General features: G+C 40.1%; 1 protein-coding gene across 1 annotated transcript; it reads left to right on the top strand.

Moving 5' to 3' along the window:
• Positions 1-22410: 22410 nt before the first annotated feature.
• Positions 22411-91148, top strand: PARVA (parvin alpha). Its single transcript, XM_059825794.1, has 13 exons — positions 22411-22583; positions 66337-66426; positions 66526-66596; positions 67228-67330; positions 69239-69379; positions 71347-71462; positions 76608-76666; positions 77725-77744; positions 79108-79169; positions 79852-79920; positions 81564-81665; positions 82343-82415; positions 86075-91148. Exons 1-13 carry the CDS (start codon positions 22448-22450, stop codon positions 86149-86151), a joined length of 1119 nt encoding a protein of 372 aa, XP_059681777.1. The 5' UTR covers positions 22411-22447; the 3' UTR covers positions 86152-91148.
• The last annotated feature ends 52618 nt before the right edge of the window (positions 91149-143766 follow it).

The raw sequence follows: 143766 nt of genomic DNA, 5'->3' as shown, positions 1-143766 counted from the left end.
GGGGCAGTGCATGGCACCGGTGTGACCCCAGCAATCGTGAGCCACCGTGAGTCCCCAGCAGGTCAGCAAGCAGGAGCTGTGTCCCTCCTCCAAGTGCGGGGAGGGGTGGGGTGGCAGCCTGGGCAATTCTGGAGCAGGGGAATCGCCCGAGAGGCTCGAGACCTCCTTCTGCCCAAGGACTTGTCCTGCAGGGAGGAGGGCAGGAGCCAGGTCTGCTCCACTGGACCCTCTGAGCTTGCAGCTTCATTGACACAAGGACTGGGTGCTTCTAAAATTGAGATTGCTGAGCAAAATCAGAATTTCTGCCTCAAACTACTTGGATTTGCTTTCATTGCTTTATCACCTGGGATGAACGTGTTTCATGGATCCTGATTTTAAATTAGGTTTTGAGACAGAAGTCCTACTTCAGGACTTGGATCCAGGACAAGGCAAAGAAGCAACATTTACACTGGGAGAATGGGAAGTGATTTTAATGTGAATACAACTTGCACATAGAAAGCCAACTGTTACCTCGAAGATACAAAGAAAAATGGCACTGTTAGCTTTAAATAATGTACGTTTCCAAGATGTTGCCCAGCTGTTAATCATTAACCCTGTAGCAGGTTGAAGCGTAGAGACAGATGTTCCAAAAGCAGTTTTATTTTCTGAAATAAAGAGAATGAAGCTATGAATTAGACAAATTAAGAAGAAATTCAAATATTTACACGCAGTTGAAACAAGATGCTGGAAAACCAGGCATGATAAAATTGCTGCAATTAAATGTAATTTAATTTATAATTCTGAAAGCATGCTTCTTCCAAAGGCAGCCTTTGAGTTTTCCTTATGGAGTGCATTGTTGTGATGTATGGATTTTCCTGACTTATTATGGCATTTTAATCAACAGTTCAATGATGTGATAATATTCCTAAAGCAGAAAAATAAGTGACGTTTGTTTAGACATAATTAATGAAATATTTATGTTGCATGAGGCTGTGTGATAAAGCCTTGTTCTCTTAGTCCATTTGCTTCTGATTACATTTGTGATTTTTTTATATGACCAGACATTCTGACGCCAACTATTTTACACTGAGCAGATGTCATGTAGTAAAAATGGGTGCCAGATGCTACAAGCCACATAAGGGTAATTTGTTTAAGAGCTGGCTCAGACTTTTTGCATTCAATTACACTGTATAGTGAGCCTTATACAATCATTTGGGTAATATGGCTAACTTCAGATATACATTTTAATGAATGTTGAGTGCGTTCAGAACCGCATGCTACATGCAGGGTGCTCAAGAAATTAATTTATTTGTATGTAATACCTGAAAAAAAGCAAATATACTCAGACAGAGTTTTTGACAGGGATCAAAAATTTAATTAATGCCATCAGCCAAATTTTCAAATTGCTCTAGGTGCTGCTGATTAGAACTCAGGGCAGGTGCAAAGTGTCTGTGTAAGTTAACAGTATTTTTTGCTTCACTGACTATTTTGTGCCTGCATTTTAGGATGCGAACACCTACCTGTCAGAAAACAAGCTACCGAGTGTTCTGCTTCTTCCTCCGAGGATGAATTTGAATCCAAGCCTTCATTAACACACAAGGTAACCTTGACTTGGAAACAGAAAAATATTTCCTCAGTTGGCCTCTATTTATACAATTGTGATCTCAAACACACAGCAATTTCTCGAAGTGGGGATGGGAACGCTTTATCAGTGGAGGTTACGGATCATGGAGAAAAAACCACATCAAAACTCTTTAAGACAGACAAAAGTCAAAGTTCCTGTTTCCTCTTTGGATCTTTAATTCCCCCAGGTTACACCAACGTTGACAGAGAAAGTCTTAATTTGACAAGCAGGCATGTTTCACTGAAGCCACTTTGAAGCTGCATTCTTAAGTGGCCTTAATATGTAGCCCAACAAGCAAACTATTGAAAAAATTAAACCAAACAGATGCAGATTTCCCGTGGGGAAATACGACTTCATTTGAGAGGCGCTACAGGCAGGTTGCGTGGAAAACGCTGTGTTTATTCTAATCAGTACGACGGCGTGAGCCACCGAGTCGCACCCAGACCCTACACACCGACAGGGCCGGCTGCACACCGCGGTCTCCAAGCCCTCACTCGGATCCTGTGGCTGGCAGGGGCGGTGGCGTTAAAGCACCAGTGAACTCCTGATACCCAGCTCGGATTTGAAGAATCAGAGCCTTCATTGCCTGCACAGCTCATCAGAAATGTGTCTACCTCTTTTCTGTGGAGGGAATATCAGTAAGTGGAATTAATAGTATGAGGTGGCCTTTTGATTTGTTGCCTTTGAGGGGAAAAAAAGGAAAGCAAAGCAAGAGGCTGCCCAGTACAGTGAAAAAACAGCCGAGCTGAAAGCTAAGTGGGGCTTTGAATGGAAACCCAGTTGTCCAGCTCCAGAGGAAGCGAAGTGCCACGAGGCAGAAGCGCAGCAGCCCGTGGCAGCACATACCGCCACATCTGTGCCACGGTGCGCTGAGATGTCAGAATTCATCGTTCATCTTTCCTGTTACAGGAAAAACAATCTATAGTAAGCTAATGTTATGGTGAATGAAATAAAGCTTAAATAAAATAGAGAAAAGAAGGGAGACATGGGAGAAAACTGAATAGGAGCAACTGCCACCAGTTCAGGCAGCCGCAGGGACAGGCAGGACCAGGCAGCGGGGAAGGCAGCGCTGCCGGGGCAGCTGCCAGAGACGGGGTGAATGAGCAGCTGTCGTACACGGGCGTTAGCAGTGACTCAGTTTTGATGCGCGTTCCCCGCTCAGTTTGTTACTCTCGGCTACCTCCTAGCATCTCGTTTCATGCCAGCTCTGGCTGCTATTTTGCCAGTACCACCATTTTTCTCTGGCAAAACTTGGTGGGAAAAATTTTAGTGGCTTCCTGGCTTGTTAGTTTTTTAATCGTCTTGTCTACGGTGCTCATGTATTCTGTCTCCTCCAAAATGGGAAAACCACAGCCTTGAAGCACTGCCAGATAGCTTGGGTCAAGGGCAAGATGGAGCAAGTGCAGGCGATTCCCTCGGCGAGCCCTGCCGCACGTGCTGCCCCGCTTCCCCGGCAGCAGCGAGAGGTGCCCCAGGGAAAGGCAAAAACCCTCCATAAGGCAGTAGAGAAATGGCATCGGGGAAGGTTTCGCAGGGCTTCAGGTAGTGTCCTATGATGGCTGTTTCTTTTGGATACGTCCCTTTTACCATGTTACAAGCAATCCAAAGTGAATTTTACTACTTAGCAGGTACAGCAATAGAAATGGGTTGAGCTTCCTTACACTGGTGCTTCCCACCGGCTGTGTCTGGCTTCTTCCCTGATCAGGGCAATGTCTGCAGAAGCCATGTATAGTGAGTGGTATGTTGTATGTAGTCAACTTTGTGATTTGGACATTTTTTATTGATAGACACAGTTCACACTCACTTAGGGTTGCAATAAGAGCTTGTCATAATTTAAAGTCAATGTAGGCAAATGCATGAAAATATTTCTACATGAATATTTTTGTTTCAGTTAGGTTGCCCCAAGCACCCTGCAGTAGCTCACCTCGTTTTGAGCAGGGGAGTTGGGTTAGACAATCTCCAGAAGTCTCTCCCAACCTCAATGGTTCTGTGATTCTGGGGAAGGTTTGAGAAAACCTGTAATGGCATACTTATGCTTTGATTGCCCTTTTTTTTTTTCTCTCTCTTTTGTAGGCAAAAAGGACTCTCAGAAGGAGAAGGAAGCTGGAGAAGGAGACAAAGCAATTGATTAAACAAGAGGAGCTGAAGAGGCTTCACAAAGCACAGGTGAAAACGTAGCTCGCAGATGTCCCATTTGTCTCCCAGGAGTGACTAGCGAGGACGGGGGGTACCCAGTGTGGGCTCTGCACCTGCCCTTGCTCCTCGCTGAGACTCACTGCCTTCTGTATTTAAATCCCCCCAAAACATCAGGAGCAGGAAGATGTATGTGGCAGGGCCTTGCATCTCTAGATGTGACAAATCCATGTGTGCCCCAGGAGATCATCATAATTTTGTAATTGTGTATGAAGAACAAGAAGGAATAGTGGCTGGCAATAAGAGAAGGATACACCGAAGAGGGAAAGAGATAGAAAGGGGAAATAGTATCAGTCCCTGAGAATGTCAGAAACTCAGCTATTACCCCATGTACTAGAGGAGGGTATGAAAATACCATGATGGTTTTTGTTCTCTCTCTGCCGTAACAGTGAAAGTCAACCGTTTTCTTTCTTAATGATGGAAAGTCACTTCACTTTATGCAGGCCCTGCTCTTTGGAAAACGCTGGAAAAGCTCTGGACTCTGCTAATGTTTTATTACTTCCACATACAGTTCAAAGATTTGGGAATGCAATTCCGCACGACTTGACCTCAGACAGTGTTCTCTCAGGTGTCAAAGTTTTCAGGTTTATCTACTTCACTTACCACACATATATATATTTATGCTCATATATACACACACACACACACAAAAACCTTAACGGCTTATGTGGCCATTAGCATTTTGTGTGTGTGTCTGTACTGTAGCATAGGGCAGAGAAACCTGAGCTAGATTTAATCTCATTAGTTCAGGTTGTAACGATGATCAAGATATGGTAGTGGGGAGAGCAGGCTTTTCAAAGGCAGACTTGTCCATCATCTTCTGTTGTATTACTATAGCAGGTAGACAGTTTTGAATGGGGCTTCCACTTGCTATTTCTGTACCAATATTAAATTAAGAAAGAAAACCAATAAGTTATTTTTCAGATGTGAAGCTGAAATCTCCATTTTTGTAGACATCACTGCTTTTGCAAAATGTGTAACTCAAAAGGAGAGAAATTTTGTGTTTGAACCAGACAGTGGGTTTTAGAAAATGCTAATATCTAGCCATTACTATAAAATCCATGACAGAATAAAACCCATGGGAAAGAAGAACAGTATCTTATTTAATCCAAAGTAAGAACAATTATGTTATAGTTTTTACCTGAGAACTGTAAATTATCTCAAGGTAAAATTAGATGCATACCTGCCTTCTGTTATTTTACTGCTTTGTGGAAATAATCAAGTCCAAACTTTTTAAACCATCTTTCATGTTTGTGAGGCTGTTCCTGAGGGCTTGGCTTGGTACGCCCTAACACAGCCTGAAATGGGAACTGCTGAGCATCTCTCTTTGACAAGTCGACCTTTTAAGGTGTTTCATGACTATTATCCACATGGCACCTCTGAAAATCTTATTTGAAAGGGGATGGACTAGTGAATGTGGAAGTCCTTCCTGAAATGCCAGTGAATTATCACTTCTTAGCTATTAGACCCTTTCCTCCCTGTGTCAGAAGTTTGTGCAATATAAAAGCAAAACAAACAACAAAACCCCATGGACAACAAAAGAGCTAGCAAAGCTTTCTAGCTGCAAACCTTCAATGTTTGTACGAGCTTTATTCATGTAGCATCTCAGAATATGTGCCTCTGAACGTGTAAGGTATTGACTTTTCACACCTTGCAAGACACAGAAATGTTATGATCTCTGTTTTACAATGGGAGAGCTAAAGTTCAGAAAAACTGAGGTTCTTTTAGTACCTACGATACCTACCCACATAAAAATGCGGATAGATACCTAGTGGAATTATTAAACTGCCTAGGCGCCTAATACACTTAATGAGTTTGCAAATCCCATGACTCCTCCGAGACCTTTTCAAGCTGTTTCTCTAACCACTGAGACCATCTTTTGTCTCTGAATTTTTAAGCTATGTCTGTAGCTTTTATATCATTACAATTTTGCAGGCAGTCCAGCGCCAACTAGAAGAATTGGAGGAAAGACAAAGAGCTCTGGAGATTTTTGGTGTCAAACTGGAGAGAGAACTAAGAGGAGAATCAGGTAAATGAAGCAGTGTGTGATTGTTTGGTGGTGGTGTTTTAACCATTTTCAAAGCAGAGGGGTTTTAATGATTGTCATAGAAATAGAGTTCAGTGCAAAATCTGAAATGAACCAATAACTGGAAGCACAAAAATCGTTGTTTACCCTTTTCCTCAAACTCTGTTAGCTCAAGCACCTTTATGCCGAATGCTATAAATTTTCTGTTGGTTATCAGAGATTTGGAATTATTTGCCTTGCTATTGAACCTGAATCTACATTTTTCCCCCCATTTTTTAAAATCCCATCCTGAGCTTAATTTCATCTTCTGGAGGGAACAGTGAGGTTTCCAGGAGCTATATCTCAGTTACCAAGCCAGCAGCAGCCCGTGCCTAGTAACAGAGTCCTTAATGACTTCTCCTGGAGTGTGAAATGCCATTAATATGATTAGCGCCGGTGGCCATGCTATAGCAACAGCAGCGTGCAGGCGCACAGACCCAAACCGCACAGCTTTTCCCCCCAATGGGTGGAAGATAACAGGGATGTTGTCCCGGCCCTGGCCAGAGGCAAGGTTTTCACTCGGCTAAACCAACGGTCCCAAGCACCCAGGATTGTGGCGTCCTCCCGCCGGCCCAGCCTTACCAGTGCTCCCCAGCACGTATGGGGTGAAGCTGGGGAGACCTCCTGCAGAGGGATGGGACATCTAGGGGCTCCTGCCAGGCTCAAAACGGGGATGGGAGTGTGAACCATGCGTCTAAGGGACTTCAGAGGGGGCTGCGGTTCTGTGCTGGAAGGACTCTGGGGAGCTGACAGCCCGATTGCAAACGTGTCTTTATTTACCTCTGTTTTAGAAAGCTGAACCTCGTGCTTTCATGACAGGCAGTTGCACAACACTGAAAACCTAGATATCGTTTGGCACCTGATCATGTTGTTGTCTTAGCTAGGCAACCCAGCAAAATCTCTACATGCTGGCTATTTTAATGCCATATTTCTTAGCAGTTATTGCCCCTATTCTAATGCTGAACTAATCAGTTCAGCAAGACAGCATTTGTCTAACCTTTTACATTTATTAACTAATTTCCTATAATTGATAGTGCCAACCTATTTCAAATGTTATTTAAAAGGCTAGCATTTTTTTTTTCTTAAATGAAAACATAATTGTTTATCAAATGGCACCCACCTTACTGCCTGTGAGAAAGTCTGCTAAAATGACTTTGAAGATTTGGAGTGTTAGCTTCTTTCTTTACTGCTGATTTGTATAAGGGTGGATGTTTTTTGGAAATTTCAAAAATACAGAGGGACAAGAGGCTTCTAGCTCTTGGGATAGACACCGAATACCAGGATAAATGGCCTAGAGCCACCTCTTGTTTTTGCTGTTTTGACAATCGCATTTCCTAAAGAAGGCTGTCTGCCAACAGATTGATGCTTCTCATTCTCTTCCCATCCTTAGTAATTGGATTGCCCTCATTAAGGTGAAAGTACTATTTTTTCTCCCTGTTGATTGTTTGTGTGTTGGTGGCCAGTTACAAATAGGGCAGATACTGAAACGTAGGATGTTACTGTGTCTCAGTAACTTTTCTGGTGCAAAAGCATGAAGCCGTAAGTTTCCCCCCAAAAATGTGAGTGCTTTGCTTGTAATAACATACGTGTAATGATGCAGGAATCAGTGAGTTTAATATCCTGTTCAACCTTCTTAAAAATAATGGACATTATTGTTTAATGAATGACCAGTGTTTATTAGGTTAAGTTGTATTTAAGCAGGTCTGCGCTTATGCAATTCAAGTGATTTAATAGGTATTATTAAGGTAATTAGAAAACGATCACAGTTCAGCAAGAATATTGAGCTGCAAAGGTTGTGAATAACCAAATTTAGAGACAGGCCTGCAAACACTAGTCTTCAGTGACATTTACGTAACTCTCCTCTAATAATTCTGTAAACCTGGGATGAATGGCCCCTTTGTTAGGGGGAGTTATTCATTAGCTCCTCAACTGAATTAGAAGAGAACATGCGTGGGTGCGAAACAACTGCCATGAAGACTGATGAGCAAAATGAGGCTTTGATGATCTTCTAATTGTGGTGACAACAATTCATGCATTTAAAAAAAACAAAAAATCAGTCCTATGAATAATTTTTCATGCCACTTATTCCCTTTATTCTCATTCTAAATACCAAATAATAAATCACTGATGTACCATTGCTTTGTTTTCCACTGACATTTGTGGAGGCTTATGGAGATCTTCTGCCTACAAGAAAATACAGAAATAAAAATCTTGAAACAGATTTTCCACTGAAATTAGCATAACCGATCAATTGACTAAACAAATCACAAAGAATGATAGTAAAGAAGAAAATCTGTGTTGAGAGAACATTAAGAAATCTCTCCATGTTTTGGAAGGTGAACAAATATCTGCACATGTTGCAGCTAGTTTTTTATCTCATAAGGAGCATATCCAAGGCTTCCCAGAACTTTCAACAGAGTCAAAAGAGATTTGTTGAAAAGCTTTAGGAATAAGGAATATGAGGTTTAGCTGTTCCTAAAAAGGCCCAAACTGTCCAAGCCCCCTTTACTGTGTGACTCCGGAGAACAGAAGGTTGAGGTTTTGAGAACGCTGTTCAGTAAATACTTCTCTACAGCCTGTCATTCCCTCAAAACTGCGATGTAATTAGAAGAATATCTGACTTTAAAATGGGATCCAGGTTAAAGGAGACTGGGGTAAACCAGGAGGAAACTTTTGCTTTAGCAATGCTGTAAGAAAAAGCCAGCACGGCTCACAAAACAAACCCACAAATTGTTTTCCCTCTAACCTTTAAAAAGATCTGTCGTACTGCATTACGCAAAAGACTTCGTTGGCTTGTTCTGCCCTTGGAAGGCATAAAGCACTCCATCAGACTTAAATAACTATTAACATTATTATTAACAAACATTTGAAAAGCTACGGGGAAAAAATGCCCCTGGGGACACTTGGGGGACATTCAGTGGGATGGAGAAGGAGGAAAAACAAAGGCTATTTTTATTTCAGCTTGCACTGAGGATTTTGCTAAAATGAGTGGCATTTTTGCAAAGTGCATTACTCTCTGCTTACCTCAATCAACCTACGATACACAGTCTTTTACTAGAGATACAGAGATTTTAAGGTGTAAAGAGGAAACGTTAAAAAAAGAATGTTTTTTGCCTAATCAAGAAAACAGCAAAAAGAGAATAGTAACCCTCTAGTGTGCAGGATGTACACATACCTGCAATTGCAATGTTTTTACTGATAGTAAGATAGATCAAATTTTGATGACAATTTTTGATGGTGGCATACAAAGACCTAAGCCTCTGAATACTCATGTTGCATCCCTGCATTGGATCTGTGAAAAGCTACCGTTGGCATGTCCCAGTGAGAACGGCTCCAGCAGTCACTCTGAGAAGACATTTTTTATTACCGCTTGCTGACCTGGAAGATCCCACAGGAACACATGCATTACTGCCAAGTTTTAATGGAATCGGGCAGAAATCGGACGAAGATTGCTCTGCTCTCTCCTGCTGCTTTATCCTCCTGTTTCATGGTAACTTCAGATTGGGGTCAAATCCTGATGGGAAATCGCAGAACTGCACCCAAGCCAGCGTGACTCCTCTCCTTGGTGCAGGGGCCCGTGTAATTCCTCCGATGCTGGCCAGGGGCTCTCTGGGATGACAGTGCCTGGTGAAGGCACGCAAATGGGCTGGTAATCCCAAACACCCAACAATTTCCCTCCTGCTCAGGAAGATTGCTGAAGGGCTCCATTGGGCGAGATCATTACAGCCCGAAGGAGAGGAGCTTTAAACTGCTGTTCTTGCGTGGAGTCAAATACTGGCTTTGACGTTAGAGGGACAGCTGAAGTGGTGGATGCAAGAGGGTAATTTCTGGGGCCAAGAACAAAGCACATTTCAAAACGACAACAGAAAGACATCCGAAATGCTGGTGAGCTGTCCAGGACTCTGGCTATCTCTTCACTTGGTAACCTAGTGTAATGATACTCTTGTAATCTCTGGAGCTTGAACCTGAGACCTTTAGGCTTAAATTTCAGCACACTCAGTCATCTGAAATAAAGGTGCAGTCCTCTTAAAGTAGGAGAAATCGCGTAAGTCTTCATCCACAGAAAATAGCCAGGCTGGTTTATGGGGATTTTACGCTTGGTTATCTAGCAGCGTGCTGCAAGGACTGAGGCGGAGAGAGCTGTGTTCCCCTGCCTGCTGACAGCACCTCCTTTTGCTTCGTCCCAGGTCCGGCTGTCCCTGCCTCCAACGCGCAGTGGCGGTGTGGTGGGGTGTGCAACTACCACGTGCTGAGGCAGGAGCACGGGCTGGCTGTTGGTTTTATGCTTCTGAAGGGGTCACCTAAATTGTTGCCTCTACCTGGAGTAGTGGAAGATACTTGCTTCCTACAAGTGATCACTATTTTGTGGCAACAGACGGTGGATGGGCAGAGCAGACGTTGTGGGAGGTGTGTTTGCAGTGCCATCACTGCTGCTGTAATCTTGCATCAAAGGGTGGTGGGGTGGTTTTGTTTTGTGAAGAAAATAAACGGAAAATGTGAAGTGATGACCGTGTTAAAAAGGACAGCAAGGAAAAGGAATACGTAAGTGCTCTGACTTGCCGCTTGAAAACACCCAGTGGTTCTTCATTGCCAAAGATTTTTGTACAGATGGCATTTTAGGAGCAGTAAAGGCCCTCACCTGGTGAAAGAGAAATCTGTCCTCCTCTTCAGCAAGGCAGAGTCAAGCTGTGAGCTCTTTGGGAGAGAGACCATCTCGTGTTTTGTGTCTGTATAGTGCCCACCAGTGATGCCCTGGCCCGAAGTGTTACAAAACCACACAGTAATAATAGATTTGTCCTGTCCCACAGTCTTTCCTGTCGTTCAAAGCAGATGCAGATTTAGAGGCCAGTTGGCAAATGAATGGAAATCTGTAGAGCATTTGATTATGTGTCAGATGCCCACTGGAAGCAGGGACTAAGTTGATACTTGCCACCATGTACATCCTGAAGTCCAACTGTGTTAATGGGATATCCATTTATACATACAGTTCAGCTGCTGGAGTCCAGTATCAAATGTGGACAAGAATGTTATACCTGTTATATCCAGACAGTACTGATAGAAGGTACATACAGCAAAAAAAAAAAAAAAAAAAAAAATCTACATTTGAACTCACCTAGGCTTACAAATGAGGATTTATTTAAAGTGAACTTAAGTGGTAAGAGCTTTGGAAGGAAAACTGGTAATGCACACTTAAGTCTCCTATTTTAAACAGATTCAGGCACAAAGGATGAAACTCAGATGCTACATGAATGGTTTGAGCTGGTCCTGGAGAAGAATAAATTAATGCGTTATGAGTCTGAGCTCCTGATTATGTAAGTAAGGACAAGCATTAGTACTAAAGATGGGGAGGGGAGAGGGGAAAAGTGTACTCACAATACACCTGAACACCTTTCTGCATGCTGCAGTTTGAGACTGTCATGGAATAGATGTACCCAGAGTAGCTACAATCTGTTTTGAACACAGATTTTCAGTTGAGCCCTCCTTGTCCTTCCCTCTCACAGTGGTTCAATTATTTCAATCCTACAGAATACTCTAAACCAGTACAGCATATAGATGCTCTGCCTTTACATAACATGGGTCTGATGAACACTGGGACACTTTCTCCTGTGGAAGAAAAATAGTCTGACAAGTTTATCTCAGTTTTTATTGGACATCTAGGAATTCATTGCAGCAATGAAACGAGCAGATACACCAAGCAAATAAAAACTGTCTCAGATGCCACTGTTTGTGGTTGATGGCAGCAATATTGGCTGTAGCTCCCTTGCCTCGCCTCTGTGGAAACGCACTCAATAGATAGGCAGAGGTGACTCTCAGCTATTTTCTCCACTATTTCTGGGCAATGCGGGAAGGCGATGAGAGCTGCAGCAGTCATTACTCACCCCTGGATTTCACACCAGCGCAGGCTGCTTGTTGCCATTTATCATTTCCATATCACTCAGTCAGCCCCCCGCGCTGTGTACAGCACTGCAGCCCAGCCACTACCTCCAGCTGCACCCCGATTTCTCCCCAGCTGTGCTGATGCTGCCAGGGGCCAAACCTTTCATTTCCCCTTCAATTGTCATTGGGTGTTGTGGCAGCAATGCTTCCTGCTCATGCTGTCTGCAAAGCGGAGTTAAAAAAGCAAAAGCAGACTGCTTTTACCTCTGGAGGACACAAAACGTTGCTGTCTGGATGTGTTCACATGTGTTCATTCCTTTGCCTCAGGAGCGGTTCCTGTGCAGAGGGCCTGGCAGGGCTCTTTGTGTGGGCGAGCATTCAGTCCTCTCCAGAATTACATTGTGGGTGCCACCAACAAAACACAGCCGGTTAAAGCCTTACGCGTTGCAGTGTATGAGGGAGCTTAATCTGATACATAATGCAAAAGGTGGTAGTGGTACTTCTGGTGTTGCTGTGGCAATGTAGGCACAGGCAAACCTTTTAGTCTTGACTGCCCATGAGGAGAGAACACTGGGTAACAGAACACAGAATCTCTTGGTTGAAATAATATTAACATATATGTCCTTATTGAAAAAAAGCTTATTCTTTAACGAACTTTTTATTGTACCTAGAGCCCAAGAGCTAGAATTGGAGGACCACCAAAGCAGGTTGGAACAAAAGCTGAGAGAGAAAATGGCTATTGATGGTAAGTCAAAGGGGAGAGTATGCTCTAGCCCACTGTGATGGACCATGACTGTATGCATCCCCGTTTGCTCCAAAAAGGACCAGGCTGGCTGAGGCTCTTCCTTCTGTGCACTTCTGCGAGTGCAGCTCAGCCAGCAAAATGCAACTTGTGAGATCTTCTTGTCTGACTTCTAGTGAAGACAGCTAAGCTAACCTGCCCAGTTTTACACGGAACTGCATCGGAAGCACTCCCACATGTAATTGCCTAATTGTGCTGCGCAGGCAGCAACATCCAGCTAAGATGTGATGATGGGCAGCAATAGGAAGTAATTTCTTCAACCACCTAAACACAAAAGAGGTTATCTGCTTTTATGTTAACTGTAGCATTACCGGTTACCACGGTATTTTGGAACTGCTTTTAGGTGCTTGGGATTACAGTTTGGCCTTGTCCTTGCATTTGATATTAGAAAAGAGAGCATGGGGAGGAGGAATGCGGGGAGAAGGGGGGTTACATAGCACTAAATACCCCAAAATATCCTGTTGTGTTCTAAGCATGTGGATTGTAAGTGATGGCAGTTTTCAATACATTTTCTGAAGAACACTCTTACAGGTATTACATTTCATGGTTGGGCTTTTTACCTTATAAACTAAATTTAAACTCCAGCTTAAATGTTTTTATAAACAAATAGTGCTCTTTCTACCCCTTCCAGTCTAAGTTTTGCTAAAAGATCTACTCCAGACGTGAGAAGCCTTTAATGGTGAACCTTAAATTGCCCAAATGCAGGAGAATTTTTCCCTGAACTGTAACATGGAAAATATTAACTGCTATTGACTTCATTTGTCATTGACTATAATATTAATTCAAGCTGTACACCAACCGTTAAAATGCAAAGTGTACCAACAGAGTGATCTTGATTTTAACCTCTTGTTTTGTCATCTTTTAGACAGCCTTAAAGATGAGATGGATCTGAATGAGGAGGATGAAATTTTTACTGAGATGATGAAAGTGGTTGAAGAAAGAGACAAACTCGTGTCTACCTTAGAGGAGCAGAGAGTGAAAGAAAAAGCCGACGACCAGCACTTTGAAAGCATTATATTACCTAGAGGCTATCAGCTGAGCAGGATTTAAACAGCCACAGGCAAATAAGCATGATTTCAGCAATATTTGAAATCATGGAGATACAGTCTTCTGAAAAATGAAGGAATTCAAATTTAAAATCAGTTTATTTGGGAAACATGTCATTTTGTAATCAAAAGCTCTTAAGCAGTTCTTTTGCTCATACCAGACTGAGTCATTTCACTATCAGCTTAAAGGATCACTGGAATACAGAATAGGACTGAATTTACCTGTCTGGGCATCAGGGTCTGTGAAAGGGAAATCAGAGCTCTGTTGTTTTCTTGGAATTTTATTTTAATGCTGAGTATAGAGTTTCTGAGAAGCATGATGACATCATTCAGTATTTTGAGATGGCATTACTTTCCATCTGTTTGTCTGAATCTGTATGTGGTTTTGTTAATATTTTTGTACAGCCAAGCCACGGTGAACTATTTAAAGGTCAGAAAGCAAGCACCCTATATAAAAATAAGTTTAGTTTTTATTTTTGGTGGAGAAAGAGTCATTTGACTAATAATGACACATAAGCACTCATTAAAACTACTGTAAATGCAATGTCAGAAATTAATTTTCCAGTTATTTGTAAGTTTTAGTGCACTATGTATTTTTGAACAAGAAGTTAAAGCAATATTAAATCGCTACATTTTGTAAAATTATAAGGGGTTATCAAAGGGGTGACTACCCTTAAAACTGTTACATGCTCAAAAAAAGCTTTTGTATGTCACAGATTAAGGTCTTTAAAATATGCTAAATGATAATTTAAAAATAGTAATCCAGACCCAATTAGTATTTATAGGGTAGGCTTTAAAATTGCTGATAAAATACATCACAAATAGTATCATAGGGTGTGATGAGTGGTGTAGCCATTAAAGATCTTCCTGAGAATAATTGCTCAAGAGGATAGCAAAAAATGTTGAGTTTGTAATGTCACCATTTGATAGGAAATATTATGGGTATATTTACTCTACATTTATCTTGCTGCTTAAGAATATATGCATATTTTTTTGCTTAAAGGAACTATCTCCTATCTTTTTTGTACATGCATTTGTAGATATTGGCAAAGCAGATGTGCAGAAATTCTCCTTAGTATTTGGTGTAATTTAAGTACTTTCTTAAAACTGAAATAATTCTGCCATTTAAGATCGGTAGTATTCCCAACTGTATGTACGATGCACTAGATTTTCAAACTGAAGAAGCAAGGAGAAACTGAAAGACTGTTTCTTTTTGAATATAATTTTACCTCATGCTCTGAAAAGATTCGATGTTCTCATTATTTCATGAATGGTGCTAATTTGCAGCAGTTGCTTATGGTACTGCCAAAGCTAGAAGCATTCCTGTTACAAAAGCTGTAAACTAAAAAACCTCTTGGTAAGTACTTGTATGGTAACAGACACACTGGATCCTGTCACAATAATTTATGAATGATCTTAAGTTTTTTCCTGTATTGTAAGAAATTTAAAATACCCTTTCTAAAGATAAAAGCAAGGTTTTACTATTGACCACAGGTAAATAAGATACCTCTAGTGGTGCAAAGAATATACTATTGTTCTGCAATATTTATGTATTTATATTTATTTATTAGACTGTTTAAAGAGGATAAGAGTGTCTGGTTACATTTTACAGTTTGGATGTTGTCTCTGATTTTGATTGATAAACGTGTATTTCTAACAGCTAGGTATAGGTTAAAGCTGTGCCTTGTAGAGTAGATAGCTTTGTCAATCTGGTAAATAATTAGTAATAAAATATGAACTAAGATTTTTAAACAATGTTCTTAGTTATGATAACTTGAAGGGATACACTTAAAACATAGCATGTAGGCCTTTAACAATGTAATTTGTCTTTCATCACAGTGGAAAGACATAGCAGAATCCTTGAATGTGTTCCAAGATTACCATCAGACTTTTTTTTTTCTGTCATTCATAGGCTAAGCATACCTGGTCTTCAGATTACATTTTTATTGAGATGGATTGGAGCAATTGATTTTTAAACTAACTCTGTTATTTAAGATTGACACAAAGTAGGACAAGGCAGGGCAGCAATAAATATTTTAATTTTCTCTGTTGAGATCTGCTGGTATTTCCAGTTTTGCGGAGAAAATCTCTGGATTTTATCACTGTTCCCAGAAGCCTCATGTAATCCCACAGAACAAGACTGTCTAGAACATCTACCGCAGTTTTCTGTAGAAAACGGAGAGTCACAATGCTTTCAAGGTATTTTTAAAAAGTTTTAAAGCAAACTTCTTGGTGCTTTGCACAGGAGGGGAACTCAGCAGAAACCTCCAGTTATATCACTCAAAGATTGTTTTTTTCACCTGACTTTTACAATCTAAAAAGTCCATTCACCTTAGTGTTGCTGCCATACAAAGAGGAAGAGGAAGGGCAGCCTCAGAAAAACATGATGCCTCTAGTCGTTTAGAAAAATAATAAACTCTTAAGTCATTTAAAGCAGGTCTTCATATATTCTGAGAGTAGAGAAGGAAGGAAAGAAAACAGAAGCTATATGCACTGTTCACAGGTCAATTTAATATGGTTGGCTTGTATTAGAAATGTGTTTAAACATTGGTTTGGTTATGAGTCGTCTTGCTGCTCAATCTTTTCTGTAAATTGACTCACTAACTTAGAATTGTTTATTTTTAAGTCATTGGCACTGTCGTTTTGGGGTGTAATGTGATGTGCTGGAACTTACTGACTATGTCTAAATGGACTAGATGTGAGCAATTTTCTATTTGAAAAAAAATAAAATTATATCTCACTCTCTGAAGTCCCTGATTCATTTCCATAGCAGTTTCTCTCCACTGGTATCTACAATGTAGTAACGTGTGTCTAGGAAAGATCTAGAGGTAAGAAATTATGTCAGTTTCTTAATTCATGTACTGGTAAGTAAATCACACTGACTTGCAGCTCACAGATTCATTTTATAGTTTAGGAATAATGACACCCTGAAGCTAGAAGGCATTCAACTCTTCCTTTAACACAAGAGGCTGCAAACTCCATGAGATCAACAACTTCCTCACATTCTTACACAGGAATTCACCACCTAATTTCTTTAGGCATGACATACAAATTGTAACAGCTCCTTGAAGACTTGAAGGAAAAGTGTCACTGCATGGATCACTAAGAATTGGTGATCAAAACCTTAACTGCCAATTTTCAAATTCCACTAACTTTACCTCTATCAGGTCATCTCGTTTTGTTGCTTTCTACCAGTGGGAGAGCCTTATAGAGCAAGACAACTTGCTGCTTGAGATGAGAGAAATGGATAAGCAAGATTTGGGCTTATGTTAGTGCCTCCACCGTTCTGAACTGATTGATAGATCTCTCCTCTTCAGAGGACAGATGGACAGCTGCTTCTCTCCAGAGGTCAAGGTAATCTTTGGCATATTTGAACTGAGGTTTTTCTTCTACCATTGTGTCCTTTCCCTTCCACCTTTTGTGCCACAGGCAGATGGGTGTGGTGGTGACTCTGATAATACCACACGTAAGTTCTCAGGACTGCACAGGAATTACCTGCCTGCTGGCTTTATTGGAAGTAGTATGTCAAACTTTTATCCGTGTTCAAAACCTTGCAGCCATGCTAACTTCTCAGCCAGCTGGTCAACAGCTGGAGGACGTGGCTGGCCCAGGAGAAGGATGTGGGTAGAAATGCCACCATAGGAATTTACTGAGGGTCCCCTCCTATTCACAGCACACACCCACCCTTCCTTGTCCCCTCTTCAAAAGATCTCAGAGTATCTTGAGTTAAAGAAACTCAGTGGGACAAGAAGTTCAGGAAAAGGATTTTGTAAGCCATTATTTGATTCAAGATCAATCCGTTTGCCCCCAAGGTAAAGGAACACCTCACTGATTTTTAGGGTATTTGGCCACATTTCTCTGGGCACAGGCAACAAACTTAGAGGTCTTGTGCTTTGAAACCTCTGCTTTTTAGCCCAATGTATATCTGATTTCAACTAAGAATTTCACTTTAATTTAGTAGTCTCTTTCCAGAAAGATATATTCTTTTCTTTCTTGCTTGAGCAAGTAACAAGATGTGGCTTAGCAGATTGGAGATTCTGTACATCTCTTAAGACTTTGCTCCTGTTTAAGATATAAAGCTGCCCCTGCTGGGTTTTGTATGGACCATACAGTTGTTGCGTAGTTCAGCATGATGGGTTTGCCATGTTAGCATGCAAATACTATCCCTGCAGTCTTCATCGCAGCCCCATCTCATGAACCTAGATCCTGGCAAATACTTTGTGATGAGTAAGGTATTTGCTGGATTTCACATAAATCTCTGCCTAATATTTATGAACAAATTGTGGTTTCTTCTGTTGGTTCTAATGAAGTACAAAAAAGAGACCTGGTGGCCCTGCGTGCCAGAAATGCACTTACTGGAATATTCATGTAACACAGATGTACAAAATTACAGGCACAAGTGAAGGGCACAAGTGAAGCTTATTAAGAAAAAATCATGATACTGATTTTTTTTTTTTTAAAACTATCTCAAGAAGGCCAGATGTAAATGCAAGTAAACTTGGCCTGGTATTTATAACTGATTGATGGAATGACACGTTATCAGAAGCATTAAATACCAGGATGATGTTCCCATCTTACTGAAAAGTTTAAAACCCACTTTCTTTCCTTTGAAACTTTCCAAATAATTAATCTCTGTGACTGTATACAACATGTTATCTTTTGTCTTTCATGTACATTTTTCTTCATTGCATCTTAGTCTATCTTTTTTGCTCCTTGACGTACAATAAAAAATATATTTGCATAAGCATATGCTCAATCTTAAATTCACTTTGTGAGCTGGAAACAAATTTATCCTTAAGCATTTTAGTTGATGGTGGCAATGAAAATTTGGAGCCCTTCTACCCCTGACGCTGATGCTTTCTGCTGATATAATGTAGCCACGTTGGGATGATCAGACAACCCTGGGCCTGTCTTACAGGGTCTGAAAACATGTGCAGCAAAGTCCTTTGGGATGTATAAACTTTCTTGTACGGGTATGGAATGAGACGTGCAGATGTGGCTGTGCTTTAGCCTGCTCCCTGCACTGCCTCTCCCAGCACTGTGCAGAGGTGGCTGCTGCCCACAGCCACGTGAAGGAGTGGGGCTTCCTGATGAAGTTCAAACCCACTTTCCTGTAGGACAGGGCTGGAGGCAGCTCATGATTCCCAGCCTCCTGGGGTGCCAGCGTCAGCCACAGCCTTACCTCACCTGAGGGAGCAGGTGCCTGGTGTGTCCTGCTCCCGGACACGTGCCGGAGCACCAGGTCCTGCCAGAGCTGTTATCTCCAGGTATTTTGGGGCACTCTCAGGAAAATCCCCATCAAGAAATAGATGTTAAACATCTGCAAAATAACCTGTATGGAAATGCCTTCTTTTCTAAGCGGGCTCTTTTAATGTGCTGTTAACTATTACTCAGGGCAGGGCAGGCATGTTCAGCAGCTAACCACACAGAATTGGCAGGTCAGTAGAAGGCTGACGGCAAATATTTAGAAAAATAAAGAGGGTAGACTTTGGTCTAGTTCTGTTCTTCCTGAAGTCAGCGAAGGGTGTTACTGTAGGTAATCACAGCAGTAGCAGCAGGTTGATAAAACTTCTTTGAAAATTCCACTTCCACTCTTTAAATAACCAAATGGTCAAAAGGCTAGAGCAGAGGTACAACTCAGAGAAAAATGTTAGGAGAAAACTCCAAGACAAATAAATATTTATTGCACACCCTTAACCAGCTTGGCTGCCGCAGTGCTCTTTCTTACTAGCCTAGCCCATGGTCGGTGTGTTACGTACCCTGCCTTTTCCGCCTCATTTGGGAAGTAAGACTCTGTTCGTGATCATTCTGAGTCCCGTAGTAAAAGAAATAAAAACCAGGTGTGCATGGACAGATATGCAGGTGAATAAGAATTATTTGAGTATGTGGATTTAGCCGCCTTTTATTGCCTGGCAAAAGTATATATGTGATCAGGATACAATTAATTTGAGCTACTGGTTGGCTCATCTATAAGAACAAGGTGCTGACAGGGAGCACGTTGAGAGCTCTCATGGTCTGCTCCAGATTTCTATATGCCAGATGCAGCGGGGCCAGCCTGAATGGCAGCCTGCTGACTACTGTGTCCTGTGCGTGGGATCATGGAACATGATTGTGAAAGTATTCAATTATCAAATATAAAGCAGAGCAAAAACCTAGCCAAACAAAAATCCCCACCAAATTTATATGCAGCTTTTATTTGTGGTTAAAATACTGTATAAGTAAGAGTTAGGCATTTAAAATGAACATTCCTATATCTGCCCTAACTTAGACTTTGTGTGTATGTATAAGGCCTTTTGTGGTGAGTGCAATAATAATTTAAGTTCATATGTCCATATATATTCCCAGATCAAAAGAAAAAAAAGTAGCATATGTAGTTCTAAATTTAAGATACAGGAAAAAAAAATGTTGCAACTATCCTCAAAGAGAAAAATCATAAGTGGAAAAACACTGCAATAATGTTACACCCAAAGAACTGCAAATAAATTCTGAAAGAAACCCATTAAACCCAGTAAACTTAAGTCTGTCTGTTGCTTTAACATTATTATTTAAAGCACACAGTATTTGTGTTTCCAGATCTGATAAAGTTGATTTTAAACACATTAAGTTTCATTTAAAATTTATTTTCTCCTTGTGATGTGAAACACTCATAGCTCATGAGGCTATTAAATAAGTAATATTGCATTTGTCATTAATTTACATATGCTGAGTGTAGTGAAATAGGAAAGGATGATGCTGGGTCTTTTCAGCTGTTGTGTGTGAGACTTGGCAAACGCATGTTGAATTCTGACTTTCCCATGCTGCACAACCCAGCACCTGTTTCGGTTTGTGAGGTATCTGGCTTGTTCTTTCTGTCTTTAACACAAACATAGTGGTACAAAGGCAAGCACACTTGTGCTTGCCAAAATGCTGTCTCTGCTATGCCCACAAAATCCTATACTGACATTTATGTATAGTCATGTGGGGCCAAACAGAGATTTAGTTGGGTCATTGCTCTGTTTGTAAATGCCACAGATTCACATGCATATAAAAAAGGGCTTGATGTGTTTGTTTCTCCTTGTTTTGAAATAGACCTTTATTACGTTCTAAAAAATCATTCAAAACTGTTCATCTCCTAATCCATACACTGCGTGAGTAGCACTTCTGTAAAAAGAGAATAATGTGTGAAATTCAGACTGTTCTGTAGAGTACAGCCCCGAGACACAATCGGTGCTACGAGCCAGAAAGCAAACATAAGGAAAGGAGAGATTGTGGTAATGGCTTGGGCTCGTTACTGCTTCTAACTGATAGCAGTATAGAGGAATAAAGTTTTTCTCCAGGGCATATACTAACTGCATGCAACAAATATGCACTGATGTCTACCCCTCATCAGCTAACCAATGTTACCAGCTTGTAAAAACACAACAATTATTAGCCAATTTAGAAATATCCTCATGGTAATTTCATTTCACTTATTATGCCTAATGGATAGCTAGATATTTGCATGAAGTGTGTGTGGCTTTTTGCCTGAATTGTTAATCGAGTGATTAAGTGGTAAGTGAAAGTAGTGTATCCAGATGACATGAATGCCGTTCCAGTCCTGGGTGCCTCCTGAACCAGTCACAGCAAATTACCTATTTTAAAGATATTTCTCTCTTAAGCTACTCAACTGCAAATCAAAGCAGGACTGGTATAGGCAATCTGTCATGCTAAGTCACCTTTCTTTCCCACTGTTTCTTATACTGGTCTGGCTACAACAGTTGGTTTCTTTTGTAGAAGTGGTTATGAGGATGCCCGCCGCCTCTGAGCACGGCGGTAGCCGAAACCTACAGGCAGAAGAGCTGCTTTGCAAAATGTGCTCAAGACTGAGAAGTATGTAGTAAGCTTGAACTTTAACTTGCACAAAACTATTTAGTGACACTTTATTAGTCCTCTTCTATCAGTGCTGACCACAGGGTGTAGAAACATCGGCCTGCAGCTGCAACCCCCCATCCTTCCAAAGCCTTCACTTACAAACAGTTACGGATTAACTGAGCTGCCTGAGCCCTGGTCCTGCCTGTCCACACCCGCGTGTAACTTTTGGCACCCATGTTCACTGGCACTCTCGTGTGTGTGGTCACCCACATTGGTGCGTTTGACCAACCAGCCTGAGTTAGTGGCCAGCTCCCCCAAGGCAATGCAAAGGTGGACGGACCATGGGGTGAGGCACTGTCCGGTGCCTCGGTGTACAGCCGGCCCCCCAAAAGCTTTGGGTGCCGCAGCTGGGAGGGGAGCGTGGCCTTCACACCATCCTGGGGCTGCAGCCCTCCTCGAGGCCCAGCGCGGCTCCCGCTGCTGGGCTTTCTCCTTCCCGGGGCTGTGTGAAACACCCTTTTCCTGAGCCTGAGGGACCAGACCCCAGGGGCAGGTAAACCGGGGACCCTCGGCCCATGGCTGAACCCCCTGAGAGGGGCAGGTAGGGGCGCCCGTTGCGCTGGGGAGGGGGGCGTTGCGTGGCCCTTGGGCTGAGGGGGGCTGTTGGCCTGGATGGCGGGTGGCCGTTGGGCTGAGGAGAGGGGGCCCTTCGGCGGCCGTCGAGCTGGGGGGGGGGGCGTCGTGCAGTCGTGGGGCTGAGGGAGGGGGGCGTTGGGCTGAGGAAGGTGCCCTTGGGCTGAGGAGGGGGCCGGCGGCGGGAGCTGCGCTGAGGGGAGCGGGCCCTCCCCGGCGGGCGCCGGGCGGGAGGGCGGGCGGGAGGGAGGGAAGGAGCGGCAGAGCCGGGAGAGCGGAGCAGGAGCTGCCTCAAATGCTTGAAATAATTCCGCTTCCGTTCAGAGCCGGGAGCAGCCTCCCACGGCATCGGGGCCTCGGACCCGTCTCCTCCATCCCCGAGCGCCGGCTGGGCCATCATGGCAACCTCCCCCCAGAAGTCCCCTTCTTCCCCCAAGTCCCCCACCCCTAAATCTCCCCCGTCCAGAAAGAAAGATGACTCCTTTCTGGGCAAGCTCGGCGGCACGCTGGCGAGGAGGAAAAAAGCCAAAGAAGGTAAAAATTACAGGTTTGCACGTTTCCTGGGAGTTACCTTAAAATGGGGGGGGAGGAGGAGGAGACAGGGGGAGAGGAAAAGGCTCTGGGGAGCGGGAGGAAGGGGCTGACTGGGGAAGGACATGCGGGGGGGGGGGGTGGGCAGGCGAGCATCGAGGGTGGAGCGCGCCGCCTTGTCCCCGCGGCCTCGCCGGGACCGGGAGGGAGCCGCTCCCCGGTGCCGCTCCCCGGTGCCAGCGCGTCACGGCGGGGAAACGCGGGAGCGCGGGCGGGCGCCGGCCGGGACACACCCCACCCACCCTCGCCGCCGCTGTCGCCGCTCTGACGGCCCTCCGCGCCGGAGCGGGGGGTGCGCTGCGGCCGAGGAGGGCCCGCCGGACCGCCGGCTGGGCGGCGGGGGGGGGCGGGGGGGGGGGAGCCGCGGAGCGCGGGCCGGGTGAGCGGTGCCCCCCGTGTGGGGGGCAGTGCTGAGCTCGTACCGCGGGACGGGGTCAGAGACGGGCAGGGCAGGTCGGACTGGGGTGCCTGGGCCGGAGGAAGGGAGTGTTCCCTTCAGTAGGTGAAGCGCTCCGGCGGGCGAGGGCCGCGGCGGCCTGCGGGCCCCAGCGCCTCGCGGCTCTGCGCAGCTGGGGAGGGCCTGGGGCTTGTCCGGGTTGCGGGCGCTGCACGCCTCGGCCGCGCCTCTCTGCCCGTCAGGAGTACTTGCGTCTTAAGTTGTGGTACAAAGCCCCAAAAACTTTATGTCAAATCCTCTTTGACTCGTAATGTGCTGCTTTATATTGGTGTACAGCACGGTCGATGAACGTTGCTCTGAGAAACCAGTGTAATGCACACAACTGATTTAATGTTTCTAATAGTAATCATTCCTCAAAGGCTTAAAACGTAACCTGATTATTCCTGTACTAAGCAAAAAAACCTTGCCTTACAACAGTGGACCTTGGAAGAAGACTGAGCATGTACAACAGTCTGGTTCTCTGTCTATACATACGAATTAGTATCCATCCCCTACTGAATCGGCCTATTTAAAATCCCATGAGACAGAGAATTGGAATTTAACCTCACTCACCCATGATTTTCACAGCCGATGTTAATTTAAATAAAATGCAAATAGAGCCAAAGTAACAGTCACTTCAAAACAGTTTTTCAAGCAACGCTCATTGCTTGCGAGTGTGAAGAAGGGTGTTATGTTCAGCAGACCCTTGCTTCTGATGTATACATGGGTAATGGAACCAGGCACGGTTTTTCAGAGAAGTACCAGTGCTGCGGACAAGGCCGATACAACTTTGGCGAGTACAGCCCCTCACTCTAACTGCCACATCGTCTTTCTGAGATGTGTGGTTTTGCTTTTCAATTAAAGTGCATGTTGCGCGATTGTGCTCACATCGGTTGGCTTTTTTCTGGTCATTGCTGGTGGCTCAGAAGTTGATGAAATAGTAAATAATGGCAAGCTTTATTAGTTACCCAGTTTCTTATTCTGTTAGGGTATTTTTTAATATTAGTGGCATTGAACTAGCAACAATTTTCTGTGATGAGTCTATATTGTAGTTATGTTTAGAGATCTTTAATTTCTCCTGTTTGTAGTAGATTTATATGTCCAGTACTATTATTACAAAACAGTGCTGTTTTCCTCAGTGACAGATCTAAGTCACAAACCTCCAGTAAACTGTTAGAGGCAGCAGTTACTTTTATCCACAATCTTGTAATCTTACAAAAATATGTATTCTGTGAAATCATATTTCTTCTCATTACTTCTATGTCTGTATTAAATTTATTAACTAAAACCTGCACCTGCAATTTCATTATCTCATCATATTGATATTTACCCTTTTGAAATTTTGGAACAACATTAGTGTTGTCCTTGTCCTTTGTGCTTCCTGATTTTCTGAAGTCTATTTAAAAGTAACAGTGGTTTGGAGAAAGGTGTTTTTTGTTTTTTTTAAACTTTGTTGAGGAGTTATTTGCTGACAGAAGAAAAAGTATTTTATTCACCTTAACATCCTTCTTACTTCTGCATGTATTTATCACATTTCTTTAGTGGAAGCACGTATAGTGGTGAGATTGATACTATCCTGTCTTCCTTGTTTGGTTAGTTTTAGCAGATTCAGATGGCTTCAAAGCTGATAAATCCCTACTGTGAAGCCTGTTCTCTTCATGCTTCCTAAGCGTTCCTCCACTAGAAATGAGTATGGGTTTGCAAACTTACTCATGAGTCACCTTGTTTCTTGCAGGCTGTAATACACATGGGTTCCATCTTAAGTTGTTCTGCCACGGTTTGTAGGGCTTCAGGTGTATCTGAAGTCTAGCTAGGAACTTCATATAGGAGGTCAGATTGCTTGTTCATCCAGGCTCTGTTCTTTGATTTTTATTTTTTTTTCCCTGCTTTAATTGACCTATCTAGTGGCAGGTTTCCTATAGAGACAGGTCTCGGTCATAGGAGTGCATGGTTATTCAACTGTTACCATGTGTAATGTATTAGAAGGTGTTCAAGCATAAGTCACAGGCATTTGAAAAAAAATGTTTTTTCTGCTGGCCATGTTCAGACCTTCAACTTTTGTAAACAAGAATGAAGTACTCTTGGATGGCACCTTTACTCTTCATATTTTTTGTAGAACATCAGGATCTATTCTCTAATCCAGTCTGTTAGTCTGAGATAGATAGATAGCCCATTTTGTTGTGAGGGGTGATCTCTGATCATCTAAGGTCTCTAAATATGATGAACTGTTACAAACTCTTCAGAAATAATGCTGTGGTTTTTTCTGTATAGGGTATTCATTTCCCCTTTTACCTACTTAGTCTTGTGCTTTGTGATTTTAATATTCCAGTAGACTAAATCCACGTTCTGCTTCACCTATGTCAGTATTTCTTCATGAGGCAACAATTCTGGTTATTCCCATTTATTGTTATCTTTAATGTATGGGCAGTAGAACAAGTATTCTTCTTTTAGATGAATGCAGACTATGCAAAAGATGCCTCTAATATCCCATTCTCCTAATGAACTGGGTTATAGACCTGGCTAGAGCTACTATGGCTTTTTTCCAACCTACGTGCCTCAGGGGCTACCAAGAGGCTGCTGCACACACACCTCTCTTTTGTTCTTCTGCTGCACGCCCTTCTGTTTGTGTTAAGCCAGACCATGCTCAGGGTGCACACCTGGAATCAAAACCTCTGGAGCATACCCAGGTCTTGCAGCTTAGCAATAGGTCAAGAAAGTCAGTGGGACTTGGTGCGCTTACGGTAAATAAGGCGCAAAATTTCTCTATCTTTCAGTTGGTGTAAGTTCTGCTGTTACATAGTGGACAGAAACTTACTGATTTACTTCAGTATTTTACCATGGGGGCTAAGAATTAGTGTTTTTAAATGATGCAAAAATGTTTTATCTATTGTAGGGAGTATACTAATTACAGACTATCTGTGTTATATATGTAGTTAACTGCTGTAGATGATACTTGATTGTACGAATATGGTTTTTGTATTTATGCCATCAACAGGCATTTTGATCATATTCAAAATTATATTTTTATATATTGCAACAATAGAGCCATTGCCAAAATGCTCCACCAAATGAAAATCCATTAGGATCTGAAGTGACATTACGGTGAAGAATAATGCAGACTATTTATGAAGGGAGTAAAGTCTATGTAGTTTTAGATGTAGCAAAGTAGTTTATAATACAATATAAAATGGATTTTTTGTAGTAACATTAATTTATATGTGTGAATATATATAATATATAGCAAGCCTTGCCTAATGAACTTCTAAATTCTTGGCAATGGTAAGTATTCCACCCTTGTTAGAGATAAGAACATTGCAGACAAGTGAAATGAATTCTCTAATATTACAGTACAAGTTGTTCACCAAAACAGAGAGAGTAACCTGAGCTACTGTTACTTAAGGTATGACTAATTCCTGCTTACATCCCGTGTAATAGCTCAAGACATACGTTAATCTGGAAATTAAAGAGAATTGTCATTAAAGAGAATATCTCATAAGATCTGAAATTTGGACCTCAAATTTGCTTATGTCGTCATCTGTCACGTAGGATCTTAGCCTGGTTTTCGTTTACACTATCTCATTCCCATTTTATCTAATGAGAAAATTGTGAGCTAATACTAGAATATTTGATGACCTGTTTACGACTGAACTGTCATATGCAAAAATTATTTGTAGTTTACAGTAAGATTCTGTTCCTTTCATTCCTGAAAAGCATTCAAAGACTTAGCCACCCCATACATGCTACTGGAGGATTCCAGTTCTTATCTAGCAGGAGTTAAGATGCATGGTGGAGCTCATTGTATTAGCAAAAACCAACCACAAATTAAAAATTTTTTGTAAACTCCTTATAGTAGTCTGCATTGTGTACTAAACATATCTTTATACAAGTGCAAGGAGAGAACAGAATTACCTCTTTTTTTTGATGTAGGGGTGTGTGTTGTGCTACCTTATGGAATTTTCATGGTGGATTCAGTAAGATCATGTGTGATTGTCCTCCTTGAATTTTCCTGGCCTGGCAATTATAGACACGGAAATTTCACCCCTCCTAATAGTTTACCTTAGTGGAGAGTCTTAAGAATTGGCCCCTGACATGCTAATAAATTTGTGGCACATTTGGGAATGAAGAGCAAAGTTCAGCATTGCTTAAATTGCGAAGGAGCAGATGGGAAACAGGCAGCTTGGACCCATGAATTTGGTAGAGAGCCATTACTGCTCATTGTATGGGCTCAGTTGATTTTCTGATTGATATGACATCAATTTCAGTAAATTGACTGCTCTTCTGCCTAGTCTATTTGGTGTTGATGGGCAGGAGAAGGAATGAATTTTCTTCCGGCTTTCACTTAGGATAGTTCTTCTTTTTCTTTTGTATGTCTTGTTTTGATTTCATTTTGGTATTTGAGGTCACAGCAGGCCGTATTCTCTGTATAGGGAAGAGTATGTTAACAGTGTAAAATATTGTAGATTCTGCTATTTCTTCATAACAAACTTCAATTTCTTAATCTTTACTTTGTTGCCATCATGCATTTCACAGAATAATAGGAAATTAGAACAAATTAAAAATACAAATTAAGAATAAGTGTATGGTGATGAGTGCTTTTCAGGTGTTTTAAGTAAAATTTTTCTCTTTCTGGAATCCATGACTAAAATGCCTTGTTGTGTGAGAGATCATGCCTTGGTCTGGCTATGGGCATTTTACTATGAAATAAATACATTTCTTAATATACGAGAAGTGTTCTGCTGAATTTTAATTGACATATTTGAATGATTTTCTTTGGACCTGCTTCTGCAACTTCTTTTTTGAGTAGAGTAATGCACTACTGGTGCAAAGGACTATTTTTTTTTTATATCCATAGACTTTTGTTTTGCTTGTCTGTTTCTCATGTGAGAGATTCTAGACTAGCTTAAATGCTTTGCAGGCTTTTTCTTTTCTACTGCTCTCACCTGATGCTGTATTTAAAATGCAGATGAAGCTGAAAGAACTGATAGATGTCCTACCATCATATTTGCTAATACGTAGTGCAAATGATGCAAGTGGGCCACTGAATGCTAATTTCATATTGGTGCTTTGAAGACGGTGTGTAGTGTGTTCTATGAAAAGGAAATGGCATGGAGAAGGCCTTATCATCACTCTTATATCAGTACTTTTGAATGTCTATCTTTTACTGCAGCGTATCAGTACATCGACCCTAGGCCTTCTTGTGCCATGAGAATAGCTGAACAGCTGTTTCTGATGTCTGACATAACGCGCTTTACCTCCAACCTTAGTGTATAGCAACTGAAATGTGCTTACAATCTTTCCCCTATATACTGTGTTACATATTCCCATGTCCCTCATGTAATGCCCCAGGCGCATCATAGACAGCTGCATAGCTGATGCTGGACAAAACCTATTAGTACCACCATTGAAATAATTTTTGCCTTAGAGCAAGTTCTGTTAAGTAGATAAAATACTTCTGTTAAGTGGAAGGAACATGGAAATCGAAAAGAACGTGGAAATCGAAAAGAAAAATAGAGGGAAGACTCACCTGCTTTGCTTTGTCATTTCATTGCTATAAGCCTTCTGAGCACATCTACAGTGTATGAAAGGAAGACAGACTAGTCAAGAGGAGAGCATTGGGTTTTTGTTTCCATCCTTTGAATGCAAATTGTCAGGGGATACCTGGGGAGGCCTCTTTGCTCTGACCGTTGAAGGGGTTGCTCAGTGGAAAGATAATTGCCTCTGAAACACTTCTGTCAGCGTAGACAGAATACCCAACTGTTGCTTATGCTGGGATGGCAGTAGCCCTCCAGATGCAATTCTCAGGCATATATGTAAATGACAGCTCCAACATGCTTGAAGCTGTTTGTCATCTGTCAAGCTGTGCTGCACTGGGTTTGTGCGGGTGAAAGGGTAACTGCTGTAGCCTTTGATAGCTTTTGGGTCTGCCTCTCCCTTCCCTTCCTGCTGCTGCCTCCTCTTTCCGCAAGTGCTGCTCTCTGCAATAAACATAAACTAATCAGCAGTGTTAGCTGTTATCTGCAAGACACTGTTAAGCATATATTATTGTTTATATGTGGCTAAATCGAGGGCCAGGTCCTATTATGTTAGGCACTGTGCTTTCACAAACAGTGTGAAAAGCCTCTCCATGCGATAATTTGCAACCTAGAGCTCTGTATCTGTATATCTTGCATATTTTTGTGGCTTTTTTCCTCCTGTAATCTGCATTTTAACATTATTCCCAGCATTTCAGTTTTTCTAGGACTTGTGGTCTCATTGGGAATTTTATCTAATGCATTTTCTCTTTGTTTTTGGTTTCAAGAGACTTTTTTTTCTTTTTTCTTTTTTTTTTTTAATAGGCTTTGGCTCTGGTTCATTCAGCAAAAAGTATGAAAATATTACCTGTGAGTGCATTTCTGAATCTCAGAAGTCACAGATCATCCCAAATTTACTCTAAAAAAGTCATTGTTTTAACCAAATATTCATGTAGGGCCCAGTCCAATTATGCTTGGTCCATGTGTTTCATCTACAGCAATCAAATGTGTGGGAACGTGTGAGTCCCAGATGCCTACATTTTTGCCAGACAGGTTATTGAGTCTATATCCGGAGGTACCCTGTCATGGTACAGCTGAGCGTATCGGTGCCTGCTTTATGTGAATGTCTCCTAGCATGTGTAAACATATGTGAAGGGGTTAGATCATATAGGATTGTAAATATAGGATACGTAAAATGCGCCGACAGCATTGAGATTGGTACAAAATGCAGCACTGCCAACCTCGTCTCTGCCCGAGAGGAGGCAAAGGAGGCTGTGGTGGTGTCTCTCTGGAGGCAGGAGGACCCATGTGTGCAGTAGGGGATGTGTGTGAAGAGGACGCAGAGCCAGGCTCTCCCGCCTGTTCCCACAAGAGCACTCCCAATCGTTAAGTCCATGCAGTTGGTTTTGAACTAACTAGAGTGACACAGAATTTTATTTTTTTTTTTTCACTCTATGCATGACTAAGTTCTGAAACATTGCTATAGGATGTTTTGGATGCCAGAAATACTTTTTAAAAGGGAGGGGAGGCTAAAAATGGGTCTGGGTGGATTCTAGAATAATAAAAAAAAAAAGTCTGCAGTGGCCCACATGTGAATCATGTAGGCCATCATAGACATTTCAGATTCAGAAGTCATTAAATACCTATCATGAAATCCACAGCTATTAAGAAGCTTATACCAAGGCAAGAAATTCTGTTGGTTTGCTTTTCGCTGTTTGTATTGTTAAGAATGCATTTCTGCCAGGGCCAGGACCCTGGACGTTGATGTGCTGTTCTAACCCAGTACAGCCATTAATTCTGTTGTTCTCTGACTACCTGCATGTGGGCGTAGAGACACTGAACTCTGTCTTTGCATTTGACTTCCAAAAGCAGCCTTGGATAATGTGGGCAAGTTAACTGTTACAGAAGTATGGCTTTTATTTCCTGTGGTTTTTCCTGTTTGAACAGTTTCTTCATCGTCTGAGTCTACAGGTTTCATACAGGATAAAACTAAACATCTAAACGTGCATGGAATGGGTTAAAGGAAGGGGGGTGGTGAAGAGGAGCAGAGCAAGGGGTCTGGCTGCAGAAAGCAGCTGCTCTCTGAGGTGCTGCCGGGCTGGGAGGAGGGACAGGGCTGGAGGGCAGGGCCGGGAGGATGTCTTCCATAAGGCTGTGTCCATCCCTTCCTCTCCTCTCTTCAGCAGCAGCGGCTCCCCACCTCTCCTTGTGCGCCTTGGTTGCAGCGGTCACTGCTGAGCTCTTTAGGGTGCTGTGAGTGGACATGGATGAGGGTGCTTGGTGGCTTGGCAGTGCTTGTTGCTACAGCAGCTGTTCCCCATGTGTGGGGAAGGGGTGGTGGCCACAAGCTGCCAGCTGGACTGTGCTGTTACAGAGACTGACAAGCTTGGGTTGCAGCATTACTGAATAGTTATGATTGGAAGGGACCTCTGGAGATCATCTAAAGATTCAGGTGCCTCATGGTTCAGGATCTCAGCTGAGGGAAGGTGGACTGGACCGGTCCACCAAGCTTGTACCTCTGACTGGCCACGTGTGATGAAGGCATGGTGACAGCATACTCTGTCAGTTCTTTTCAGTATCTGCTGTAGTTGGCTAGATGCATAGCAATTATCTAGATGAAAGGTAAAAAAGATTAAAGTGGTGAAGTAAAATCAGCATTAAACAAGTGGCTGAAGAGCCTCCAGTGCTTCCAAATTACAGGACGGAGCCATGGAAAGAAGGGAAAAACAACTAGAAACCAGTTCAGACTGATGTACTTTTATTTCAATGTTTATTTTTTCTTTACATCTCCAGATTTAAAATATGCTATCCCTGATATCAGACTCGTAAAAACATGCAACCGGTCTTCAACATGGAGGTGGATATAATCAAGTGAAGCAGTAGAAGAGAGTAAATATGAAGTTCTCATTTTCATCCTCAGTAAAGTGAGTGTGCTGTCAAGAGAATCCGTAGTTTTAGAACTCCAGCATTTCCTTTAGCATTTAAGGAATCTGCCCTGAAGGTAAGAGAAGACCAAGACTGACAAAGAGAAAAGTTCTCGCTGGGTTTGATTACTGCTTGTGGGGTTCTACATCTCCTGAAACCCCTCAGCTTAAAGGCAGCTTCCTGTAAGTGCAGGTCTGTGCTTCTGTGAATCTCCTGTGGACAGAATCTCTGGCATACATCCTACTTTTTCTTTTCTCTCTTTAATGCCTTCTGCAACCAGTAAACCGTGCCCTTCCTGCAGACTGAATAGTTTAATACTGGGCTCTCTGCCTTTCTCACTGACTTTAAGATAAGGACAGTCCAGTTCTTTTGTTACTTCACTGTATCTGAGATCAAGTGCTTCATATTAACTTAATCCACAGAGTTCTGCAGTCTTTTTCAGCAAAATGGTGATGGAGCTGACAGTGAAATCATCAGTTGTAGGGGCACAGTTCTTTGCGAAGTGAAGCTTTAGAAAAGTAGTGGTTGAGGTGTACCTAAAATGTTGTTGCTTTCCCATCTGCTGCTTCTGCCCTCTTCCTCCCCACACAACTTCCTACTAAAATATACAGTGCTGTTGACTTGTGTCCCTAATGATAGGCTATTTTCTTAGCTAAACTGCAGCCAAAACCAAAAAGAGATGACCCTTGAAAGGGCAGTTAATATTGCACTAGGTGCAGGCAGTGCTATGCTGGGAGCAGTGTGATGTCATTTTGCGTGAGAGAGGATGAGCTGGAAGGCAGGAGATTTTGTAGTGCTTCACATTTTCACTTGCAGCTCTTCCAAATGCAGGGCTGGGGTGGGGCTGAAGGCTTAGCTTGCTCTCTGTGTGTTCCTCGTGCCTTCTCCAGCTCATAGTAGTTCCTGTGCTGCTTTGAGTATGTAGCTGTACTCAGCACTGAGTAGCAAGGCGCTCAGAGCCTTGCTCTTTTTATGTATCATCATACATTTTCTGTTTGGTGTGCTAATACTTATTAATAAATAACATTACTTGGTTTTAATACCCTTGTCCCTTTTGGGATTGGGTGTGTATGTGTGTGTTGAGTGCACCAGTGAGTTAATTCACTTTGGTGACCAGACTGAAATACAAACAAAAGATGTCTTGGACCAAAAGCAAAATGAGATGAGCAGCTTTATGTGAATCCTTAGCCTACCATGCAACTATCCCTTGACAACCTGTGCTCAGGCCAGAGAAAACCAAGGGCCAGGAAAAAAAAAGTAAAACAGGGATGTGACTGGTCAAGAGTGAGTTGTATTGGCAGGGCTGTATTAGGAAGATTAGCCACCATCTGTTCACCCTAATCCTGCACCTGGCTCTAGACTGTGCCACTGTTCAACCAAGTGATGATCTTACTCAAAATATTAAAGAATTGCAGGGTTAAGTAACAAGGCTCTACAGTCTCCCAAATGTTCTGCTTTCCTTTTAGTTTTGTTGTGGTCCCTGTGAAATAATTGCATGTGGTGCTATAAAACGATCTTATTGTATATGTGGATTTAATACAAAATTAAAGAGAGCACATTGGTCATGAGTTAGCGATACTGCTTTTATTTTAGTCTTTTTATTTCTCTTCGTGACTTCTTATAGATGTTTGTGTTGAGCACCACATAGCACACCATGGTTGACGATATCTTACTCATCTTTTTTTTCTTAGATAATTAATTTTGCAAAAGAAAACACATAGAATACATACTTCCGTCATTCTTGGTAGCTGTAGTCATGGTTAAGTCCTTTCGGCTTTTCTGATTTCTGCTTAGCATAGAGCTGATTCTGCGCTTTTCCCTTCCTGTGGAGTGATAGAGCAGTCTATGGCACTGACCCAGTGGTGGGTGAGATTAGCCTTTATTTAGAGTGAAACCTATGAAATTCCACTTGGAAAAAGGGACTTTAGTCAGGGTGGTAGGAGAGGGCGTGCAACAATTGTCAGTGACCACTGCCTCCCTTCAAAAGCTCTGAGACTGAAGGGTGGGGTAGAGTGAGGAGCAGCTGTTCAGCTCCAGAAGAGTAGAGATGTCCCAGACATGAAAATACAATCTCATACTGCAAAAGCTTTGAAAGCATAAAAAATCCTAAATGTAGTCTAAACTTTATAATTTCCTGAGTGTTTCTTTAATATAGGGTTCATCATTTGTTTTAATGGAATGTGTGTTCACAAGAAGAAGAATCGATCACCACATCTTTAGTATTTGTACTGAAGTCTCATGTACTACTTAAATATCTTTTGCCTGCCTTTGCATGCAGTAAGACAACTTTTAAGTGCCCTAATCAGAGCTGTCCTCTTGGCTTTGGTGGCTGCAGCAGTGCACAAGCAAACAATTCAGGTGAGGTTAACTATGCTAGAAACAGGATGGAGAAAGGGAGTTATGAAATGGTTTTTTTAAATGTGTTTTTCTGTATTATCCTTTGGAGATACCAGCTTTTTCCACTAGCTACGTTTCTTTGGTCATTTTCATAAAATGCTTTCCTTTGTTCATGTCTACTAAAAATAGATAAAGCTCCATGTTATCAGTGGTGTTCAACAGGTAGACTTCAACATAGCCCATTCCAGGTAGTCTGCAGGTAATGACTGCTGGTTTCTTTTATGTTAGGACTTAATACTCCAGCTTCTCATTTACCCCAGAGGAAGAATGTAAGTTGCTTCTCATTGCCTGGCCATGGGCTTTCTGGCCCTACCTTCTAAGAGATGCGTGTTACTCTGTCAGTGCTGTCCTGCCAGTTGTACCTGCACTTCTTCAGCTCACAATTGATTACAGTCAAAGACTTGGGTGTTAAGCAATCATAGGGCTATGGTGGTCCACCTTCCTGGCTCAGCAAACAAGCAGGCATCGTACTTCGCAAACAGATGGACAGGGGTACAGGCAGCCTAGAGAGCATGTGTGCAGCAAGGGTGGGTGTTGAGGTCAGAATTTCCCAGACAAGAATGTCTAAATTGCTGTGCCCTACTTATCCAACTGTGAGCTGGATTAATGAAAGGGAGAGTTTAGACAGAGAAGTACTTTGGGTACATTTAGTGGCAGAAGAGAGAGATGTTTTCTTTTGTATCTGTACAGGTGGTCCTTTTGAGGCAAGCCAAAATAAGCTTCCTCACCTGGGTAACGGCCTGAATAGGTTGGCAGGGTGTGAATCCATTTTCAATGTGTGTAAAGAAAAGCGTAACAGTTTGCCAGTGTACAGCCTTTCATTTATTTTTTTCTTAACAAGTTTCTTCTTCGACCATTGAGTTAGGCTGAGGCCTAATAATTTTTTTTCTTTTAACCGTAGGCGGTTCTAAAGCAGCAAACTATTAATAGTGAAATATTGGTTTAGAAGAACACTAATGCACAGGGGATTCTAGAGCAAACGAGGCAATGCTGTCAATGGTTCAGATTGTTCTTAATTACAATAATGGCATTATAGGAGCTGCAGTTGCTGTCGGGCACAAAAGAAGATAATGATAATGTCAGAGTGCTCAGAGTAAATGCAGTATAATGTATTGCAGTACTGGATTCAAAAGATGATATGCCTAACTTGTCGTCAGAGTGCATGAAGAAGAAGAATGGTAAAAGGCCAGAACAGTTTTTATTGTAACTATGTAGTTCAGGGTTTTGAGGTTTTTTTTGTGGCCTATGCTTTCAGGCTTAAGAAGAAATGTCAGGTCTCATGTGTTTAAATGATGTGTATTAATTTTACTAGAAGGTGTGATCACATCTGTCCTCCCCACTTGGAATGAATAAAATCCTCCTTGCTTTGAGAAGGAAAGGAAATATGTATTGGCTCAGTACTCTCATACCCTCAACGCATTTGATACTGATCCTGTTAGAATAAAAGAACATGAACATGGTAGATTTGGCCGTGAGTCAGAATTTGCCCCAGTAGCCTTTGGAAATATGTCCAGATCTATTTGATGCATGTGATCCCTATTTTATAATGAGACAAAAAAATTCAACTCTTGCGTTTTGGGGATGTTTCAAAGCTGGATTTGAATTTTATGGCTAGAGGCCAAATCTGAACTGTAGCACTTGTAAACATTTTAAGGCCATATGCGGTGCACTCAAATTCATTACTGTAGAGGAAGAGACTTTACTGTTTTACTGCAAAATAAAACATGCAGCAAAGCAGCTTGTGGTCTCAGATTCTTGTCACTGCTTTGTTACAATTCTCAATTATAGGTAAGAACAGACAATAGTCTGGAAGATAGTGGTGGTGTTCCTCATTATACCACGAGTGTTCAAAGTGGTGGGTTGAATTGGAAAAAAAATAATCAGCATCGAGTTGATTTGCATCTTTATTATTTTGTTCATGTTTAACTGACTTGAAACAGTTAATCACAAATGAAACAATTTATACAGAATCTGAATAAATAATTTTTAGGTGTTGTCTCATGCACAGAATGCCAGTATGCTTTGTAAATAAACATTTTCCTAAACGGACAGCAGGGTGCAGGTGCTGTATAGGGCACAAGGTGGCTCCAGTTCATGAGGAAAGCTGGCGTGAGCGGAGTTAAGTGCCCTGAATTAGTTCACAGGAATCAGCTAGAAGTGTGTCAGAATGGAGCTCAGCATTTCTCTGTATTGCAGGTCTGGTATTTTGAATATGAACTGAATCTTAATGCGTCTTTGGAAGAAGACTGTGTCTAGTCTTAGAGTAGGACTGGTAAATTTAGATTGCATTTTGCTTCTCGTATTTAATTTTTGAAGGAGTTACCCCAGTGGATTTTGTCAGACATTCTGAGCTAAGTTGCTTTTGTCTGAGTAAAAGGTAACAACTCTATGTGCAGAACAGCATTCCCAGGGTAAGCTACAGAGAAAACAGAGCTGGTGTGTACAGTAAGAGCAGAAATGTAAAGTAAGCTAACAGAGATTCAAAGGTTCATGAGAAAGGTTTTTATCAAGCAGGTCATTAAAATTTCATGGGTAGGGGAGAGAATAGAATAAGTTGATACGAAAATCCCGTATTATAACCAAACTTAATCAAAAATGCTTTGTGTCTGTTGTTGGTCTTGCATGCTGTACCAACAACATTTTTGTTTTCGGAGTCTCTTAGAAGTGAATTACTTGCCCATGCTATTTCCAACATAATAATAGCTGCTAATAGTCTGCCCTTACACAAAACATCTTCATCTGAGCATTTCTAAACACCTGAGACTTTTTGAGTGAGGACAGAAGGGGAAAAATGTTTGTTCTATCAGTACCATCTGCTTGGGCCAACAGAGACAGAAGAAGGTAAATTGAATTGATTTACTTATGTGATCTTTTGCAGGGTAAGAAGTGGAAGCAAGCAGTGGTCTCCTAATTTCAGTGTTTAGTCTTGCTCCATTAGATAGCGCTTTTTGCCAATCACAGTTTTTCTTGGTTTTTTAAACTCTCTGTTGTATGTCTTGATATGGTCTAGAGTTTTATATGAAACGGAACTTCTAACTTTTTTTTGTTTGTGTTTTTTTGTTGTTGTTCTTGTTGTTTTTAATAACAACTTAGTGTTTAATTTTTTTGTTTCTGTGAACCAGGCAGAAATTTTCTGGGTTTTGCATTTTTTAATTTGCTTTACATACTGTTGCAGCAGGCATTATATTAGATAAATATATGAAGAAATAGCATTTCTTAATGTGATCTTTGCCTCTATCCCAAAGAAGGAGGAATTGGTTAAGAGGTTTAAGCTGTTTTACTTAATAACAATCTTTCTCAAAGTAATATCAGGTGTTAAAACAGTCATAAATCTAACTTTGCCATGTTATTTATTTTAAAAGTCTTAAAGCTTATAGTTTTCCTCTCTAACATCTAATGTTAAATACAGCAAAACAGATTAGGTACAAGACCTAAATAGAGTTAATATTAAAAATAAAATAGTCCAAAGAACCATTTTAACTAAGTAGATTCTTTGTATTTTCAGTTTTCCAAATGAATATTATCAAAAGTTAAATGTGGGCATGATTACAATTAGTAACTCCACATATTAGCTCTAATCCCTTTGTTCTTCATTCAGACAGAACGCCCATTACGGTCAAAGAAAGTTTTGACTGAATAAGGAATACAACAACTGGCTCTAGTTTTAGTACATATAGGGCCAGATTGTGGGTCACAGCCAGCTTAAAAGTGTACAGCTCCAGTGATTCCAGATCTTGTGCATAATAGGCAGATCCTTCACACTGTTATGACGGTCCTTTATTAACATGTCAAATACAGAAGGAAAAAACCTGGCAATTTTATGGCTGCTGAGAATCTTATTAGCATGTCTTAATGTTTTGTGTTTCTGAGCTGAAATTATGCAAATATGTCTTCAAAAACATTTCCCTGTTTTCATGAGAGAGTGAAGAAAATAGAAGTAATCAAAAATTGGAATTAAATACTCAAATAGTTTAGCCAATTAATAAATCTGCAGTTGCAGAATAGAAGGTCTGTAGGCTGGAGCTGGCTCTTAACTTAATGTTAACTTACATTTAATTAGCCAGACCAGATGGAAGCTGGCTAAGCTTTGCATGAAGGCTTGTGGGAAAAAGACATAATCTTCCATTTTGTCAAAGGAACTAATACCACAGATTAAAGGTCGGTGTTCTTTTCACAATTTAAAGAGTGGATGCATAGTGGCTGACAGCAAGAAACAGCAAGGGCACTAACAAATTAGCTTAACCCCTAGATGACTAGTATACGAGCGCTGCTTTGTTTGATTGCCCAGTTCAAACCATTGGTCTCCAGTTTCAGTAATAAATCCCAGAGAGATAACAATGTCTGTAAATTTTATTCTTTTGCTGGGAAAGTAGAGTCGTATGTAGGCAGTTAGCATGGATAGAGAGATGAAGCTCTGGGAAAGGTTTTCTTACTCAACCGAGTAAAAATTCATGCTGTTCAGATGCTAAGCACTTGGGATCAGTCTGACAAACCACTTAATTCCTTGCTTAACAATAAGCATGCAAGCAGACAAGTCAAGTAGACAAGTCAAGAAACCATTCATGTGCTCAAAGAGGTGCATACATGGATCAAGTCAGAGTGCGCAGAGCTTAAGGGCTGAATCAGACACATACTACGTTAAGGCTTGAAAATGTAGTGGAAAGAATGAAGTGGATCTGTCAGACTGAACTGTAAGCATAGCTGCAAGAAATTACACATTTTAAAAATAAGGAAATTAGAGTCCATTAAAAAAAAAAAGAAAAAAAGAAAGGGGCTAGGTTTATGCTAATTTTGGTTGGACTTGATGATCTTACAGGTCTTTTCCAACCTTAGTGATTCTGTGATTCTAATTGTTTGAGCATTTAACGAGTCTTTGGGGATACTTCCTCGTGGTTTCAGCAAGGTAGGACAGAGTTCTTTCTGAAGTTGAGAATAGTAACTTACCTACCAAGAAAATAAGGAAAACTTAACGTTGCTGTGAAATACTGACGACACATTGCTTGTGCAGAAAGTAAGGTAGCCCTCTGAAGTAGGTAATAATTATTATAACTTTGGTCTGCCATCTTTGCATATCTTATTTACAGTGGAAATACTTGTGCAAAGTCTAGCTTGGGAAAGGAGGCTGGGAAATAAGCACCTGGTTTTTGAATCGGGTTTATGTTGGTGTTCATGTCCAGCACTAGGGAATTAGATATCTGGTGGATTTTACCAGCTGAGATGCAGGCACCTGTAGAGCTGGTAGGTGTCTTTTGGACACCCAAAGACATCCCTTCAGGTGCCTAAATAGCTACTTAAATTCCCACAACGTCTAATCCCCTGTTAGTCTAACACAATGTATTTTTAAACACTTAAAAACAAGCCTTTCAAAACATTCTGGAGCTTGCTTCTGTTTTGTAAACTTTTTTGCTACCAGTCCATCTTGCCTAGTTTGTCACATCTAAACTTTCCCATAGTGGTCAAAAATCCACTACTCTTTGACGGTTGTATCTCTTAAGTAAAATTATTTGGATGAGATTGGGTCAGTTCTTACGAAGAGTGGAGTATCTTGCAAATCTCAGTTAATAATCTATGCTTGCTGACAATCCCAGGAGAGAGGGCTAGGGAACTGAACAAACATGAAAAGTCTGCAGCCTGTTTATGATTGCCTTGTGTAGATGGAGATTCAGTATGCTGAGGTGACGAAATCTGTTTACTGCAGCATTCTTAGACTGTGGATAAACACAAGACTCCAGCCCCATACTCTGCAAGGTGCATGAATTAAAAAAAATAATTTTAGGGGGGAAAGCCCTTCTACTGTGTGAGGCGAACTGGAGCATGTATGGATTTGAAATCCTATCAAGTACTTTGAAAGCTGTATTCACATGTATGTATGTTGATGCTTTCATCTCTTTTCTCATTTTTAAATTTTTATAACCTGGGGATGGAAGAAGAATTTTACTAGTCACCATTTACTAGACCACATTTATCTACAGTTACCAAATGATGGCATTGTAGATACCACAGTTATTTTCCATTTTGAGTTACTGACATATTTCAGATACCACTTGGTGGCAAAATATTTGAAGGGAATGGTAAATTTAAAACCAATTCTGGTTGCAAATGACAGAATTAGCATTTATCAAGTGGCTCACTTCAGCCGTTGTAAACGCAGAGAAGTAAAGGAGTAGGTACTGCACTTTTGGCAGAACTGTAGGTAGTATGCAAATATTTTTTTACTTTCCTTGTCAGATAAAACTTAACACTGCACACCTAAACCCAGCTTGTGTTCTCTGATAAATGCCCACTGCCTCATATAGAGAGTATAGTATAGCCCAGTAGGATTTGTCCCAATAAGCACATCTGAAGAGAACATTTAGGAACAAAGTCATTCATTTACCTTTGATAAGTGTGTTGGATGTCTTCAGGCGGGGATCACATTCAATTTCATAAGGGCATGAGTATCTATGAATTCTACCTTCATTAAAAGTCTTACAAAAAACACTGTTGAAATCAGAAGAGTTTGGGAACTGCCTTTTTCATGGAAGTACTGTGCAGTATGAAACTTGCCAAAAACTAATGGATTGTTTGCAGGAAATTGGAAGTTAAAGTGCATGAGTCAGTCTGCTTCAAGGCTGAACAGTTTCCACTGGACTTAAATAATGAATGCCAAGACCTAGAGACAGTACAATCAGCTGCATCAGTTTTCTTCAGTTGTTTCATCCAGGCACTGTAGAGGATTCTATGTTTAGCGGAGTCCTCCTTGTCATTTAGTTCCCCAGGCTTTAAACGTGTTAGCATATGTTGTTGTTACCGTCATTGAAACCTTTGCAGAAGCAGCACCAACCCAAGCATTTTTATTTTTGCTTCAAAGCAGTTACTACAGAGTATGGGCTAGAATGTGAAGTTTCAGGGACTTCATCTGCAGAAAACAACCACCCACTTTCATAATGTCAATCTCCAGAAAAGGAGAGGATCATTTCTTTATTCAGAAGTGATACATTTTAGCTTCACACTTTTCACAGGCAGTGTGATGGGAGGTAGATGATGTGTCTCCATCCTTTCACAGTTGCTCATGACAGTGTCACTGCTGAGGTACAAAGATCACTGTGTGCCTAGAGTCACAGAATTACAGAATGGTTGAGGTTGGAAGGGACCTCTGGAGGTCACCTGGTCCAACCCCCCTGCCCAAGTAGGGCCACCTAGAGCCAGCATGTCCACATGGCTTTTGAATATCTTCAAGGATGGAGACTCTACAACCTCTCTGGGCAATCTGTGCCAATGCTTAGTCACTCTCACAGTAAAAATGTTCTTCCTGATGTTCAGATGGAACCTCCTGTGTTTTGGTTTGTGCCCGTTACCTCTGGTCCTGTCACTAGGCACTACTGAAAAGAGTCTAGCTCTGCCTTTTTTACAGCCTCCCTTCAGATATTTGTGTGTGCACATTGATGAGATCCACCTGAGCCTTCTCTTCTCTAGGCTAAACAGTCCCAGCTCTCTCAGCCTCTCCACATGAGAGATGCTGCAGGCCATTAATCATCTTTGTGGCCCTTCACTGGACTCTCTCCAGTAGCTCCACATGTCTCTTGCACAGGAGAGCTCAGAACTGGGCACAGTACTCCGGGTTTGAAAGTACATGTGTGAGGCTCTCCCCTGTGTCTCCACTGCTTTTCCACCATGCACAGCATCCATGCAGCACAGCATCCATGCAGCTCTTCAGCTGTGGCTTGGCCAAGAGTATGGGCATGAGGTTTTAAGAAAATTTGAGTATGCTGCCATATGAAATTCATATGAAGTTGGGTCAAATGTTTCTTGGTGAGATTTAGTCTGAGTAAGCTTAACATTATTTAGAAGAGCAATTAACCACTTTTTCAAATAGAGAATAGTCCTGGTTCAGGAGGAAAGAATTTATATTTTTTGTTTTCTCCCCCCCCCCCCCGCCTTCTTTCTTTTTTCTTCAATTAGATGGAAACATGACTGAGGTTTTCAGAGCCGACTAGAGAATTTTGCTGCACTGACTCAATATAACGTTCTGTTGCCAAGTCTACTATTTGGCTCTGAAAATCCCAACCTGAGATGTGCTCACCTAGAGCACGCCTTCTAAATAATGGCTACAGACTCAGCTGTATTAATTTACATGCATGAACCAGAGTGCAATTTCTGTTCCCTTTGACCCCAAAAGGTAAGTATTTCCTCTGGGTGTTTCATTGGAGAAGACCATCTAAAGGCTCCAGAGAAATCATACTGTTTCAGGTCTTGAAAGAAAAGCTGAATTATACCAGTGGGTATAATTGTTTGGTACTTTTCTAATGTTTGTAATTTAAATAAGAATGTTAGATTTTTATTTCTTTTGTTAATTTAATATTTCACTTAATAAGCATTTTTTTATAAATAGCAACTATGTCTTTTATATCTGCTAGTTAACATAAAAACAGGCAAGCAAAGGCCCGACCAGCTCGTCACTTACTGGCCAGAGATGTACAGCTGTAGACAAGTATGAGACACATATGATGGCTTTTCAGAATGCTCTGCCAGCCTCCAACAATTTGTCATTGGCAACTCTTTTTATGTACGATTACTAAACTTCTCTCCAAATATTTTCTTGGGTGAATTTTCCCATTTGGCCTTTGACCATGTGAAGTTTTTGGTACCTTCAGTGTGCTACATAAGGAGAGTCTCAGTTTTACTGTGAGCTTTTCAAAGATCCATCCCTTAACGTTGGTTGTATTTTCTGGAATATTGTTTTTTGAGCGCACGTTCCCTCTTCACCTTCTCTGCTGAATGATCATGTGGTCCTGAGTGTGCATGATTTCATGTGCATAGCCGGATATTAGAAAGCTCCAGCATTAATGCTGTAGTTTCATTAGCCTTACAAGCTGACTGAAAGATGGAGTCTCACTCTGAGCATAACCCCTGGGGTGTTGCCTCCCTTGAGCCAATTCAAGTGTTAGTGTGGCTGTGGAATGACTGGGGTCGGGAACTGACATAGGTTAAAACTAACCTTTTTTTTGTTTACTGATTGGTTAGTTTTAATCTGAAGCTCTTTCCTGATGCAGTTTATCATAAGGCCATGTGCATGCTTGTGATGATCATGTGAGAGTGAGAACAAGCAACAAGTTTGGGGAACAAGGTATAATCACCGCTTTCAAAAGCAGTGGCCATGGCACAGGTTCCTGCGTTAGGTTTGGGTATTTAATAATCATGTGCCTCGGTTTCCAGATATGTGAAATGGAGCAGTGGCGAGGATTCAATTTGAAAAGCCATTTGAGCTTTCTAGATGAAAAATGTTAAGGGTTATTAAGTGTGAATGTGGTGAAAGGCTTAGCGGACAGGTGTGGCTTAAAGAAATGGTTTGAAATCCAGTAATTTAGTTCTAGGTTTAATTGAAAGTTGTAATCCCAGCAATTGGTGCCAATGTCTTCTAGGATTTAAATCTAACGCACTGAAGCGTGTAATTTAAGGCTTTACAGAACAGTGTCAGCACATATACGCTTATCACTCAGCACGTGTTAGTATTATTCCTGTGGAATGCTCTTAATTAAAAATCCAGTAGTTGCTTACAGTGCATTTGATGCATACTATCATGAGTGCTCAGTCAAGTTAGCAGAAAAATAAAATAAGAATGATTTTTCTCAGAGGTACAGTATAATTGGCAGACACTTTTGTATCTGATGTTATCATTAACATGCAGGAGGTTTCCGCAAGAGACTCCTTGTTGATCAAATTATTTCTGTTTTCCTCTTCCAAATCCTAATACTAGCTTTAGTATGAGGAAAGTGACTTTAAGTTGGTACACCAGAAAACAGGATGCTTTTGCAGCAAAATAGCCACTAGGGCATGTCTAGTTTACACATTGTACTCTAACATCTCAAAAGCTAGCTTTGTTTTGGAAAAGTTACACCCAGAAAATCTCTTGATAAATTGGAGAAATTTTTTGCCTTTTTTTTTTTTTTGAAGGCGAGGAACACACACCAAAATAAGTGTTTTGTGATACAATATTGCTTCTTTCTGAAATCTTAGTTGGTTTTTTTTTGAATGGTGTGTAGCTGGTGCTCAGTAGATAGGGTTAATTGTTTCAGTGTGAGCAACTGAAGTTTTAAATATGAATTCTAACTTTTTGACCCCATTAATCATAAAACTGCCTGACCTATCTTGCTTACTGTAACACTGCTTTTTTTTATTTGATGAGTCATGAGCATATATTAAATATAGTTTCTTTAAAAAATAAAAAAAAGCCCTGCTTGCATCTTAAAAAGATTTTGCAAGCTAAGAATTTAGCATATATATGTCAGTACATATTGCAGTGGGCTTATGATATAATAGCTTCAATGAAAATTAAATCCAAATTAGAGTAGACTTTGAAAAATGGTTGTGGGCACATGTTTCTGGGAGTGGCTGGAAGAACTTACTGTAGGGGAAGGTTCAGTCATGTGTGTGCTCTACCTAGAAACCAGATAGGGTGGTGTTTCTGGTTAAAGCAAGATGGAGAATTTAAAGCAGGGAACCAATGAATATGAAAATTTATTTTTGTGTTTACACAAAAAGAAAAACTCCAGCTATGCTCTAATTCATTTTCTTTGCTTCACCTTCCAAAAATATTTTTAGAAATTCAATAAAAGGCATTAAAGTATTTCAGCAAACTAGTTGGTTGTTTTTTGGGTTTTGGTTTTTTTTTTTTTTTTTTAGAATGCCATTAAAACTTCTTTGGAGAGGAAAAAAAACCTCTTGAGGACCAAAACCCTGCCCTCTTGTTACAGCCCAGCACTTACATGGCTGCAGAGCTGTTTAACCCACTCTGTGCACAGTAATCACAGAGTTAGAGCTGAGAGAAAACTGGACAAAGACTGGTGACAATACGTAGTTACGTCTGTTGTTCAGTTAAAAAACAAGTGTGCTTTGAAGTCCATAGCCTTCTAAATGTGTAAGAATATTTAACTCCTGTATGCCTGGGGGCTATTTTGCTTCAAGGCATGGGGCATGCTGCCGCTTTGTATTTCAGAGTGCTTTGCTGAACTGAAGTGAATCCTGGCAGTGCCCCTCCGAGGGCTGCGATTGCCCCGTGAGTGGGTGGGGAAACTGAGGCACAGAGCCATGATCTGACTTCTTCCTGGTGCATCGAGTACAGCCAGCTCCAGTGCTTCCTCTGCTCTTTGGACTTGTGGCTCACTCTGTTTTCTCCCTACCAGCTTGCCTTCTTCCAGGTTATTTTGTTCCTGTGTTGCTTTAACATTTTTCTCCCACCAACCAGCCACTTGTTAATTTATCAAACAGATAAGAAACTGTGCGTACAATCAACAAAAGCCTTCTTTGGTTGCATTCACCCTTACCCCTCCCCCCCTTTTTTCTTCTAATTCCTGGTGACCCTTCTTTGACTTTTATTACCTTTTAAGAAGTGGCAGGATCAGGCCATTAAGTTGAAGTGAATTATGAAATACTTAACCCTCTTGTCTCCCCTCTGAAATGCCAACCCCACACATACCAGTTATGCGCAGCGGCTTCTTGCAGAAAATTTGAGAGGGTTTTTTTTGTAGAAAAATGTGATGTCTAAGTGTTTGTCTCTAGCCTGGATTGCGGCATGTGTAAGATACAAGGGAGATAAAAGCAGAAAATTAATTTCCTCACACTCTGAATGCCTTGTGTCTCCAGGATCTTTACTTTTACTGTTTTAAAAATGAATTTTGGATAAAAAAATACACTGCACAGTTCCACACTTTATTCAAGGAGTTAAAAGTCTGGAGCTGTGCTTGATGAGCCAGATGGTCTTTAACAGTAACATTGTTCATATTGTTTAGATTATCCTGTTGCAAGTACAGTGCCTCGTTTACCTTTTATGGAAGAAAGTGTGGAAAATTGACCACAGATGTAAGTAACCAAGAATGATGGCTGAGGCAATTCTTACCAGGCCTCCCTCTCTAACACGCCTGATCCTGCAGATAAAAATAAATAGAGAAATGTAAGGCAGCATGAGAATATCTAGTGTTACCTATTTAAGTGTTTAATTTGAGCTCTGTGAGCTACTAAAATCTTTATTTTCTTAGACTGAGATTTCTTCATATTGAACTGGTTTCAGTCTCTTAGTGTAGGGAGCCTGAATGTAGATTTTTATCCACGTTCTAAATAGCACATCATTATATATTTTTTCCATCCTGGTTGAAAAAAGGGGGGTGGGAAGAAGCCAGCTACACTGACCTCAAACACAGTTTATGGTCCAGAAATCTTCATGAGAAGATTGGTACCCATTTTGTGCTGTAATGAGAGAGCACAAACTCTCCATTAATACTGATTTGATTGGTATCAGAAGCAAAGGCTATGCCAAATTAATTAGAGGTAGCTCATTGTTACTCCTAATAATGGACTGCTGAGTTTGTGAAGCATCTTGCAAGACAGTTCCAGATTGAAATAAACTTTTTCAGACAGGTATCTCTTTTGTGCAGTATCTGGAATTGGAAGGCTCAGTGCTTAAACAGAACAAAGAGAAAATGCTACAAATGAAAGCAATAAAGCCCTGTTTTATAAAGTCCTTTTGTCTCCTATCACTTTTCTTTCTCTCCCTCATTTCCTTCCTCTTATTAGGAGCTGCTGTCAAACTGCATTTACTTATGGCAAGTGGTTCCCTTCGGAGCCCCTAAGCTGGTATTGCTGCATTTGCATGCAGGTGCTACTGTGGTAGCGTACAGCCTCTCGCCTGCCCTTTTCCCCCTGCCCTGGCAAAGCAAAGAGAGCTGTAATTATAAACCAACAGGTTTACTGTGTGAGGGCCCAGAAACTAAAAATCTCCTGTTTGTTCATCAACGTGGGTTAGCTGCCTGCTACTCTTTAACAAGGTGGTAGATTCCTTTGACTATTAAAGGCAACATCTTCCCTTTATTACACTAATCCTTGGTTGATCCAGGAAATACTTTCTTTTGCCCATGCAATGCTTTTAAACTTAATTCTGACACCACTGGTTTCTAGAAGCATAGACTTATCAGATTCTCTTTCTAATATTTTTTTAAAGACTTCTTTAAAAATTGTCAGGAAAAAGTGTTTTACAGGAATCACAGGAGGTTGGAGAATATGCTGAGAACTACGCAGTCTAGGATTTAATGTAAAATCAGTGGTTAACACTGGAACCAGACTTCTAAGGCAAAGTTCAAACAGTCAATTTAAGGTGCCACTAAGTGTGACAAGAGAGAGTTAATAGTCCTTTTCATATTTTTAATACCTGTATTCAAAATATCATAAATAGGATTGGCAGCGTGGGGCAGTGTATTTCATGGTTTAACTTCTGGTTCTGCTCCCTGCAGGATCTGGAAAACAGGTCCTATTGGACATACTAGCTCTGGCTCTATGCCTGTGGTTGTGGGGTGGAGAAGGGGGGGAAGCCATGAAAGCATGGGAGGGGAGGAAGTGGCAGCAGCAGCACTGAGTGGGTGAATAAGGTGACAACAAACAGTGGCCTTGGAGGGGGGGATGGACAGATGGACAAGGTGACAGGGGTGTTCAGGAAGTGACCAGCTTGAATCAGGATGAAGTGGGTGAGAGGAAAGTGATGCTGTGGTGAGGTGGTGAAGCTTAGACATTGTGGGAGACTGCTGCTGAAGTGGACTAAGCCTGTGTCTGGGAGCCAGCAGCCCTTGAGCGCTAATCCTGGTTCTGTTCTGAGGCTGCATGCAAGTTCTCTTTTTTTGTCTGTTTTCTTATCCATAAAACAGTGATAATGACCATTGTCTGCATCAAAGTGATATCATGAGGCTTAAAGTGCCACCGTAGTTCTTAAACAGCAGAGATTTGTTGACCTTAGTTTGTGCCCAGAGTCAATAGATGCTTACCTCGGTGACAAATGTAGGGTTTTACTTTCTTCTTCCTGTTAACACTACAGAGCAACCACAGCTATGGAAAACGGTTTGGACACCATCCTGGCTACTACAACAGACTTGTTAACTTAATTGCAATTGGGCTGCACAAGTTACAAAGGGCAGGATTTGCCTGACATGCCCTGTAGTACTAATGAAAATGGACACATCTGAAGAAAAACAGAAGCTTTCAGGTCCCTGGTTGTATCTGGAGACCTAACAGAAAAACTAGAATTAACTTGTTCACAGACGTAACATTTTGCGGCAGAGATCTAAAACTGATGCAGGTCTGTCAGAGAGATCAGGTTTTATGATTGAGCTGGTCATTCATTCAGCAGGGGAGACTAACCTGCGTTTTAACTCATTCAGACTAGAAATAAATACTAAGATCAATTAAAGTCTGAATGTTTCAGAAAATAGTTCTAAAGCAACACTTTCCAAGGATGAACATAGATTTCCATCTAGATTATGCTGCCAACACGTGATTTGCAATACCCCAGAGATTGCCCATTAGATAAAGCAAAACTATTGATCACTGTTAGTACTCTAGAGAAAGAAGATGGAAGAATTCTCATTATCTGGGCAGGACCAGTTGAAGAGAGCACACAGGAGGAACAACAGAGCCACACAATACAGTCAAGACTCTGATGTGTGAGACACTTTGATTTTGCTGTCATAAAATATCCTGTGGAGGCATGTGCTGAAGACACATAGCCCTATAGAATTTAGCTGTGGGGATAGATTTTCACACCTTTACTCAATGAAGGGATTATTTGTTAAATTTTACAGGAAGAGGGCAAAGAGTGCTTAATCAGTTGCAGCTAACCAATACAGTAATTCCTAACTTGGTCCCTAGAGGGTAAAGTCAACATATGTATATCTGTACTGTGGTTTTTATAGGTCTGCATCACAAAGGAAACAAATGATCTCTTTACAGTGTGTGAGACCTTCCAGGTAATCTTACTTTTCAAGAGTTGTGATACAGGTCAAATAGACCATAGAAAACACAGGTTTGTGGACCTAAGACCCCAACTAATAGCGTTTGGAAAAACTGAAAAGTAGCCTCTTTGCTAGCTCTCTTCAAAGCAGGCTATGAATTCAAGTAGAGCCCTATAAAATGCACAGGGAAGATCATCATCAGATTGCTCCATGAACGGACCATCTGCTTTGAACCCTGGCACTACCATTTCTGCGATTAAAATTCAGATCTCAAATATGTAGACTAAGTACCAGGTTTACACAGTGGGTTGTAGAGTTAGCTTTTATCTCACCATTCCAGAGTGCGCCCACATAATAGAAGTGCTGTAAGCTCTTGGAAATATGGGGGTACAGTTCACTGAAGCTTTCATGCAATTCTGTAGCGGCCTGCAGAAGTCCAGAAATAATTCTGCTTGGTTTGGAGTTGCCTCAGTGGGAGTTAATCACTGGCTCTGATCAGCAGGATGGCAGCAAAACAGTAGTGTGTACACTAATGATTTTCTCTGAAAAACTAATTGAAAGGTTACTGAAAATGGAATTAGAAATAGTCTGTGCGCATGTGATGGGCGAGATCATCTCTGTTTTTCTGGTGCCTGTGTGGTATTTTGACTTGTTGCTCTTCATCTGTTTATAAACATAGGACTCAAGGAGTGAAGCTGTGCTTCAGAGGGACTGTGAATAGAGAGAGGGCTTTCTCAGTGGGACATGAGCCCTAAGCTCTAACATGCGTTTCTTGATTTGTAGAACAGACTGAGGTCTTCTGAAGAACAGCACTATGTAAATATTAGATACTTTTGTTTTTAAAGTGGCGTACCCTACTACTACTTGTTTCTTACAGATATGCAGGGAATTTCCTTCTTCACAAACAATGCCTGTCTTGGTAGAAGTCTGTTTCCATGACTAAAACTGTGATGAGAGCATCAACCTAGTATGGTTCCAGGAATAACCTACACATCAGCAATACCCTGCCAAGAACACAGAGACTGGTTATTGAGATGAATGATTTTGGTTAATATGGACCACAAAGTAGAAAAAAAGATGCCTATGTATTTTAGTTCATAGATAATTATCAAGAAATTGTGTATGGAGAAAAATAATATATGGTTGGGGAATAGAAATATAAGACTTGAACTTCCTATCCTGAAAATATAAATCACTGCAAGTTTTAAAGCACTTGCATGACTCATAGGCAGAGGTCATAGACCAAATTTGCTGATGGAGGCAGGATGAAACATTCAGCTGCATTTTTATGATATTTTTCCTGCTGCTCTTAGCTTTTTATTTACCCAAAGTAATACAATTTTCCAGAGAAGTGTAACAGCTCCAACATATGGAACTGCTATCCAGTTCACTGCTTAGGTGCAAAACTGCATGGGAACAGTGGTGTGTCAATAAATGGCTTACTGCATGTCAGGGAAAGTAGTCTCTCAGGAACCATATTGCCAGCTTGGCAGTATTCTAGAAAAGGAGATCTCAAGATGGAATTGGTATATTAATGTAGTTTAGTGAATAGGACCCAGGCCTAAAGGAAATCCAACTCAAGTAACGTGAAGACTAAATGGAAGGCAGAGAGAGGTAACAAGAAAGAGGGGCTTATTAATGCGCAGGTCTATAAATCAAGGTTTTTTTCCCCTTACTCTGGCACAAACTTTGAGTTGATTTTAGACACCGTTGTAAATCAGTACACTGTAGTGTACTTTTTCACTTGAGAAACAGTGTCATAACACTGAGCAAGCTATTTGGTAACCCATTGCGCTGCCTTTACTGTTGCTGAGTAATATTTTTATGCCACAACAGAAATCAGCAGGAGTTATGATTTAGGTCTGATCTGCATACTAGTTTTATATGCTGCTGAGATTCTGCTGACTTAGAGGTTGTTACTGTATTTTCAGTAGCATTGCTGATGTTTAGATTTCGATCCAGCATAACTGACTTAGAAAATGAGAGGATAGTAATTCCTGCACTCAGTTTAAAATGTCAGCACATAACTAGTCAACAAGCCTGGCTCCAGGTGAAAGTTTTAGACCTGAGTGTGTCTTGATTTAATGGCAGGGAATGAGACTTGCTTATTAGGAGAGAGAGGCTGTACTATTGAGTGTTCCAAAGGGTCTGATTTTGTGTGTGTGTATGGTTGTATTAAAGATTTTGTTTATGATAAATGGCATTTAAAAAGTGTGTATATTTATAGCTATAACATCATTCTCTCTCTCCTGTGTGTTTAGGGAAAAAGGTAATGGGCCTGCCTGCATTTAGTAACACTTGCACCTTGCAAGGTGCACTACAATTAATAGTAACATATTGGGGGAGCTGTAATCCCTCAGGATCTTGTCAACATATTTTTAGCCATTTGTCAGTTATATTATAGGTGAACTGTGTCATTTCAATAGTATTTATTTTTGTCAACAGTCTAATTTTTTTGCATTTGCCATCTAGGCTTAGTTGGAATTGCCCCTTTCGAATTACATTTGTCAACATTCACCTGTGTTGTTTGGGAAGGACACAGTTTGATAGTTTGCACATCTAAAAATTTAACTCTGATATCTACCTTCTCCCTTTGCATTACACAGTCTGTTTTGGAATTCTTCCCTTCTGGATTTTAGCCCTGGTGAATGGGGGGTGGAGGTTAAGTTTACATAAGCATTGATGGTAGGCATAAAGATTAAAATCTATCTTTTTTTTTTTTTAAAACTAATTTCCAGGAAAACAAAGCTTAGCCAATAGCAAGTGCTTTTGAAATTCACAATTATATCTTCACATTTCAGTTTTGTTAAGTGAATTGTGAATAGTTAGTGCCCTGTTTGTCCTAGGGCAGCTTCTTGGCTTTGCTTCATAGGCCTTTGTGCTGGCTGTGAAAGTGATGTGGAGGGGCCTTACACCAGGTCTGTTGGAACAGCTGAGGATTTCCTCAGCATGGTGAATTCTCAACCTAAGATGCAAAAAGTTTCATATCATATGTGTCATGTAAGTGGACTGTGAAAAGTAAAGAACTGTTTGGAGAGTTCCACAGATGGATTTCAGAAAGCACAGCAGACCTCTGAGACCTTCAGTGACAAACTAGTGTCAGTCATACCTCCAAAGCCGCCTCTGAAATCCCAGATGTCATCCTTTTGAGGACTGGGGAAGGCACGAAGGCAGTTTGGAGACACCTTTTTCCTCACTGCAGTTATACACCAATAGACTTCGGCACTGCCAGAGGTCTGACCTGTAATTTCTTGGTAACTGAGCATTTTATGTGACTCCCAGTTTGTATGACTCTTGTTTCTGCTTATTTATAACATATGAGTTCTGTCTTCTCATCCTCCATTTACGTGATTCCTGGCATTTTAAATTCAAGTAGATTAGATTTAGACTTTTTGTAATGAATCTGCATCATTTTGTGTTCTGCATACTCTTGAAATAGCCTGGGGAAACCTGATAGACACGATTTATGTGTATCATTTAGAGACATAAGAAAGCATCTGATTGGTTTCATCTTTCTTTTGTTAGCTCTTTCCTATAATTCTAATCACCATTTTACTGTAGCATTACACTATTGAGGAAGGTATTTTTCAAAGGCAGGATGCTTGCCATATTTAGAACTGGTGCTACTTAAAGGAAAATGGCTTGGAGGTCTTTACAGCAGATTTTCTCCTGTTGATTCTAGTGGTAGCCCCGATCACAGTTTGCAAGGTAGAAATATATCTGACATGTATTTCACCGACAGTAAGTTTAATTAATCCATTTCTGGTATTATTTCCTGACTTCAACAGAATACGATATGGGTAGGATGCTTCTGTGCAGCACTGAGCTCTACTGCTGAAAAGCAGTTTGTGTAAAAGCAAAAATGGATGCTGATACTGCAGTGCATTTGTACGGCAAAGGAGAAGAAGGACTGACGAGATTTGGCAATGTTTATTACTGTAGTGGTGAGATACTTGGAGTCTTCTACATGGATCCTACGTCTCCGTCACTTTTGCACAGAGCAGTGCAAAGGAGACAGAAGCATCAAGGACCTGGCCCTGTAATTTTCCAATTGAAATCAATCAGTATAAACAGTAAGCCAAATTCTCTTCTGGTATCAATCAGTGCTCTTCTGTTGGCTTTAGTAAGGCTGTACCCATTTGCAGTAGCTGAGAATTAGGTTGTTGCTCCCCTCCCAACCTTTCTGATGACTTAACACAATTTTTTAAACATAAAAGTCTTGTTTCAGGTCTGGGTTGTTGGCTTATATGTTTAAATTGGAGGCATGTCAGTCCTCATGTAATCAACACTTTGAAGAAGATCCATGAATGAGGTTAGGTAAAAATGCATATCTTTTTTTTCCTACTACTATCTGGATTTTCTCAGAACCTAGATAATTTTATCCCATTTGCATCAAACATGCAGGTAACTTTAGAATCCTGCATCTGTATTGTTTCTAGGGAAGCAAAATAAAATTACAAATGACAGTAATTGACATTACATGCTTTAATTAAATTTCCTCTTCTGTGAACCAAAACCTTTTAACCAAGTATTGTAGTGCTATTTCTGTATTTATTTGTTACATGGGTTAATGTGCTATGTGGCAGATACGGTATTTATCCATTTTCACAAATTAAGCTATCAGTGTCATGTTGCTTTTGAATTGTTTCCTGTATTGATGGCCAAAACCGCTTGAAAAAGACTTTAGTCCTCCCTGGCTATAATTCTGTTTTTACAAAGCTGAAAATTGTGGGGTTGAAAGTGAGCCCTTAGGAACAGTTTGGGAAACTCTAGGCCCAGAAGATCTTACCAATGTCCTGTTTTTTCCCTGTAGTGATCTCTGCTGAGGGAAAGGGGAGGCGCACAGGCTTTTTCAATGATGGTTTTGTTGTTGTTGTTAGATTACAGGAATTGGAAATTAAGTCCTGCTTGAATTTATGTTTGTGGCAAGTGAAAATGGATTACAGAGAGTATGATTAGAAATTCCTCTACTCAGTTCCCAAGCCATGCACTTCAGACCTGCTACTGTCAACTTCTTTCCATGTTACGCCCTCTGAGACAGCAGCTCTGCTTTAGCTAATTTACAGCTTTCTTACTCTACTGTAACTACACCTATTAGAACAGTTTACCTGGACATTATCTTTTGGCTACTACTGTAGGTACAAAAACTCATCGTAAAAAACCCCCAACTTTCATTTACTATTTTTGTAAAATAGCTATTTTTGTGCATGCAAAAGGTGCCACTTTATAAATAGGTAAAAATAATCACTTATAAAGTAGGTTGAACTGATGATGCAGGTTGCTTTGGCTTCAGACTTCGTGAATTTTCTTAACATATAATCATCTTCAGCATCCTCCTTGATGTTTCAAGTGGAGCATGGTTTTCCTTTAGCTGTACTTACCTCCCAAATGGGATTGCCATAATAAAGTGTCTGGGTTCTATTCAGAATTTAAGAAAAGGAAAGCTTGGTAAAGAACTGCCAGCTCAGTATTGTCCTGTAATTGAATGCTGTTATTCAGCAGTTCAGCCATCCAGTTTCCCAATGCCAGAAAGCAATGGGACTCCAGGAGTTGGAATGGGGAGCCCCATTACTACTTGCGAGTACAGCATGAAATCGGACTGTTGGCAGGGGAAAGCTGCTTTTAGGAGTGACCCAGTAGCTGCAGACCGATGTGTATCAGAGACTCCTTAGAACTGGCAAAGAATGTGGTTTCAGAACCATGATGAGAGCTCCATGTTTTTTTCTGCAAGGAATCACATCTGATTCAAAACTCGGGGGAGGAATGTTGTGTAGCATAGCTGAATAACCCCAACCAGTAAATACCTCTCAGTTCTCCATACTTGCCTTTTGGCACTGGTATTTTAAATGAAGCTCAATTGGAAACTAGAAAGGTAACCACTTTCCACGACTTAGAAACAAGCCAGGGATGTGTCACTTCCCTCATCCTGCTCCAAGTTGAAACAGACACTTAAACATTTTACAGCTTCTGAAAAGTTTTAGTCTGTAGAAAACTTCATAGCAATTTGATTTTTAGCCCAAGTACGTAATTGCTTCAGATTACCTTTTCATTACTTGTCCCTCTTTGGAAGGACCCACAGCCCATAAAACTAGTTCATTTCTTACCAGTTGTTTATTATTTTTTGATGGCTCATACCTCTCCTTTCCTCCACTTTTTTGTTTTTAATCTGCTTTTGCCTGTTTTAGAGCTTAATCCTCCTTCCATGTGAGTTTTGCTAATTATTTCAGTAGGGAAGTATTTGTAGAGAAAGGAGTACCGTGATCAGGACCTGAATTTGGTAATATCACATGTGCATCTCAATTCTGGCAATAGGATTCAAGGATTCTGTAGCTCTTGTTAACCACCCTTTGTTTCACAAAAAAAGAAAAAAAAAAAAAAAGAAAATTTCACTTCCAATATTGCCATGTCTGTTCCCAGACCTTTCCTATGCTTTGAGGGAAATCGTGACTTTATTCAGTTGTAAGGGGAAAAGGTACAAGTTACCTACAGCAGAAGCAGGCTATGAGATTGGTAAAAACATGTGCTTTACACTTGCCATTTGAGCATTTTGTGCAGTTATATGACTGATAACACAAGCACACAGTCAAAACTGCATCCCAGCGTTCAGAATGCAACTTACCAAGCGGCAAAAAGCAGATTTAGTTTCTTTTGCAGATGGTCTATGAGTCTCATGTGGCATCATATTAAATTATATAGGCAGTCAGTCACTTGTTCTGAAGCGATGCTCTGAGCTGAGAGTTGTGATGTGCTTGGACCATTCTGCTGGAAAACAGGCTCTAAAGCTAATACAGCTTCTCTGAAGAGCAGCAGCAAAGGGGCCTGCAGAGGAAGGGGCTTCAAACGCCTTAAAGACTGCAGTTCTCCCTGTGATGCACTATGAGGGTGGCCCAGCGACCCTACAATGGGCTGTGGAGCCTTTTGCCCTAAAGGTAGGAGACTAGACCAACTCATTCAGTTATTTTTCATCTTTGTTTCTCTGATACTTTAGGAGTATTGTTTTCTGACCTTACAGTTTTGTAATGCTAGTTATTTTTGGTTTGTAATATTTTGAAGATAGGAATGGGAATTTATTTTCTTCTTGCCCTTGTCAGACTTCGTTTTTCCTGGGTAAAAGAGGAAGAAAATACAGTAGTTTGTTAATTTCGAATGCTATTCCATGAAAATATTTCTGCAATATGAGTGAGATAGAATTCATTGCTTCATCCTAGTGGTATTTCATATGAGTATGTGTTTCTATTCAGTGTGGTACAAATTCAGTCCTTAAGTAATACTGGATCCAGTGTGAAAATAGTGATTTTTATCAGCTAAATTTCCACTCAGGGAAAATTGTAATTTGTAGTCAAAAGCATGCTTGAGATATTGGTTTTCAAATGGGCTATGTGTCATTCAGTAGGTAAGTTTTAATATTCATGCTTATTAAAATGAAAATTTTGTAGTACTAAACACTTTCTAATAGGAATATTAACATATACTCATTTACGACATCAACAGCTGAGGGCTGCAGATTATTTCTGGGAAACTCTGAATGTGTTAGTGCTATGAAGTAAAACCCATTTAAAGTTATTTACTTGGATGCTTGAATTGCGATTTTTGGTGTGTTCGCCTGTGAAATAGTAAATACAGCCACAGCTACTATTGGTATCAATGTTTTGCATGCTGAAATTGATACATTGGTAATGACAGCAATCCATGAAATGCATTTAACAGGCAGGAGTATCACACAGAGTTTTTTCCCTTGTCTGACAGTGCTTGACAGGTTGTAGCAAGTGCTGCTCCGAACTTACAGCTTGTTCGAGATCTCTTGGAAAAGATGGTTGCAATGCATGTGCAGTTCAGAGCTGTGGGTTTACCCTTACAGTGCTGGTGCTTACATTGCTTTCAACTTGTTTCCTGATAAGAAACATGTCAACATATAATCAGATGAACAGTTGAGTAAGGTTTTTTTTTTTTCTGAGACAGGGCATTTGGAAGTTGAAGCACTATTTGAGTTTTATAAGGAAATGAGCAAGATCAGGAATGCACAGGAGGGTACCAGGCAGTTCCCTCAAAGGACAAGGCACAGGGCTGGATGAAAATTATTACTACTGGTTATATGAAAGGAAGGGTGTTCTCTTTGCTATGATACGGGTTTGGGAAGCAAGAGGTATGGGTATTCCTGTCCATTCTACGTCAGGCTAAGTGTAACATTATAGACAGGTTTTTAAGGCTGTATTTTTAGAGTGCCTAGCTTCCATTTTACAAGTGCAATTTGTGTCTCCAGAAAGGAAACACGTGAATGTATCCTTTAATCTAGAAGTGTGCCACTTTCTATTCTGCAGAATGGGGCTGATGCTATTTTCTTCTGTTGGTGATGTTGAACTAATTAATTCTGATTAAGGGATTTGAGAACCTAGACTGGAAAGTGTTGATTTATTTGCTGTGCAAATTGAGAACTAACTGTGCTTTCCTAAGCCAAACATAGTTTCCAGTGTGTGCTACCAAAGTCCTCTCTTGCATCATCATCTTACACTTTTGTGTAAATGTGTTTTAGGAGAATACCACAGCCATACTATTGATCACACCACACTGTGATTTATGCCAGCTGACCGAAGTCCTCCCTCTAGTCAGGGATCGCCACAGCCCTAATATATTCCTCTCTGTCCCTGAAATGACCCTCCATGCTGTATGGCTGGGTAAGAACAGGAGGGTTTCCACACATCAGATGTGCATCTTGATGCACACTCTTATGAAATAAGGATGGGGGAAACAAATTTACCTTTTCTGTCCTTTAACAGTCCAAGCCTGAAGTTTTTCAGCTGTCAGACGCATGCTAACCTCCAGATGAGTCAAGAGGGTAGTTTATTCTTCAGTATGCTAGAAGATATAATTCTGCCATTTTAAGGTTTCATTTTTCTGCCCTTCACCAAATCCAGTCCATTTTCTTTAAGATTGTAGCTGGGTTTCTGTTGATCTGGCCAAAGCCACAGCCTAGTTTTTTCATGTTGAAGGCCTGTCTTTAGATCCCAATTCCCAAATTAGATCCTGAGTCTGTCCTTGACAAGAAACTTCAATTCCCTAGGACATGCTGCAGAGACTTTTAGAAACCATATGTGTGTTAGGCACAAATATTAAATGTAGGAAGAATTTGAAAATCGTTAAAATGAAGAGGAAAAAAGAATTAGATGTTGCAGGTCAATTCTCATTTGTTGTACTGAATCTGAGAACTACACTTAGATGCTCAGGATTGGTAAAGAAGGTACCAAAGCATGGACCGCAAGCTACCAGTTATGCAAATAAGTAACACATTGGGATTTTTGTATCCATTGTTATTTTAATTTCTTTGGGTCACTCTTATCCCATCTTCCTTGTGTTTGCTATTTGTCCAGCCTTGGTGTCACCCTCAAACTTTATCTTGGTTGACTTTGATACCAAAGAAAGATCTTGAAGCATGAGTCGCTCTCAGAAGATATTAAGGTGGTTTTGGTTTTGGTTTTTCCTTCTGGGATGTAGAAATACTTGGCCACTTACTACAAATCTTTTGATCCTTTGTCACAAAGTCATTCCTTGAAGATGACCAGATCTTTATATTAAAACACAAGTAGCTCTAGGAACTACAGTTTGAAAATAGTGGCCATGTGTTATACATAAACCAATTCACAGTCCTTGAAAAGGAACTTTAACTTTCCAGTAAATGTACTCATTTTTCCAATTCTTCCAAGAAGAAGTCGTCATCCAGATTACTGAGATGCAGTGGGTCTGACACTTAATTTTTTTCTCCTTCAAAACCAAGGCTTATATACACAAGAAGAAAACAGCAAGAAAATCAGGAAATCCTCAGCTTGCTACTAGTGTGCCCTCACATTCCTAAGAACTATTTTTGGGTTTTCCCTTAGGAATAGCTAGAACTTGTTGAGCTGGGAAAGACTTCTTGGAACAGATCTTTGGTTTTGTCTTTTCTGCATGAGCGCCTCTTGTTGATGTTAGAATAGCTACTATTAGCTGGTTGGTGATTCAGAGAACTAGGCAAATCAGTCCTATAAAATCAGCTTCTCCACTCCACAATATTTGGAAAAAACTGTTTCAGCAAGCTGGTGAGCATATAGCATGGACAATTGCCTCCCCTTGGTTAGGGTTAGGACTACACCAAGAGGTCGGTCTGACTCTCTTCTGGATGTTGCTGCCTGCAGATTTGTTACAACTCGAGAAATACCGAAATATCAGTGAGGAGGATACAAACGCTCTCCCTTCTGTCTCCATATAGCCCCAAACACCCCATGTAGTTCTGAGAGATCTCAATAAATAATTTTTGAGATATCTCAATAAGTATCTCAATAAATTGGAAATCTTAGCTGTCAAAGGATTTGTTTCAAAAAAATATTTTGTATTTAGGGTTACCATGTGCAGACCAGCTAACAACCTGCAGACATCTTTTGCACAAAGACCCTACCAATGTATCTGAGGCTATTAGAGGAGTTTTCAGGCTGGGATCAGATTCAGCGCAGCACATTTTGATAAGGACTTGGAATGGTCACAGCATTTCTCATATGGAATGGTTTGTTCTTCAGTGGGGGGAAAAAATCAGTGTCATTTGAACTCATGTCTACGTTTGTTCACAATGCTGTCTTTTGGTTTTTTTTCAGTGTATTTTAAACACTCCTATAGGGGGACAGGCTTTTCAAAACATCTGCAAATACTGCTGATGTATTTTAAAAGATGTGTTGAGAGGTTGTGTTGAAGGAATGAATGGAATGACCAGCATCTGTGTTAGCTTGACATTGCACCACTTGTTACCTCTTAAGAACTACAGGAAAGTTTTGAGAAAGAACCTTCATCCCAAATGAAATGTGAAAGCATGTAAGGCTTAATGAAGCTACTTGTGACATGGCAAAGAAAATCACATGTACTCTTTAAAAGGATTGAGTTTGCTCCCTGTTTTGTTGTTGTTTTTTACCTACTCAGACCAGAGATCTATCAATCTATGGAGGTTTTTTTTCCCTGCTAACTGCAGAAAAGGAAGGAACAGCAAGCTAGTCACTAAGGTACTTCGGAGTAGCTTTGGACTTTAAAGAAAGTTCAAGGCAATAAGCATTTAATTTGTATTGCATACATGAAAATTAAATTATAGCATTTCTCCCATTCTTTTTTGTGAACAGCATCTCTCCCATTCTTTTGTGTGTATGCCATGTTTGGTTTAATGGAGAAATGAGAAAAGAAAATAGATTCTTTTTTGGAGACTGGGTACTAATGCAGTAACATTAAAGGCAGGCACATTGTTGTCAGCCAGTTTGCATATTTATTTACTTTTACAAATGGTTGGCTTGGAGTCAGCAGTTAATGGAATGAGAATGATGTTCCTGTACAGATCATTTCCTGAGAAACATTTTCAATTACAAACATATCTCTGCTTTTCTTTCCTCATTTGTTATGTCTTGGAGAATAAATGGGGAGTAGCATTTACAACTTAAGGTTTATGTTCTGAAGACAATTTTAACAATGATCCCCACATAAAAAGGCCCCTTTGTAGTTGCAGACATATGTTTATGATGTTTTGTGCTGTGAATATCAAATTTCTGGTGGACGCTGTGTCACACTCTGCAAACTTGTAAACATCTATAAATTCATTGGATCATTTTAGTACCATGTGTAATGCAGATTTATTGTCTTTTGTGTGGATTTCTTTTGTTTCAGAGTTGAAGTTGAGCTGCCAAAATCCATATTGGACGAATTATGTATTCAAGAAAATTAGGCAGTACCATTTTTAGATTAATATTTTCTTTTCCCTTTGTGGACTTATAAGATGCACACACACAAGCATTAGAAAATAACATTTTGGATGGATGGCCCACAAAGCAATTGCATAAGTTTGCTTAACTAAATAGTATCATTCTGTAAAAGCTTTAACTAGGACTTTTTGAAAATGCTTTTGCTGCTTTTTCTCTCATTCTCTGACCATCTTAGGTAATTTGGCTTTTTTCTCGCATTTGCCAGTACAAATTCAGAATTACTCCACTGGAATTATATCAGGGTATGAAACTGGAGTATGTGAGGAGGAATAGGAATCACACTGAGCCGGTGAGATGGTATAAATCAGCATAAATCCACTGAGATCTGTGTGGATACAGTCATTTACACTCAAGTCTGCATTGCAGACTATCAAGTCAGTAGAAGAAGTAAAGCTGCTTTTGTGCACAAGTGGTTACAAAAGGAAGCCATCAAGGTCATGAGCATTTATCAGAAATTTGCACCCAGTGAAGAGAATAGGAAATAAAAAATAATTGATCTAAATTTGGCTCAACTCTAATTCAGTGGATATGTCTGTCTGTACAAGAGCAGTAAAGACATTTCTTATTGAAAATCAGCATTTTTCTAAACTGGCTGTAAATTCTGGCTACATACATAAACATATGTAGCATATGTGAGCGTGTTTGAATGTGGGTGTATATACAAATATCCTGTGTTACTCTGGCGAGATGATGTCTGCAGCTAGCCTTCCAAGTTGTGCTTGTTCCAGGAAAAAGTAGCTTAAGATAGAGACACGGCACTTAAAGCTGCTGTCTACCATAGTAGTTTATAATATCAGGTAGTTTGTCCTTTGGCTTTTTATAGAAAGCTTAAACTCCTGGAGTCATGTGACAGTCAACAAATCTCAGCTTCCACAAAGAAACAAAAAAACCCAACGAACCAAAGTATTTGCAACCTTAAAAATGGCAGAGAAGACCTTGAATGGAAAACCCTTATGTTAAAGAAAGAAAGGAAGTTAAAGAACTGTAGAAGTGTGTATGTATATACTTATGTAGGTGTATATGCATATATTTAAATCTCCTCATTTTGAAAGACTGAGGTTAGAAGCATTGTGTCACTGTGCTCCTCCAACGTTAGGGTTCAGTTCTAGTTAATCACAAACTTTCAGAATTGATCCATTAGTGTTGTAGCACTTGAGTAATTTTAGTTTTGTAAGTACGGAATCAATTATATGGAAAGACATGGCTGTAGCAGTCAGAGGAGAGACCATTTAACACTACATCTTCCTATATTTATTTTATGATTCTTTGGATAGATATGCTAAAATACGTCTAAACCACAGAGAGTGCATTGGGTGATGTAGCATTTCTGAGCTCAGTTAAATAAAAAGATGTGTTTTATTCAAATCAGAACAACATTAAGCCCTGAATACTAAACAGGGCAGCAAAAAGCCTTCAGCACACAAAATAAACAAGTAAAAAACCCAAATGAAACTGTCTAATAAATACAATGTGGAGCAACAGGCTGCATGTACTAGAGGAATTAAGCCAATTTAAACCGTATGGGCAGTACTCCACTTTCAGATGTGCTTGGTGTCCAACGGTTTCAATGGCAGTTGGATGCACGCATCAAAGGGCAAAGTCTGGCTCAGAGCACCCACGTGGATTTGATAGCATGGGTTTATGACCTTGTAATCCTAGAGCATCTGAAACAGTAAGAACTCTATCCAGCTTAAAATAGCTGCTGTAGTTGCTGTTGATACAAGCTTGTGGGCTCCCCAGCTCTGGGGCCAAATTTGGTGCTGGCATGATAGGAGGAAGTCTGTTGACAGCTGATAGCAGTGGAGTTGCACTTGATTACATCATAACAAATTTGGCATGTGGAGCTGAATCAGAAGTCTGAGCAGAAGTGTCCATTCCTTATCCAGACTTAAAACTGAGACTTTCACATTGCTAATCCACAGAGATTTGTCTAGGCCATGTGTAACTGTTGCTTTTAAGGGTCTTGCTTTAAAAGTACATTCAACCCCCAGTTCCACTCAGCATGGTGACTGTAAAAAAACCATGAAGGACTGGATTTTCCTCTCACGTCCAAAATGATAGAGTCCCTAATTATGCCAATATAAGCATGACGAGAGGAAGCCCTATGGTAGCCAACACACTGGGCTGTATCTGGTCTGCAGCAGAGGGTGAGAACAGAAAGGTGCTCTTAACTCTAATTGCTGGGGTCGTCCAGTGGCCAAGTATGCCTGATTTCAAGCAGACAACTCTATGGATACCATCCTTCAGAGGAGCTGCCACAGGTCCCTGTGCGCTGGTCTGGCTCCTGGCAACTGGTGAACTGCTGCAGCTATGTCCCCTCTTCCCTTCCTGGGTCTTCCCATGGTAAGACTCAGAGTGGAGGTCTTACTGATGCTCCAAGTCATTCCTCAAAGTATTTCAAGAAATTAGATGATTTTATTTTCATTTCAGCTGCTGCAAAAATTGTCCCAAACCTCTGTGCCTTGTTTTTATTAAAATACTAAATTGCTGAAGTGATTTTAATGAAAATTATTAAAACAAATTAATGAAAAGCAGCTGAAAAATGGATTCCTCTGCTGAAACTGTGGTATGCAAACTCTTAACCTCGATCACATTTTTGTGGTTCCTCTATAAACACCTAAGTGTATAATAGTGGTTTGTTGTGGAACTTTTTTGATGGAAATTCTTAGAAAGTGAGGCTATACTGCATAATACATTTTCTCTCCCTTTACGTACAACTTGATATAATGCATGTGTTCTTATCTGCTTCTTTTAGTAGTATTGTTAATATGTAGTTAAATCTTTTCAATATTGGGAAAGAAATGAAAAAGATGCTATCAGGCTCAGGGTTCCTCCACCATGTTTTCTGCAGGTAGGGGACAGGAGGGCAGGAGGGGGTCTTTACTATGGGACTAATAGCAACCTTAGGCATGGGTTGTGCACTGCAGAATGCAGTGGCTGAGGAGGAGCTGTCTTCTCTGGCAAACTGGATCCATCTGGGATCTTTGGATCATCCAGAGGTATGTTGGGTAGGTTCTGCATATGGCTCGGGCAGGTGTGAGAAATGTATGTGCTTCGGGTGATCTGCTTGGGGGAACAAGACCACCACTTGTGTGTACCTGCCTACAGCAAAGCAGCACTTAGCCCCTGCTATACAATAAATACAACACTTGCAATGCATTCTAGAACAGATCAATGTATTAGTTTCTCACATGTATTTATTATTATTTTATTTGTATTTTGTGTTCCCTTTCCATGCAAAGATACAGTGGCTTTTTTGTTTGCTTTCTCTTATTTTCAGAAACTCTGATAATATGATGAAGGTCATGTTAGTAAAAGTAGAATGTAATGTAATAGCTGTGCACATTGGAGGACAAAAATGGGGAGGTTCAGTGGGCCTTGCAAAGAATGCTTTACAAAACATTCAGCTTTGAAAGGTCCGTTGAGTCTCCATGGAGAAGTGTCAGCGAGCTCTGACAGTGGGTCGCTCCCTGGATAGACGAGCCAAAAGTTTTCTCCACTGTCCTTCACTAGGAAAATGAGCTGACTGCTTCCTCCAGTGTGTCTTGCCCAAGCAGAGCATCCAGCCCTTTGGGATAGGAGAGCTCAGTGGAGCCAGTTGGCTTGAACAGATTTTATTTTCTATGCTCCCTCTTGGGGTTGTGTGAAAAAAATAATTTCTGCCTAGGAACCTTTTTGCAGAAGTCCTCCATGAACTAAACATTTCAGAACAGAAAAACCTCCACATGGAAGTTTTCTATCCACTGACATTTTTATGCTCATAACCATTTTGAACCAAAATGGAAAAAAAAAAAAAGGAAAAAAAGCAAAGAGGTTAATAAAACCAACAATTGTTTTCTCTAAGGAGTGCTAGCAGTTCAAAAAATTGCCATTAAGTGTAAACAGTTCCTGAGATTGTACATGCTAGACCAAATTCATCCTTGCTATAACTCCTCAGAACTCAATGGAGTTACATGAGGGATTAATTTGGTCCATTGCTCTCAGCCATCAGTTTTAGAAGATATACAACAATCCAGGGAACTATTATTGTCAATGTTATTTTATGACTCTTTAGAGCTGCTCAGTGTTTGTATTTTATAGATACACAAGCAGGGTGAGTGTATGGAGTGAAGTTAGTGGATTTTTCAAAGTTATTTTTGTACAATTAAAAGTAATAAGCATTCTAACAGCCATTATTGCTATGAATCTTACATAGGTGCCTGTATACAGCTACACAGACTTTTGAAACATGCACAGACATTTCATCTGGCAGAACATAAAACATTTCACAAAGCATAGAAAATATTTGGAAAGTTTTAAGTACTGTTATCACACCAACTGACTAATTATCACAATGTTCATGTGAAACTTAGCTGTACTTATTGCACACAGGAAGTTAAAACAGAGAGGTAAAACTGTTTTCCAAAAGCTAATTTACAAGGCAGTCATGGAGCCAGATCCCTACTGTCACTTTCTACTTTTCTGTTTTCTCTGAACTTAAATTGTTTCTGTAATTTTCAAAGTAAACCGAGGAAAGTTTCAGGTAGTAAATCTGAATTGTTAGAGGGTGAATCTGCATCTGCACATAAATAATATATTTTATTTCATGTCAGAAGGTGTATACAGCTACTTGAATCTTTAGGACACATGTAGGATAGTTGAATTAAGTTATTTAAGTTTAAACTCTGACTGGAACAGTTGTGCTAACAACCAGTTCTGTTGAAGGTCTGTACACTGGAAAATGAGTGGTCAAAACAACATTACTTACTTGTCATTCGTAAGACAGCAAGCCTCTTTCCTGGTTTGGTAAATCACGTTTGCACTGATTTCTTGGTTACAAAGCAAGATAGAAACTTGTCTGATCACCGGTGTGGATACCCTGCCTGCATAATGCTATGTGTTCTTCCATAGCAGTAGGATTAGTGTGTTGGCTTGTTTGTATTTATTCTTTTCTGTTACGGAGGCAGGTTTGGGCAGTGAAGGAAGGGTTTTGTCTTGTGACCTGTTAAAGTTTGGGTTACCCAGAGGCATGAATGAAGTTGCTCTGAACTGTACCAGGTACAGAACCTGTACAGTGCAGAACTAGTTGACAGGACTGCTTTTACACGTCTCTGGATCTCTCTGTTCCTATGTTCTTAGAGCATGTATTACAAGAATTTGCAGCATTAGGAGATTTTGGCTGAGTAAGAACTTGTCCATATTTCCTGACAATTGTGGGCGTCTCCAAACTATGGGATTTTGGATTACTTCCCCCATTCCCATGTCTGAGTTCTTTCTCAGCCTCTCTGGACTCCACGCTAAGGCAGTACGTTTGAGGGTTCGTTATCTCACACCTGTGTCCTACTGCTGTGGTTTCTGCTAAAGGAAGGCCAAGAACACAGGCCAGAAGCATCCTACAGTCTGCTCCAGCTGATCTCTGACCTGAACAATGGAGGGAGCTGTGTGCTGCGACTGCATCTTCAGTGCTAAATAGTTTATCAGTCTGGCAGGTCTTGTGTGGATATATAGCCAGACCCAGCTGTTCTCAAGTAGCTAAACTTGAAGCATCTCCTGAGCAAGGGTGACATAGCTGAAAGCAATAATAATTTCCTTCCGCTAAAATGATTCATTAGTGTTAAAAAGCAGTACCATTAAAATGCAAGTGAGCCTTTTAAAATTTGAGGACAACGGGCCTTATTCTGGAAAAGATTTGAGGAAATTGCATTGATTCCAGTACCATTATCCATGAAAAATCTACTCGTACAAGTCAAGGTTTGTTGGCTGGGCCTCTGACTTTTGTTAGCTATATTTTATTGCTGTAATTACACCTAGTGGCTTATCTAATAGAGTCATGTTCTTATAAAGAAATTAAGACAATTAATGTTACTTTTAGCAAGAGTGAAATAGTAAGTAAAATTGAATTGAAATTTGACCAAGTTCTTCTTTTATATTTCCTAGTATCTGAATTACAGGAAGAAGGAATAAATGCCATTAACTTACCTCTCAGTCCAATTCCATTCGAACTAGACCCTGAGGACACTATGCTAGGTAATTCGTAACATTTTTACATCTCAACTTAAAAGCTTGATGTAAAATAAAGTGTCATGCCTGTAATAGTTTCTAATATCTTTCTTTTAAACCTTCCAGAGGAAAATGAAGTCCGAACAATGGTTGATCCAAATTCAAGAAATGACCCAAAATTACAAGAACTAATGAAGGTAATGAAAAGCATGTAAACACTTTCAGGAAAGTGAAACTATTTTTTTTAATGCTGTCCCTGCCTCTTTCATTTGAACACTTCAAAGCACTGTTTAGATATTAATTAAGTGAAACCACATGGTGTGTACATCCCAGTGAAATGAGCAGGTCATTTGTTGCAGTTTTCTTCTCTAGATATGGCATCATGAGACTTAAGAATTTGGATTAAAATCCTGAGTCCAGAGTCTTAGTCCCATCCCACCCCCAACCTAAGATCACACTGACTTCCCTTGAACTCTTTGTGATTCTTGGGGTTAGAACTTCAGCAGAAAGCTTCATTAGAATCGACTTCAACACCTTTTACTTCACAATAAAATGCCAAAATAATACTGAAAGCAAAGGACAGATTTCACTGCAGAAGGCACTGCATCAGTCCAGTATTTGTCTAGACATTGTGGTGCATTGACACAGCCACCTTAGAAGAGTCCTTCCTATTTTCTTGTGATGGCATTTCAGACTGATTTGTATTTTGAGCCATTGCAGCTTTGGTATTCTTTCTGCTAAATATTTTCATCATTGTACAAAATGCCATGTGTTTTAAATTGCAAATGAATAGTGTATAATACTGCCAAATTTGTGTTTCCCATATAGGTATTAATTGACTGGATTAATGATGTGTTGGTAGGAGAGAGGATTATTGTGAAAGACTTGGCTGAAGACCTGTATGATGGACAAGTATTGCAGAAATTATTTGGTAAGAAAAAATATACATGCATGCTGTTGGGGCACTTTGTCAGTAAGTGGATCACTTGTTCCTACTTATGAGCCTTGGTATCATTTTACATTTATGCCACTAAGTGATATAAAAATAGCATTGTATTATGAGACCCTTGAGCAGTAGGCTGTTTGCACAATCCTTATAGCTACAGTGCAGTGTGTGGTGCTCTGTAGCTGATGAGAACAGCATAAAGCCTACCTGGGGTGCTAGAGAGGGAGGGTTCTTGTCTTGGCAACAGTATTCGCTCCAGTTAAATTTATTATCTGCATATGTGCTGTACAAACTTAACCGTGTTACAAGTGGAAAGTAAGCTTGAAGGCAAGGGTATTTTCAGTACAACGGTGGATGTTTTTAATCTCTGCTGGTTCCATACTATAGTTTATTCACATTGCGAAGTTCCTCTGGAAAGTTGGAATTTCTTTCTGATTTGATGTCTGGCTTTTAACGTTACTGAGGTAATGGTACCCAGTGGACTGCAAACTGAGCTTCAGCTGAGAAACAGATAGAGAAAAGAAACTGCTAATGCAGAGCTGGCATGTGCTTTTTTAACTGTTGGCTTGGAAGCCATTTTCTTAGTTATTACAGCTCATAAAATCTCCAGTAAATTTCTTTTCAGTATCTTAAATGAATCTCGAAACATCATGTGAGCACTTCTAATAAAGACTACACAGACTATTCCGTTGTATGAATGGTTAAGCTATTGAATATATTGTGATGGACTGGATATGCCCCAGACTAAGTAATTTGATTCTCATGGGCAGACCTCTAGTGACTTCACCCAAAACCCAAAAAATGTGTATCAGATACAGCCTGACTCTAAATAGGTGTATACTGATCCAGCACTTACTGATTTCAGTGGAATCTTTTCCATTACCCTTAATTCCTTGTGGATCAGGTCTATGCTAACTAAAGACTTCGGTCTTGTGGTGAGACTATGCACAGACTGATTTCTGTGGAGGCACAAGAAACCCATGGACATAGCAGTCTCTTAGGCAGGATTCACAGGCTGGTAGCTCAGGCTCACTCTCTTTGGGAAGATAATCAGCTGGCTTTGATGACAACACGATCAGCTCTTCCCAAGCTTAATAAGATTCTTTCATAGAAGTAAATTGATAGGCAACGAAACATTTTGTTTCTGGTGTTGTTATCAGGGAGCTTTTATTGCTAAATTTTCTTTGCTTACTATTTAATTGCAGACACTAGGCCATGTATGTATATACCTAGCAATCTGTACTAATTATTAACAAACTAATTCATAAAGTATCTTAAAATCTACTGCAAATTTTGAGTGCAGAAAAGGGCTGTGGTTTCATAGAAAGAAATTGCCTAAGGTTTTATTTTTTTTCATATCTCCAGAAATACTTGTTCACATTTCTTGGGTGCATCGTCCACCTCTATGAATATGGTGTCACTTCACTTTTATCACAAGTGGGCCAAGTAAAATTTTTAAATCTCCTGAGTCTGAGAAGCCAGGAGGCTGAGACTGGTGAAACCAATCTTAAAGCTGGTATCTGTTTCCTAGGTTTGATGGTCTGCTATACAAGCCACTTACATGCAGAATACCCTTTATCCAGTAGCAACAGAAGTAATGGGCCTTATCTCAGAGTCTGGTGTTCCCTAAAGGGGGTCACAGCAAATAATTGTTAGCCAGTAGCATGGCTTTCATTAATGCTTAGCCTTCCCCTTGGCAATGGGTAAATAAAGGGAAAATGTGAACTGTATGTTTAGGAGTTCAGAAGTGTGGGGCAAGGTGGCTCTGGAAGGAAAAGCAGATAAGTTTAAAACTAGGAAGTCTAATATCTCTTGAATATACATCTGGGTGCATGGTATGTCTTTGTGTTCTTCATGGAGTTGACAATGTTTTTTCTTCTATTATCACTTCAGAGAAACTTGAAAGTGAGAAGCTGAATGTTGCTGAAGTTACTCAGTCTGAAATTGCTCAGAAACAGAAGCTACAGACAGTACTCGAAAAGATCAACGAAACGCTTAAACTCCCTCCAAGAAGCATTAAGTGGAACGTTGACTGTAAGTTGTGTGTTTTCTATGCTGTTCTCATTTGTTGACAGCCAGGAGTTTATAGCTGCTATCTGGAATTCCAAAATACCCAGTGATAAGGGAAGGCTGAAGCCTAGTATTTATGGTAGGAGCTGCTCTGCAGGGCACTTCAGATGTGGTACACTCTACCCTCTTTACTGGTGCTCAACCTCCAATTTAAATAAACTGTCTTTTCAGAGTCTGTCAAAGTATGGTATTTCTGCTCTTAAGTCCATAAGCTTAGGTTTTCTGTTACCAAATTGGTTTGCTGAAATGGGCATGTACCTGCATAAATGTAGTAGATAGGCAGAAGGAGAGTTAAGCCCTGGGACTCTTTGTTTGTGTAAAATTTGCAGCATAGATATGTATAAGATTTCTGATCGTTAAAGGCTAAATCTGAACCACTGATTTTGATTACAAAACTCTCATTAAAATCAGGACTGCACCCTTCCTGTTCTATTGTATTAAAAATTAACATAGTAATATCTAATAGAAAAGCCCTCAGTGGCCCAACACAAGACATTTTGTTGCAGAAAGCAGGTTATCAGCAGTTTTAGAAAATTAGGTCTCTTACTCTGTTCTAAGTTTGGTATCCAGAATCATTTCACACTGGTGACCAGTATAAAGCAGTTTCCCTGTCTCCTATACCTGTCTTGAGCTGAGCTGTTTTGTATCGCATCCCATTCACAACAAATTAGTGAGAGGGAGAGAAATAGCTCAAGGAAGGGTGAACATTAGGCATTTCTGACCTTCCTCTTCGTGTGGTCCCAATGAGTTTTCTGTCCCCATCTCTCTTCAACTTCCCCCCAGGTTTTTTCCATTCTCTGTTATGCAGCTGGAGGCAGTGTGTTTGGAGTGGCCTGACAATTTAAATTCTAGTTTTAATTTAATGTTTTACATGTGTTTTAGAGCTAAAGTAGAGATAGACAGCAGCAGCTGGAGCCAGCTGTAGCACACACCGGTGCTAGGCAGACATACATCTTTTTAGTGTTCTGCTAAAGCACCTCATCCATGATCACTGGCACCCCAGCCAAATTTGACAGCGATGCCACATTTCATATGAATGAGTATCTCCATGGCATAGTTGAGACTTGCATTGGAAGATAATGAAGAAGGATATTTCAGTGAATCTGATTTTGCTTTACCAGTGAAGTAAGATAGTAGTTACTGTTTAGTTCAAGTACAAAGAACATAAGTGCACTGTACTGTAGCTATCAAAGATCATTTAGGAATACTACTCTGGGGAAGACTATAAATGCAAAAACAAAACAGAAGAAGAAAGGCAATAATAAGAATTAGAAATGATTCACTTTCATTTCAGTGGTTTGATACATGATTAAGGATTTCCTACAGTATGGCTTTTGATATCTTGTAAGTCGTGTTAGTGTTAACTACCCATATGAAACCTGCTGTGAAAAAGCTTCAATAACAAGAACTATAACAACTTCATGAGGAATGTTTGAGTCATTGAGTTTAGTAAGTTATTGCTTAAGGCTTCTGCCAAAATAGGCTCGTTTATCATCCTGCAGACATTGTGACACTTAAAAATGAGTAAGTGCATGTTATGAGTACAAAAATATCTTTCTGATAGTCCATAAATCCTTATTGAAATAAAGGGAATAAAGGAAAGGCAAGGAGAATGCAGAGACAGCACTTAAACTGCTGTACATGAAATCTGGCTTTTGGATTAGCTTTGTGTTTCCATCTACACAAGCCTATGGCATCCAGACATGTTGCAGAAAGTAACACTTTGGTGCTGATGCATATTACTGATTGGGCTGCATTCGTATGACCTGTTGAACAGGAGGAGACCAGTAAAAGAGAGGAGCCTTAAAAGTGCCCCCTGGCTCCAGGTGGCAGGAGGAAAAGAGTCCCATAATCCCTACATCCTAAAAAGTAAAAATATGTGCCCTAGTTACTTTGCAGTTTGTAACTTGTGCTTTTAATATCTATTTCAGCTGTTCATGCTAAAAGTCTTGTAGCAATACTTCATCTTCTGGTTGCATTATCACAGTATTTTCGAGCACCAATCAGACTCCCAGATCATGTGTCCATTCAGGTGGTTGTTGTGCAGGTAAGAGAGGTGTTAAATGGCTCTTGGTAGTGTTGTGAAATTAACTGAGGGATTTCTTGAAAAATATATCTGGAGTTTCTGTTTGGGCGGGCATGCGTGTGTCTCTTTGGCTGACAAGAAGCACACGTGCGTCTTCCCTGCTGACAATGCTTCAACCAGAAAAAGGCAGAAGTGCTTTCCCAGATTGAGCTGTGGCTCAGAATATCTTATTTTGATTGTGAAGTGGCCAGACACTGACATTAAAAATATATGAAGCATTATTATTGTTGGAATGTGTTTGTTTATCACCCAATGTGATCTCTAGAATTATTATTTTTCCCATTTTTGACGGTCTTCTCACTTGTGTAGAGATTCAAATCATTCTTGGCACTGAATGATGAATTGTCACTGTTTATTACATTCAGATTCATGTTAGGTGACTAAATATTCTTTTTCAGCCTTGTGCATGCTAATTTAGTCTGATTACAGTGTTGGCTTTCTTATAAGCATGCAAAAAAACCCCCATCAACTAAATCTTTTGTGTCAGTCAGTCTCCTTATTAGAGCCTCATCCATCCAAACTCTTCATGTTATTCTGTTCATCATTTTTCTTTCAGTTGGACTTGCACTATCTTATTTGGCCTCTTCCCATTTAATCTGCTTTTCTTTCTCTCCAATTAACTTTGCCTTTATTTTTCACACTGTAACTGTCTTTATTTATGTGTTTTAACTGATGTTACCCTGAAGTATATGGTGCAAAGAGCTATTGCTCAAGTTTTGTGTGACTGAAAGTCTGTGGGACAGATCTGAGAAAGTAACCAGTCCTTTTTCCAGCATTCAAATCAGACAAGTTTTGTAATCTGGGGAGTAATCTGAAGGAGAGTCTCTGGTAGATGTGTCACTGACACCTGATAATGACTCATTGACTCTCAGATTCTGCTTCGGGGGTTTCTCCACAGACGATGAAAGAGAACCCCAGCAAATCTGCACTTTTGCAGAACATAATTTTCAAGCACTTTCCTTTGACTATTATAAATATATTAATTATGCTGGTTTATCTCACAGTTCTACCAAAAACAGTTTAAGAAATCAGGAGTGCAGCAGTCAGGGCATTTTTGGGATGAGAAACTAAGCCAGAAAAAGAACACAGTCCTAAAATAAAGAACCGGATCTTGCATTCTGCTGTCACTCCACATGTCCAGACAAAATTCCCATTGAAATCAATGAATATAATTGTCCTCTTGTTTAATAGGCTAATGTAGTTCAACAGCAAATCCACTGAAGTCAGTAGAGATAAACCAATTTAAAAACAATAAGTAGTGGGAGAATCTGGCTCACTGCTTTGCCTCTTAGCTACACAGTTATAGCTCAGGCGCCAGCGAATTGCAGAGAAAGCAGTTGCACCAGAATGAAATCCAAGTAATGTTGCAGAAGATTTCGCCCTGCAGACCCAGTTCCTGGTGAAAGCCAATCAGTGGAACTGCAAGGCTATGCTGATTCCTATTTACTTAGAGTGGGGGCCAGTATTCTTACTGTAATTGTGTTTGAGACATTTTTCATTTTTATTTTATGGTGGGTGGGTTTTTTATTTTTTAAATCTGTCTTTCATGTCCTGTGGGATTGGTTCTATATAATTCATCACGTACCCTTTGAACTCAGTGAAAGTTTTAATCAACAATCAGCAGATCCTAAAGCCTGATTTAGTTTTCAAACTTGCATGCCTCATCTTCTAAACCCTCATACATTCTGCAAAGTAAGGTCATGCCTAAGGAAACTCAACAGACTATGTGGTAGCTGGTTTTAAATTCTACTCTGTACAGTTTGATAAAGGGAAGAGTAGAGAGAGAGAAATAAAAGAACAAAGTACTTTTATGAAGTCTTTTAAGGAAGACTACCCTAATTCATGTAATGATTTTGTTAGGTTTAAAAACACATAAAATGTGAGGGTTGCCATGTTGGCTGGGTGTAGTTTATTGAAATAGAAACAAAGATATTTCTGAAACAAAATATGTGCTCAGGCCCAACAGGTAATCAGCACAGTTCTTATGAAAGCTTGTTTCCTTTGGCTGTTTTGTACAAAAGCTGTTACCAATGAGAGTAATACAAAATCTGGGTTATAAGCTGATTTGGGAAAAAATGTGATAGTTGGACTTTTTGTAGCTATTTTGTTATATTATTTTCTTTTCCTTCCATACTAATATAATTAATAACTTTAAACAAAGCCCAGGCTTTGTTTGATCATTTCTACTGAAACAAGTGAGAGCTTTTGTGGAGAGCTGGACCTTGCCATCATTTTGCCTCTTTTTAAAAATTATTTATTTATGCCATCCACAAATGGTTAAATGACAGATTGTTTGTGTGTAAGAGCTGTAAGTCAGAGAGTATAAGAATGCATCGGCAGAACAGCCAGAATAGCTTCAGCGTATTCTGAGCACTGGGACAGCATTTCTTGGGTGCATAAACTACTGTTAAGCAAAGCTAGGAAGTTAATGAGATTAGAAGAAAGTGTACATCATAAGCTTAATATGAGATCATAGGTCCCACTGCCTCTCTGAAAGCTCTGGGAAGGTCTGAAATGTTGCCAAGCATCATTGCCTCCAGGTTCTCAAGAAATCTTTTTTTGAACCTATGACAAATGTATTTGTCCTTTCAAGCTCCAGAATAGTTCTGCGTTTCATCTCGGTGGGGCAATTATAAACCATGATCCTCCAAATGAAATGGATAGCAACAATACATAGGCAAAACCCATTCAAATAGTGGGAAGGTTTTCAGAATGGGACTTTGTGTGGGAAATTAAGCACTTGGCCCTCAGTTATATAAAACTGCTGACATATAGCTGATGCGAAGAGATGTGAAGAAGAGAGACCCTTTCCATTTCCAGGCAATTCCAAATTTCAGATGTATTTTTTTATTCTAGGGGTAGTCACCAATTTAAAACGGTAAGTGATTAAGAAGATCTTTCATGGCCTTTAGTGGACTCTTTCAGCTGTGAGGGAAGAAGATGCCCAGCCTGTCCAAATAAAGTCTTCTGTGGTTGCTGGGATGTGCATCCAGCTTTTCTTTTTAATGGGGAATCTTAATTCATGCCTTATTTCTCAGTGACTTTCAAATAGTAGATGTTCATTTTTATCATTTGTTATTTCAGTTATAGCCACTGTGGTCTTTAAGGAACATTGCTGCACAGTCTTTCAGTCCTCAGTAGCACTTCTTTTTTTTTTTTTTTCTTTTTTGTCAACAATAGGATTAAGGTGCAGAATTCCTATTGATATTAATGGCAGTTAATCAAAAAGGGAAATAGGTTTTATATTGATACTGGAGTATGTTTTAGGCTATTTTTGCATGTTTGCAGAGGGAAGGTAGAGTATTGGAAGCCTTTTTCTTCTGCCATATCACCGGACTGGGAACTGAGAACTACGGTTGCTGTTGCTATGATGCTCAGCTCCTCTAGGAGACAAGAGTGATAGGGCTTTTGCTCCAGAAAGCATCATTGGCATATCAGAGTCATCATCAGGAGGAAATAGAAGTTTCCTTTCACCTGCTGCAAAGGGAAAAATAAACAAAAAACCTAAACAGAGTGGGATTCTAATTTGAGCTAGCATGAACTAGATTGTAACTTCAAGTGCAAGTACTTATTGCTGTCTGCACAAGCTGGAAATTATGAAAGCCCTAAATGATGTAGTTTTTCTTCAGACTTCCAAGATATGTGGCAGAAGATGGCTCAGCAGCTGTTCTGTGCCTCCTCTTTCAGTATGTAATACCCTGGACTCCTCTCTGTCTTTTTAATGTTCAGAGGTCCTCCCTGAATGCATTTTTAACCATGTGCAAGATATTTAGTAACAGGGCTTTAAAAAACATAATGGAAAGCCCCTGAAACTATTATCTAGCTAAAAGGACAGTTGAGATTACTCCAAGTGCCAGTCTGGAGTGACCCAGAGGGTGCCATGTGTGGCTTTCTTGTAGAAAGTAAGTTTGATCCTCATATATTTTAGTAATGCAGTATAGAAGTAACAGGCTCAAGCCTGGCCAAATCCTCAGCACATCATACACTGAGGACTGCCTCTGAGGACGATGTGCTATCTTCTCCAAGGCAGGGAAGAGCAGCAGCCCCAGTTCACATGCCATGAAGGATTTTTCCAAAAGGTTATTGTTCTTTTCTCTTTTCCATGTAGAAGGGCAAGCCTAGGACCCGCATAAATTTATTTTTCTCATTTCCTTGTATGACAGGGACTGAAGAATCGTGAATAATTGCCTAATGTCTAGACTTTACATGCAGTTGTCAGCATTTGCCTGACTTTTCTTTCTGTATTGCAAAATTTTACTAATTCCAGTGAATAGAATTAACAGAGAGAACACAAAGAGAGGCAAAACATATGTGCGGTATTTACACCGCCACCAGATGACTGTGATCAGCATCCTGGAAACAGTGTCAAATTTTTAAACTCTTTCATTTTCCAGCTGACTCAAATAGCAACCATTTGAGTTGGCTTCTGCCATTTTGTGTACAGCTTCTAGACACAGGCCACTCACCACCATATATGAAGGGCTTCTCACATCTGAAGAACATTGGAGTCGATGCATATATTAACACTAAGATGACTAGGGTCTGAAGCAGGCTGTGAATGGATTATCTTCCATTTTGGTTTTCCGTCACAAGCAAATAGAGCTCTTTGTGTGGAGAGAATTCAGAAAAGGAAAACACTGAGGCAAAAAAGGAAGTGTATGAACAGGGCAGAAACAACAGGTAGCCTGGGAGCAAGATTTTTGCAAAAGAGAAGCATAGGCACCATCTGCCAAGCTGTTCATTGAAATACAAGGTTTAATTTAACTCACCTAGACATACCTCTACTAAAATGCTTACATATGTGTTTAGGTGTTTCAAGGGTCTTGCTGAACTGGGGTCTTTAAAATAAAAGTTAATTAAGAACAATGGAGAAAGGAAAAGAAATACTTCCTTCTACAGGTGGAGTTTTGAGTTTCTTGTAAATGTACAAAATAGTTTTCTGAAATATTTGCAAGGTGAAATAATATATTACTATAAGTTTGTTTTCAAAAAGTTTTTATTTTGCAGTTTCTTATCTAATTATGTTTGTGGATCATAAATAAATTTTTACCGTACACTAAGCATTAAACTTTACTGAGAAAAATGTCACTTTTTTATTTTTTCCAGAAACGAGAAGGAATCCTCCAGTCTCGACAAATCCAAGAGGAAATAACTGGTAACACTGAGTATGTCAACACCACTTTTGCCAGCAGTTCAGTAATTGAACACAGATGCGTCTCAGAAATTCAAACATTTGCTGATATTTAGATTTCGGTATTGGGGTTCCAAGGAAGATGATGCATCAGCCAGTGACTGTATTTTAGCCTTTCCAAGAGCTGCAAACATGCATCTAAAAATACAAAAGGGTGAGGAAATACAGAGCTGGGGAACTAAAAGCAGGAGACCAGGATAAAAGAGAAGACAGCGTGAAGATATACAAAATCTTTATTTTGTATTTATCTACTATTAATTTATTTTTGTATTATATTTCTTATTATTTTATTCAAAAGTCCTTCACACAAACAAAGATATGCCTTATTCTCTTATGTTGGTATTTATTTGATAGAGAACTAGATTCTTTCAAAAAGGAATGTGATATGACTATTTTTAGGTGTTTGGACTTCGGGGATGTAAAATGATGGTAGTAAGCCCTGTACATGTCATCTCATTGAATAATTTATAACAGAAAAGGTATTCCAAACCAACAGAAAGCAGTAGTAGAATATCCTAGTTTCTAATAGAATGGAGAGAAGCTGGACTATTGACTTATTATTAATCTTTATGGATTTGTTTAGGTGTTATATGAGGGATCAACTGGAGCAAAATGCTGCAGTCCTTAAGAACCCAGTTCAGGCATTGTTTTGGCTGGAATTGTATTGTAGTTGGTGTGGTAAATGCATCTTTAAAGCAAAGGGAAAAGTTTTCACAAAATCAACATGAAAAAGCCTTCTTCATTCAGGCAAGGTGTGTTGATTTGGTTCAATAGTAGGAAATCTGAGATCTGGCCTCCCATGAGACTTCAGTGAAGCCAGGAGGTATTACACTGATGGACTCCAGACTAATCCAGATTCTCAGTTGGAGTAATTTGATGAAGGTTTTCTTAATTCCGTGGATATACTCCAGTTTTCACCAAGCTGAAGATCTGGCCACGTATGCTGTTTTCTTTTGCAGCACAGTGTCTGCAAGTGAGTGATATATAACTGTGATTTGTTCTTTTTTTATTTTTTTTTCTTCTTTTTCATAGGGCATTATCAGGAAGGCATGGTAAGTTCATTTGATTATTATCTTTTTCTTGAGGCAGCCAGACTACACATTAGTTCTGCAATGGGCGGTCACTTTGATCAGCTGCAAGGAAGTAGAGGATTTCAAGTTGCCCTGGCAAATATATAAATATATGCACCACAGGCTATTGTGGCAGTTAACAAAAGGAAAAAAGGCATTAAAATCAGGCTGACCATCTTTAAAACACATTTCATTGCTTTTCAGCATGTCTTAATTTGCAGGTGCTTTGTGGTTTAACCCCCAGAACATTACTGTGATAGTTTTAATTGTCATAAGTTCTCAGCATAATATGAAATGATGTCTTATCATAAACCAGCTGGTGAACTCGTTGGCATTCTTGCATACATTACCTACTTTAATGACTTTGAGTCATTATTCAGCAGGCCTAAACACCATGCAAGTTCCTGTGCCTAGTATGTCTTACTGCTGGTATTGAGACTGGCCAAATGCCTGGCCAACAGAACACTCAGCAAGGAGCTTAGGTGGAGTCCAACCAAGAATTTAGCATTTGCTTCTTGTATTATCTCAACGGCTGCCTTACAGCTGATTTAAAAGGTTACACGCATGACCTCTTTTCCCAATGACATCCCTGAGCAGTCTTACTTTGTATAAAGTCTGCCTTCTACAAATGCCTTTGGATCAATTTTTTATTGAGGAATACAAATGTAGCTTTTTGTAGAGTCACTTGCTATCATTCAGGTGATTGTTGAAATGGAAATTGCTCAGAAAAGGCTCTAGTGCCTTTTGGGTTTTTTTATTCTGTTTTCTTCAGAAGGTGACTACTGTAGCACTCCAGTCATGCTACCCTTGGTTGCCTGTCCTGCTGATAATGTCCTAAATTGCATATTGAAATGGCCCAAAAACATCTATACAAAGGATTGTATTGCAGCTGTGTAATCATAAGCTTGCTTGAGGGGGTTAATAATATAGCACACTACAGTGCAATCAGTGGCCCATGGGGAAAATCCTCCTCTGTGGATGTAGTGACTCTAGATGTAAGCTCATGTTCTTCCGCACACAGTGATTTGATTGCTTAGCTCCCTGTATCTGGCTGTTTAAGGTTTTATGTGTAAAGATCCCAGTCTTTGTTCATTTTTGAGAAAGTTATTAGGTAATCCAAATTCTACTTGAAAATTATGCTTTTTGTAAATAGTAGAGATTAAGTTACTAGCAGCTTATAGCAAGAGAGCAGTATGCAAAGTACATGGTACTTGGAATACAAAGAGACTATATTGAAACCTTTTGCTGACTCTGTGGTCTTAAATGAGTGTGTGCCTTAATAAGTGTTTATTCTGCATTTGGACAACTGCTGCTCAGTATATTAACATCTCTGAATGTTTTTCAGAAAGAGATGCATTTGATACTTTATTTGACCATGCTCCAGACAAGCTCAATGTAGTGAAAAAGGTTGGAAGGTTTTTATTTTTAAAATACATAATGTGTGCATGTGCATGCTTGTGTGTATGTTTGTACATATGTAGTGATTGTGTATGTATATAATATATAATTGGCATAGTTTGCATATATTAAATACAATTAAGCTTTATGCTTAAACAAATATACAAATTCATGATTGTAATGTTACTTTTTATTAATATTTAGCAGCATGAACTTAACTTTGGAACACAGAACAACATGTACTTATCAAAGTTTCCATCAAAAAGAAGTTCTCACAAAATGTATTTTGAGCAAAACCCAACTGGTAGATTGAGTGTACTGATGCCAAAGAGAGGTATCCAGTTTAAAACTGCCAAGGGTCTGACCTAGAGTATTTTGGCTGCTGTCAGATTTGAATGGAATCCAATTACCCACTTCCCTATAGTCTGTTACAAGTTTTTTTTTTTTAAGAATTATTATGTTTTAACAATGTATTTTTATTTGAATACATCACGTTCATTTTATTTCTGTTCTTCATTCTTGAAAAGAAAAAAAGGTGTGGTTTTTTATGTCATATTTCAGTTTTAAAACTTAAGAATTGTGTTGCAGTCTCTTCACTCATGCAGATTTTCTTCTGAGTGGAGTTCATACTGCATGCGTTGAACTACTGCCCTACTGAATAGGCCTTCACTACATTGTTTTCATATTTCAGACTCTCATCACCTTTGTGAACAAGCATCTCAATAAATTGAATTTGGAGGTCACTGAACTGGAGACGCAGGTAGGATTTTACAGCCTTCCTTAAAGGGGAGGGATAGGTGCACTATGTTATGCACTATGCCCCCAACTTTATCCAGAAATTTCATTGAATTATTATTGATTGAGCTCTAAGATGTTATTTTAGCAGTAAACCCTTCAATTCTAAATATGTTCATATGAAGGAAGACCCTCACCAATTAAGCAGAGAAATCATGAGACCAGCTAAATTCCTCTAAAACAGTTTTGTACTTCCATTAGCATAAAAATTAGTTAACAGATGCTACCTCTTGGGTGCTGCCAAGTGCTGTAAGCAGAACCTGTGCTTGTTTTGGTCAGGAAAGAACTCTGTCTGCTTGGTTTGATCCAACGTCATGCTGAACAGTTGTTTCCTGCCTACCTTTACATCAGCACGCAATCGCATGGGATTACAACGACTCTATTCACTGAGATACATTCTTGAGAGTAAAACTACACAAGTGTATAGACAGCTGTACAGTTGGGCTGCAGGCTTGATTGAACCTCAGAAATAATGTAGTACATGGTCTTCGTTCTTGTTCTCAGCTGCTAAATTGGCTGGAAAGAAGCTAAAAGAAAAGCTTAATCCTGCTGTATTAATACTTCCCTATGTGAACAATTGTAGCAGTTATCATAAGAGAATTACAAGGTCAGGCAGGAAGGATTGTATCCGCACTATAGGAAAACCCAAGTGTCTTCAGGACAGGCTTTATTTTATGTCTTCATTCATGTTATTAAGAATCTCTGGTTTATTTAAATAGCTATCAATCTGATAGATATTTTTCAAAGGTAAAATTAAGATTTAGATGGAAATACTGTCTAAGGGTTTTCAGAAAGGTGTTCCCTATGCCTGCTTATTGCATTGTTTACTTTTGGAATAAACGTATTCTTCAAATGTACCTAGAAACCCCTTAAGCATTTATCAAAACAGTATTCCCTAAGATGAGAGCTTGTATTTCTATCAGTTGAAAGAAAATTATCTACCTCAGGAAGGTGATGGGTTGCTTCAGATACTCAGTTTGATTGTGAGGATATCTCAGTGCGCTGATAGCCCTGATGCCACAGGGGTAAGAGTAAGAGGCCTTTAACAAAATCTTATTGATGTTGCTATTTTTTTACATAGAAATGAACATATATCATAGCAATTAGATATCTTCCATCTGTAATTACATATACTTAAAATTAGATTGACTCAGACTTGCAGAACATAGACAAAGATGATTCTTTGTTCTTTCATTTCCTCCAATATACTGAATTTCAGTGCAGTCATGTGATTGCACCTTCATTCTGCTTTTCTCTGCTCAGGGAACGCATGCCATTTGAGAGCTTGAAAGATGGCTGCTCTGTTTCCCCGCAAGTAGTAGAATAGAAAGCAAAGGCATAGATCAAAGCCACTGATGACCTCTCTTTCCAGGAACTTTATTCTGCACGTATATTTTAGCATCAGGTCAGTTTTGGAGAAGACATAACAGAATGTACTAACTAAATAAAAGGAATCAAAGAAGTGAGATGAGATCTTTTAGTTGCAATGTAAAATATTGGTATTAGTAGTTTGTTGACAGTTCTGCATTAGACAATATATATCTTGTTCATTTAGCAAAGCAATGAGTTATTCTTCAGAAAATGTACTGAGAAATGTTTTTTTTACAGTTTGCAGATGGTGTGTACTTAGTCCTGCTAATGGGTCTCTTAGAAGGCTATTTTGTTCCTCTGCACAGCTTTTTCTTGACTCCTGATAGTTTTGAACAAAAGGTAACTAGATTTCATTTTTCTGTTAAAAACAAATAAACATATAAACATGTCTAGTAGTACAAAGATGACACAAACTTTTCCACTTAAGTTTGATGTAAATAGCTGAAATGAAGAGATGACTGTACACGTAACCATTTCCAAGTATTTTTAAGATCTCAGTATTAATGCTTATCTGGAATAAAAGGGAAAATTATATTAATGTTGGGGTGGTTAGCAAATATTAACTGATTTTCAGTTTCATGGTTTTTGGAAGCATGAAGGCATATATGTGGTATGTATAATTTTAAGACCAACCATTACCCCAGTGTCTGTTGCTATCCAGGCAATTCAGCTGTCTATTCAAGACAAGAGCACTTCATGGGCCATCACATTCCAATTTTTAAACTTGTGGGAGGTGGGCTATTCTTACTTGTAAGTAATTATTCTATGGGTAACACTAGTTCATGTGTTATTTTTCAACTACTTTCATATTTCTGAAACCACCATTGCCACCCAGAAAAAACCAAAACAATGGATTGTCTGGATTCCATGGACCAGATCTTCCATTGATATACGGAGCCCTGACTATTTTTTCCTTCCAAGCATCTGGGTCTGCAGCTTTAAATATATCTTGTTTTGACCATTTATACTATGCTGTATATAGTTCACAGTAACGACTACCTTTATTATATTGCTAGGTCCTCAATGTATCCTTCGCATTTGAGCTAATGCAAGATGGTGGATTGGAAAAACCAAAGCCAAGACCAGAAGGTATCTATTCCACTTTTTTTTGTATCTTAAAAATTTGCGTTGGATCCATATCTTATCTGATAGGATTATGCTACAGCTAAATGAAGGTTAAAACGTTAATCCAAGAGTGAAAGGCAAGATACATTTTAAAGTGCTCAGGTAACTCTGTATTTTAAATGGCTGATAGATACGCTTTTTCAAATGTTGCAAGGCTTCCTTTCTTGAATGGCCAGAGTAAGATTTGCGTGACCAAACATATGCAGTAACACTCAGATATTCACTGAAAGAAAAAGAATACAATTGTGGATATTAGGACAAATTTCTTTACTGAGAGAGCGGTGAAGCACTGGAAGAGGCTGCCCAGGGAGGTGGTGGAGTCACCATCACTGGCAGTGTTCAAGGAACGTGTGGATGTGGCACTTCAGGACATGGTTTAGTGGGCATGGTGGTGTTGGGTTGATGGTTGGACTTGATGATCTTACAGGTCTTTTCCAACCTTAATGAATCTGTGATTCTGTGAATGGTGTCACTAGCAGATATGAATTGCTTCAATTGCTCCATTTTCCCCGGTCCCACATCTTCATACTAAACCTCAAGTATTCCAGTGTAATTTACAAGATTTTTCACAAAAGAGGTAGATGTTGTGGAAGAGAATTTCAAATGTTCACATAACTGCCTTTGAGTGCAGGACCTAACCGTGCATATTTAAATTAGATTTAGAGCTGGAGACTGAAAGTAAAATGTGTCTTCAGGGAAGATGAGGGTTTTGCTGCTGACTTTAGCAGGGCCAGGATTCCACTCCTCTTTGCTCATATAAATACAGGGTTTAAATCCAGCTTTTCATGCTGGATATAGGGCCCTTGATTCACCATGTTATAGGGTACTCTTGTGGTTCCTCCCATGAGAAGTTACCACTTCTTACCATGCAGGAGCTGGACATGCAGCTTCTGCTCCACTCTTCCCAACAGTGGTGGTAGCTGGGCTTCTGCTCGTTACTTACCATAATAATCAATATGTATGTGTTTTCAAGACCCATTGCAGATTCATTCTATGGTGCACACAGTCTTTTCCTGCCATAATATTGGACTGTCATTCCCTGAGGAGTTGACATAAGCTAATGCTCAGAGTTTTATTTCTAATAGTAAGGGCTCTCTGGAGATTCAGGCACACATCACTGAGTCAAGTTCTGCTCCATTCTGCTTATTTTCCATCCCTCCCAACTTCCAGATCATAGCAGCAGCAGACATATGCGTACACACAAAAAAGTGTGTCTCAGGATTTGAGCCTATGCTGCCTATGCATTTGATCTGGACCTACCCAGCCTATTTTTTCACTTCTTTTGATTGCATGAACTCTTATCCGCAGTCATGCTTAACTAAACCAGTGGTGACTATCACAAACTTTTACATTTGAAAATAGTCAAAGAGAGAAGGGGGAAATAGTGAAATCTAGGGATCCAAGTAAAACAGAGAGTATCTGTGATCCCTTACTCCCCATGGAGGTTTAAAATTCTTATGGCATTTAATTTTTCAGGTATTTATTGCTCTAGGGGACAGCTAATTTTTCCAGTATAAATCAATCCATAAGGATATTTCAGCATATATAAGACATTTCATGTGCAATTATTGAAAAGCTTAATATGAAACTTCCTGCCCAATGTGAATGGAAAAACACATCTGTTTTATGTGTTGTTACATTGGGCACAATGCCCGTACTTAAAATTTCCAGTGAGCAAGAGTATTGAAAAGGATCTTACCCTAAATGTGTATACTAAATACTCTTTAAATTCCTACACTGTTTCTTTGAGGTTCTTGAGGAAAAAATATGCTGAAAAGTGCTTTAGAATATGAAAAACATATTTAGTGGAAAAAAGAATGAGGTTAAATAAATGAGTATGAAAACCAATGATTTTTATGGGGTCAACAGTTTATTTGGGTTATTTGCAATATAATTGAAAAGGTATTAAAAAGCTTTCCGTGACCTTTTACTTTAAAAATTGCCAGAATATTTATCTACTGAGTCTGTAATGAATTCATTTGCAGTTTGAGCTTCTTCAGATTACTTCTTGAAATATGTACATCAAAGCCAAACTCCAGTTTCTCTTTTTGAAAATTGCAACCAGTAAAATATTATACATATTGGTCAAACACATGTAGCAATGGAAATAACTCATCTTTCTCTGGGAGCATGCTTCTTTTTAGTTTGCTCCTTCCTGTGGAATGCTGTTGTGGTGTTGGAGTCTTCTGGTAACTTAGCAAAGACCTGTCAAAGTTATCTCTTTATTCATTTGAAGTTCTGTATTAGGAAATGAAGGTGTTACAGCTTGCTGCTGGCCTAAAAGAGGGAACTTCCTGAGTTATACTTTGCAATACTGTTTGCATATAACATGATGTTGGGGGAGCAATGTGCCCTTCACGTAGCTTTTGGCATTTTCTCTTCATTTTATACCAAGCATTTTTGATCTGATTTATTAAGAGCCACAAAACCATGTGGCCATGGTTTCATGACCGTGCTTAGTCTCAGCATAAAATCTAGGTTTGGCTGTTTTCACCCTTTGATTGTTTTCACCCTTTGTCCATGGATGTCAGTTTGCTATGTAGCTAATATCTTTAGCCCTTCAAAGTTTGCATACTTTGGGACACCATGCATAGGTTTGATTGGATTCATTCTTCAAAGTACGAACCCTTCACAATCTGTGAGAAACATCACTGTAGGCTAATGGCAAACATATCTGATGATTACATAATTTACTAGGCTTACTTGGAAGTTCTGAAGATAATGGGCATATGCACACCACCTACTTTACACCTTCATGGCCAATTCCAAGAACCAAAGTTAAGAGATTGAGTTGCTATACAGTCAACAGAAAGAGATAGGACTATTCTAATTCTGTTCTTGTTCTATTCTGTTCTATTGAGGGCAATTCTGAGTCCCTATTTGAGACTGAATATTCCTTGAAGCACCAGTGTAGACTGCTGCAGTAGTACTTGTCAGTTTGTTTTATAGATTTCTTGTGAAATGATATTGACTTTCTCAAGAACTTCTCTTGGAAACAGCAGGTATTCATTAGCTTTTTGTTTCCTATAAATCCTTTACTTTAGATGCTGAGTTTCTAAGGACTGATTCAGCCATGTACATCAGCTAACCCAAAGCATTTTCAGAAGTGCCTTTGAGGGGCACTTGTATACCTAGCTTCTTTAGATCCTTTAGAAAATTTAAACTTCCCTCTAGCTATCTTGCTGAAATTAGGCCTAACAAAGAATGTTGCAGCCCAGAATGGGCCAAGTCCTGCAATTCTTACATAGAAGAGTTCCATTGGTTCCTGCCTGATGATTTTTTCAAAATCGTAACTTTTCAGCCACAACCCACTGAAGTTCAGTCATATAAATATACGTAATCCTAGGCACAATTTGTCTTGTGGGCATCTAAACCTTGGTTGCATTTCTTCATCAGCACCATTAGCCATTTGTATCCCTAACTAAAAGTGGTTGAAACAATGATTTTTGAGTTGCCAGTTTAAGAATTGTGCTTTATATTTCTACTCTTTCTTACTATCTTTGTGATTTGAATGTTCATGGATATGGATCTGAACAAGGAAAGGGAGTAGAGGATAGGCACTTCTGAAAATGTTTTGAGCTAATGAGGTTACTAATGTTTTTTTCCCTTGTCTTTTTTTCTAGATATTGTAAATTGTGACTTGAAGTCTACACTGAGAGTACTGTACAATTTGTTTACCAAATACAGGAACGTGGAGTGAAGAATTGATTTGGGACGTAAAGGAGTGTTAACAAAGAAAGCATCATAACTAGCATATTTTTCGTCGGTATTCCTCTGCATCTTTATCCTAAAAGGAACTAAACCATTTATCTGAAGAACTTTTAATTGATTATTCTTGCACTCTATTTTCATAGTAGATTAAAAACTAATATAAATCATGAAGAAGAAGGTTTGGAGGAGAGTATTTGGGTATATTCTGGGAGAATTAATGTCTCAATAATAACTGTCTTCACACTGTTCTGTAGTAGGTGAAGCAAGAATAAAAAAAATATAGTAACTTTAATTCAAATCAGCCTTTGAAGGCAATCATAGGAAGATTCATCACTGAGCATCTATTTTAGTATTTCTTACATATATCTTTTCTAATCTGGGGATTTTATATCTGTGATAAGGTGGTTGCAATCTAATTATGAAAAATGTGCACAGGGAGAAACAGTTAAATACTTTTGTTCACAGCTAAAAAGAAGAGACTTTCTCAAGCACTTAACCTGATTAATTTATATTTCCAGTGCTGTTAGGCTTGAATTTTATGGGTACAAACTGAAGTGGCTACTCATTTCTTCAGACATATAATGTGATACTCTGCTTTAAATATGTGTTAGTGAGCATTCCGCATGAGCACACTTTGCAGCCTGTCACTTGGTTTTGTTCAAGGAAGAGATCTTTTTTGCAAAGTACACATTTCAGAAAAACACACCTGTATAATACAGTTTCCCTGTAATATTTGTATTATTACATAATATTGAAAGATAAGGGCTTGTTTTTCTTTTAGTAGTTTAAACACAGGATTACCAGGTTGCAAATATAGATTTATTGCTAAATAGGATTTAGAATCTGTCCCTTTGGTTGATTTTTATGATGAATGTATTTTGCTGCATGATGTCCAACACAAAAAAATAAGATTTATTTTCCAGAAAAGTTCCTGTAGCCTTTCAGATACAAAAGCACTGCTTTTAGGTCAAAACTACTCCCATCTGTGAAGACTCTGTTACAGTGTAAGGTTCTTTGGTCGTTTTACATGGCTATAAAGAGTACTTTTTTCTAATCATAACCAAGTATAAGCTGTTATCTGTTTGGTTTTAGCTTTAGCAAAGACACAAAAGAGAAATGGGAGTTGATTCTTCCCTTAGACCTGATATCAAGCACCAGTTCTGTTTCCATAAAGAAGCTGATAGAGACTGCCTGACACGAGTGTTAATCATCAAAAACTGCACTGGCATTAAGTTGAAGATTAAATTAATAATTTGCTACAAGTCTTGATGTTAGTATTAGATGCCTTTCTAAGAGGAGTGTTCCAATGCAACCACAGATTCTTGGGATCCTGGGTTACACAGTAAGGAAAAAAATCCTTAGGCAGAAATTACTGGACGACTGTTTAGAAATCTTCAGACTGCTTAGTGCAGGAAGAAGACTTGTTAATAGTTATCCAATTATGGCACAACTGGTATAGGTGAAAGGGAAAGCAATCTGTCAGCTCTTGAGTCTGTTCATCTGAAGAAACACAGTGCTGGCAAGAATAGTCAATAACAGCTATATGTTACTAGTATATAAAGCATTATATATTTTTCAATTTTCCAGGGCTTTTTTTTTTTTAATGTAGAGTTTTCCAGTGCAACATTAGTATAAAGGGAAGACAAGCAATTATGTTCTGACTTTGATGATCACTAACTGATGTTTAATAACAAAGTGATACTGACTTCTGCTGGGGGGCCACAGAAAATTATTATTCTGAGAAGTAAATATCAATTTTTGCAAAGGAAAGTCAATATTTAATTCAAAGGACAATACCTGGATGTTCTCTGAACTCAGAAATTGTTCTCTGATTGTTATAAGCGTTCTAAATATCTTCATTAAAATATTTTTTACCTCCATATTTTTAACTGAGTTTCTGAAATTAGAGGTGCAGAAAATAACAATTATTTGCCTTTTACACAGGTAAATAACTGGACATTTTGACCTTGGTGAAAATGAACATGTTTTCGTTATATCTTTAATATCTGAGAAGCTAAATGATAGGAATTGACAAGGCATTTTTTGAGCAAACTGAGACAGAACTTCTCATGTATATACCAGCAGCAATGTCAGCTTATTTTAATGTTTCACATGTAAGTTTTTCATTTGCACACCTAAATTGTAGTAGTTGTAACTGTTAATTAATAAATGCATAATGTTTTTTCTGCAGATCATGCTCAGCTGAAATACTCTTTTACATCTCAGCAATGTCAAAACATTTTGATTGCCCTTGTTTTCAGGAGTGCACTTTCTTTAAAGAGGAGATTTATATATGTAAAGGAAAAAGGTTAGGAACAGTGAAACTGTTTTTTGCCTGGACTTGAAAATAAGTATTCCTGTGCTATATTGGTATAACATTTAAGATTTTGAAGTCTGTCAGACTCCATTTTCCAGCCTTAAAAACCATAAAACTGAGACAGAATGATGAAATCCTCATGCTGAAATGCAATTATGCAGAACCATAGAAACATGTAAACAATATCCAACCTTTACACAATTATCTATCCTATGGTAAGAATTTAAGTAAATTAAAATCTGCTATATAAACAAGAGTGTCCTATGTAAATATAGACCCATGTGATAATTTTAACATATTCACACAAATAGTATATGCTGCCATGTAGGCGTGGGTCACTGCTTATATTTTTGACAGTGTAGATTTAAAGAGCTATCAGATAAATATGAAATCTAATATACAAATTATATCTAATATTTATTGCTTTGATACAGAATATTATAGAAATATAGAATACTACTGTAGACAGTTTGTTCTTCATCAATCAGTGTAGGCCACCACCTTCCTTCAGGGAAGAGAAATGTTAGGTTAGCTGGGTCAAATTCTGCTGACACCTATGATGCTTTTATTCTTGACACACAGCAGTGGATACTGATGTACAGCTGAATGCAGAACTTTCCTCACTGTTTATATTAAGATAGAAGTTGTTTAAGTTTTAGGTCAATCCTGGTTTTATTTATAATTACTTTAAATGATTAAATAGATCCAAATCAATAGATTTAGCCCATGTAAGATGCGAACAGTCGCCTGGAGAGGCCAGTTTCTCTACTGGTCCCAGAGGGAGCCTCTGATCTCAAGGCTGCTATCTCAGCACTTTGGCTAGGTTTCTAAAGCCAGGTAGTATGAATCCGAGCCACTGCCTTAAGATCTCATGGTGGTATTTGGATCTCATCCACCAAGCCAATGTGCTTGTCTGTCATGCTCTGTCACATGAAGGCCCACAGGTAGCTGAGTCCACCGAAAACTGGCAGATTATTAGCCTTCCTTGAGTAACAAACAAACAGTAAACATTTCTGCTGCTGGGGCATTATGAAGTTGCTAAAATAACAGTGTTTTCAGTGCTTCTCTGACTTCTTATCCATCCATTGCATCCAGCAATATGATATCCACATTTGTTTTGTGATTGGAGATAGGCATCCCTTCCCTATCAATGGATCCTGGCATGCTCTGTCAACCACACAAAACTCTTATTTTTTTCAAAGAGGAGCTACAGATTCTTAATAGTACATAAAAAAGATGTCAAAATAATTATCTAAAATCCTAATATCTTGGTGTCAACTCCTTTCAGATTTCTCTCCCAGCTGACTGGCATTTAGTTGCCATAAAGAACAGGCCCTAGGAAAAAGGTATTGAAGGAATCTGCATAATTTTACCTGAGACACACACATAAAGTCCAGAATTGGATTGCTCTGTATTTCCTATGGAGTACAGACGCACCAAGTCTCTTATTAAATGAGCTGACTGCAGAATATCTAGTTCTTTGCATTTCTTAGTCAGTAGATATCTTCCTGTTATAGGGGGGCAGCAGCCCTTGCAGCTACACAGTTCAGGAATTCAAGTGGACCAGTGAGTGCTGGATAAGGTCCTCATCTGCTTCGATTGACTGTGGACCAAGTTGCTGATTGGCGTATCTCCATGTAAACCGGTGGCATTAAATCAACAGAGCATTTGGTCCTTTCTATTTTACAGAAGGTTATAGTACTTGGGAATGGTTTACATTCAGGCAGGCTATATTGACTGAGGTAAATGCTACTTGGTTGACCTTTGCTCTTACTTATTTTCGTAAAGTATGTTTTTAAATTCATGTTTCATATTAATTTAGCAGACGTCTTACTGCAAGCCAGTGTTGTAAAGCAGAATGGCTTTTAAAAGTAAAGGCTTTTATTTCATTAGAGAAAGATGTATATGATATTTAATACACTAGATACTAGCTTTAGTTCTAGTTTTTGTTATTCTTGTTTTCCTACCGAAACAGCCTTCATAAATGGCCTGTATATGTGCCAAGCACCCAAAGAGAGAGCAGTGCCTTGAAGACCTCTTGCAAGATTTTACATATAGACTTTTGTTATTTCACTATAAGAATTAGTGTGGGTTTTCTCTTTACGGTTAAAGTACAATTAAAGGCTGAAGAAATACTTTGTAGAAAGTTGTAATTAGTTTAAAGTAAGATATTTTGTTTTGATGTATCACATGAAAAGTGGAGATAGCAGCCCCAAAATTACAAAATTATGCATACCTCAGCATCCACAGATTTTCCAAAGAGGTGTTGAGTCATTTAACATTTACTAGGTTAATTTTATGTATTTTGACAATATTTTCTGTGTGGCTATTTCTTTTTGCAATATTGAGATTTTCTTTTCTGTCTAACAGTTTAATTCTACACACTCTTCAACAATGTTAGTGCAATTGAAATATTTGGTTCTCAATTTCAATATCAAACTAATTGAGAAAAAAGAATATTTACAAAATTTGCTTCTTAACATGTGTGCCTAAAAATAATGATTCGTTTAAATTAAGCTGCATTGCCTTCAACTGCAGAGTTAGTAGCTTTCACAGAATATATTTTATGTACTCTGTAAGTAAGAGACACTCTATTGCTGATTTTTTTTTCTGTGCTTTTTCTGAAATCTTTGTTATGATCCACAATAAAATTTGCACCTGAAAATCAACACTGTATGTTGTTGTTGGGTCAAAGTATGAGATGTATGACAAAAAATTAAGAAGGCTGTATGGTTTATGTTCTCGGAGCTTCCAGACCTCTTTATGCATCTAACCCATTCTCAGTTACCTCTTTGTGGGTGTACTCGGTGTTTATTATTATTTTCTGTGGGGGCTGGTGACAGCTGAAAGTGGGTTGGCAAAAACAGCCATGTAAACATACGCTTGAAATGATTAACAGCAGCAGGTCAGGAAAATGCCGTTATTTGACTCAAAATAGCAAACTATACCTTTGCTTTAATATTGCTGTGCTGAACACTTCAGTGGTGATATTGCAGCTGGGTATAATGCAATTTTCTGCAGAGTAATTTTGTTAATTTGAAATTTAACAAAATGTTAGTTAAATGTTAAAATGATAGAAATTAAACTGTCCGTTTCAGAAAATAACTGCATTTAGGAATATTTTTGTATCTATTTTTTTATAAACTTGTTTTTGTTGTGACCCTTTAATGCAGGAGCTTCAATGCAGAACTTGGAACCAGGCAAAAATATAGGCATCTAAAGTGCTGCAGATCAACATTTTTAGCCACTGAATTACTGGAATGAATCCAGAAGCAGGTGTTTGATCTTTAGGTCTGCTTGTAAAGCTGAAACCACCAAGCAGAGCTGCCTAATCAACAGGGAACACTAAGGACAGGGTGAGTTTTAATGCCATTCTTCAACCCCAGCCGTATTACTCAGGGCTAGTATTTCTGTCTGCTTAGGATCCATGGTCTTAAGCCCTACCATATGCACTTAAGGCTTTTGTCCTGAATTTTATGGATTTTGTCCTGAAGAGCAAGTAGATTTGCAGCAATTCAAACATTGCAGTACAACAAAAAGGTAACAGTCTGGCAACCTCAATTTCTTCATCGCTGTTCACCCAGAAAGTAAAAGATCTGGGTTTAATGCCCCGCTCCACCTGTGGGAATTATTTCTCCTCCTTCATAGAAGAGTGCTGTAACCTGCAATATGAATTTAAGGTGATGCACTTTTTTTAGTGTTGCTGCAGAGGTACTATCGACTCATAAGCTGAAGTTGCAACTCTGTGTATAAAGTAATTCCACATTAACTGACAGAGAAAGAGAGCAGAAGAGGGAGCATAACTGGTGGTTATGTTCTTGAAAAGGTGTAGAAGGATTTGGGGGAAGAACATGTCTTCTGGGCCTCCTGTAAGGCCTGCTTCTGTATTTTAGTCAATCAAAGGGTGCTAAAATACCAAAACACATTTTGAAGAGGAACCAGGACTAACATCACCTGTTTCAATGCAAAGTTCCTGCTGAGCTTTGTCACTCTCACTCCTCTCTTCCAGAACTCTGCTGTCAAAACAGCCCCAAGAGAAGGTATTCCTACCCTACACAGCCTACAGCCTGAGTTAGGTTTGCATTCCCTCAGGCAAAGCAAATAACAGTTGCATCCCCTGCTTCTTACCTGCTCTCTAGCCATTAGGTGAGCTCACATGGGAAGGTGAGCACCCCATTATCTACAAGCTGTGTTTTAGGAAAATGGCAGATACAACTGCATTTTGTCTGTAAAGCCAGTTGAGGTTTCTTGGGCCTTCTCCAAGCACAAGTACTGGATTGTGTGCTACAGCTCATTTTTGGATCCCAGCCAGACTAAAACTAGAACTACTCAGTCCCATTGAGATTGGGTCAGCTTTGAACATGTTCAGGCATAAAATGCTAGGGATTTTTCAAATGGAAATCAAGGGTGAAATTTAGATGGCTTCAGGGGGAGGTGGTGCTCGAACAGATTTTGCAACCTTGGTGCCTATATTCTGTGTGAAGAGCAGAAAATCTGCCTGGGGCCACGCCCTTCACATGGACTAGGGGAGCGAAAACAGGAAGAGCATCTTCTGCTTCCCTTCTGACATCTCCATGTTGTGTCAGACTGCACAGACTGTTTCCTACTTGGCTCAGTTTAATTTTATTGGGAATAAGCCTGAAAACATGCTTTAACTATTTCTCCATCTCCTGGATGTTTGCACTGTTCCAGTTAGGTGAAAATTAATACTAAACTAGCATGTTGAGGCTCTAAAGTCTTCAGCTGTGACTAATCAGCACCATCCACTGCTTAGGGCTTTTGTTGCTGGGAGGAATGAACGGTGCTGACTGTAGTCATGTCTCTGAATGATTAGTCCATTGGATCACATGCCAAATTTATAACTGTTATATTAGATGAACAGATGAGGGCTATTAAATTGCGTGCAGGGGGGTGGGGGGAAATCACTGTGACCAGAACTTTCTTTTTTTTCTCTTTCTCTTTAATGTAATTTTCCTTTCTTTTTCCTTTTTTTTTTTGAGTGGCCATACTTCAGTAAGGGGGTGATTACATATATTCCTGTTGCGCAGTCTGAAACTTGCAAGGTGCTGAGGACTGTAGCCTCAATTCAGCAAAATACTGAATTAACTTTAAATATCTGAGAAAAGTCCTTGTGGTTTCTTTGAGTTTGTTTTCACCTAGAAATGGATAAATATTCGTATCACCGTGGGAAGCCTCAGTCACATTTACACTGAGGCCTGCGTTGTATTGTCTTCACATCCTAGCACAATCCTATATAATTACACCCACAAAACCATTACTTTTAAGACCTGCTTTCCTCAAAGGATCCCTTATAGCTGCTTTGTAAATTGGCTCATAAAAGATACATGCTTCTTGTCCACTCTTGTATTCATTAAGAGTTTCACCTGCATGAGGGTTGAAAAACCAGGATAATTTATGTCTTCTCTTGCAAGGCCCTTGGAGATCAGATAACTATATCAACAGCAGTGTAGCAGAATGCTGCTGTCTGCTTTCAACCTTGGCACTAAGTTTTAGGCAGATAGAACTCAGGTGTGCTTATTGTTGCTGTTTGGTTTATATCTATGCCTACAGGGTTTGTTGCACTAGCAGTTCCATGAATGCATGCTATGATACAGTCCTTATCTTGAAAGGCTCACAGTCTTGCAAGAGTGTGGGGGGAGGAAAGCTGTAAGTGAACTTCTCTAACTTTACACAGAAGATCATGATAGGTATGGATTAGGAACCACATTCCCCTTTCTGTACCTGTCTGTGCCTTTAAGTTGTGATGTAAAGCAAGGAGCTAGAAAGTTACCAATGAGGCTTGTGTGGAATGCCAGTCCCCAGGGGAAAAGGGACCAGAGGAGTTATAAAGGCTGTTGGCTTAAAAGATTACCACACTTCCTGTGGTAAAGAAGTAGGTGCTCAGCATCAGGCCACAGAGGCAAGTAAGTGTGTGGGTTTGGTAGGTTGCTTGGGGAGGAATTTGTCCCATCGAAGTGCTGCAGGGCCATCAGCTAGGAGGAAATTATCAGCATTACAAGTTACGTGCATATGATTTAGACTTTCCTCTATGTGACAGTAGCTTTAATGCTTCCACGTGCATATTGTTACAATAATAGAGTATCGAAAGTGTCAGCCCTGGGTTTCTAAGCCTTCTGTACCTCCAGACCTTTCTGAACTGTTTGTAACGGCACTTGAATACACAGAAAGGACATCATTAGAGCAGATCTGTATTCTTAATTGCATAAAAAACTTGCACATCTACTGTCTGAAACCAGCACTCAGTTCAAACAGTGTCATAACCTCCAGCTTCATTTTTTCTGTATTATCAGGACAAATTAACCCGTTAGCTGCACAGACTCTATTGTGAGTCAGAGGTATATGACTCATGAATAGAACACATTTCTATTCTGGTTTTAATTAACTTGGCCTCCACCCAAATCCTCCTTACAAATTAAAAGATACTAGATTAGCTGAAGTCTACAATACATTTTTATGGTTTGTGCTAAACTTACATGTGTATTTTTATGAGATAATGCTACAAAAAAAAGATTCCCATGAATGCACTAGCTTAAAAAGTAAGCAACAGAACTGCCTCATTTGACAGACTGTTAAAGTATTGTAATTAATCTTGTTTGTTTGTTTGCCTTGCAAACTATAAGAGAACAAAAAAAGAAATGCACGTTTCTAAGACATTGGGAAATTAGTCCCAATCTTGATTCAGACCAGTGGTAAATAAATTTGTAGTGGTTACATTTTTGATAGAAGTACAGTCTTAGGTGGCACTTCCCTTTGTGATTTTTCATAATTTTGCTATCTGGGAGCTTTGCTTTTCTTTCTTTCTTTTTTAAGATGAAATGTAAAGATTGAATTGGTCAGGATCCCTATCAGTATTTCTAATTGGGTCACTGTGCCTTCTCTGAATAAAGCAATACCAAAATCAAATAAACTCCTTAAATATAAATTGCAGAGAGGGTAATCTGAGCCACTACTGAGTGTAGCCTGTCAAAACAGAAGCAATACTAATTGTATTTACACAGTTTTAAAAGAATTAAAAAAAAAAAGAAAACAAAATCACCCTTCTGTGACCCTCACAAGGCCTGAATCTTACTTAACACTAAACTTTCTTCATGGCACCTTGGGGACTCTTAATGCAAATGAGAAGCAGGCACACAGATACTTGGTGCAGCATTCCCACAACGCCACTATCTCTAAAGAAACAAGCACAGAATAAAAGCAGAGGGTGAGGGGAAGAGAGAGAAATGTATCTTTGTGTGAACACTTTATAGTTTGCAACATGCTCATATAACACAATGAGGGTGGGCCAGCTGGCCATAAAATAACCTAGACTGATAAATTAATCAGGAGTATGCTCTGTGTGCCACCAACTGTCCTGTGACTAATAAGTTAGTTTTCTACTTTGGCAGGTTCCATGAGTTTACTTGTAGCATGAAGAGGAGAGCTGGAGGAAAAAGGTCAGGTTTTAAAAGGGGCTTAGTTTGAGGGGCTCTGAAATGAAAACTTGCATGTGGACCACTGCTTCCCAGACTCTGCAGTCTCACAGTTTAATTCCAGTTGCTTAGAGCACTTAATCAAGATCTGCCTCCAACTCTGCCTGCCGCCAGTTAGTGCTGATAAAGCCCTAACTCGCCTTCTCATTGCCTAAGTAGTGACATTAGGACTTCCATCAAAGCAAAGAAATTAGAGGCACGTAGCAGACTCAGCTTCATTTAGCCAGAGCTCCATGTCCAGATTCAGACATTTTTCTGTCTTGGAGGGACATTGTCCTCCCATGCAAAAAAGATAATCTGGCACTGAATTTGCTACAATATGCACTTCCAAATCACCGTGGAAAGTTACCAAGTTGGTAGGAAGCAGATTTAGGGCACAGATTTGTCTACTGGTATTTCGAACAGTTATGCTGCTTTTCAGGAACATACATATTCCTCAGTTGAAAGTTTTGAGTGTTAATTTCTGAAATTCCATCACTGATAACTAGACCTTGCTTTTTCATTAGCCACAGTAGATTTTCTATGCCCATGTTGTTGGAGGTTGGATTACTAAAACTGTCTGGATTCCTGTTTTATGCTTACAATTATGTCCCTCCATTGAACAGAGCTCCTTTATATAATCTACAAAGTATTGTGTGATCCACCAGGGTGCAGAGCATGATGTGAAGATAGGATACTAATGGGCAAGTTTCTCTGAGTCAGCTCTGCCTCCTTTTGGGATATATGTACAAGGAAACCTGCATCAAACCTCAGGATATCCCTGTTGCCATGTGCGCTCAGTAACAGAAAAGATCGGGGGCTCTCCTTCAGTTTTTGGTTAAGGAAGTTAAGTGTAGTTGTACTACTAGAAGGGGGAAGAAGCACTTGTACCCTGATGTGAGAAGGAGGGTGGATCTTGCTGGGGCAGCACAGTCCCAGCACCTTTAGTAATCTCTTTCCTAGCAGACCTGTGACTTGCCTTCTGAGCACTTTCAGGAAATAAGCCGAACTATCTTGTGTTGCTGGGTCTTTTGCATGTACCTTAACACTTTAACCCCAGAAGTCTTGTGATCCTCTGTTCTCTCCTCTAGTATGACACAACTTCACCCAGTAGTTTTGGTATCAAGGCTGTAACTCCTGCTGCTTCTAAGACCTCTTTCCCAATGGCTCAGTTACCCAGGCAGGCCTCTGGGATAGGGACTTAAACTGCAGTGAGTAACACCAACAGAAAATTTCTGCTGTCTTAAGTCAGGCAAAATTTTCCACTAGTTGAATTCCCCTGATTAAAAATGAGATTTATTCCAGGGAATCAAGACACACCTATTATTTAAACGCAATTTCTCTTTTATTACTGGCTTATTAAAACTTACTGTTCTCTATTAATCAGCATTTCTTAATTAACATAAAATACCCAGGGTCTGGTACAATTCCACCACCCACAATCCAGTGCTATCCTGTTCATTTCTATTTAGACTACATATTGCTAGAGTATGTAGGATTATATTGCATGCTGCAATTATTTTCAGGGAGGGCTGTGACACTTGGCCTTGATCTTGGCTTTCTCTAGTACAGAGCACTGTAAGTATCCTATATTTATTTATAACTTGTTGGGGGGAACAACAGAGGCTGCCTGACACTACACACTCTCTCTCTTTACACTGTAATTCTCGGACGGGGCTCTCAGGAATTACAGGAAGGAGAGCTTTGCCATTTGGAAAAAAGGTCTTACAATTTAATCAGAATACAATTTTAGCCAACCAGCTAGTTCAATCAGCCAGTCCAATTATGGTGTGGGTTGAGCAAGTGTCTGTGCTCAGGGTTCCCTTGAATTGCTTTTAGTTATGAAATAAAAATTAGAAATTAGGTCAGTTATACTCTGTTGACTTCTTCTAATCATACAGCTTGCAAGAGTATAAAGCAGTGTAGCTTTGCCTAAATTAATATTTGGCATCTCACCTCTATGACTAGACTTTGTCACTGGTTGAAAGCAAAATTGGGAATGCTCATTCCCAATGGCAAATTACATATATGCTTGTCTCTGGACTGGTTTTAACCTTTGCAACACTGCAGGTGAGTAGTCTCGGTCCAGTGCTAAAAGAGCTGCATCAGCTGTCCCATCACCATCTAAGAACAACAGATAACTTTCCTGGATGCCTTGCCCTCTCCACTGGCTATTTCCTCCTTAACTGACTCTCCTGAGATCTTGTATGAGCCTTTCTACCCAATTTTTCCTACCTACTTTGACCCTTCAAAAATTCCCAGCTCCCAAAGCCCCCTTCATCTGATCATACCTTATGACCTACCTCATGTTCTGGGTGTCTCTTCTCCCTGGTTAAGGTAGTTGATCAACCCAACATCCAAACAATCAAAATCATGCAGCTGATCATGCCGTTGTCTCACCAAAACCCTATTTTTTTTCCAGCTGGTCTTAAGCACTATGTTATTCCTGTTCCTTTTCTCCAAGCAACATTAAAAGCTTTGAATGTTTTCTTTATCTTGCACATAAAAACTGATAGATCTTCTTATCATCAGCCTCTAACGTTCTATGGACACACTCATAACACGTCCCCACTCATCCCCCTGCTATAATTTTAAAAGGTAGGATTGAAAGAGTGTGTATCAATCAGTTTTTGCCATAATCCAGCACATTCTGCATCATAATTTGCAATGCCTTTTTCTTCTTCCCTAAGGATTATTCTAAGAAAAAAATCCAAATTCTGACCCAGCAAACATCTTGTGGCCATTGCTTCATTCATGGCTGGTCAAATACGTGTCTGTTCACACAGACTGCAATTTAGTGACTGCACAATATGGAGACTACGGCTGCAGGTCTCTGCCCATTACATTGCAGAACAGTATTAAGCCAGAAAAATGCTGGGAAAACCTCAACAGTGCCTGAGTTTGGATACATCCCAAATGTTTTGGTTTCTTGTGTGCACTTACAGAAGTCAGAAGAGAAAACAGAAAGACCTATAAATGTGCTATTGTTCATTCCCCTCCCTTTAATTCTTTGATCCTGTGCTTTTAAATGGCTGCAGTCTTTATTCACTCTTTACTCTTCATTTCATCCCTCAGTTGCAGATGCTTACCACTTCGCATACAGTGCCATGGAAGCCAATTGTTGAAAACAGTCACATTGTTGCAAAGTGAAAATGCGATTTGAGGAATTAATTGAACTTCTTATAGATAAGTTACAAAAAGCCCCATGGAGTTGACACATATGAAGGTTATTATTTGCAATAATGCAGAGTTAAAAAACGAAGAGGTTACACTTCTCACATGAAGTTGAGTTGCATCTGCATGTCTCTATGCAATACTGTTGGTTTTTTAAGCCTAGATGAAATTGAGTTAAAAAATCTGCTTTTATACTATTAATTAGTGTTATATGCACCTGAGGACAGCTTTATCCACTGTTACAACTCTGAAGCTTCCCATTTTAGGAAATAAAAGTTGTGTATCTGTATTATCTAGAATTAGGTCTTCTCTGCTCTGCTGAGGATGAAGTTGCTTTTCTCTAAACCGTTTTCCTCCTCTCTGGCAAGTCATGTGTGCTTTCAAAGGTCTGCATGCTAACAGACTCTTCATATTTATTGCAAAGCCAGTGATAGTCTTTTCTCAACATCATTGGACATGGGTCAGGCCAGACTTCCAGAAAACAGGAACAGTCAGTATTTTCTGTTAAGTTATCCTCTGAAGTAGGTAGATTATATGGTATGGTCTGAATTATTGAAGAAGTCAGAGATCATTGTGTAATGTACTGAAATAAAACTGTATCTAAAGATGTGTTTTGTTAAGTATAAGTTAGAGCTTAACATTTGAGAATGATTTGGGTGTTTAGGGTAGCATGAGAATTAATTCAAGAAACAAGATATAATCAGTTAACCTTTCATGGCACTGTATCTTGCTAAATGTAAAAAAACTCACTTGATTTACTATATAATTATCCTCATGTTTTCTTGAATGAAAGCATAGCAAAGATCACATTTCTGGCTCATTTGGGAGCAAAACAGTTAAATTGCTAACAAATAATGTTTTGTAGTTTGTATGAGAGCCAAGAAGATTAATGAAATGTTCATGAGAGAGTCTGGCAAGTGGCCACATTCCTATGGGAACATTGCTGCAGTGAGGTTTAACGGAGCATGAGGGACATTAAGAAACAAATGTGTGGGAGTTTTAGGGTGAACTGTAAATGATCAAGAATCTAGTAAAACTAGATATCATGTATTTTGCCTTTGAGGCTTTCCAGTGGATCTCTGTAACATTTCTCATCCTTATCTAAAGTCTGTGAGGAAGATGAGCAAAGTGCATCCTCCTTGGTTTTTTTAAGAGCAGCTGTCAAACACTTGAGCTCTAGTGACTTCTTTGAATGTTACAGCAGATGTAAACTCATTAAACAAATGGCTACAAGAAATAAGTCTTTTAGTCTGACCAGAGTTTTTGTGTAGAAGCTCCTCAGTTTAATGCTCAATCTGCCAGCCTGCCCGATTCTTGCATATGCTTTTGATTGCAAAAAGCTGTGTTAATTTCATTCTTCTAGACAAGCCAAGGGGAAGCTGCATTACTATAGCATTATTTCTATTTCTGCTGTACCACCACCTCCCCTTTCACAGCAGTTGTCTCTGAAATACATCCTTATTGACCCTGCAAATCCACTAACATGATGTATTTCAATTAAGTTAGTGAATGTTATATTTAATCAAAGATAAGGAAACAAGCTAAGTTTCCTCTGTTTCAGAAGAAAAACTCTTTATCAGTAAGATTGCTGACAGCAGTCAAACACTTCTTTTTACCATACCAAAAGATAAATTAAATAGAAGCTATCAATTTCACTGAAAGCAGGGCAGGCATTGAGAGGTGTATGGACTTTACAGTATGCCTTCTAGAGGCTTTCCAAATTAGCTAAAATAATCATCAATGATCATTACAGATAGCTATTAAAGTGAAGGAAACCTGTGTTCTTACTTACCTTTCCACTAGATGGCAATGGTACATGGTAGTTACGTGTACTTTAGTAGAGGAAATCTTTAAAAACGAAAATCTTATTAAGAGGTTTGAATATCTCTTTAAATGAGGACGGTTGTATTATTAACATACGCTGAAACTCAGCTGTCTCAGCAGTCCCTATTTCAAATAGTAAAACTAATTTTCTTTCTTTGCGTAACGAATGCAATATCCAGATTTAGAAGTAACACAGATATGGGTAATAAGCCTATTCAAAAGCAAATACAGTGCTGTGATGACGAGGCTGTCTAACACACCGAAGCGTGTACTAAGTTTCTACTTTTATGCTGGAAGAGGCACTTTTCTGGTATTAAAAGCAAGAGACAAACCAATTCTTGGAGTCATTTCATTGACTTCAGTAGAGTTACATTAGGGATGGATTTGGTTCAGGGCTTTTCTATTACAAAATTAAGAGTGCACACTACTGTGTGAGGAGGGGAGAGGACTATTCTTTCTGTGGTGAGTCAGAACAGCATCCAAAATGGGACTCCTTTGTAAAAGCTGCCCCAGAAGCCTTTTGGGGGCATTACATCCTAAAGGAGGTGATGTTGGAGGCGGAGGGTGAGAGGGGGAAAAGAGGCAGCAAAACATACTTTTTTTAATATACCCGACGATCTGAAGAAGTGCAGTAGACATTCAGACAGATGGGGTATCTGAATCAGACTACTGGTGAGTTGGCATCTGTGGAGACCATTTGAGGCCTGTCTGTAGTTCAGAATACACCATGGTAGAACTGTTTTTTCCTAAAGTGTGACAGTTTGTTGTGATGCGGATTAACTGTTTTGCTATGAAGTAGTCCAGAATGGTCTACCTGACCCCACAGGACCTGCTTCCCAGTGGCTAGATAGAGAATGTGTGCATATTAAAGTGTCTTGATTTAAGGAGAATCTTTGATGTGATCACAAATGCATGTCCACATAGAACATTTGTCCTGTGCTAATCATGTGCTTCAGACTGGAACTTTTTTTGATAGATACCACCTACAGAACTTTCAAATTCATTCCGTGACAAAACAAGATCAAATTAAAAATACAAAAGTTTAACTGCCTCCTAGCCAAAACGTTAACCCAGCAAGATTAATAACCAAACCTGCACTGCTAAATAGAGTTCTGTGTTTAATTACTGTTGTAACTTGATTTGGAACCATCAGTTCATCATCATATTATTCTTATTCAGATCTGGTTCTGGTTGTAGCAACGAACCAGCCAGTTACATTATTATCAGTGAAATATTTTGAGAAGAGTTTGATTGATTTAGCTGTTTAGTTAGGACTGCTTGTGACTTCTGAAATGCAGTACCGTAGTTCAGGCATTGAACCAGGTCTCTGGTGATAAGATGATTTCCTTTCCTTACTCTGTCACTCTGTTTCCACCCTGACCATGGCTAATTTACTTGGACTTGTCAGAGACGTCCACCTCACTGCCAATGTCAAGTATTCCTTACTGTCTGGCTCCAAGGCTTAGTCAACCAGGAGCTTGAAGCACTAGGACTGTGGTGGGCACTGGTCTAAATAAATCTGAACTGCTCTCCTACATCCTCAAAGGCCTAGTGCCTCCTAACACAGATAGGATTTCAGTGCCCAAATATTGTGAAGAACTAGGCTTTTGTTCCTCTGTAGCCCTCTAGATTGCCACTTTAGCATCTTTGGAGGTCAAACACTATGAATATCCACACTTTCTAACATTCAGCTCCTCACAAGTTTCATATGATGTTCAGCAAAACCTTGCCCTTTCATCACCCTCCCAACTGCACCCATGTTAGTCTGGCTAATACACGCATGGAGAGCCAGGGACTGCCGATAGCCCACAAGACAGCACAGCTAGCCTGCACCAAAGCAGCCTCATGACAACAGGATATCTGTCAAGAAAAGGGGCTACCCTCTTCCTTGATAACGAGGAGTTCAGCAGCAAGCTTCAAAGATGCCAGTTGTGCTCCAACAGCAGTAAATTCAGAGCCATTCACATGATCCATGGTGAGTGTGCAACCAAACAGAGCAAAACGTGCCACATTTCCACTGGTGCTGGCTCTTCCAGGGATAGCCCTGTGGTATGGTGTTTCTAGTATTGGCCCTGATGGATGTTCTTTTGCTCTGTGTGCGCGGATTAGCAAAGGGTTTACATAGCGGCCCCTTCAGACTAGCTCTGGTATTTTGGGGGAAGGTAAAATACTACACTGGAATCTTTCAGACTTGGAGCTAGCACAGATGGTGGACTGCACATGTGCCTGTATCTCTCAGACTTGTGCAGTCTGTAAGATCCTGGTTCCTCCATCCCCAGCATGATCAGAATTAGTCTGCTGGGCCAGGCAAGCTACATGTGGGTAGCTACTATACACACCTGAAGCAGAAGAGTCATTCCATGATTGATTGTTAGCTTTGTGGGCTGTCCTTATTCCCTTTCCTTACGCCCTACACAGAGAGGCAGACAGGTCATCTCCTAGAATCACTGTTACTGACTCCCACCCAGACTGACTCTTGATCTCTTCAGGTTTGTCATGAGATAGAGAGTGAGATAGGCCCTCAGTGTCATATGTTTCCCTAACACATGCTGCCAGGGTGTGAGGAATGAAACAACTGTGAGATACCATTAGCTCTAAAAAGAATCTGGAACTGAGTCCTTTCTCCCTGGGATCTGTTGCATTGACCTGGGGAAGAATCATGATGACTGACTATTCATTGTAGTCTTCATAGAAACCCATGGAAATATGGCTAAGAAACAGGCTTTGAAGGCCTGCCCAGAAATATCCCTGAAGCCACTTCTCCCATAGGCTCAGTCTTTCCCTAACCACGGCTGTTCCGAAGCACTGGTGAAGCAAGATGAAGGTGAAGTGACTGTTCTGTTGGGCATGTGGAATATGTATAGCATCTATGCCCAGCATGCCACCCTGTGCTCGCTCTGCAGATGTTGTCACTGCTGTGCACTGTTAAAGGGAGGAACTCCTGGCTACTTCTTCTCTGTGGTTCCTGCTCTCACCTTCTCAGAGCCAACATTTCTGTTTAGGAACAGAATGGCTCTGAAGCTGTCACAGATTCCTTTTTGCCTGGTGTGGTGGTTTTAGTTCTAAGAGAGAAATCTGGACATAGACTGCCTCTCTGTGTCAGGGAGGCTTGCAGAGTCCCAGAGGTCCCATTGTGCTTTTCAGAAGCCTCATGGTTACAGCTGTGTTAAATCAATCCCTACAGCTGATGAAAAGTCATGTTCACAGTTGGTGGACATGGCAACACATCATACTCTGCTACATTTTTGAAAAAAATAGGATTTTTTTACAGCTCAGCTCTAGTTGAGGGGTCTTTGCAAAAGTCCTGAAATACTGACAAGCTGAAACAATATTATTAATATTGTCAAGCTCAGAGACTGTTTTTGAGGACAGAACTTCTTCAGGAAAGAGAAACAAACAATGAAATCATATGATCAGGTCCCATTTTTTCATAGAGAAGTGGATTTCATTACCTGATGGAATAGGCCCAACTACTCTTGTCTTAAGTGGAAGCTCTGGCTGTGCTTTAAGAATTATATTGTTGCGTTCTTTCTGTTCTTGGTTTGGGTTTTTTTTTTCCCATCTGTTGACTTGTGATGGCAAGTGAAAGATGCTGGTTGGGCATGAGGAAATGACAATTCCCACCATGTTACCCTGGCATTACCTAGATTGGTGCATATGGTTCTACACAAAAAAGGACACTTTTCAGTATGTTACTAATGACTGGACACTTAGGCAAAGGAATAAATCTTTCTTCAGTAACTGCAGAGTGGAAGATGTGCCCCAAAGCATGGGGGTTTTTTGTTCTAGAATACTTTTCTCTCTCAGCAAAAAGATTAACACCTCTAGCAGGATCTGTGTTCTCTTCTTAACTCTGAGCATTGCTCTGACAGCCACAGTTAGCACAGAGAGCTGGAGAGAAATGCTTAGAGCTACAGCTTTCCAAGGAAGTCAGGAGACCTTTTGAGGCCTCATGGCTCAATCAAACATCTGAGGTGGTTGGTTGTAGTGTGGCCGTTCCAGCCGAGCTTAGCCGGTGGGCAGTGGTGCTGAGGAACAAGAAAAACCCCTTTCTCCCTTTGCTGGGAAGTTCATTTCAATTTGGTCTCATGCTCTTTCATAAAGCCTGTTTTTCTGCATCACACCCTGACAGTTTTATGTACCGGATTACAAAAACCCTCAAGCAAATCAACTGTAGGAAATGCAATGGCCAGGCCATATTCTTGGACCCATGTAAAGAACTCTAAATACAGTCTTGTGTATAAAAAAAATCACAAATGTAAGTCAATATCATGGATTTTTAAGGTCTGAGTCATTATTTTGTATACATGTCAACAACAATCCTGCTTTTGATTTAGCGAGGACTGCAGATTAAGGTCCCTGGGTTTGATTTTGTCTTGTCTCAGCCTTACTGGAAATGGTTTCAAGTGTCAATACCTTAGTGTATTGATGGTGTAATACACAGTGAAAACATAGTACCACACACAGTGATTGTCCTTGTTTTCTTCTTACAGCTATATAGCTGAACAAACTATGGAAGTAAGCTTTCAATGTTTGCATGATTCAGGTATGTTCTGTTTATTTACTATGCGTGTCTCTACAAAGTCATTTGAGTTTAAGGAAGGAAATTTACAGGCTTTTGGAGGAATATTTAGCTAATTAATTCTCAGCAAAGATTGGCTATGTCTGGCCATAGCATGGAGAAGGAAGGACATAAAACTGATTCCATCATCACGTCCGTTCTTTTCCAGCTCATCTTCCTGTCACTTTACTTCAAGAAGTTGGGGTACAGGTATATTCCCTACCCTTGACTGGTGCAAAAGCAGAGTATTCACTCAATTCTCCCTAAAGACTAGTTGGAGGAATGACTCCAGGACAGGGTTACACTCAGTTAGTCCCCCTTTGTATCAGCCCTTAGATACTGTAGAGATGAAATCGGTAAGAGTGTGCCTATGAGAGGGAATAACAGGTTTGCTCCTGGCGTGCATGGGACCTGAGTTGCTGTGTGAAGACTGCAGCTGCAGTGCCTTACTCCATGAGGCTCCGGGGCTGGTGTTGCAGAACTGCCTGCCAGCTGTGCTCGGGCGTCGAGCAATAGCATGCGCTGGTTATTAATGCTCACTGTGAAGAAGAGGTGAGTGATACTTCTACAACTAAGGTTTCCCAAAGTAATTTTTACTAATTAGTCAAGAAAATGAATAAGAAATAAGTTCTTTCCCTCAGAAGGCTCTAATCCCACTTGACTGAGCAGTATTAAGCAATCCTATCAAAGAGAATGTATTTTTGAAGCAGTCCTTGGGGCAAAATTAGAGCTTCAAGAATAAGAAATAATGAGACATGTACGGGGGAGAGGCTTTTATTTTTGGAACAAGTATTAAAGAAGAGCCTTTGCTTCTGAGTCAAGTTCCCATGCTTTTTCATTATGTTCTTTGGCTGAAGTGGTCTTTAGATAACAAATGTGTCAAGCTGTTCTGTCTCACTAAGTTAGAATTAGGTTATGTCTGTGCAGAAGAAAGTTTTGGAATAGCTGCAAAAACAATTACAACGCTGCTTGATTCACTGATGATGTTAATTGTAAATCCATATTAATCTGGGGCTGGGCAGGAGTTGCCAGAAGGATTCGTTTTCTATGTACCATGACAGATGCTTGTCTCCCTTTCCTTTTTTCTGGTGCCTTAGACCTTAGATATCTCCAGTATTTTCTGAAAGAATAAACAGTAGCCTTAAGCAAAGTTACAGTTGATAGGAAGGTTGCAATGGCCTATATAAATCTCCTTACATGACTTCAGTGCTCATAAAAGCAGCTCATAATATTTTAATCATATTCTGGAAGTCCTTGAATAGTAACACATAGGAAGTACTGTACCAACAGCTAGTTTCTTACTTAGGACACTTTTAAGGTCAGTGTTTCTTTTTTTTGATGTGATTCTTAAAAAGGGACAGATACAAAATGCAATCTGGGTGAGAAGAATGGAAAATAAAAATGTTTTTTTACTCCATTGTAAATTTAAGATGGAAAGCCGTTCTTTCCAGTCAGATGCCATGTATCTTTCTGTTTGCAAGACTTCTCAAACTCTGTGTCTACTGCTGAGCTATGGAAGGCTATTTGTGCTGGAAGTATTTCTGGTTTTGGGGATGTGCATTTTTGAAAGCTTGTCAGATTCATATCCTCTAGTGTGCAACTGTTTAAAGCTGCTCAGCTGTTTACAAGTTGTCCTAGTGATAAGAAGTGCATGAAAAAATATAACCTACTGGTTGAATTTGCCTCTTATAGATAGATGATTTGTCAATTTGTCATGTGATAATACCAATTTATAAGCAAGCTTAAAAGTACAGAGGCATGGTATGGGTGCTGGGTGATGTAACTTTGTTGTGGGTTCCAGGTTACTGGTGTGGCCACACTACCAGTGGCTGAGCCAGAGGTGAGTTACACAGCTGCCTAACTGAATGGAGAGAGCGGGAGTGTTGTACCATAATCCCACAGATTTTCTGCTTATAGGAAGAGCGCTGAGATAGAAACAGCTGCTGAGAGATTCCAGCAGAGTATAGAAGCAAAGTGAAATGTCCTGTGTCTGTGACAAAACCCACATGAAAAATTCTATTAATTTTAGTATATTGTTGAAAAATTACCAGTTCCGTGACCATGAGACCAATGAAGCTACGGATTAATATGAATAGGGCAGTTCATATTCACAAGCGTCTTATTAGGCTCTCCACAGACTCAGGAAGATCTTGCTGTTTCAAAAAATGTTTGAATCACATTTTCTTTGCAGCCATAAGAGCCAAAAAGTTGGGGGAGGGGAGCAAGTAATGAATAGCAAAGATGGGTGCAAATTCACATCACAGAAGTTGAATAGAGATCACAGATCTTCCAGGCCCTTCTGTAGCTGGCACAAACAAAGGAATCACTAAAGTGTTCCTGCGACAGAGACTGCACAGCCTGTGAAAGGGTCCTATTAAGTGTGTTTTTACCCAGAAGGTTTATGGCTGTTATTGCTGATGCAAGTTACTTGGCACAGCAACTGACGGTTCATTCATAACTTGGTGGTTTCTTCATTAATAAGTTACCCCCTAATTAGTTCCTGTGAAGGTACTTTATGAAATCATAAAGTCATATTCTTGTAACTTCTCCAATATGACATCTGCCCCATGCTAGCCACAAAGGACTGGAATTCACCGATCTGCTAAGCTGTAGTTGGAAGATGAGTGGAGATGGGAGAGGAAGATGTCAACTTCTCTCTGTGCTTGTCAGTCCTAAAATTAAGAGCTGAACCAGGAACAACATCAATTAGGGCGCTTAGGCCCCTCCAGCATCCAGTTGGTTGGTGGGGGAGTGGAATGCATCTCTGCAGTGGAAAATGGCATCAGGACCGTTAATTATGGTGACATTGTGTCCTCTGTGGTTCCCAATACTCAGATAAGATGCTCATTTGTAGAGGTCCAAGGATCTGACCATGATTTCTTTTGGTGGCTTATGTTTCCTTCTAGTTCTTGTTAAGGAAATCAAATGAATTTTCTATAGCTAATCCAAGGATCAAGTGGCATTCCTTTTTTGCTGTGCTTCCTCAACCTTCTTTTCAATATTCAGATATAATAACAGACTATCCCTACCATTCTCTTGCTTTTGTTTTGGGTTGTTTAAATGAATTTCCAAGTCCATGACCTTCTGCATCAGCAGTACCATCTGCTTGAGAGTGACATTTTCTTCATCTTGGCAATCAAAGACCTAGAGTTATAGCCCTTTACACTGCCTGTTACTGTGCAGCAAGAAGAGCCTTTTGGAGCAGCCAAAGAAAAAAAAGATCATAGTTTTACTTTGTAATTTGTCTTGCTTCATGCACGCCCATGCGAGTATAGGGTTCTATCACCCAGTACTAACTCACCTTTCAGATTAAGTTCAGAGATGACCATGATCTGCACAGAGACCACTTAGGTAGGATATTGTCCTACAGGGGCTGCGCAATTTGAGATTAATTTAATGGTGGTCTTAACTCGGGCATTCTGCATGTGCTTTTTTCTTTCTCTGGAGTTAGTGGTTTGAACTTCAAATCCAGGTAGGTCTGAAGTTATCTGAAGGGTCATCTCTGGCACACCAAGTCCATAGGAGAAACTTAATGAAGCTTGGGTGGATATATTGTTAGTAAAGATCTCTCATCTCTGTGAAATGTATCCAAATGTCAACATAAAGCTGGAAAACTTTTGGCTAGGTCTTTTCCTTAGTCTCAGTCCCAAACTTCCAGGAAATGCAGTTTTCTAATGCTTTTTAGCTAAAGGTCCCATTTAAGCCAAGGTACTTTGTACCTGAATATTTCTGTAATGACTAACTTAAACAGATGTAGTACTACTACAGCTAGGTCTCCATTAGTCAACCCAAGTTTCCTGCTGTTATGTTATTTATTAAGATGGTTATTTCTTGAACTGAAATTTGAGATACCTATTAACACATGTTATGAGCTGAACAGATGGCTATATATTTCTAACTCTAAAAAATATATGTTATGCAGCCAATACAGCTGTCCTGCCATCCAGAGGAGTCATAAAAATTAAAATAAACTAAACTTTAGCTAATGTATTTATATTTTTTCTTAAATATTTATTCATAAGTTTCTGAAATGCAAATTTTATTGCCCTGGAAAAATACTAACTTTGATAATACTTCACATGCTATAAAAGGTCATCCCAAGGTAAGAAATAACTGCAGATCAAATCTAATGAATGGCCTGCTGAGCAACAGTTTAAAAATTAGGATCTCAGCTTACAAAATGGCTTACACTAAATGATCAGATATGGCCATTACATGGACAGAGGGTGGGAAGGTTGGGGACAGCCATGACACTGCTAGGTTTTCTTATGGTCCGGAGCATGAAGTTGTGGCAAGGAGTGAAGTGTCTTTTGCCTCATCAAGTGCAGTTTCTGAACTGGTGTTGAGCAGCACAGCCCAGCGCCACTTTTAAAACTACTAAAGTAGCTTCAGTTGAGAGCAGAAGAAGGGTCTGCTGAGGATTTCTCCTGGAAGGTGTGTGGTGAGGGGCTGTAGGGACCCAAGGGGCCTGGCCAGAGTGGCCTAAGTCTCTTGATGAGTGGAAGGAGCATTGGTAGTTTTGCTGTGTGTGACGCTACACTCTTAGTCATGCCAACTTGGCGCTTAGTATCAAAGGAACTTTTTTGTAACATTAAATGTTTTTATTATTTTTTACAACATCGAGTTTTATGGGATTTCTGTCAAACAACCACAATCATAACAACAATAAAAATACATGTTTGTTTAGTGAATAGAGTGCTGGTAAAGGTCTTGTATTGGCTGCCGTTGAAGCTGAAGCTCTCCAGTTATCCAGGGAACAGGTGCTGGAGGTCAGCACTAGGACAGGCTTGTCCAGCCTTGCTCCCAGAATGTGCGCAGCCTATGCTGGCACATGGCAGTAGCATAGAGGGGGTGAGCATCCCTCTTCTACAGGTAAGGGGAATTGAAACACAAAGGGGTTAAAAGATTTGTTTGAAGTCAGCGCTCCAACTGGTCACAAAGCCAGGAATAAACCCCATGTTTCTGCAGATTCCACCAGCATATTTCACAATTAGGCTGAGTTTTTTCTAATATCAACTGCTAAGAAATGCACTAAGACCTATTTGTGGGTGATTTCAGTAAACCAGCCATGCGACTCATTAGAGAGGAAATGCACAGTGCAAAGTTATGGACTGCAGAACCTCATTATTTCAACCACCCAGACCACAGCTCCAACCAAGGGCTGCTTCATTGACTCCAGGGAAGGGAAAAGCTAGCTCTAGTCCAATTCCTTTGGGACAGTTGTCTCTAGCACGGATGTGACACTACAAAAGGCTGACACTAATGCATATACAAACTGAAGTCTCTTTTTCATCATGGACATGTGGGAGCAGGGCTACACTGGCACTGTAGAGGTACCTGATATTGCAGTGGGTGACAGAGCTTGTTTGAGTACCACAGGTAGCCCAGCCACAGCAACCCAAAACACCATGTGAGCTAGTTACCCTGCGAAGCAGCTTAGTGGGATTACAGTGAAGCAACTCTTACTACCCAAGCCAGATTGCTTACCTGTCTCTCCCTGCTGCACTGTAGGTTGCAGTGAGGGCATTCCCATGCCCCTTCTGTGGGGCAGCATGAGGAAATTTGAACAGCTTTGGTTTGAAACTGGCCACTTCCACAGAGAAGGGTCAGGAGAGCTGTGGATTAACACTTGACATGAACATCGATTTTGGTTCTAGATGTTATAGCTGTTAAATCTGGAGTTTCACTGAAAGGCGTCATGAAGGTTCTTTCCCAACAGTTGTTGCGGTGAAACAAACTGGGGCATGGAACAAATAGGGGCTACTGTGCTCAGAAACAAAGGTAACAGCCTCTTTTTAAAATTTACATCTTTTGAGAAAAAAAACAGTCTTCCATCTAGACAGAGCAGGACTTGAAGCAGTTTTGGGGAATTTATAGATGAAAGGAGGAAGTTTTAATTATATTTTTAAAAAGCGCAAAAGTTGGATGTCCTTAGAATCACAGTTCACAATTCAGCTGGGCTGGACAGTTTGGGGGAGCAAGAAGGGAATATATGTTTACACTGTAGCAAATACAAAAGAAGCAATCTTAACTAAATTATGTGTGATACCTTTTCTGTTGCTTTTCTTTGGTATGTTGTTAGGAAACGAGCCAATTTCAGGAATGTAGTTTTTAATTTTCACTGCTATGGTGGGTAAACTGTTCTCGGGATAGGACCAGACCACACTGACGGACACACAAAGAAATTGTCTCTTTAGAAACATATAAACCTTTAGAATGGCAGAACTGTGAGGGATTTCAAAAAAATCACTCAGTCTCGCCCTGCACTGAGGCAGGATCAAATACTCCCAGACCACCCTGGCACGTGCACATCCTAACTTCTCAAAAACTTCCCGTGAAGGAAGCTCCTCTGGCTCCCCAGTTGGTCTGTTCTGGTGTCTCACCATTATAATGCATGATAACATAAGAAAGACTCAGAACATGGCTGTGTTATGTTTATAGTATGGACAAATTTGCACTGCCATGACAACGTAAAGGATTGCTAAAATGAGTTTCATATTACGTTTAACTTAAACTTTAGGACCTTTTTAAATTGCCGGAGCAATATGAAGGGCCTGCTAATGTAAGTGAAAGCGAGGCTCTCAGTTTCTGATGATCTTTCTATGGCTGTAGACTAGGAAAACTCCCTAGGGCAATGATGGTATTGGCTGCCTAACGAAAAGTAGATCATATACTTCATCTCTTCTCCGATAGCGTTGTACAGTGCCAAAATTTGAATTGTCTGGAAGCAATAAAAAGAACTGCATCGATAACAAGAGAGGGTGCAAGATTCTGAAACCATCTGTCACATATTTTAACACGTATACAATAGACTTTTGATGTAATTTAATAGTTTTTTCCCATGCTTTGTGCATTCCATCTTCCTCAGTTTAACACAGAAGGAGAGCTTTCAGATACACCTATGTCACCGCCTTGTGTGGTACCTCCCATGTCCAGATGAAGCTGTACAAGGTACCCCACAAGGTAAGCCTGCAACTTTCATCATCTCCATTTCTGCCTACCCTCTCAAAAAGAACAAAACTGCAGGAGACAACAGATTGCATTCCCTCTCTCTTTTGCTGAAAACAGTATAACTCTTTTGCATTTCTTTCCCTACTTGAAATCACCTGTTGATCTCCAGGCAGCTCCAGACCTGCATCTCACACATTTGCAGAGCAGCCCTGCAGCTTCCCCTCCTCCCTGACCCCATATGCGGGAAGCAGCTGGTCGGTCTGATCTATGATCTGTTAACCAGCTGCACTTGGCACATAGAGTTATGGAGGAGAGGAGAGAGGCTGCAGGTGAGGGTGTGCCTCAGAGCGTAGCCCCAAGCAGAAAGAAAGGCATGCTCTTCAGCTGCAACACAATACTGGGTGGCCTCTGCTTGCACGTGGCTTGCACTCAGTGTCTCACTCAATGCAGCAGCAAAAGCTGAGGGGCCTGAAAATCTGTTTTGTTGCATGATGTGCCATGATTGACAGGAAGGTATCTGGTCTTCTTCTAGAATGCCTATTTTTAAGGATGTTTTCTCACTCTCTGAATTGAATAAACCAGTTTTGCAATCTGCTACAGGCCCCACCCTGCCTAACCCTGGCTAGTTAACCTGTAACAGATTGCAAAACTGGTTTGAGTCACACAGCAAAGAAAGAGATGTAAATTAGGTTTTCAATAGTTTTACTCTCCTCCTCACCAATAACATAAGCCATCAGTTGTTAATAGTGGTGCCATAGAAGAAGCACAACACGTGTCACCCAGTCATTCCTTTGCCCCCCCATGGCAGGGGGCTTGGAACTAGATGATCTTTAACGTCCCTTCCAACCCAAACCATTCTATGATAAACAAAAGTTCTTGCACTGTATTTTTGTTCAGATAGTTTTTTGTGTGAACGGTACAACCCAAATGAGCAGAAGGCTCATAGAGCCTTTTTGTGCTGAAGGGCTGGCAGGTGGTGGTGTACTAGCAGAGTTCAGCCATCCACCACTACACTTTGCTAGTGTGGACAAAATTACGTGAAGAAACACTGCCCAAGGAAGGGGTTACAGACTTCTAATTTTGTCTAACTACTACCTGGTGTTTCTTCTTTACTTGCCTTCGGCAGTTAGAAGTGACTCAAAAGCCTTCACCTGCCTATAACTATGTATGTAAGGCCATTATTATTAATAAATCAAACTGCTTCCCTTTGTATGTGCTTGGAAGGAGCTTAACATTGCTAAGAACACAGTCATTCTGAGTTTCAGTTCTTTCCCATAGTTGCTGATGTCAGTTCTAAAATACCTCCATTTTACAAGCCATTTAATTGCTTACTTTAAAAATTCACCAAAGCTCAGCTGGGGCCTGATTTTCAGTGAACCTCAGTTCTGTACCCACAAGGAATTTAGATGACTCTGTGACCTCATATTAAGTGAATAACTTTAAAAGATTACTTTTTAAAACTATTGATTGTACCTGACAGACTTTTGGGATACAATATCTTAAGGCACAGAAGTTGTACTCATTTGTTTTCAGAATGTTTTGGAAGTTGACTTGTGGACAAGCTAGAAGCTTTGGGTCTTCGGCTATACCAAACTAGAAAGTTACAAGAACTAACAGAGCTGGGGAGAGGATTTTTATATGTAAATAAGAAAGAAAAAAGAACTACTGGAGGGCACTGTGGTAGATACATTTGCATTAGGAAAGTGTGATGTGCTAGAGGTGTAAAGAGCAGTTAAAAAATTGGATGGTACTGAGTTCTGTTGTTACCTTAGCTACTGTGAGGATTGCTTTGACTTCCCGTAACAGTTTCCAGTTGGTAAAAAGGAAGTACTAATGCTTAGGGCACAGGGGTGGTGTGAGGATCAACTGCTTAGTGTTTATAAAGTGCTTTGAAAATGATAAATGTTATGTAAATCAGGAAATGCTGACAGACATCATCCATCTGGGACTGATTGTGAAAAATAACAAATTAACTAATTTCTTCAGGATCTAGAGGGTAAAAGAAGCACATAAAACATACAAGGCTGTGCAGGTGGTAGAGTAACTGCACTTGTGAGGTCACCTAAGATTAAATCATACATGAAATGAGGTCAGGATTCTCTATGTTTATGATAAGCATTTGTCCATTACATCATCTCATTGTTTGACACACTCTACCCAACTATCTAATGACCATTTACAGGACCTGTGATTCACAGTTCCTTATGTGTCCCACTTACCTGTGACACCCACTGTGGGTAGAGCGCTTTGCCCTGTGTGCTGCGTGGCACACAGGCCTGAACCATGAACACTTACTGACTGGTGTGACTTGCGGTCGTCCCTGTCTTCCTTCTGTCAAAACCTGTTCATTAAGACTGTACAGCTATTCCCTCACCTTTGGGAGGCATTGCTGTTCCTGCAGGATACCTGTTTGAGGTGGTCCTCCATTTCCATGGACCACTTCAAACACTGGCAATGTGCCTTGCCTAGCTCTCTATGGGATGTAATGCATCATGAGCATATGAGCAGAAAAGTCAGAACAAAGAGAGCATTTGCAGTCATGATTAAGCTTCACAGCAGCCAGTCCATCCACTGGAGCTTGCAAAGCTGCAAAAGTCTGAATTTTAAGAACACTGAACAGTTGTTTTAATTTCAAGTAAGTAACACTGTCAGTTCAGTTACTGTTTGTCGTTACTGGAACATGACAGAGAAAAAACAGTGAGAGAAAAGACGGTCCAATATTAAAATTAAAGGTGGGGATACTATTCTGATAGACTAGAGCACCAGCTAGCCTCAGTGGCTCCTACATCTTCAGATGACTTTTCTTTTTCCTGTTTCCAAAACTGTCTTCCTAAATGCAGGCTAGATGAAAAGCATTTGTGGTTCCCCCTGGGAAGGATGAGGAAAGGTCGGGATTTACATGGTGATATTTACTACTACAAATTCTGTAATGGCCATTCCAGAAACTTGATTCAGTAGTTCTCATCCCCGTGAAATGAGTCCATCTAACTGCATACCCATATACCATTACGATTTCCCAGCAGCTTTTGGTAATTTTTTCTTCTTTCATTACCCACCCAACTGCAAAGTACTATTTATAATTTTCCTACTGAAAAGCCATGTAAGCCTGGCCTTCAAGGATTAGTTGCAGTAAGGAATGCATTACCTCTCTTTAGATTTCCTTTTATACTCATTTGAACATCCAAATAGTCAAGTTTAACAGGAAATAGCAATATATTCTTGTAAGAGTCCCTTTCCTTTGCCTCTCCTCTCCTGCTTCCCCCCTTCAAAAGTAGAAAGACTGAATCCTGCTAGCTATGAATCACCTCAGAAATAGTGCTGTGCTCTCTCAGCTCCCCAGTTCTGTCCTGAACAAACCCTGAGCTTTGCAGGTGGCTATATTATACCAGAAGAATATGCACTGTGAAAATAATGAGGCAAGAGGAACTCAGGTACTCTTTAAAGGTCTCATTATGCAGGTGACATAGAAGAGAGCGTTACAAGAGGATGTATTTCTTCTGACTTTTTCCTTTCTTAGCAACATCACCCTTAACGCTGCTGCAGAGCTGACTTTCTCACTTTGGTTTTCTTCTAATTTTATTTACCATACGTGATTCTACCTGCATTATGAATGGAGAAATGGAAAAATCAGTGTAAAATAAGGGTAACTATATTCTAGCTGGCCTTCAGTATGCAATCTGTCCTACCTGCCTTGGTCATATATCGCGTATCCCTTCCACTTCAGATGAAGTTTGATTTTGTATTTGTCCGAACTTCTAATGATAGTTCGGACTTCATATGGATAAGGAGCGTTAAACAATTCTTCCTTGTCTGGGACAGTTTGTTTTCACTTTAGACACTGTCACTCGTGGTTCACTGGTTTGGGTAGCCTTTCCCAATATCTGGCAAATTCTCCCTTAGCACGTGGCTTTCTAGGGATTAGGTGAAGCAGTCAGGGGAGCCGATGTATGCTGCTCTTGGTGTGACAGGGGAAGCAGCCTTTGCACTCCTGACCTGGGGCCGAGGAGCCTCAGCAGGAAATGCAGCTCAGCTTTTTGCCAGTGGCTCCATGTCACCTGAGTACCTGCTTACGCCCACATTTGTTTATAAACAGGTAGGTCCAAATGCTGCACTGATTTACACCTTTTGCAGTCTCAGCAAAGTCAATTGTGGAAGTGGAATTTGTCATATTGCAGAAGAAGTGGCTATCTCTGGTGAATCTGCCTGGCACTTTCTCTAGTGAAATATCTTCCATTTCTTGTGTTAAGATGGTATAACAATTCCTGTGTTTGCTGCTGCTCTTTGAAATTTAGTTGGTTAGTGAGTTTACTGTCCCACAACATGCTTCTTTCCATAGAAATGCTGTGGACAGAAGCCCAGGCCAGGCCTAGCGGGGAGCCGGGTCTGTAGGACCCATTGCCTTTGTGGTGGTGGCAAGGTGGCCATGGGCTGATTTGGAAGCAGCAGCGTCACAGGGTACAAAAGCAAGACCTGCCCACGAAAGGATACACAGTAGTCTCCAAGGCAGAGGCAGGCAGTGGAGAGCCAGTCGGGCTGCCACAGGGGTGTGCTGGGACAAACTGACACCGGGAATGATGTTTGTGTGTCCTTTTCAGTGGCTGGAAAAGGCCTACTTAGAAAAAAGTAATTTTGGAAAGAAGAAAGTCTGGTCCCTGCCTCCCCTTGTAAAAGTTACCTGTGGAGTCATTTTGGTGAGATAAATGAATGCTTGTGAATGACCTTGTACAACAGGTCTCACAGCAGGTGGTGCTTTTAAGTGCTTTGAAATATTTCTTGGATGTAGATTTTGAGCATCATCCAGAGGAAGCCTGTAATGGTACTTAGGTGGCTAAGATAAACATTAAGGTGTCTTTTATTATTATTGTTATTTTTATTGCTATTCCTATTCAGGTGTCTAGATAAGTATCAAGGTTTACCAGAATAGGTACCCACCTAAAATCCATTGAAATCAAAAGAAATTAGGCACTTAAGTACTGAAGAGGATTAAAAATACCTACACCTAACTTCAGGCATCTAAATACCATTAGAAATCTGGGCCAAAGTGAAGAGAGGGAACAAAATATGCCATTTGCATATTAAGCAGGTTGAGTAGTGCTCGGAACCCTGAAAGTTTGATGAATCAAAGAAAAGACGTTCTTTGGGAATTTGAATAGGCATTTTTTTTCTCTTTTTTTCCCCCAGCAGAAAATGATGGTGACACAACAAAATTTGTAGTGCAAAATATTTTCTAAAAGCCCAACCACCCAAGTGGTTTTCACAGTAATTTTTTTCAATCAGTGGTGCTAAGAATTATTGCTATCAGTACAAGGAATAGGCTGCTGTGCTTATTGTTTGCTCTAAAGCAGGACAAGAGCCACACCATTTTGATGTTAGTGATTTCATCAATGGGAGAAATACACAGCCCTGGATTCTGGTCGTGTAATTTTAAAAAGCTCTCAGTTCACCTTTAGAAATAAGCAACCAGAATTGTCTGAAATTATATATTTCCACTCTCCGTACTATTTTAACTCAGTTGGACTCTGAGGCCGTGGTTCATGTCCTGGCTTCCTCTTGACTCAATTATTGTAATTCATTATTAAACTGTTATTTGTTTTCATTCTTTACACTGTCTGCTGCTTTACAAAGCTCAGCAGCTAGATTTGTAATATGGAGAGCTCTGTTCCATTACATTACAGCTTCCCCATAGTATTTTTGTTGGCATGTTCAACAACACATTGATTTGGGTGTTTAATTTTTTGCACACTATAGATTAACCCTAATCTACATACTGCTTTTAAGCATTTCCTGAGATTAGCGGTTTTCCTAATCTGAACTGCAACCCAAATACAAAGTTTTAAAATTCTTTCAGTTCTTGTAACCAAAACGCTGTATCCAAGCATTGTTGAGCTTTGAGGTTCATTCCAAGTCCAAAATGAGCTCTGGATCTAGCATTTGCAAAGTCTATCTTGTTTTCGTCTGCCAATACTCTCTAGGCAGATGGGAGTTTACTTACTCCTAGAGTAAACTAGGAATTCTGTTAACTCTTTATCTTTGGGTACCATTTCATCTCTGGGAGACTTAAAGGCATCATCTGTCTTTGGGTGGCTGGGATGAACCATGTAAGTTATGTGCCCTGTACCTAGCATAGCTAACGGCAAAGAGGAAGAGAACTACAACTCTTCTGTTAGGCTCCCTAATGCCCCCAACTATCAGTGATCTCATTAATGAAGAGAAAAGTGGTTCCTATATGTAAACCACAATCCAGCCTCCATTTTATCTTTAAGTATGGTCACACTTGCCTCTGCCCCAGTCTCAATAGGACTTGCACTCAAAATAATATTTTACTGACAAATGAAAGACTTGATAGTACTGCAGACTGTTATTCTCTAATTGTACATTCTTTTGCTTGTTTTTTCTATCCTTCCTTACCTTACTCCTTTCATTGTTAAGCTAATTCTCTTTCCTCACTGCCATCACCTGTTTCTACTACTTGCTGCTTTTCTTCTTGTAAACTAGAGTCCCCCTTGCTCTCCCAGCTGGTTTCCTCCAGCTGTTCTTTCTGCCCCATCGACTCCTTTTCTTCTGCAGGTTTCCCTTTCTCCATTTTTATCCCCCTTTTTAAAATTTATTTTTATTCTTCCTGCCTTCCTTCTATAGGCACGAATATTTCTCTCACTTCCCCTTCTCTCCTCATTTCTGTGTCTCTTCTCTTTCCCGTGTCTCTTCTCTGTCCCCAGTCTCTCTCCCTGCAGTCTTTTTGTTGGCGTCCATCTCTTGAATCTCATTCTTTCTCTTTCTTAATATGTTTTCCCATATTCCCCACGTGTATGTCTCCTTTCTAGCTGAGATAAGCATTTGTCCCCAGGAAATGCCCGTCTGGGCTTGTCCCAATGTCCCTTTGTTTTCTTCAGCTTTTGTAATTCTTAGCACACCTGTGTGCCTGAAGAAGCCATTCATCAATAAACACGGGGCAGGCAGTTCATCAGAGCAAGTTCTCTGTGTATGAATGTGCCTCCAACGTACCTTCCTTCTTCATCCACAGGACCTGCAAAGAAGCCTACCCTTGCATGAAGGCAGTGGCTGGACTAACAGGCTGGATGGTACTGACGTTGTCTTTCCTCATCCTCACCTTCTGTCAAAATGCACAGTCCTCTCTCTCCCCAGTACACAATTTTTTTCTGTAAGGAATTCATTGGGATTCCAGGTATGTATTTTTTGAAGTGACTGCTAATATGGTGTGGTATGACATGGCATGACATGATATGACAACCTACAGGATATATGAGCCAGGAGGCAAGAAAGATCAATACTTGACAGAGTTTCCCTACCTCAGTTTTCAGAGGCTATTGGTTTTATCTGGAGCTCGCTGGCTCACAGACCTGTGTTCAGCAAACACCATGATTTAGTCACCATACTAGTTTGCTGTTCATCTCGACCTCAGTTTTGGTAGTTTAATTAGTATAGTTGCCTGTGAGCAAGATGATGTCAGGACAGCATTTCAGCTTTGAGTTGGAAATTGTGGATTGTAGATGAACTTTTGCATTGTGCTAATGGAAAACCTCCAGTCTTCCCCAAGCATTTGTTTTTGAGATGTCACTGCCTGTGAAGAACACTAATGTACAAAGTTTCAGAACCTGAGAAATAATCAGAATTTTGTGAGCTTTCCCTGCTGCTCACAGTTAACAGCAAAATGTGCAGGCATCAGGTAAATGTAATTATTCTTCTTGAAAGTGTTCTGAATGGCAAAAGAGCTACTGAACTGTCTGTCCTCAGATGTGGGCAAACAGCTGCAACCTGGTTTAAGTTTGATTCGTGTTCATCCACAACCATGGATGTAGAAATAAACCTCTTTTTTTCTTTTCCCCTAGGAGAGTATAATCCTGCAAATTTTTCATCACTTTCATTTGTGGGAGCTGCTATAGGTAAGAAGTTTTCAAACTCTATCTATCCATTGATCAAAAATTTGCAGTTCTCCCTCCATGTGTACAGAACTATGATACCTTTTGGGCCCTGCACAGGCATAAAAGTTAGAGTCAGTATTCTTGATACTTTCTCTGCAAGCCTTATGGAAAAAAAATATCCAATTAATTTAAGGTCGTTTCACATTTCTGTGCACGCAGTGAAAGTGGAGTGAGTTTAAGTCTAGTGACTAAAAAATCTATGTTATAGGGGTTAGGGGGCAATGTTTTTTCCCCTTTTTTTGTTCCAGTTTTGTTACACTCAAGAGGCTATGGCTTTTGTATAGACATCTGTAAAGTGATTGAATTTTATAAATTGTGCAGGCACTTGGACACTTGTTAGACAATATTACTAGAGCTATTTGGAAAGGAGGAGGGGAAGAGAAAAGAAATTGTGTGTGTGTGAGCGGGTTCCTTGCAGCGTACTTTGGGGAAGAAATTTTTCAGCCAGTGTGGAATGGTGTGAGGAAAAAATATCCTAAAATATGTTCATTTTTGCATTGTCCCAGTCCTTTGACCCAACAACTGCTCAAACTTCAGCTCCATTTGATATTGTTACTTGTTGCACACCGTTTCTGTAGGGTTGAGTTTTAGTAGATTTCAGTTAAGTATAATGTGTGTAATCAGTGGGAGCATTGCATCTTCTGTTTGCGCTGCTTATCATCCACACACTGTGCCTGGTCCACAAAGGTAAAAAAAGTCACAGCCTCTGTGTGAACTGCAACGTGAGCTTGAAGTGACTCATTTTCAAGAGGCTCTTGGGTCAGCCACAGGCTCAAATGGTGGCTGTTATCAGCATGGCTGTCTTACAAGATTGGTACTGGGAAAGCTGGTATTCAGAGAGAGGCATGCTTGGCATCTTTTCTTAATGTCATACACAAGTAACATACAGGGCATTTATTGTGAATTCCACCAGCATGTCTTGAAGTTACATGTGATGTGAGCGTGTTAATGCCGTCTGATGACACCAACATGTGGTGGTTCTGAGGTTGTAATGTGGTTTTCCTGACATCTCCAAAAGTGGTAGCCCTGCTGGGCAAGCTTTCAAAGGTGGATAGAAATGTATGTTTGCACGTGAAGATAGACAATTCATTTCGCAAACAGGCACCGAGGTGTCTAGTTATCCATTTTGCTTATGCGAATACAAGTTTTCACAAGCACAACAGCTGTGCCTGCCCTGTGATTATTTCCGTAAGGTAGCGGATTGTTAGGTGAAGGAGACATGCCTTATGATAATGCTTGGGGAGCATTTCCGGGGGATGGGTTGCACTGGTACAGGAGGGGTAAAGATAGTCTAATAGCACTTAAGCTCACAACTAGAGGGCTGTAGAACTTGCATTGTGAAACCTGAAGCTGGGGCCAGTTTTGTGAGAAAGGTTGTGACCCAGACTCCGGGTGAAGACTCTGGGCCTTGCTATGTCCATGTTGATTTGGGGCGTGATGCGTACAAAGCCTTCCCGCTCGCCCCCTGCTCCGGGGCTCCGTTGGGCCCGGGGGTGCTGCAGGTGGCCTTCTGGGCACAGACCTGCATTTCCTAGGAACTGGCAGGGGTTTGTTTGCACAGGGCTCTGCGGTGCACCCAGGGGTTGGACATGTGTGTGGGTAAGCTGGGCTTCTCGGGGGAGCCTCCCCAGGCAGCGGGGTCCAGCCAGCTCCCGTGGCCATTACAGACCCCTGTTGCAACCCCGTACTTCGCAACTCTGTTGCAAAGCAGTGCGAACCCCGCTGCAGAGCGCTGCAGACCCCGTTGCGGGACCCCACGGCACGGCAGAAGCCCGCCAGCCGGGTGGCCGCAGCGGCGCGGTGCCCCGGGCTCCCCTTCCCCTCTCCCTTCCCGCCGGGCCCCCTCCCGCGGGCTCCCCTATGAGGTCAGCGCGGCGCCGAGGCCCCGCCCGCCGCCCCGCCCGCCCGCCCGCCCGCGGCCGCAGGGGGCGGCGGGCCGCGCTCCGCCCCGCGGCCGCCCCGCTCCCGCGTTCATTTCATTCCTCCCCTCATTCCGCGCATTCCTCGCATCGCTGGCGCCGCGCAGCCCGGCCGGGAGCCCGGCCCGCCCCGCCGCCGGCCGGGCAGCAACTCATCCTCCGAGGGCTCCGTCCGCCGGCCCGCGGCAACCTACCGCCGCGGTATAAATAGCCGAGCGGCGGATTAAAAATAGGCGCGGGGCCATAAATAGCCGGGGCGGCCCGGGGGCGGCGGGCGAAGTTTGCCGTCGGAGCGCGGCGCGCTGGCGGTGCGCGGAGGGGGGCCGCGGCGCGGAGGTAAGAGGGGGCCGCGGGCGCGCACGCCGCGCCGCCGGCGCTTTGTGCGGCGGGGCGGGGGGTCGGTCCCGGCCGGGGTCGGCCCGGGGGGCTGGCGCCCCCGCAGGTGCCGGGGCAGGCGGGAGAGGGGCCGCGGCAGGGGGAGAAGTTGTTTCCCGCGGAGTTTCTGCCGCTGCGGGGCCGCGGCCGGAGCTGCAACAGGCGGCTGCTGCCCGCCCCGCGCCGCGCCGCTCCGCTCCCCCTCGCCGCCGCCGCTGCTCGCACTTAGTTGCCTGAGTCACTGCTCTGCAGCCGGGCGCGCACACACACGCGCGCACACACACACACACACACACACACAGGCTCCCGCTCTCTCTCACGCGCGCACACACACACACACGCGCGCACCGATCCTTGGCATTTTCCACATTTTTTTCCACGGGGAAGCAAGAAGTCCGGAGCAGCCCCGGGCTCGCCGCAGACGCTCGCAGCCCTCAGGAGCAGTCCCCCGGCGGCGCGGGCTGCCGAGCGGCCCGGCCTGGCTCGGAGCTCTGCTCGGTGCGCTGCCCCGAGTTTTGCTCTCCTTCCCCCTTCTGTTTTCCTCTAAAAGATGAAAGAAGGAATGTCTCTTTTCGCTGCTTCTTCTCCTTCTCCAGAGCTGCTGCTGCCGCTGCTGCTGGTTAATTGCACATTCAAGTGGAAAATTTTCGGGAGTCAGCAGAAACATTGTATCCAAAAAAGACAAAGTCGCAGTTACAACAACACCGAGGAGATTGTCCCTGGAAAACTTCCTTTCGGTAGGAACCATAGGGGTTTTTATTTATCCGTAACGTTTTAAAGAGCTCTCTTCTACAGATGTCCACAGTGCTGATGCGGAGGGCCGGTGGCAGCCTTTGTTCACAGAAGGAGCGTTTTCAAAGGAAGTACACTTCTGAGGGGGAGGGAAAAAGTTATACAGTACGGCTTTTGTAACAGAATTAAAACAAAGCGGCCCCCTCCAAAGAACTAAACGAAAACAAGGAGGAGAAATAAAGCGGGGGGGGGGGGAATCATCTCTATTTTTACCAAGTAAAAAAGTTTGTGCTCTTACCTCAGCTGAACGTAATCCTAGTCATGATTTTTCTCCTCTTGAAATCTGTTTTAAGTTGAACAGTGTTACGGTATAAAAATATTTATGAAACAATGAAATACCAGCCACCCATGTTTCTCAGGAGAGTTGTTAACTTATTAGAAACAAGTGCCTGCCTTTGATATGAAGAAATGAAAAGTGACCTCCAGAAGTGCTGGAAAGTTAGGGAGCGGTTCTGTTCTATGCTTTCCGAATGTAAACGGCTCCCAGTATTTTTTAGCTGTTCGTTGTTGAACACCGTCTGGGAAAGAAAGGCCAAGAAACATCAGATTGTACTGGCATTTTCTGACGTAAAATAGTATATATAAGAAACGTAAGCTGAAATGGCAGAGCCTCAGGGAAAAAAAAGTACCTATACAGCTGTATTCCTGTCTAACAGAAGCATATTTGCTTTCCCTTAGTGCTGATAAAGTTTAGAAACGCAGTATTGCCAGTTAGCGGTTTTAAAGAGATATCTAACCTAGATAATGCTAAAGTTTGGAGCTGTATGGGTAAAATACTGTTTTCTCTAGCTGGATGTTCAGTTATTATGCAGTACATCTAATATGGAAATCTCTGTGGGAATGCTTCTTGCAGGAAAATTTATGTAAATAACTAAGTGCTACCTGCAATTGAATATGAAAACAAAAATCATTATAATTACATTAGGACTTAATTTAAAATTATGTAGGATTCTTCTTATAACCCTAGATTGGGAATGCATGCCTGTAATGTATGATGTATTCTGTCTCTATAAATAGTTGGGGAATACCATTACAGGGATATTAGATTGTACTGATGGTAAGATGGTGCTATCAAAAATTACACAGACCTGTATATTAAATTACTTCTGGGGGTGGGAGGGAAGCTGGCATGTTTGTTTGTATGTATGTGTGTATATGTCTATATATATACACACACATTTGCGTACTTTATTTGGGAATAGAAATACAGGAATTAATACAGTGAATGTTCTTAAAACACAAAATTGAAGATTTTATGTTTGAGTCACATTTTGAACTTGCAAGTTTTTAAAGGCAACTTTTTGAAATTATTTTCATTAAGGGTAAACTTTTTTGAGGTGCATTTATTTTTTACCTTCATGGTAAAAAGTGTCTTTTCACACTGCACTGGTTTTTAATTAGGTCATAAGGCATTTTCTATACCAGCAGGGATAAAGGGATAATTCTGCATTTTGTCTGCTGCAGGTTTTTATCAGCTGACCAAGCAGAAATTTTGGATGGAAAGGATTTATTTCAATTTTTCTTCTTAGTAATCTAGAAATACCTTTGGAAAGTTCTTTATCGCTAAACATGTTAGGTGTATTTTGAGCATCAATATTATGTACGCTGCTTTGGTGAAGTAAATATTATTAGCCTTTGCACCCAGGAGAGTGTAACAACAGCTCTTGAGATTCAAATTACGGTTTTATATTCTGTACAGTTTCTTAGTCAGTGCTGAGTGGGATGTATGCGAGCAGTGAAGCAGAGGAAAAATTTTGATTTGACAGGAGTCTTAGTAAAGACAGCCTGTGCTTAAAGGAGTTTTAATTAAACCAGCTAAAAAAGAACAACAGAAACTTAATTACGAACTAGACCCGCCGTGAGTTTCCAGCTGAGAAATGATAGCGTATTGTGATGTGTGGAGATGTGTGAGCATGTGTGTAACATGTTTGGTATAATTTGTAAGTAGTGTTTTTTGTTGTTGTTGCTGGACGGTGTAGTGGTTTTGGATATCGTTAAAGTGGTTTTTAGGCTTTGTTTGTCCATGCTTGAAAAAGTTAAGCTCAGTTAAGTCATATGCAGGGGAAAAAAAGATTTCTTCCTTCTTTCTTTTTAAACTACCTTTGTAGATCATATTGTAAGCAAACTTTCAAGATATAGTACGAGCAAAAGTGTAATAAAGACTCCTGGACCTACAGAGAAATTCTAGTGTCTTTCACTTTAAAAAAAAAAAAAGTGAAAGATAAAAATATGTAATTGTGTATTATGATACAGCTGTCATTTTTCAATCTATAAAGGAGGATGGTTACACTGTTGGAAGAATTTCACTAGAAGTAATGTGATTTTATTGGAAGGTGTCTAAGACTGTTTCAAAACATGAAGATTTTGTGTACAGTTCTGAATGTGTGTGTTTGGGAGAAGGTTACCTTAAAACATTATATTTTGAATGCATGGTTTCTGAGTGTATATACACAGGCATACATTGCTCTTTTTATCTGGTTTAATGTCTTCGTGACGTTAATATTAATGCTATATCTTTCCAGAGATGGTTTAAAAAAACTGTCTTTGTGAAGTGATTCTATATATTTGAGAAGAAAAGGTTTGCTAGATCTGATCCTTACTCAGGTTAAAGTGACTGGGATGACTCATAGGAATAAACATACGCTGGATCAAATACTGAGATATTTACAGCATATGCTTTATGTACGTGGTTAGTATGATATTTGATGTCTAAAGAAGGACATGGGTGCTATTCTGTATCTTTGATTAAAAAGAATATCAGATTTGACACACATGCTTTTTAAAATTTTTGTATGGGGCTTATGTTCTGCTTTGCTCGTAATCTGTCTAAAACTTGCAGGCAAATTGCTATTAAAAGTTGGTCGCTCATTCTGTTTGTGCTCTTATTCACAGCATGTGCAAATATGAGGTGAGGGCTGACTTCTTAAAAATCTGCTCTAAATTCAGGTTAATTCCATCAACTTCATATGGCCTGTTGCTCTATTACGTTGGCTGTAATGAGGGTGCAAATCGGGCCTTTAAACATGATTTCAAAATCCCGAGTAGGTCCCATCAGAGGGACCTACTTTAGCATGAGAGAAATAGTAGTTTCTTACTTCTGGGATTTGAGATTTAATTACTGTTTTGTCACCATGCTGCACTTTGCCATTAGTGCTTGCCTCAAGTAGGAACATTTTATATTCCTAAACTACAGTAATTTACTATTAAAAAAAAAAAAATAGTTTAAGTGAGTCCTAACAAAATTTTAGAACCTGGAAGAGGTAAATCATCTCCCTGAAAGAAATGGCTGTTAGAGGTTTTGTGGCAGTTTATGCAAGTACTGTATAATTTAAATTGTATCCTGTGATACATGAACGGATTAATGGCATTATTTATTGTAAAGCCAAGCAACTCTAAGCCACGCTGAAGACACATTTTTAGAAGAAAAATCTCTGCAATAAATTCCCACTTTATGACCATATCTTGCTCTCTGTTCTTGCACAAAACTCCTTTTGACTTTTGCAAGTGGAACAAGGATGGAATAATATTTCCTGGAATAATTTTGTGTTTGGTTTTAATGATTGCTCATTTCCAAAACATAAGAGTGAGAAGTTGCAGACTTCAATCCTTTGAGGCACCAACTTCAAATCTGCTCCTCAGATTTGTCGCATAAAATTCAGCTAGGAGTTTTCTTATTTAATACCCAGAACCTCTCTTGTTTTTGCGTGAAATCCTGATCCCGCTGCAATCACTGTGAGTTTTATCTTGTTATTGGTAAAGCCAAAATTTCTCTCTGTGCTGATGCAGATTCAGCAACTTTTATACTGTATCAGATTATTAAAGTTCCACCAGAATTATATTAATTTTAAACCACAGGGATTGAAGAAGTGGAGGGAAGAAAAAGAACGCGACCAGCCTGTGTCAAAATCTGGCTCCTAACAACTAATTTGATATATTCTGCACAGGAAGTCTATGAATGTCTCAAAGAGTAACCCGTCATGTGCTACATGCCCTTATTTGTTAGATGAATTTTTGCACATAAGTCTAGAACGTGATGAAAATCCACAGAGTGTGTAAAGGGTTTCTAGACGCTTGCCTGGTTGGTGGAGGGCTGCAACCCTATTTCCTAGTCCCTCCAGCTTGTGCCTGGGTTTGTCAGAGGCAGCCTGTTTTAGTTTGGCTCCCGTCCAGTCGAAGGTATCACCTACAATTTTTTGTTCTTTGTCTTCTAGTCATTGTTTACTGGAACAACGTGATTATTCCCTCTGCATCCTGTTGTACCTTTCCAAATGGCCTTCTTAGTTTTCTAGCTCTTACTAGCTCTTCACTAAACTTTCGAATCGGAGGTAGTCGGTGCAGCAGCAGAAGCATATGAACACAAAATACAAGTTTATTTGCTAGCAGGTCAGAAGGTAGAATGTGAAATCTCTGTGCTGGGAGGGGGAAGGGAAGGAAAGTTTAGGATTATGTGTAAAACTATTAAAATGCTATTGACTGGGAATCTAAAACAATGACGAGTGCTGTTGTTTTTACAGATACATGAACTGAAAACTGCTGCTAATGATGGGAAATGTTAATTATGTGAGAACATATTGAACTTATATTCTCTGGCATGAACTTTTTTAAATGCATCAACTGTGCTGCCTTTTATGCACACAGCTTTCTAATTATCATAATTCAGTACAGCTCTGGCTTTTGGAAAGAGTTCAAGTGCAATCTCAACTTAACATGAAAGGAGGTTTTTTTTTTTAAACCGAGAATGTTCAAGAACAATTTGAAAAGATAATCTAAAAATGCTACATACTTAGCCGGGTATAAGTCAGAAAATAAATATGTTCCCATAACTGCCTATCAAAGCAGAACAGATTATTAGAACAGAAAGTTATCTATTTTTCTCATCATGTCTTTCACACTCCTACAGAACACAACTAAAAGCACATTTTCATAATTGAATACCATAGATAGATCTACTATATATTAATTGACAGTAGTTTTTATTTTGTCAATTTTTGAAATGATTGAGTGGATTACTGTGTTGTTGTTAAAAAATTTTTCCTCAAATAGTATGTAAGTAACAAAGATTTCATTTTCTTAAATGAAGCAAGGCGACAAATTTCTTTCCTTCTTTTTTTTTGATATTAACCAATTGTATTTTTGTAACATATTGAAGTCCCATTGTAAATCTTCCTTATCGGTCAGTATGCACACCCTGTCTTCGTGGAGCTTGAGGGGGTTGTAAACACCAGGACTTTCTAAAGCTTTCGAAAGTGTTTTGGGGTTTGTTTTGGGTTTTTTGTTTTTGTTTTTTAGGGGAAAATAAATGTCGTTTAACTTGCACTCAAATTATCCTTTCACAGATTATTTTTTTTTTTTTGGTACGTGATCAAATTGTTGGTTTCCACTCCCCCCCATTTCACCCAGCTTCTAGCTGAAAAAGAATCATGATTTTTTTTCATACTTGTCTTTTCCTTTACTACAGTACATGCTACATTTCTAAAATGCAAAGAAAGCCCCAGTGAAACAAAATGACTTCATTTGAGCTGGCACTTAAGAGCAGAATTCACTTCCATAGTGCTGAAATAAAAGAAGCCAAGTGTTTTAAATAGCCACTCCCCTAGGCCAGAGTGTTTTTAGAAAAGCTCATTGTCTAGATTTGAGCTGTAGCAGTATGCCTGCCTCTGTTAAATCTCCTGATCCAGACAGCTCGATTTCTAAAGTTGACATCTGGTTTACTCTTTGTTCACCTGTTTAAAAAAAAAAAATGCAAATAGGCAAGTGCGCCATTGCCCTAGAGCTCTGCAAAAAAATAAAAATGCTGTTGACAGTTTGTCAAATAGTGCTTCCAGTCTAAGACTGCAGTAGCCTATTGTTATGCCAGCAACAGGCAACAGAAGTTGTGGCACCATATGGCTAGTATATGCTTCAGATAAGCTATCTGTTAATTTAGCTTATCAGTAGCGTTTTGATATGCTTCATGTTTGAATCACCAACCAGTATGGCCTTGGGTATTTTTGGTGCCAAATTATTCCTTAACATTATAGACATCACAGTTATTCCCTTGGTGGAATCTCTCACCATTCGTTCACCTCATGGTGCTGTGAACAATGGTGCTTATTTCTGGAATTAGCTGGCATGTTTTTTTTTTTTTACATGGTTGCCTTTCTACTGGGAGATTATAATTCAGGAATGACATTTCGGTTTTGAGGGGAGAAAATGTCAGAACAGACTTTGGAAGAAAAGGTAAATTCATAGAGGTTTAGTGGATTAAAGCCTCTGTTGTGTGTATCTCAATTAAAAAATATATAGTGTTTGGAGACATTAGTTAATGGGAGAAAGGGAAATTTTATTCATATTTAATCTACCACCACCATGCGTAGACCCTTTTTGTCCTAAAGCTGGTTTACAGTTTAAAGTAAAAGGCAAAACTCTGTAAACAGTTTCATTTTCCACATCCCTGATTTTACCTTTATTCTTTCAAAAAAAATTAACCTTTAAAATCAATTGTGTCTCTATATCTGCTGTCAGCTGATCTTTGAAGATTTTTGGTTTTTTATTTCTGCTTTTTCCCCAATCAACTGAAAGCCTTGTAGGAGACTTGAAGATTCAATGGAAGTGCCTTCATCTTCCCCCTACCCCCGCCTTTCTTTGGCTGTAATTATTTTGTTGCAGGAAAAGTCTCAAACCGTAAATACAGTTTTCCATTCAATGCCACAGTGATGTCCTTAGGGTTGGATCTGTCCGTGTTGCTCTCTGACCTTGCAGCACATTCCTCTGTGTCTTCTGCCCTAGAGGCTCTGTCTCTCTGTTCCTTACAGGGCACCGCATGTGTGTCTGGTTGCCTGGACCCTCCTCTTTCCTCAGATATGCACTTACTTGCTCTTGGGCAGCACTTGATTAGGCTCTCCTTCCTTTGGATCATGGTGGCTTTTTGTTTCCCTCCTTTTGCTATCCATCTTGGCAGGTCCTCCTTATCCTATCTCTTCTGCTGCTGCTCACGGACATCGTCTTGCTGTTGGGTCTCTTTCCCCATCCCAGTCACTGCACTGCTTCCACTTCTTCCTTGCCTTGGCTGTTGGAAAGAAAGGACCGCTTGTGCTTGTACAATGCCTTTCATGTCCAGGATCCTTAATGACAAATAAAAGCACCAGATTCTCTCTCAAAGAAATTTACAATCATCTTCTAAATCTGTGTGCTGACATAACTTTTTTAGTAATGAAAGGAGGTCAAAGAGAAGAAAATTTTTCTCCTTTCCCTTTGGAACAGAGTAATATGACAGTCCAGAACAGCAGCCGTTCTTTAATGCCTCACTGAAGTCCACCCAGATGAACTGCATGGAAAAATGCAGGAGCTGGCAGAGGACCTGTAGAGGCCAACCAGGTGGGCAGTGAAGTGAGAGGTGATGCTCCCACCTCACTGCTGTGCCCGAGTTGACATGGACACCTGCAGAAAATGAGAAAGGTTTCCTGCCCTTGGCTTGGGATCTAAGGCTGCTAACAGAGGCTTTTAGTTTCTCTGCAGCGACATGAAATGCTAGCGTCTGTCCACTTAGAACTGGTTTGGAGGTTACCTCAAATTTTAAATCTGTTTTAAATTCGGATTTAGAGTTCAGGTCCAGGGTGTGACTCATGCAGTTGGATGATGACAGCATTTTTTGTGTTCTGGCTCATTGGAGATTAGACCTGTGATCTCTCATTCTGGTGTGATTGGGGGAAGGTAAGTGAAGAGGCTGAGAAAGGAGAGGTACTGAGACTTTCAGTTCTCTGTGAGGCATGTGTGCGTCTTCCCTATAAGTAATTTCTAAGTGCTTAACTGTGTGAGACAATTTTCAGTCCACTAATGTATCTAGTTATCACCCATAATGAGTATGGTTGTCTTTGGACTGATGGGGCCATTAAAACATAACAAATCTGTGTTTATTTAGTGCAGTAAGATGCATCTTTCATATGGTTGTGGTGATTGGTTGGTTTTTTTCTGTTAAACTTCAGAGCCTGTGAAGTTTTAGTTGATTTGGTATCTGCTTGGCTTGGCTTTACTAGTGTTTCATTGGTTCCAGTCATTGTTTTGTGATGGGAAGTCCATGGCTCCAAGAAATGTGCATTTTGCTCTTTAAATTGGCTATTATTTATGCACAATAATTTCTTGCTCTGCTTTTGGCATATTTACTATATGCTTACTGACTAGTTGTAGATAAGCAGTTTGAAGGGGCACATTTGAAAGACAATTTTAAAATATGCAGCTTCCTATATCAACTCACTTAAGCCTCTAGCGTTAGTGATATTTTTTTGTTGGTGAAACAATGACCCATAAATAACTTTATCTTCCAAAATCTCCAAAAACAATACAAAGAAGTCCAAAGGGTAGTAGAGTTATCATAGTTCTTCGTTGCTTGGAAAATTAACTAATATTCTGGCCTCCGAGATTTTGGAAGCAAATTAAAGAACCCTTTTTTAGGTAGCAGGCTGCTTTTAATGGTTCTTCTGTATTGAGGAAAGTACAGTATTGTAGGTTATTTATTTCTGGGCATGCAGTACAGGGTGAAGAGCCTGCAATTCAGCTAGCAATGCCTCTGTGCCCTGAGGTAAACTCTATTTCACAAAGGGAATTTTGATTATGGTCTACTGCTCTGTAGCATAGTGGAGGCTTCAAGAGGCAAGTGGTAAATGCTACCAAAGAAAAGCTGGATTGGAGCCACTGACGTCATCTAAGTAAATCTGCTGTAGGACTATAGCCATAAAATGACTGCCAGCCACTGAGCGCACTTTGGCCTTTTCTTGTCAACTGTTTTAACTGCTGTTTTTTTTTTTTCTCCAAGCAACATGCATTTTGTTTTCTTTTTTTGTGCTAGTTGTGCACATGGTGAAATATAGAAATGCTAACGACCCTCTCCCTCCCTACAACGCTGTACATAGCATGTGAGTAGCTGCAGCTCGCAGTTCGAAAATTAAAAAGTAAACCAGTACTTTTCCATACATGAGCCTAGCAGAATTAAGCTTCCATCACAAGCCATTTTTTAGGTGCAAGAGCCTGGCAGTTCAAGTTACAGCATACTGATGAGGTTTGTGTTGTGGGCAAAAAGCGTTTTGATGCACTGGAGGGCATGCTTGCTTCTGGAAGAACTAAATGCATAAAAATAGCTGGTTTTGAATTCTGAATTAGCACAAAATGCATGTGTTTGAGCACTTAAGATCCAGTGTTAGTCGTTGCTTTAAGGTTGACCTCTGCAGCTCCAGTCACTCCTGAAACAAAACTTTCCTGTTCTTTCAAACACCCAAATGTATTGTTACCAGCCAATCTTTTGATGATACTTTTTACACACAGCTGAGGAAACCACGTGCCTTAACAATAGTAGCTCTAGGATTCATTGATTAATATGTAGCAGTAGATACAGTGTACCTCAGGGTATATCTAAAAATGCAATTGATATCCCACCTGTCCTCCACTTGAATTTCAGCTGTATCAGAATTGCAAGAAAAGTACTTGGGTTTTTGACAGTGGATTTTGAATTCATTGTCAACATTCTCTTGAAATTAATTTCCAGAAAGTTTAACATACTACTTTTTTAAAACAGAGTGCACTGTAAAACACATTTATAATTATTAGCCAGTATGTCCCATGACAATATTTGTTTACTTGATTTATGTACTTCTTTTAACTTTAAAATAAAAAATTAAGCATCACTGTTTTTGAAGTTTGAGTCTTATGATCAGAAATATATTAAAACCAGTATCTTATCCATGAATCATTAGATGAGTCAGTTCCTGAAACCACTACAAGCCTCACAGTTCTTGGCTACGACTGAAAGCAGGAAATCCAGGCTTCAATAACTTCCTTTCCCAGTACTGGCTATAGCAGTGTTAGTGGTTAGTATATGCTGCTTTTGTAAGCAATAGGAAGATGTATGTCTGAGGAACAAAGGCACTCAAGTCAATTTGCTGAAACTGTTTATAATTTGTGGTCTTGATTTGAATGTCAGGATATATTGGCATATACTGCATTTTGTGCTGCAGTACATTTTCCAGCAGTGATGTTCAGAATATGAAATAGAGGGAACACGTTATGGCACAATTCTTGGGCAAAACCCATCTAATCAGTTTACCAGAAAATGGGAAGATATTTTAGTGATATCATCCAACTCCTGAAGAGTAATGGGAATGAGAACTGAACACATAGGAGTAAATTTAAAATGTTTATTTAGCAGTTACTTTGTTTTATGCTTGTGCAACAAACTATTTTTATTCTGTTTCAGTGCTCCAAAAGGGCTTGAAAAAAACCCAACCCAAACTTGGAACTTGTAAAATAAAAACACATGATTTGTTTTTCAGTCTCCTTTTTTGTAGTGAAAACTGTTTGCCTCCTCATAATCAAGGACACATTGATTGTCTCTATGTCAGTGGAGCATTGTTGGCTGCAGAATCTGTCTCTTTAAATGTGGAGTGCCTGTACACTAAGACATCTGTGCGAGAGGATGCACAATTTACCTTTTTGAGCTAACTGGGCCAGATTCAGGTTTGGTACAATGTTGATCTTAATGTGTTTACACCTGGAAAATATTCAACCCTTTATGTTTTTGTTAAATATTATGAAAGATAGTTTGGTATCTTGTACTTATTATTTGGTTAATTTAACTCTCTAATTAATTAGCAGCGTGTAAAAGCCAAACCTACCTTCTTTAATTATTCTTTTTGTTCTTCCCTCCAAAAAATCATTTGTTCATAACAAACTGGGAAGAACGCAAGTATTCAGAGCAATAAATTAGTGAGACACTGCATTAAAAAGCTGCTTTTGACAGCACTGGTTAAACCGTATATATAGTATTGATTAAAAACAAATACAGAGCCTTCGTTTAAACAGGCAGAATGCTTATTGCACATTAGGCAACAACATCTTTTATATCAGATAATATGGGAAATTGCTTTAATAAAGCAAGCTACAAGTTGGACTCTTTCTTAGCTGGTGCAGTTCACTGTTGGTAAATTGACCTCAGTGTAACAGCCACTTACAGAGTTTTGGAGCCAAATGGCTGACACAGGTGATCCCATACTGGTGTCCGGTGTGGTGCTTTTTGAGTCTTGTGTTTGTCAGGTATTACAGAAGAGGATTGGGCTGGGGATAAAGGAGGGAACACAGACCACCTTGAAGGCAGCTGAGTGCTGAGATCCTTTTCAAGTGGAGACCCATATCCGAATAGAGACTTTTCCCACCCCCTCCCTCGGTCCGTGCAACTCTCCATGCCCATGGGAAAGACCTGGAGAGGGTCAGTCCCTTGCTCAGACAGTGACATTGGAGCCTTTGAGGGACTGTTTTGAGTTGTGGGTGAGGTTGCCCTTGAGGGAGAAGACTCTTCTCTCCTGATTGACAGGTTTGCGTCAGCATCGTTTTCATGGGCACTTTTCCGATGGCCCATGCCAACTGCTCTTTTTTTCCCCATAGTAGGGCTGGTAGCATCCATCCAGGGACAGGCCACTGGCATATGGAGCTGTGCCTGATGTGGGTGGCTGGGACTTGTGGCGTGGCAGCAAGCACACAAGCAAGCTGCTTTGTCAGTTGAGGAGGAATTGGGATTTCTCTTAGAATATTTAATGGGATACTATTGAACCGTGAAGGTGCAGATAGCATTTAAAAAAATGTAAACAGGGTAACTGGTCCGTAACTGCAATTCTCACAGCACCAACTCCTCTGCTAAAGGACGTTTGTTGAGATCTCAGTTTTTGATACTGAATTTCTCCAAGTACCTGCTGCTGTGCTTCTGGAGGCAAGTCTCTATCAGGCGGGAGACCTCAGTACAGAGTCACGTCCCAGACAAGCAGAGATCTGTGCCATTAAGCTTGTGCAGTGCAGAGCATCATGTGAGCAGAGTGGCTTGGGCTTAGCACAGTGTAGCTATATAAACAGCTAGACTGTTTTGGAGGCAAGCTGGCTTGTCTCACCCTTCCTTCTCTGTCACGTTTTAAGAAAAAGGAGCGGCCTTTGAAAGAAGGGCTAGATGCTTACATCCAGGAAGGAGGCTCCTGGGGAGGCATGCATCATTTCTTCCTTTCTCTTGGCTGGTTTAAGTGGTGCTTTATTCACAGATGCTGTGCTAAAGCACCAGCTGTTTGTGTACATAGGAGAAGAAGCTTCACTCAGGTGTGTCCCCTCTGCTAAGCGGAGCCAGGTGCTCATGGTTTAAAGGATTGCAGTGTTCAGCTTCACACTGCCTATTGTGGATTTAACTTACTGCATTGTAATTAACTACTTGTAATAACAATAATTACAATAATTAACTTACTGAAATAACAAGGATGTTCTTCATGCTGCTTCTGCATGCTGCTTTTGGGACAGAAATATTTCTTATTTCTTGTTTTCTGTTTAAGGGAAAATTTAAGCACTTTAGCAGCAGAGAATAGCAGTGAATTTTCACAGGATCAAAGCATATGTAAAAGGCATTGTTCATCTTTGTGACCATATGAAGTGCAATTTTCTGTTAATTAATGTTAAACAACTAATTGTTTAAGAACAAAGAAAAAACTTTCAAGTGGAATAAGCATCTAAAAGTTTAGAAGCAGGCTATAGTTGTGCTTGATTTCATTCATTTCACTTGCAAAGAAATGTAAATGATTTAATATTGTTTTCCTAGTTGAACAGACCTGAATATGGGAATTGTAATGCATAAGATCTGGAGATACATTTTGATCAAGTTCATACCCTTTAAATTTGTATGAACTGAGTATCTTTGTGTTACTATCGATCAGAGAGATGCCCTGTTGCTGTAATGTGGATTTTGGTTTGGGATTAGAGGCCTGGGGCTTTGAATTGCTTGCTGTCTGTAGACTGAGGCATCAGTGGCTAGTGATTGATTCATTAATTAAAATCAATTTAAATGGATTTGTAAGCCTCATGTAACAGTTTATCTTATTAACAGCATGAGAAAGCACTGTGATCTACAAGGAATGTGTTGCTTTAGACAAAATATAGCATGATTTTTATGGGAGAATTTAATGAATTGCTGTTGCTGTAAGTGACCTATGCAAATGAAAGAGCCTTGCTTAATTCCTACATTAAACAGACTCTTCCTGTTGAACATGTTTTTTTATTTTTTTGTGAGCCTCCTCCCAAAGACTTGACTTTCATCTTCTGTGTGTGTGTGCACGTGTGTGTTTGTGCACATATTCATGGTCACAGAGATGTGTTAAGTATTGATGAGCTTCTGATATATTCTGATCTTGGAGGTTCTTATTTTTTCTGTAACATCTCCCTCACCCCATTTAAAAATATCCACAAGAAGAAAAATACTTTTCTAAATTACTGAAAACAAAATGACAGAGAGAACATCTAATACTGTTTAATCCACGCTCCGCCTGCTCAGCAGTACTGTCTGGAGGAGACACTTTGGACAGCTGGAGGGGCCATGCGGGCAGAGGGGAGTTCTGGCAGAAGTGAAAGTGTTGAAGAGATGGCAATAAAAGCTTTCCTGGCTGGGAGAGGGGAGGCTTGTCTGTCGTCTTTGCATTTGTTTTGTAACTTCTTTTTACATCAAGAAGTATAGCAAGTCATTCCAGGCATCTCTATGTATATTATTATGCTCTGTGATCAGGTCTCAAGAATATCTAAGCCAAGGTGTCAGCAAAATCAGTGGGAATTTTGAATTTAGTTTCAAACAGCACAGGGTTGTTGCCTTGAAATCATAGCCTTGCCCACGACTTTTCAGTAATCTCAATAATGTTTGTACTCTCCAATCTGATTTGTAACCCAGGCTTCTACAGGAAAGAAGATTTTAAATTATGCATGCTACATTGTAGCATCACTTTACATATTTCTTCCCTAGTTTGTGCTCTCTGTACATTTGTGATTAGGGAGCAAACTGAATTAAATTATGAGATCCCTTTTTCATTACAATGAAGCTAGTTTCACTTCATGTTTCCTCTGCTGTATTGTAGAAATGGAAGAATGTGTGAAAACAGGCAGTAATAAATTATTGATATAAACCAAAAAAATTTAATGAACTTCTTAAAAAAAAAAAAAAACAACACAAAACAAAACCATTACCATCATATAGCTCTGAATTGCCTTGGACACATCATCCATTCAATGTGTAGGCAGTTCATCAAAGGAAAGCATTGTTGATGAGTTTTGTTTGTTAGATAATCTCACTGTCATTGGCAGTATAGATTACAAATCTTTAATCAAAAAAGTTTGAAGCTGGATTGACATGGTAAACTCAATTGTAACTGGGGTTTGGTGAAATTAAATGCATTGTCTGAGATGTGTGGAATTTGCCATGGTAGAAAGCTTTTTCATTGCTTGTGGAAAATTGAACAAGGTGTTTGGGAGATGGGATATTTTTAAAATAAGTGTGATACCTTACTCATTTGACTTTCAAGAAAGCTTGGTGGTGACCTCCAGTTTACTCCATAGTTATCTCTTCATATTCTTTGGGTTTCGACTTTGGAGGATGGGTGATTGACCTCACCATGGACGTGGGCAAGTTGCCAGCCACTGCCTACTACTGGCTCCAGTAAACAATTTGGAGGATGACTCAGAAGTGCACAAGGACAGTGCAAACTACCAAAACAGCAGCTCCTGGGGCTCCTCAGTGCATATGTACACCTTCTGAAAAGCTCATGCCACCTGCCGCACCAGTCCCTTTCCTCCTCTGAGTCTGCGGCTGGTGCAGATGTGTGAGTGTGGAGGTTCATGCCTGTGTCCTTCTGGGTCTCTTGAGTCTGGGAACTTGGAAGCTAGCATTGAAATCCTGGGCGTGACAAGTTATTTCATCCTGGATGCAGCCCTTGAATCCGGGGAGAAAGTCTTCTTGCCCTGACTTACAGTAGCTCTCATATTAGCGTGCCAATTTGAAATTAGAGTAGTCATGCAATAATTATTTATTTTGTGAACCCTTTGGTTTGGAAAGGAGCAAGGAGACTCTTGAACTTAGAAGAAATGTGCTTAGATGTAGCATTTTCTTAAAAATGAGAGAAGAGAATAAGGCAGGACATAAGCAGGATGTAGCCCCCTCAAAGTGGCAAACTTGCAGAGAGGTAACTCCAAGGTAGAAGACATAGGCCGTGACTGCTAGCCCTCTCTTCTAGTACTGAATAGTGTAAGTAAGTGTAGTCCTTTCCTTCAGCTTCTTCATCTTACACATCCAATTCCTCAGTTGTAGAACCATGATTTCAATTAATTGACTTTCTTCAATTGAATTTCTACCATAGGGTTCTGGCTAAAAGGAAAAGGACATTGGTGAATAGCTTTTAAATAGTATACTGCATAACCCTGCCATTATGACTTCAGGGAATATTTTCCATTCCGCGTTTGTCTATAATGTGAATCTTAGTAATGTTTGTCTTGTATTAAGGCTGCAAAGTTTTTCATATGTATGTTGCAAACCTTGTGAAATGTTTTTTATTCTTGCAAATTATAAATAGTTCAGTTGGCTCAACTATCCCTTTTGTAAGCGCATGATTTTTTTGTAATGAGACATAGTTATGGAGCACGAAATGCACTTATGCAGTTATGTACGAAATGCAATTGAGTTGTACAGTAATAAAATTTCCATGGTGTTCTATGAAGGTCAGTGGTACGCAATTAATTGCTGGACTGATGACAGGTGCTGGGTAGGAAGTGTTGCTGCCCTAGACACTAAATACAATATTTAAGCTCAGGGGTTAGTATTAAAAGCATGGGAAATACATGACTCTGTCATTAACACAGAATTTGTGCTGATTTTTTTTTAACAATACTACAGTAGATGTAGGGTCATGCCCTAATGTTACGCTTGCAATTTATAGTTTGCATCTTCAAGGAAAGTGTCTGTTCCGAAGCTGGGAGGATGGGGTCCAAATTAAGAGGACTGGGTACTTAATTTGTTGCTAAATTTTTGGTGCTTGCTAAGCCAGTCTTACTAAAGAAAGTGTCTCGTTCTCTGTATATTTAGAGGAGAGAGCTGTGTGCTTTTGAAGGCTTCCAGAGGGAGATCCTGGCCACTTACCCTCTGTGCCTAAATTGAGGTGGATGGCATCTCCCTTGAATGGATAGGGAAAAGTAGGAGTTTACTTGGGTGGGGGTAAAGCTGTCATTGGGTATGGAAATTCAGGTGTGGATGTGAGCATCTCACTCTTGAATACCTAGGTTATCTCTGCCTGTTTTATACTGTAGCTAGCCTTTCCTGGCCTAATGGAAGCATGGAAGTATCACTGGGCAAAGAAGAAGGGAAAGCTTTGCAGAATGAGGAAGAATGTGTATTTGAAAGGTGCCTGATATAACTGCACCTGCAAACTCTTTGGTTTTTCAGGCTCAGCAAGGTATTTGTTTTACTTAAGAGTATTTAGAAAAAAATGTAAGAAACAGTCAAAATGTTAACATTTATTTTTCCCCTTTTCACAATGTGGTCCTGTGAATGCAGCCTGCCAGATATCATTGTATTTAATTTTGCTGTCGTGCCATGAGGCTGACTTAGACAACTGGAGAGCATTTAAAATATACTGTGTGGTAGATTCCTGTGCGTGAAACTCCCCGTAGCACACTTGTTATGGTGTGATGCAAACAAGGCATAATCATGAGGAGCACAGACTGAATATTCTGCTGGAATAGGCCAGATTGAACACAAAATGTCATAACTGTGAAGGCTGGGGGGAAATCTTGGCTCCAAAGAAGTCAAAGTCATAAATGAATGGAGTCTCCTCCACTTACATTTACACCTTTATTCACAAAGGGTCTTTTAAAGCAGCCTTCACTCACTGGCAAACAGAGTAAAGAAATTAAAGAAAATTCAGATTAGTATTTGTCAGCTGAATATCTCTCCCCAATTTTAATCAAGTAGATTTACTTGAGCTCATAGCCCTCTTTAGACAAACTGCCAAAGATGATAATCGCTCTTGTTTCTCCCCTGATTTTAAATGTGCACATTTTATGGGAGGATCAGTTGGTATTAATATAAAAAGGCCAGTTTGCCTTGGCTTAGTCCATCTTTGTAAGAGCCATGACTTGGAAATAGGAGAATGGTTCCCCATGGAATGCTGCTGCTGTTGAAGGCATTGAAATGTGTTGTGAATCCCTGTGGCTAAGTGCAGTGGGAAATCATGAATTAACGTTTCAACATAGGGTGCAGAAGTGTTCATAGATACTTCAGTGGAACAAAAACTTTTAAAGTGATGTTTTAGAGGATTTACTGTTCCCTCTGCGGGCTAAACTTCAGTAAATAAAATTGCTGTAGATTCAAAATAAATAGAAAGCTTAAAAATATTTTGCAATGTATATATATAGCATATACCGATTCTTATCAACCCATGTTTAAAGTCATTGGATTAGAGCTCTTCTAATCTGGTGATTTTAACATGCCTGGGGATTTTTTTACTGCATCTGAGAAGAAAGGTGATCATGTGATTCAGGCACAAGTCAGGGGGCAGAGATTTGCATTTGGTTTCTGGGGCAGAGTTGAGTGAGGAAGCTGGGAGAAGTGTTCATTGCTCAGATTACTAGTGCAGGGGCAGTTGGGGAAAAATCACAGAAAAATCCATCCTGTTGCATTGGGTGTGTCAGTTAATACTTGCAAAGTCCTGTTATATACCTATGTGGAAAGTGCTGTCAGTGGAAGTGATTGTCTCTGAGATAGAGATTTCCCTACTTCTTTGCTTTACACAATTTTCTGTAATTGGCTTGGAGTGGTGAGATTGAGTGTAATTAAGTCTCATAATTAATTAATATGAGAAAGCCTACGCAAAAGCAGAGTAAGTATTTCAGATTTCATGATTTGTTCCCTTCAGTAAAATTGGAGTAATAATACCTTGTTACTTAATGCTGTAAGCAATAATTGGGTAATAGTTATAAAGTGCTTTATTATGAAAATATATGTAAAGAACCATTTTTAAGCGGTGAAACTGATGCATAGGTCTCAGTCCTTGCAGAAAAGCTGAAGGTAACGTGCTGAAACTGGTGTATCCCAGGACCAGAAGAAATATCAAGTCAGTATTTAAGGCTGCTCACAGAATGATCACAGCTTTTTGAAATATTCTTGCTGAGGGCTTGTCTTTTTTTTCCTTTTTAATTTAAATAATAGTTAAAAATCCTTAGTTAGTGGTGTAATAACAGTGATTTAGAATTCCCACTACACTAACAGCCACCAAACAGGCAAAACAATCATATACATAATTTAGGACATAAAATCTCCAAGCGTGTTTTATGATGAACTGTTAATAGATTGCTTTCATCGTGTGCAGCAATTCCAGATCCGTGAAGATAAGGCAAGCTACAGAGCCCCCTGGATCACTTTCTGAGAATGACCTGCCAGCAGCTTTTCTTTCTTCTTTTGCCTTTGTAAAATTGAGTACAGGTATTGACCTGGGCATTCACTCCACCAATTAGACACTGAATGTAAACTGAGGGTTGCCTGTGAATGTCTGTCCAGCAGCCTGTGTGGGGGAAAAATCACCTGTGCTGCCTGTTCAGCAGACATGTCCACAGGTGAACAAAATGAGGAATGAGTCAAAACCAGCTGCCCTGATGGCACTGAGGACAGCAAGCAAAGGTCTATAGGCCTCTGCTGGCTGGCGCGTTTCTGGGAATAATGCTTGGACTAGGGATGGGCCATCAAAAAGCTCATTCTGACTGCTCCCTGGAAGGGTACCGAAAGCCATGAAACTTGGCCAGAACAGTCAGAGCTGAAACTTTTCAGTGAAACCGCAAATGATATGTCCACTAAGCCGAGCAAAGGCAAGCAGTTCAAAGCCATGCTCAGACCATACTTTTATCAGCTCTTTGGCTTTACTGTACCAGCTTTGCAAAACTGAAGAAGTGCAGGGAACAATCCCAGAGGAGGAAGGACGAACCTTAAGTAATCAGCCTTCCAACTGCTCAGCAAACAGTATTTGTGCCTGGCAGGAGGCCAGGCCATCAATACTGCGGGTGAGGATCTGGTGAATGAGGCTTGCTTCAAGCAGTCTATGACAGTGTTGTCTGAGTGGCTCTTGGAGGTGTTCCCTGGCAGATCGCTCACTGGACTGGTCAGACAGTGGCGAAGTGGTGCGCTTTGTAACTCCCAGCACTCTGGTAGTATCCTGGGTTAAGTGAGGTGGTGATACATTTGCCTATTGCTAACCTCAAAAAGAAACCTCCAGAACTGATTTATGGTGGGGAATATAGGAAGGGTATTTTGGAATATGCCTCCTGTAGATGTAGCACCTCCGATATTTAACTGGTGTAAATGTAAGTTTTGGAAATGCATAATCTTGTATGATAAAGTTTGGCAGAGAAATGCAGTATTCTCTTTTATTGTTAGCTACATCCTTTTCCTGTGAGAGCTTATGAGAATGTTTTCATACTTAACATGTTTCCTCTCCTCGCTATAGTTCATCTGCCAATCTGACCCTCCCAAGGAAAGTAAGCTGGCTCTGATACTCAAATAAACGAGGGGAGTGTCATCAGGAAAAAAGCAAGCAAATTTAAGGTCTAATGCTTTCTGTAGAACTGGGCTTGGTTCTGTGTGATGCAGAAGGTGAAAGTCAAAGGCCATCTGTGTGTCTCCACACCACTCTAACAGACGTCAAATAAATACACTGTTCCTTTTGTAAACTTCTTAAGAGAACTTCAGAGTGAACTGTTGTTTATAATGAAGCAGTGGCAGCTGCTGCATTGCTAAATCTGCAATTGAATTGCCATAGTATATGAGCCTCTTGCTGTGTTCCTCATAAAACTGCCCTGAAAGAAAGTCATATTTATCTCAAAAGTGGCAGGCTTGGCATGATGCCCTGGTAACTTATTTTCCTAGCAAACCTGAAGTGAAACTAGCTCACCCTAGCTCCACTAGATTTGAGTTCACCTAACCTCCTTTTGAGAGAGGCTGAAAGAAAGAAGGGGTGGGGAGAGAGGATTACCTATAGTTTTGTAGATTTCCCTGGCCTATTTCCACTACCCCACATGAAAGATCTTTTTAAAATCATAGTGAAGTTTGAAATACATTTAATAATTAAATTAAGATTGTTCCTATTCAGTTTTGGCTTTGCTGGGTTTAATGCAGGAGTCAACTGCTGGAGACGTAAGAACAGCAAATGCTTGGCACTTATCCCTACAAGGCTGAATGTGAGTCAGTATCTAAGAAGGCTTCTCAATGGAAAATGAGGAAAATAATCTTAATAAAAAATTCAAATTATTCAGATGAGCTGCTTATAAATTGCGCACATAAATATAGTAGTTACCACAATGAGAAACTTCTCTAACACTTTTTGGCAGACATTAACTTGAAAATAAAGACTGGGAGATAATTACTATTATTATTATTACTATTACTACTGTCATTTCGGTTAGTGCTGCATTAGCATTAGAGGCCCAAG

This window comes from Gavia stellata, chromosome 17, assembly GCF_030936135.1.
Source record: "Gavia stellata isolate bGavSte3 chromosome 17, bGavSte3.hap2, whole genome shotgun sequence".
In the NCBI taxonomy this organism is placed as follows: Eukaryota; Metazoa; Chordata; class Aves; order Gaviiformes; family Gaviidae; genus Gavia; species Gavia stellata.
Note: the sequence above shows the minus strand (reverse complement) of the source record. Positions and strands in the feature narration are given on the sequence as shown.

What these genes read in the sequence shown, in the direction of transcription:
- PARVA (XM_059825794.1), top strand. Translation starts at nt 22,448, where the DNA reads ATGGCAACCTCCCCCCAGAAGTCCCCTTCTTCCCCCAAGTCCCCCACC. An exon ending in GAGGAAAAAAGCCAAAGAAG is followed by an intron (nt 22,584 to 66,336) that starts GTAAAAATTACA and finishes TATATTTCCTAG; the next exon opens with TATCTGAATTACAGGAAGAA. An exon ending in AGCTCAATGTAGTGAAAAAG is followed by an intron (nt 79,170 to 79,851) that starts GTTGGAAGGTTT and finishes TTCATATTTCAG; the next exon opens with ACTCTCATCACCTTTGTGAA.